Source organism: Oreochromis aureus, linkage group 22, assembly GCF_013358895.1.
Source record: "Oreochromis aureus strain Israel breed Guangdong linkage group 22, ZZ_aureus, whole genome shotgun sequence".
NCBI lineage: Eukaryota > Metazoa > Chordata > Actinopteri > Cichliformes > Cichlidae > Oreochromis > Oreochromis aureus.
This window is the reverse complement of record NC_052962.1, coordinates 37,317,283-37,461,461: the sequence shown is the minus strand read 5'-3', so window position 1 is coordinate 37,461,461 and position 144,179 is coordinate 37,317,283. Positions and strand designations below refer to the sequence as shown.

The 144,179-nt window shown below is 41.7% G+C and overlaps 3 long non-coding RNA genes, 2 pseudogenes and 8 gene segments (V, D, J or C); 7 read left to right on the top strand and 6 right to left on the bottom strand.

Annotated features, from left to right (window-relative positions):
• Positions 1-7,807: 7,807 nt before the first annotated feature.
• On the top strand, positions 7,808-8,494 carry LOC120435823. The segment is given in 2 exon segments: positions 7,808-7,859; positions 7,967-8,494. Coding segments are annotated over 2 exon segments (384 nt in total).
• Positions 8,495-9,165: 671 nt separating this feature from the next.
• Positions 9,166-10,656, bottom strand: LOC120435803 (annotated as a pseudogene).
• A 2,660-nt stretch (positions 10,657-13,316) lies between these two features.
• Positions 13,317-14,515, top strand: LOC120435796. The segment is given in 2 exon segments: positions 13,317-13,368; positions 13,476-14,515. Coding segments are annotated over 2 exon segments (384 nt in total).
• A 9,313-nt stretch (positions 14,516-23,828) lies between these two features.
• Positions 23,829-24,319, top strand: LOC120435589. The segment is given in 2 exon segments: positions 23,829-23,880; positions 23,988-24,319. Coding segments are annotated over 2 exon segments (384 nt in total).
• Positions 24,320-51,292: 26,973 nt separating this feature from the next.
• LOC120435588 lies at positions 51,293-51,783 on the top strand. The segment is given in 2 exon segments: positions 51,293-51,344; positions 51,452-51,783. Coding segments are annotated over 2 exon segments (384 nt in total).
• An 8,600-nt stretch (positions 51,784-60,383) lies between these two features.
• LOC120435587 lies at positions 60,384-60,874 on the top strand. The segment is given in 2 exon segments: positions 60,384-60,435; positions 60,543-60,874. Coding segments are annotated over 2 exon segments (384 nt in total).
• Positions 60,875-64,654: 3,780 nt separating this feature from the next.
• On the bottom strand, positions 64,655-66,222 carry LOC120435586 (annotated as a pseudogene).
• A 24,632-nt stretch (positions 66,223-90,854) lies between these two features.
• LOC116321457 lies at positions 90,855-91,707 on the bottom strand. The segment is given in 2 exon segments: positions 90,855-91,157; positions 91,692-91,707. Coding segments are annotated over 2 exon segments (291 nt in total).
• A 14,908-nt stretch (positions 91,708-106,615) lies between these two features.
• LOC116321460 lies at positions 106,616-107,118 on the top strand. The segment is given in 2 exon segments: positions 106,616-106,667; positions 106,775-107,118. Coding segments are annotated over 2 exon segments (384 nt in total).
• A 1,025-nt stretch (positions 107,119-108,143) lies between these two features.
• Positions 108,144-111,336, bottom strand: LOC116321461. The segment is given in 2 exon segments: positions 108,144-108,555; positions 111,240-111,336. Coding segments are annotated over 2 exon segments (423 nt in total).
• Positions 111,337-116,518: 5,182 nt separating this feature from the next.
• Positions 116,519-117,547, top strand: LOC120435808. The gene is made up of 3 exons (XR_005609928.1): positions 116,519-116,585; positions 116,722-116,789; positions 117,300-117,547. It is a non-coding gene; the product is annotated as an uncharacterized LOC120435808 (long non-coding RNA).
• Positions 117,548-120,569: 3,022 nt separating this feature from the next.
• Positions 120,570-125,382, bottom strand: LOC120435804. Of its 4 annotated transcripts, none has more exons than XR_005609920.1 (15): positions 125,328-125,382; positions 124,665-124,749; positions 124,148-124,522; positions 123,922-124,023; positions 123,368-123,600; positions 123,128-123,270; positions 122,931-123,024; positions 122,568-122,715; positions 122,360-122,472; positions 122,194-122,285; positions 121,971-122,085; positions 121,502-121,603; positions 121,140-121,307; positions 120,859-121,014; positions 120,570-120,624 (listed from the first exon to the last, which is right to left on the bottom strand). It is a non-coding gene; the product is annotated as an uncharacterized LOC120435804 (long non-coding RNA). The 4 variants fall into 4 exon arrangements; XR_005609922.1 differs by lacking the exon at positions 125,328-125,382 and adding an exon at positions 124,944-125,220; XR_005609921.1 differs by lacking the exon at positions 121,502-121,603.
• A 4,122-nt stretch (positions 125,383-129,504) lies between these two features.
• Positions 129,505-138,683, bottom strand: LOC120435813. The gene is made up of 3 exons (XR_005609934.1): positions 138,486-138,683; positions 132,879-132,953; positions 129,505-129,576 (listed from the first exon to the last, which is right to left on the bottom strand). It is a non-coding gene; the product is annotated as an uncharacterized LOC120435813 (long non-coding RNA).
• Positions 138,684-144,179: the final 5,496 nt, after the last annotated feature.

The following is a 144,179-nucleotide window of genomic DNA, read 5'->3' as shown; positions in this document are numbered from 1 at the left end:
ATGAACCTCAATAAAAATATTTAAATGCTTTCATTCAATGAAGGCAGATATTTTTTGTGTTATTTATTTTAAAGAACTCAACTATTCTTTATCCCAGATAATCTATAAATTCTTCCTCTTTTACCCTCTCTACGTCATTTTAAATTAAACAACATAATGCATGTTTTCAATCAAAATACTTGTCATGGCCCTGGGTCTGTGACCAAGTGTTTTGTGTTTAATTTATATTTCTTGATGATTGTGATTCATGGATTTAGTTCTCTTGATGTTATATTTTTTGTTCTAACTTTTAGTTTCAGTCACTGTGTCTTCCCTGTATTCCATGTTTCATATCCAGTCAGTCTTGTCTCCACCTGCTGTGTCCCCTGGCAGCTCTGGAGAGTCTATCCAGCCATCAGCTCCACCTACTACACAACCACCAGGACATCCGTCTGTGGCACCTACGCCGCAGGTGGCGTGGCTTCTTTATGTATTTATAGACCTCTCTGCATTGAATTATTACTTCTTATTAATCTCTGGCTTTCTTCCACAGCATGTCTTTTGTAAATGGTAAATGCACTGGTTCTTATATAGTGCTTTTCTACTCTGAGCTTTACACAAATTGCCTCATTCACTCAATCGTAGAAGTACCTTTTTTCTATGCTCTTTCTTTGCTTTGTATCTAATACTCACATACATTCATACTCCAATGGATGCATCAGATATAGACCTAGGATCTTGTCTAAGGATATTTGGTATACACACTGGAGCAGTAAGGGGTTGAACCACTAACTTTCCAATTAGTAGGAAGCCTGGTTCTGCTGGAGGTTTCTTCCTGTTAAAAGGGAGTTTTTCTTTCCCACTGTCGAAGTGGCCAAAGCGCTTTCTCATAGGGGGTCATATGATTGTTGGGGTTTTGTGTTACTGTAGTGTTTAAAATACAATAAAAATAACTCTAATTATGAAAGTTTGGGCTTCGATATATTATTTATAATAAAACATATATAATATGTAATATATGTAATGTAATATACAATAAACATATAATAAAACTGTTCATTAGTAGAGAGACTGCTGTCAGTGCCCCGATGGCAGCTCTATCCCAACCGCTTGTGTTTATTAAAAGGTGTTAGCCTTCTGCTCATCGTGTTTGTAGATTTTGTTAATTAAATTTCCATAACAATAACAAAGCAATACAACTATTTAAAGGGCATTTCTGCGTCCACCTTTTTGTTTTCAAATCTTGCTCTCTGTCCTGGCTGAACTTGTGTCTACATGGAAATTCTTCATCTTCAACTCTCTACTGATGAGGAACTTTCTAAATAAACAGGAACTAACAAAAAGATAAATTAAGAAAGTGAGAGGAATACACTAAACAAGATGACAGAGTGGATCAGAGAAATGGAAACACTGGGGAGCACCGGGACAGCAAAGACACCGAAGCACGAATAAAAGTACAACTCTGGAAGTATGAAAAACTGATCACTGATCTCTTGTCACAATACAAAATAATTAAAGACCACAAGATAAAACCAGTATATTAATTCATTTAAACCATCATCTGATGAAGAATTAAATGTGTTTTTACCCCTGGGGTAGACCATAAGCAATGTCCATACAAAAGGAGCAATACCATTTCATTTCACAAACTGCTTCCTGTCTCTTAAATAACCCCTAGGCCAATATAAAACTATTCCCCTAACACCATAATGTTCCAATTTTCTGTCCAAAGCCTTTCTTAAGTGTATGAATAACCGATTCACATATTGCTTTTTGTCTATGGAGTTTGGGGTGTATTCCATTCATTCTAATAGTGCCAATGATGGTGATCTGCCAGATCTGAACCCGTACTGACTCTTGGTGAGTATGTTAGTGATGACATCACCTGGTATCTTCAGAAACCTGCAGAAGCTCCTAAACTGCAGATTGATGATGCTACCACCTGTAAATCTACAGTTTGTGATTATTTAAGTGGGAGTCAGTCTGGAACTGACTTCACTTTGACCATCAGTGAAGTTCAACCTAAAAGTGCAGGAGTTTATTACTGTCAGCAGGAGAACAGCCGTCTGTTCACATGTGAGGAATACTGTGAGAAAACACTTTTGGTTATTTAAACTTTTGTCTTTTAGGAACGAGAAATGAAAAATGATCAAAAGTCTGAATTTTAATAATTTGTTTTTCTTTTCAGAAGATTGACCTTGTGTGACGCTATGGATAATATTCATTACAGCTGATCAATTACTATTGACAATAATAAATAAGTAAGCCTTTCTGTTACACACTGACAATTGATCATTCAGTTATTAGTCACCTACATAATTTCCTAAATTAGCCATTGGGCCAACAAATTTATATCTAAATAATTGGTATCAAATCAAAATAATTAAAAAATATTGATGATGTCACACTTTCTATTTCAATCTGTGATCTTATCTGACAGGATTCTGGAGAGGCTGGAGCTTTTCCCAGCTGTCCCAGGGTGAGGCGCAGGTTACACATTAACTTCATCATCCATATGGAAATTGCAAATTAAATTTTGGGTAATTTTAAATATTGATTATTAAGAAAATAAGCAAAAACAGAAAAGACATAATTAATTCAGACAAACATTTCAGATAGAAAAAGCACGAAGGATTTCATTGTGTCAGTCAGATGATTTCCATAGAGAGGCACTTTGCATCAGCAGCACCATGCTCCAGTGCTCTGGGAGAGTTTATAGTCCTGAGAGTTGAACACTGGATGACTGACAGCTGTCCTTCATCACAACAGAAGCCACAGAAATCCTCCTCATCAAAAACATGACTTTGATCTGCGTCCTCATCTGGACTCTCCTCTGCTGCTGCTTCACAGGTAAAGTCCAGAGAATCAAACTCCTCTCCTCTATCAACATCTGTCCCTCTGAAATGAAGCCCACAAAACCATGAAGCTGCTTTATGTTTTTGTCTCTGTATCCTCAGAGTCCAGAGGACAGATCACAGTGACTCAGCCTGGAGCAGTGAGCTCTGCTGTGGGAGGATCTGTGAGCATCAAGTGTAGGACCAGTCAGAATGTTTATATATATGGGGGACTGCACCGTTTAGCCTGGCACCAACAGAAAGATGGAGGAGTTCCTAAACTGCTCATTCACTCTGCTAGCACCCGAATATCAGGGATTCCAGTTCGTTTTACAGGCAGCGGATCAAACTCTGACTTCACTCTGACCATCAGTGGAGTCCAGGCTGAAGATGCAGCAGTTTATTACTGTCAGAGTCTCCACTATCCTAACAGTCAGTGGGTGTTCACACAGTGAAAAACAGTCGTACAAAAACCTCCCTCAGTCAGACTGAACAGAAACTGAACTGACTGCTGCAGCTGGAAGATACTGCAGAGACTGATACAGTTCACTGACGACACACACACACACACACACACACACACACACACACACATACACACACATAAATAAATTTTCTCTAAAAGACATTCAGCACAATTTTGTGCTTAATTAACTAAATAACAAAAGTGCTCCAGTAACAGATACCAAGATCAGCCTTGGTCTTGACCTTTGACCTTATGTAACAGAGTTAGAAAATAGCTTAATGAATTTCCTCAAAATTGATGTGCTTTGTGAATTGTTGGAGCCACCTGGTGGACAAATACCGCAACTGCAACTGTTAAGGTTCCAAATCGCTGCACAGCGCATGCCTCAGCAAAGGAAAATACTCCCAAGCTGGTGGTAGGTGCTTGTGAGCGATACTGTTGTCAATTGTGTATGTGTATTAATGAAAACATTCTTATAGTGGTAATTGTCAACATGTATTTTGATTGTAAGCAGTACTAGCATGTATCCTGAAAGTTACAGGCATTTTGATGCATGGGTAGTAACTTTATTCACGAGTAGCATTTTTAGTTAGCATGCTAAGCTAATACTCGTTAGCTAGTCGGGTGCTTTTTGACTTGCACTCAGCTCGAATGTTTCTCTGTGTGATTGTAATTGTTCTAATTCTTTTTAACAGAACTGAATGTTGCAGTTGCCTTGCACACTGTTAATGACGACTGTGTGCTGTTTTTTTTGTACCAGGTAGGCGCTGTTAAGTATAAGTTTTAATTGACGCTGTTGTATAGGAAAAAAAAAAGATGAACAATGATGATTGTTTTATAATAGAAAAGCTGTTTTATATGTTATTGTTGTTGTTGGTTAGGAAAAAGGAGAAAAATAAATAAATAATACTGCTACTATACGATCACAGGTTTGGTTTCAGTTAGAACTTTTAAAAGAAAGACTTTGTTGATGTTGTGTTGTATAAATATATCTTAGTTTTTTAAGTGTTATGTTTGGAAAAAAAAGCCAAAAGGAAAATACTCCCAAGCTGATGAACTGAATGTTGCAGTTGCTTTGCACACTGTTAATGACGACTGTGTGCTGTTTTCTTTGTACCAGTTGCCAGAATAAAGAGGGAGCCCAGAGTAAGGGCAAGTCCAGCGTCGCAGTGCCGTCCTTTCTACATGGGCATATCACACCACTTGCACGATAGACTCACAGAACAGCAACAGCTACACTTAGAAGTGGAACAAAGCCACTGTTGTTTGTAGTTGTTTGTAGTTGTGGTGGGCCATGATTTGCCGGCAGCCCCAAATGGTGGCCGAGTTGGTGGCCACACAGAGGGAGCATATGTGTACAGTGGCTTGCAAAAGTATTCGGCCCCGTTGAACTTTTCCACATTTTGTCACATTACAGCCACAAACATGAATCAATTTTATTGGAATTCGACGTGAAAGACCAATACAAAGTGGTGTACACGTGAGAAGTGGAACGAAAATCATACATGATTCCCAACCTTTTTTTACAAATAAATGACTGCAAAGTGGGGTGTGCGTAATTATTCAGCTCCCTGAGTCAATACTTTGTAGAACCACCTTTTGCTGCAGTTACAGCTGCCAGTCTTTTAGGGTATGTCTCTACCAGCTTTGCCCATTCTTCTTTGCAAAACAGCTCCAGCTCAGTCAGATTAGATGGACAGCGTTTGTGAACAGCAGTTTTCAGATCTTGCCACAGATTCTCGATTGGATTTAGATCTGGACTTTGACTGGGCCATTCTAACACATGGATATGTTTTGTTTTAAACCATTCCATTGTTGCCCTGGCTTTATGTTTAGGGTGGTTGTCCTGCTGGAAGGTGAACCTCCGCCCCAGTCTCAAGTCTTTTGCAGACTCCAAGAGGTTTTCTTCCAAGATTGCCCTGTATTTGGCTCCATCCATCTTCCCATCAACTCTGACCAGCTTCCCTGTCCTTCCATTTCTGAATGATCGCTTGAACAGTGCTCCGTGGGATGTTCAAGGCTTGGGAAATCTTTTTGTAGCCTAAGCCTGCTTTAAATTTCTCAATAACTTTGTCCCTGACCTGTCTGGTGTGTTCTTTGGACTTCATGGTGTTGTTGCTCCCAATATTCTCTTAGACAACCTCTGAGGCCGTCACAGAGCAGCTGTATTTGTACTGACATTAGATTACACACAGGTGCACTCTATTTAGTCATTAGCACTCATCAGGCAATGTCTATGGGCAACTGACTGCACTCAGACCAAAGGGGGCTGAATAATTACGCACACCCCACTTTGGCCCTGATGGTAAGCACGTCATGGACAAAAGTAAAACAATATGTTGGATGTGCCACGCAATGCTCAATTGGTGGGAACTACTGCGTTAGCGCAGTTAGCTTGTTAACGTGTTGACGCCGTCCAGCCCCAGACACGGGGCGATCCGCGGTAACTCGTTAACGGAGATTTGCCGCGTTATGTCGTTAATGTCATTTTAACGAGATTAACGCTGACAGCACTAGTGGGAACACAACGAATATGACTGCACATTTACGCCGACATCATCCTAGTGCAAAGACAAGTGGAAGCAGACAAAAACAACAAGCACGCATGCTACAAACTTTACCCGAGTCATTTAGACAGCCGTTAGCACATGATTCTCCTTATGGGGACCTGATATGTTTAATATGCTGCTGAGAATATAGCCCAGAAGAAGCGTATAGTATAGCTTTTATTTTGGAAAGAGCCATTTCTCTGTAATAAACTCTCTTTTCCAAAGATGAGTGATTTCTCGATCAGATAGATTTTTTTTTTTATTATTATTTTGTTGTTTCAGCAACATTAAATTTAAAAACTGTACTTTTGAGTTAAACTATATATTTATAATTTTAATAAACGACAAATTAAAAAAGCATGAACATTTTTTTGTATCGAAAAAATATCGAACCGTGACACCAAAGTATCGAACCAAACCGAACCGTGAATTTTGTGTATCGTTGCACCCCTGATATATACATATATATATATATGTATATATATATATATACATATATATATATATGTATATATATATATATATAGAGAGAGAGAGAGAGATGGGGTGAGAAGTTCGGCCATTCGGGAGGGGCTTAGAGTAGAGCCGTTGCTCCTCCACATCGAAAGGAGCCAGTTGAGGTGGTTCAGGCATCTGAGAAGGATGTCTCCTGGGCGCCTCCTGCGTGAGTTTTTCCGGGCATGTCCCACTGGGAGGAGGCCCCGGGGCAGACCCAGGACACGCTGGAAAGATTATGTCTCGGCTGGCCTGGGAACGCCTTGGTGTTCGCCTTGGTGGACAAGCTGGAGGAGGTGGCTGGGGAGAGGGAGGTCTGGGCTTCTCTGGTTGGGCTGCTGCCCCCGCGACCCGGCCCCAGATAAGTGGAAGAAAATGGATGGATGGATGCATAGTGATTTAATATAGCCAAGTGTTAACTTTTAGTTTTCAATGTTGGGTGCACCCTGGTAACCTGACTCCTAAACTGTTATAGAAAACAGAACCTTTTATGAAGGTGTCTCTTGAAAGTAGACTTTGACTATCATACAAATACATCTTAGACAGTGCTTTAGACTCATCCAAGTTTTCCAAGGGAATGTTTTTTTTTTCGTAACTAAGCATTTTGTCATTATCAGTTTTAGTTTTCTTCTGTGGTTTTTAAGGCATTTTTAGTATTGTGCTGGCCAATGCATTTATTCCTTTTAAAAATGAACCATATGATTGATTTGGATAGTCTTTTGGAAGTTTTTGCTATTGCTCTTCTGTTTATTTTGTTTTTTCCCCTGGTGATGATCTCTTTGGACCTCATATGGATAGTAATTAATTAACAATACATGCAATTATTTTACTTAAAATCAATCAATCATCTGTTTAATTTTTCTTGCAATACTGAAGGGACAGGCCTTATCTGTCCATGAAATGGCTTTAAAAAAAAGAAGTATCCTTGTGACAGTCTGCTAAAATACATTCTGGATTTTAGAAAATTGACTTTGAGACCTTTATTCAGTGGTATGTTAATTTGATTGATCCATTATTAAACAGCATCATGAGACTGGTCCAAGTCTGTGTTGGAGTCAGTCTAGGAAAAAAGTCAGGCCAAAAGGTTCATTGCCTCAGTGGTGTCATTGATCACTTTTATAGCAGTAGCTGAATGAGTGTTTAATTCTGCTTTTAATCCACATTACCAGATTGTGCATCAGGAGAAGACTGAGAGATCCTGACTGAATTAATAAAAAAAATAATAACAAACAAAAAAACTACCAACCCTATTACATCTCAAAACACGTTGGCTGATTAAAATTAAACCTGTGAGTTCACATTGCAATGACTAATTAAGTAGTCCTGCTGGAGAGTCAGATCATTTCCATAGAGAGCCACTTTGCATCAGCAGCACCATGCTCCAGTGCTCTGGGAGAGTTTATAGTCCTGAGAGTTGAACACTGGATGACTGACAGCTGTCCTTCATCACAACAGAAGCCACAGAAATCCTCCTCATCAAAAACATGACTTTGATCTGCGTCCTCATCTGGACTCTCCTCTGCTGCTGCTTCACAGGTAAAGTCCAGAGAATCAAACTCCTCTCCTCTATCAACATCTGTCCCTCTGAAATGAAGCCCACAAAACCATGAAGCTGCTTTATGTTTTTGTCTCTGTATCCTCAGAGTCCAGAGGACAGATCACAGTGACTCAGCCTGGAGCAGTGAGCTCTGCTGTGGGAGGATCTGTGAGCATTAAGTGTAGGACCAGTCAGGATGTTCATGTTTATAACAACCATCACCTTGCAGCCTGGTACCAACAGAAAGATGGAGAAACTCCCAAACTGCTCATTTACTATGCTAGCACTCGAGATTCGGGGATTCCAGCTCGTTTTACAGGCAGTGGATCAAACTCTGACTTCACTCTGACCATCAGTGGAGTCCAGGCTGAAGATGCAGCAGTTTATTACTGTCAGAGTTTTCACTATCCTAACAGTCAGCGTGTGTTCCCACAGTGAAAAACAGTCGTACAAAAACCTCCCTCAGTCAGACTGAACAGAAACTGAAGTGACTGCTGCAGCTGGAAGATACTGCAGAGACTGATACAGTTCACTGAGGACACACACACACACACACACACACACACACACACGCAAATAAATTTTCTCTCAGAGACATTCAGCACAACTATCTGCTTAATTAACTAAAGAACAAATGTGGGCGAGTCACCAAAACCAAGATCAGTCTTTGTAATGACCTTTAACCTTAGCTGTGGAAAAAAGCCACTAAATCCATAACAAGCCATAAAAATCTGAAGACAAAAATCTGGAAATGTTCCAGATCGTCGAGGGTCAAAATAAAAACAATACACCTGTGAATCAAATGTTTTACTGTAAACATATCATGAAATATTAACATGAGAGAAAATTCTGTTATTGAACTGAAGGTGTTTTCATTTTTTGAGTATTTTCTCATATCATCATTCATTTACATACATTGACACTAAAGACTCTTTCTTCTTTAGACTTGCTTTGTAGTCTGGTGAGACTGTTTCTGTCGCAACCAGGTCCCAGCATTGCTTCATGAACCAGTCTGTCTGGTACAGGTGAGCAACACCACCAACAACCTACCACACACATTCATGTAACTTTGAACAAACATAAAAATAACCTGTACAATTTTAAAACTCCTTTTTCAGCTTTTGCCAAAATGCAGATCTCCTTAATGGTTCTTTCAGCCTGTGTTTTATTTTACCAGTGTAAAATAAAGACATCATGTTGGAGTGCAGAGTTGGTCTAAATTCTTCTAAATGAAAATTAAAAATATATTCATCAAGTGCAGGTTTGTAGATTTTGAATAAAATAAAATGTCTGATTCAACCAAAATTCACTTTGCAAAACATCTTTATTACCTAAAACATGAATGTTGTCACTATGAGAAAGAAAATAACAGTTTTAGTATTTATTTGTTCTTAAAAAGAAAGATGGAGAGACAGTTACAGAGTTGAGAATGAGAGCATTAAACCAGTATCAGGTTGAGTCAGGTCAGGACTGGGAACACTGGACTCTCCTCAGTGGCTCTGAGACCAGAGTCTGGCAGCCCTGGGTGGCCTCACAGGTCACAGAGCCCACCTTCATCCAGCGGTCTGCAGGGAGCCTCAGGGTGCTGCTCCAGCTGTAGAGGCCGTCATTCTGCAGCACCACGGGGCTCCTGCTCTCCTCCCAGCTGATGCTGCCACTGCCATCCACCTTCCAGGACAGACTCCAGTCTGAGGGGAAGCCCTTGTTGGCCAGACATGTGATTGTTGCAGTCCCCTGCTGTAGCTCCTCACTGGAGGGGGGGCAACACTGTCAGGATGGGACGGGTATCACCTAGGAGACACCAATCAGCTTAGAGCACAGGAGCACACAGCTGTCAATCAAACCACAGCCAGTCGGACACCTTTACTGTAAGAGCTGATTTTCTCCGTTAAGAAGTTTCTGTCAGGTGTTTTTTCTGCTCCACCAGTCATTAACTCACACATTGTTTCACTTCCCTTTAAGAAAGCTCTCATGCATATCAGCACAGAGAGAATCATCACACAGTTTGACCTGAAATATGTTCAAACTACACTGGAAATAAAAGAAGCAGATGTGGCAACATTTACAAAACAAGTTTAAAGTCATCAATATTGTACATGACTTACATTAATATTAACTGGAAACAGTTAATATTTGACTAAATATTATAATATCTTAATTTGACTAAAATGAAAACATAAAATTTTGAGATCTCATCTGAATTACTCTATGCGTCATAAGTGGATGATTAAAACAAGTTTGATACTTTAATTTCTAAAGTGATTTTTCATACATAGAAAACTTTGAAAATACTTTTAAAATTTTATTTAATATAAAGATAGTATTTGATAATTAAACCAGAATAAACTTACTTCCAACATTCAGTCTGGTTCCTCCACCAAAAGTCCACCACAGTGATACAAACTCATTGAGCCGCCGTACAAAAACCTCTGACAGTCAGAGAGACACGGCTCTCTGACTGTCAGACTGAACTAAAGCTACAAACCCTCAACATTTAACCATTAAAACTGCAAATTAAAAAACAAATCATCTTATGGATTATTCCAATATTTTAAAATCAATAAAATGTATGTTTCATACACATTCATAAACCACACTGTATTCCACTGTGAACACAGGAAATCTTCATAATTACATTAATTTTGTGTTTTTTTTCCTGCCACACCCAGCAGACAAGTAGAATAAAATTAAAAGAAAAAAGCTGCTTAAATAAAACAGGTTTAAATGTGACTTACTTCCAACATTCAGTCTGGTTCCTCCACCGAACGTGTACCACAGTGATACAAACTCATTGAGGCGCCGTACAAAAACCTCTGACTGTAGAGAGACACGGCTCTCTGACTCTGAAACAAACAAACTCAACAACATAATTCACTGTTTGCACAGAAGCAATGACTCAGCTGATATGACTTCTTCAAATAACATCATACAAAGTGAGATGAATTACAGTTAGATCCATAAGTTTTTGGATGATGACATATTTTTGCAATTTTACTCTGTACACCAACACACTTGATTCTGACTCAAACAATTAGGATGTGATTGAAGTGCAGATCATCAAGCACACAAAATCTCTTATCCTATAAAAGCATGAGCAGTTTTGGAGTTTAGTTTTGTATCAGCTGTTTAGGAATCACAGCCATATTTAAACATGGTTCTCCATTTTCAGAGGCACACAATTAATTGGACATATAAAAGATAATTGCAAATACAATACTTGGAAATAAATCCTTTGTAGACAATGATTGCCTAAAGTCTAGAACCCATGGAGATCAGCAAATGCTGTTTCCTCCCTTGGGATGCTACGAGGCCTTTACTGAGTCCAAATTTAATTTCTGCTTGTTTGTGGGTCTCTCTGCATTCAGTTTAGTATTTCATTACAGGAAAGCATGCTCTGTTGAGGTGAAACAAGGTGACTTGACCATTGAAAAATATCCTATTTCCTTGCCTAAGAAAGTCTTTTTTTTCCAGTTTTCTTCTTCCATTTGCACTGTGAAAGGTTGTGCAGTGAGTGTTGCAGCACTTGGTTGAATGTGAGCAGAGAGTATAGCTGTGTACAGTTTACATTTCACCCTGCTACCTCTATCAGCAGTAACATTATCAATAAACACTAGTGGCCCAGCTACACTGGCAGCCAAAAACATCAGTGCCATAACTTTGGCTCCACCATCTTTGACAGATGATGTGATTTGCTTCAGATCAGTTTTTCTCCTTTGTAATTTTCTCTTCCAATCATGCTGAAAAAACTTCATCTTGGAAATGTTCCTGATCTTTTAAATGTTTTACTGGTAAAGTCTAATCCAGTCTTCCAGTTCTTGAGTGTAACAACAACCAGTAACTGTTTCCTTTCATGAAGGTTTCCTTTGATAGTAGACTTGAGACTATGACACAGCTACCTCCTACACAGTGTTTAAGACTCGTACATTTGTATTGTAAATGACTCAAAATGAAGGGTTGTTTTTTAAGTGAATTCTTAACTGTGAATTTTTAGTTTTCTTTTGCGGTTTTAGGGTCTCTTTAGTGTTGCTGAGCTTCCCAGCACATCCATTCATTTTAAGAATGAATCAGATTGTTGATTTGGTGTCATGATCCTGGGACATGTTGGCCCAGCATTCTTAGTAGTCGTGTATTTTTGTATTTTGTTCTTCATTTATGCATTGGTTCCTAGGTTGTTCAGTTAAGATGTTCCTTATTTGGTTACCATCTGTGAACCCTCGTCTCCCCTCCTTGTGTTTTATTCCATGTTTCCCCAGCCTGCTCTTCTCTCTCTCTCTCTCTCTCTCTCTCTCTCCTGTCTGCACCTCTGTACTTCCTGTTTTACTTTGACAGTCTCCCATCAGTGTCGTGTTTCTCCTGCCATGTCTCGTTACGTTTATCTGTGTCAGCTGTGTTCCCCGTGTGCTCCCACGTCCCTCGTTAACCCTCTGTGTATTTATGTGTCTCTCAGTTCAGTGTCGCGTCGTCAATGTCTCCTCCCCAAACCTGTGTGCCTTCCTGTGTTCCCTCGGTCTTCAGTTTAGTTTACCCAGTTTAGTTCTGTTACTTTGTAAGACCTGCAATAAAGCAGCGATTTTGAGTTCAGCTTCTGTCTCTGTGAGTTTTGCGTTTGGGTCCTCATCTGCCTTCACACAGCTAGTTCATGACATTTGGACAGTCCTGAATGTTTTTTGGATCTCTCTTTTATGATTGTTTTGGTTTTTCAGTCAATTCATAATCTCTTTGGACCTCATGCTGATAAATACAAGTATATGTATTTATCAGTATATCAGTTCACATCTTGAACTCATATACTTTTTATATACTTTTTAATTTATCTTAGAATAATGAGGAAACAAGTCCTGTCTATCCGTGAAATGGTTTTTGGCCAGCTGTTACTTTTGAGCATCTGGTAAAAAACAAGAAAAATGTAAATTATATGCATATAAATACAATCAGAACTTTAGAAAACTGACTCTGAGATCTTGATTATGTTAACTTGACTGATCCAAGTCACACCACAAGATTCATTACCTTAAAGATGTGATTTATCACTTTCATAGCAGTAGGTGAATGAATGTTTAAATCTGTTTTTAATGTGTGATACCAGATTGAACATAAGGAAAAGACTTAGAGATCCTGAATGAATCAATGAATTAAATACTAAAAACAAAACAGAAAGAAAACACGCTTGGACGTGGAAAGTGCATCCTAGACCAACTAAAATTAATTTTATCGTTTTACATTTTACTCAAAACATGCTGGCAGATTGAAATGACACCTTTGCATTCCCATTGTGATGACTGCTTATGTAGTCATGTTGGAGTCACTCAGATCATTTCCATAGAAAGGCACTTTGCATCAGCAGCACCATGCTCCAGTGCTCTGGGAGAGTTTATAGTCCTGAGAGTTAAACACTGGATGACTGACAGCTGTCCTTCATCACAACAGAAGCCACAGAAATCCTCCTCATCAAAAACATGACTTTGATCTGCGTCCTCATCTGGACTCTCCTCTGCTGCTGCTTCACAGGTAAAGTCCAGAGAATCAAACTCCTCTCCTCTATCAACATCTGTCCCTCTGAAATGAAGCCCACAAAACCATGAAGCTGCTTTATGTTTTTGTCTCTGTATCCTCAGAGTCCAGAGGACAGATCACAGTGACTCAGCCTGGAGCAGTGAGCTCTGCTGTGGGAGGATCTGTGAACATCAAGTGTAGGACCAGTCAGAATGTTTATGTTTCTAGCAACTATCACCGTTTAGCCTGGTACCAACAGAAAGATGGAGGAGTTCCTAAACTGCTCATTTACTCTGCTAGCACTCGAGTATCAGGGATTCCAGCTCGTTTTACAGGCAGTGGATCAAACTCTGACTTCACTCTGACCATCGATGGAGTCCAGGCTGAAGATGCAGCAGTTTATTACTGTCAGAGTCTCCATAACATCAACAGTCGGTGGGTGTTCACACAGTGAAAAACAGTCGTACAAAAACCTCCCTCAGTCAGACTGAACAGAAACTGAAGTGACTGCTGCAGCTGGAAGATACTGCAGAGACTGATACAGTTCACTGAGGACACACACACACACACACACACGTAAAATAAAGTGATTCATCACAAATTGGTGTCCTACTGCTATCGCATACATGTTGTGTTCAACTTTCAAATATATATTTAACTAACGAACAAACGTGGGCCATTAACAGATACCAGGATAAGTCTTCTTCATGACCTTTGACCTTAGAGCAAATCCACTGAATCTATATCAAGATAAAATAATCTGAATACCAAAACCTGAAAGTGTTCCTGATCAGTGAGGGTCAAAATAAAAACAACACACCTGTGAATTAAATATTTTACTGTAAACATATCATCAAACATGAACATGAGCGAAAAAGCTGTTATTGAACTGAAGGTGTTTTCATATTTTGAGTATTTGTTCATATCATCATTCATTTAATCTTCTCCTTGTTCGTCAATCAAATTAAAACTTTGTACTTCAGATTCTTTCTAATCACTCCTTGTATTCGTTGACTCTCCTGTCTGTGAGTTCTCCTCAGAACAAACAGCTCATAAGAGACACTAAAGACTCTTTCTTCTTTAGACTTGCTTTGTAGTCTGGTGAGACTGTTTCCATGGCAACATTCATGTAACTTTAAATAAACATAAAAATAACCTGTACAATTTTAAAACTCCTTTTTCAGCTTTTGCCAAAATGCAGATCTCCTTAATGGTTCTTTCAGCCTGTGTTTTATTTCACCAGTGTAAAATAAAGACATCATGTTGGAGTGCAGAGTTGGTCTAAATTCTTCTAAATGAATAATATATTCATCAAGTGCAGGTTTGTAGATTTTGAGTAAAATAAAATGTCTGATTCAACCAAAATTCACTTTGCAAAACATCTTTATTACCTAAAACATGAATGTTGTCATTATGAAAAAGAAAATAACAGTTTTAGTCTTTATTTGTTCTTAAAAAAGAAAGATGGAGAGACAGTTACAGAGTTGAGAATGAGAGCATTAAACCAGTATCAGGTTGAGTCAGGTCAGGACTGGGAACACTGGACTCTCCTCAGTGGCTCTGAGACCAGAGTCTGGCAGCCCTGGGTGGCCTCACAGGTCACAGAGCCCACCTTCATCCAGCGGTCTGCAGGGAGCCTCAGGGTGCTGCTCCAGCTGTAGAGGCCGTCATTCTGCAGCACCACGGGCTCCTGCTCTCCTCCCAGCTGATGCTGCCACTGCCATCCACCTTCCAGGACAGACTCCAGTCTGAGGGAAGCCCTTGTTGGCCAGACATGTGATTGTTGCAGTCCCCTGCTGTAGCTCCTCTCCACTCTGCAGGAGGGGGAGATATAGGAGAAGTGGAGGAAGATCTCAGCCTGGGCGTCCATTGTCTTGTGTAGTCTGGAAGATGAGTGGATGATGGGGTGGGTGCAGTTTTCTCTGTGGTGGGGTCGGGTGGGCTGTCCCGGGCTCTGTGGGGCCAGGCGGCGCTGTTGAACTGGGCCCCAGTCCGGATGGGCCCCTTTCCTGGCGGGTTGCAGAGTATGGGGTGCCTACTGGGGTCAGCAGGGAGCTGGCCCCAGGAGGGGTCACTGCCCCTCCATTCCTTCCCTCCCCATCTCCAGCTGCCTCCCTCTTCCCGCCCCACCACAATCACCCACACATGCAGGGCCTTGGGGTAGGGGTGTGTCACCAGGGTGCAGAGGAGGCATCCCCCCCCTCTGTCCCCTTCTGGCTGCCTCTGCCTCAATTTTATCCCACAACTTAGACATTCACATTACTCACACTCTCATTACACATACATATAGGATCTTGGGGGTGGGCACGCTACACGGAATCCAAATTACCATCAGGGTGTACACCTCACCCCTGGCGTCGTTGCCCACCTCTCAATTTTAAATACATGTAGACATTGAGGGCTAGCAGGAGGGGCTATGCGCTTACCTGCTGCTCTGGCAGGTAGCTCCATGCCCTCCTGGGTTTTAAATGCACCTTAGAACACGCACGCAGCAACACTACATATGAGCGGGTGGAGGGAGGTTTGGAGTCTTCACACACCCCCGTTCTCTGCGGCCTGCTGGAGCGGGGAGGCTAGGAGGAGGAGTTGGCCGTCCGATTGGGGTCTGGAATGTGGGGCCTCCCTGCTGCTGCCGAGTTGGGGCAGTCTGCTTCTCCCCACCGCAGAGAAAAGGGTAACACCACCTGGGTCTGGGTGCAGTTTCCCCCTCGATGGGCAAGGGTACCTAGACCTGGGGCTTAGAGTACGCTTGGGGAGTGTGATTATGTGTACAGTGTCTCTTTATGTCTGTCTCCGCGTTGGGTGAGTGTTGAGTAATTGCATATGAGAGCATGAGGGTGGGAATAGATGTTTGTATCTGTGTGTGCCTGTATGTCTGTGTCCATATGTCAGGTTGGGTATCAGACGCCACCTCTCTGGGGACATCTCAGGCCCTCCAAGCTATCTCCCCCCACCACTTCCCCTGCCGGTGGCAGACGCCCTCAGACATCGGTGCGTTGGTGGTTTTTTTGTGTCTGGGGTTGGGCGTCCGGGTACCCACCGGCTCACTCCTTGGTGGCTGCTTATCGGGGCATGGAGCCTGGGGCTCGCTCGGGCCACTTTGGGGGTGGGGTGCCCTCGGCCTCTGGGCCTGGGGCTCGGTCACTCAGGCACAGCTGGCTGCCGGCGGAGCTCACGGGCACGTCACTGCAACCCCCCCTGGCTTCTGCTCCGCGGCTGCTGAGTGACCCCTCATCTGGGGCTCTCCTCAGCTCTTTCTGGGATAGTGACGCAGCTGCCCCTCTGTTGGTCTTCCTTGGTCTCTTGTGTTCTGGGGGCCTCTGGATGTCTGGAGTTTGATCTCCTCCATACCTGCTTCATGCCCTGGAGGACGGGGCTGTGGCCCCCCACACCCTCTAGCAGATCATTACATGAAGGAACCTTTTAAAAACAAGCGCGTTCATGCTCACAGGTGTACACACGGGTGCTCACACACACAAACTACACCCTTTTTGGCTCCTACCTCAAAGCACACAGTGCGCTGTCGATCTCACGTGCTGCACAATAATATTTACTGTTATATTCCCATAGATCATCATGATGTTGTTTATTATGTTGCTCTCGTTTTCTTCTGCTTGTTTTCTCTTTTTTCTTTCTCAACAGGTGATCCAGGTGATTGATATATGTATTTTCTGTCTGCTTATTTTGTTGGTTTTTGTTTTTTGCCCTTAATCACCGTTCCTCTTCCCTGCTGTTTTTCTTTCCCTCTTTCTTTCTCCCCTTTCTTTTCCTCAGTCAAGTTTGTCCCGTATTTAGCAAGTGAAAATACAATAAAATAAACAATAAAAGGTGAATAAAATAGACCATTACGGCAAGGCTGGGATGGTCCATTTGGTAAAGTAAATCCGTTGGGCATCTTTCTTCGCCTTTAGACAATAATTCTGATGGCAAAAGAACCAAACAGGACAGGCAAAAAAAAAAGAGGATGGGACGGGTATCACCTAGGAGACACCAATCAGCTTAGAGCACAGGGAGCACACAGCTGTCAATCAAACCACAGACAGTCGGACACCTTTACTGTAAGAGCTGATTTTCTCCGTTAAGAAGTTTCTGTCAGGTGTTTTTTCTGCTCCACCAGTCATTAACTCACACATTGTTTCACTTCCCTTTAAGAAACCTCTCATGCATATCAGCACAGAGAGAATCATCACACAGTTTGACCTGAAATATGTTCAAACTACACTGGAAATAAAACAAGCAGATGTGGCAACATTTACAAAACAAGTTTGAAATCATCAATATTGTACATGACTTATATTATTATTAACTGGAAACAAATATATAGGGAATATATTCAGTGACACAAAATGCTCTTCATGTATATCTAAAACAATCTTTTATATTCACACAAACTCAAAGTAATTTCAAACAATACTTGACAGTTCTTCTTCTTTATATTATTGTATGATTTTTTTTTTTCAGTTTTAATTTGACTGAAATGTAGACATAACATTTTGACAAAGCAGATCTGAATCACCCTCCATGGCATAAGAGGATAATTAAAAATTCCATCATCAAACTTATTGTAAAGTTACGTGCTTTTTTCTCAAAATCAGAAAAGAAATTGTTAAATGAACTTTAATAAAAAATGAAAGTATTTGGTCGTGATCTAGAATAAACTTACTTCCCACATTCAGTCTGGTTCCTCCACCAAAAGTCCACCACAGTGATACAAACTCATTGAGGCGCCGTACAAAAACCTCTGACTGTAGAGAGACACGGCTCTCTGACTCTGAAACAAACAAACTCAACAAAATAATTCACTTTTTGCACAGCAGCCATGACTCATGACTTCTTCAAAAACCATCATACAATATTAGTTTAAATACAGCTCAATCCATGAGTTTTTGGACGATAACACATTTGTTTATTTATGTATTTATTTATTTTTTTGCCTGTCCCGTTCGGCACTGAAGCAATCAGAATTACTGTCTGCAGGCCAAGAAAAATTCTCAACAGATTTATTTTCCTAAGTGTATCATTATGTCTTTGCCATACTGGTCCACTTGATTGAGCTTTATTTTTTTTTTAAATTTACTTTTAAAATGATGACTATGATCACTAGCTGGGCCCACGTCCTCATTTTAGGTTTGACAGCATTTTAGTAGGTAAAACTTAAGTTAAGTTCAACGTATGTACAGTGGCTTGCAAAAGTATTCGGCCCCCTTGAACTTTCCCACATTTTGTCACATTACAGCCACAAACAAGAATCAATGTTATTGGAATTCCACGTGAAAGACCAATACAAAGTGGTGTACACGTGAGAAGTGGAACGAAAATCATACATGATTCCAAACATTTTTTACAAATAAATAACTGCAAAGTGGGGTGTGCGTAATTATTCAGCCCCCTTTGGTCTGAGTGCAGTCAGTTGCCCATAGACGTTGCCTGATGTGTGCTAATGACTAAATAGAGTGCACCTGTGTGTAATCTAATGTCAGTACAAATACAGCTGCTCTGTGACGGCCTCAGAGGTTGTCTAAGAGAATATTGGGAGCAACAACACCATGAAGTCCAAAGAACACACCAGACAGGTCAGGGATAAAGTTATTGAGAAATTTAAAGCAGGCTTAGGCTACAAAAGATTTCCCAAGCCTTGAACATCCCACGGAGCGCTGTTCAAGCCATCATTCAGAAATGGAAGGAGTATGGCACAACTGTAAACCTACCAAGACAAGGCCGTCCACCTAAACTCACAGGCCGAACAAGGAGAGCGCTGATCAGAAATGCAGCCAAGAGGCCCATGGTGACTCTGGACGAGCTGCAGAGATCTACAGCTCAGGTGGGGGAATCTGTCCATAGGACAACTATTAGTCGTGCACTGCACAAAGTTGGCCTTTATGGAAGAGTGGCGAGAAGAAAGCCATTGTTAACAGAAAACCATAAGAAGTCCCGTTTGCAGTTTGCCACAAGCCATGTGGGGACACAGCAAACATGTGGAAGAAGGTGCTCTGGTCAGATGAGACCAAAATGGAACTTTTGGCCAAAATGCAAAACGCTATGTGTGGCGGAAAACTAACACTGCACATCACTCTGAACACACCATCCCCACTGTCAGATATGGTGGTGGCAGCATCATGCTCTGGGGGTGCTTCTCTTCAGCAGGGACAGGGAAGCTGGTCAGAGTTGATGGGAAGATGGATGGAGTCAAATACAGGGCAATCTTGAAAGAAAACCTCTTGGAGTCTGCAAAAGACTTGAGACTGGGGCGGAGGTTCACCTTCCAGCAGGACAACCACCCTAAACATAAAGCCAGGGCAACAATGGAATGGTTTAAAACAAAACATATCCATGTGTTAGAATGGCCCAGTCAAAGTCCAGATCTAAATCCAATCGAGAATCTGTGGCAAGATCTGAAAACTGCTGTTCACAAACGCTGTCCATCTAATCTGACTGAGCTGGAGCTGTTTTGCAAAGAAGAATGGGCAAAGCTGGTAGAGACATACCCTAAAAGACTGGCAGCTGTAATTGCAGCAAAAGGTGGTTCTACAAAGTATTGATTCAGGGGGCTGAATAATTACGCACACCCCACTTTGCAGTTATTTATTTGTAAAAAATGTTTGGAATCATGTATGATTTTCGCTCCACTTCTCACGTGTACACCACTTTGTATTGGTCTTTCACCTGGAATTCCAATAAAATTGATTCATGTTTGTGGCTGTAATGTGACAAAATGTGGGAAAATTCAAGGGGGCCGAATACTTTTGCAAGCCACTGTCTCTGTGTCACTGCGCCCTTTTTACCTCCCTCATAAATTTCCACAACTTTTTATTACCATAGTTTACATTCATCTGAGGGCTCACCCCGCCTCCACCTGCAGCAGCATGTCAGAGGTAGTGCAGAAGCTGCAGGCGCTCTCTCCTGACGCCCCAAACTTTATAATGGGGGACTTTAACCATGTCTCTCTTAAATCAACTTTGGGTAATTTGTATCAATATGTATCCTGTCCTACCATAAGAAAATCTTGGACCTTTGTTACGCATCGGTGGAGAATGCTTATAAATCCCTCCCGCTTCCTCCTCTGGGATCTGCTCACCATAACTGTGTCCATCTTCTGCCCATCTATAAAAATGTCTTAAAACGAGAGAAGACAAAGACCAAGGATGTTGACATACGGTCAGAAGAATCTGTGCTTACCTTGCAGGAATGTTTTAAATGTACAGACTGGGAAGTTTTTATTCAGTCTTGTGGAGATAATCTTGACACTTTGTGGATGTTACTAGCTCTTATGCAGTTTTTTGTAAAGACATGATTATACCCCATAAAAGTGTACGCTAACAATAAGCAATGGGTCACCAAAAGTGTCAAATCCTGTTTAAGGAAGAAGAGACAGGCTTTTAAAGAGGGGGCTATTACTGATTTTCGGACAGCCACCAAAGACCTGAAAATCGAGATCTTGAAAGCAAAACAGAGGTACAAAAAAACCTTCTTGAAAGCAAATTTGCTGCAAAAAATTTTGGGTCTGCCTGGACTTGTATGAAAACCATAGAACGGTTTCAAAATCCCCAGAGCAGCAGTCAGATCATTTCAGATGGTTTTAATTCAGACAGAGATTTTGCAAACGCTTTGAATATGTTTTATGATCGTTTTAGATCTCCTGATTTTCACAAGAATATTTTGGAACTGAAACAGAAACTGAGAGATACTCAGCACTTTATCATTGAACTCAGTGATGTCAAAAAGGCCTTTCATACAGTTAATGTGAACAAGAGCCAGGGTCCTGATAACATTAGTGGCTGCCTAATTGAATCTTGTGCTGAAGAACTCAGTCCTAAATTTCAGGTTATTTTTAATCAATCCTTGCAAACACAACATGTGCCCTCTCTTTGGAAAGAAGCAGTCGTGGTTCCTGTCCCTAAATCTAGTCGTCCAAAAATTCTAAACGACTTCAGGCCCGTTGCCCTCACTTCAGTTGTGATGAAAGATGAAAAAAAAATAATCAGAAACATGATTCTGAAAGAGATCAGCTGGATCCAATGCAATTTGCATATAGGCCCAATAGAGGAGTGGAGAACATGCGTTTGACTTTACTAAATCTGATTCTTAAACATGCAGAGAGTAAAGGGACCTTTGCAAGACTTCCTTTCATTGACTTTTCTTTGGCTTTTAATACAATACAGCCCCATATTTTAATTAAAAGACTTCAAGAAAAACCTGCTGGGCTGGATTTTAGATTTTTTAACTGATAGGTCACAAAGAGTGAAAATAAATGGGGTTCTGGCTGACCCAGTGTTCTCCTCCACAGGTTCTCCTCAAGGGTGTTTCTTATCACCCTTATTATTCATTCTCTATACAAACGTGTCAGAGCAGATATGAAACAGGGCCATTATTAAATATGCAGATGACTCTGTTATTGTCAGCTTACTGAAAGAGGGTGAAACTAGCCACGGTCCAGTCATTGATGACTTTGTTCAGTGGTGTGAGGAGTCTTATCTCCAGTTGATCATATCTAAAACGGAAAATATAGTTATTGATTTTACGAAACAACAAAATGGGCACGGAGTCACTTTAATTGAAGGTCAGAAAATAGAGCAAGGGCAATCATATAAATATCTTGGCACCATAATCGATTAAAAACTGAACTTTGATCAGAATTGCAAATAAGTTTGTAAAAACGGTCACCAGCACCTTTATTGCCTTCGGAAACTTGCTCATTTCCACATTGACCAAAAAATTTTAACTTTGTTTTATCGTTCTTTTATTGAGTCTGTGTCGGTCAGACCTCTGTTACAGAGAAAAACTGAGATGGTCCAGTCATCTGATGGGTGAGCCACAGTCTTGTTAACCTCCCTGTACTCTAAACAGGTACAAAGGATGGCTTTATCAATCCTTAAAAATGGTTCCCATCCTCTACATGGCGAATTTCAGCTTCATTCCTCATGACGGAGGTTTCTATTTCCAAGATGCAGGACAAGCGTTACAAAAACAGCGTTGTCCCTGTTGCTGTCACTGAATTAAGTAAGAACTGTTTTGTTTTTGATTCGAAACATTAAATTACTATATGTGTACTATAATGAGGTTTATATTTATTAGGTATGTGTGTTTTTGAAGGGATGCCAAATGCTATAATTTTTCTGTTACCTTACCTTACCAGATTCCTGGTCACCACCACTGGAGCAGGGAGCTCTGCTCTGGGGGACACTGTCACCATCAAATGGACCAGTCATAAGGTCTATGTATCAGACTGTTTAGCCTAGCCTCAACAGAGGGATGGAAAATCCTCCTAAACTTTACATTTATTACACTAGCACTAGAACATCAGGGATTCCAGCTCGTTTTACAGGCAGTAGATCAAACTCTGACTTCACTATGATCATCGGTGGAGTCCAGGCTGAAGATGGTAAATGGACTGGTTCTTATATAACACTTTTTTACTCTGCTTGAGCAATCAAAGCTCTTCATAAAACATGCCTCATTCACAGACGTTCATATAAACACTAAATTCTATGCCTGAGTGCTTTCTATCTAGCATTGACACAAATGTTCAGCATTTTACTCTCACCAGTCAGAGAGTCTAAAATATTTGAAACTGTAGCCTTTTGTGTTTGTCACTGATCAATATCTGAGTAATATTATTCATAATTAGGCACTAACGCACATGGCGTCTTGATGCATGCTCAATCATCTAGATAAGTAAAATCCACAAGGTTGATTCAGTTCATCTGGATGTAATGTTATCAGTGGGAGAAACATTTCATCACTCATCCAGGTGACTTCTTTAGTCTCAGCTGACTGCAGGTTTCCCCAAACCTTATAAACAGTACATTTGCATAATAACTGAAATCAGCCCAGTGAAGGAACAATGGGCTGGGAGGTCAGTTCGTTGATCATTAATATGCAAATTATAATGACCATTAATCAACAGCCAATGATCAACGGCCATGAGTAAGACACACGGTCTGGTGCAAAGATTCAGTAAAGTTCTGACGATGTGCTGCTTATTATTTTATGCTGTAATCTTTATAGTGTAGTACAGAGCAAGATGAAGAAATGATGACTTTTCTTCATGCAAATATTTACCTACTGTATTGCCAGATTTGAAGTATGTCACAGAATAGCCTGCCCAATCCTCACAACCAAAGCTTGCACAGCATAAGATGCACAATGTAAAACTTCAAAAAATGCTTTTAAAAATAATCAACAAAATGCAAATTGCTGATTTTATGAATAACTCAATGGATTAATTAAAAAGAGAAAGAGAAAAAAAGATGTAATTACAGCAGACAGAAATACCAAATCACTGATTCTTGAACACAGAGTAAATCTTTTATAATGGACAAGGGCATTTCCATGATTTCCACAGAGAGGCACTTTGCATCAGCAGCACCATGCTCCAGTGCTCTGGGAGAGTTTATAGTCCTGAGAGTTGAACACTGGATGACTGACAGCTGTCCTTCATCACAACAGAAGCCACAGAAATCCTCCTCATCAAAAACATGACTTTGATCTGCGTCCTCATCTGGACTCTCCTCTGCTGCTGCTTCACAGGTAAAGTCCAGAGAATCAAACTCCTCTCCTCTATCAACATCTGTCCCTCTGAAATGAAGCCCACAAAACCATGAAGCTGCTTTATGTTTTTGTCTCTGTATCCTCAGAGTCCAGAGGACAGATCACAGTGACTCAGCCTGGAGCAGTGAGCTCTGCTGTGGGAGACACAGTCACCATCAAGTGTAGGACCAGTCAGAATGTTTATGTTTATAACAACAATCAGCGTTTATCCTGGTACCAACAGAAAGATGGAGGAGTTCCTAAACTGCTCATTTACTATGTTAGCACTCGACAGTCAGGGATTCCAGCTCGTTTTACAGGCAGTGGATCAAACTCTGACTTCACTCTGACCATCAGTGGAGTCCAGGCTGAAGATGCAGCAGTTTATTACTGTCAGAGTCAGCACTATATCAATAGTCAGCATTTGTTCACACAGTGAAAAACAGTCGAACAAAAACCTCCCTCAGTCAGACTGAACAGAAACTGAAGTGACTGCTGCAGCTGGAAGATACTGCAGAGACTGATACAGTTCACTGAGGACACACACACACACACACACACACACACACACACACACACACACGTAAAATAAAGTGATACATCACAAATTTTGTCCTACTGCTATCGCATACATGTTGTGTTCAACTTTCAAATATATATTTAACTAAAGAACAAATGTGGGCCATTAACAGATACCAGAATAAGTCCTGGTCATGAGCTTTGACCTTAGAGCAAACCATTTAATCTATATCAAGATAAAATAATCTGAATCCAAAAATCTGAAAATGTTGCTGATCAGTGAGGGTCAAAATAAAAACAACACACCTGTGAATTTAAGAATTTACTGTAAACATATCATCAAACATGAACATGAGTGAAAAAGCTGTTATTGAACTGAAGGTGTTTCGTTATTCGATTATTTGTTCATATCATCATTCATTTAATCTTCTCCTTGTTCGTCAATGAAATTAAAACTTTGTACTTCAGATTCTTTCTAATCACTCCTTGTATTCGTTGACTCTCCTGTCTGTGAGTTCTCCTCAGAACAAACAGCTCATAAGAGACACTAAAGACTCTTTTTCTTTAGACTTGCTTTGTAGTCTGGTGAGACTGTTTCCGTGGTAACCAGATCCCAGCATTGCTTCATGAACCAGTCTGTCTGGTACAGGTGAGCAACACCACCAACAACCTACCACACACATTCATGTAACTTTAAATAAACATAAAAATAACCTGTACAATTTTAAAACTCCTTTTTCAGCTTTTGCCAAAATGCAGATCTCCTTAATGGTTCTTTCAGCCTGTGTTTTATTTTACCAATGTAAAATAAAGACATCATGTTGGAGTGCAGAGTTGGTCTAAATTCTTGTGAAAGAAAAAATATATTCATCAAGTGCAGGTTTGTAGATTTTGAATAAAATAAAATGTCTGATTCAACCAAAATTCACTTTGCAAAACATCTTTATTACCTAAAACATGAATGTTGTCATTATGAGAAAGAAACAACATAGTGTTGGGTTTTGCCCTCAACTGGAAAAAGCTGGTTTTAATAACAGAATTTATTTGTTTCTCAAATGAGAAAGAGTTATCGAGAAACACACCTAAATTTTTAGCATTCTGAACTTTTCCAGTGGACCAAGATCAACATTAAGGGAAGAACAGGGGTCAGAGGTTCCGAATAATATAATCGCACTTTTTACATCATTTATATGCAATAAATTTAAAGCAAACCAAGATTTAATGTCATCAAGACAGTCAAGTAAAACTTTAAAAGGGTCATCAGAATTCTTTTTAAGGGGAAAATAGATTTGAGGATCATCAGCGTAGGAGTGAAACGAGATTCCACATTTTCTAAAAATAGAACCTAGAGGGAGCATATACAGGGAAAAAGGTATTGGGCCAAGGACAGTCCCTTGTGGGACCCCACACGTAAGGGGGGTGGATGTGCAAGAGGAGCCAACGAATCTCATAGAAAAACTCCTATCAGTTAAGTAGGACAATGGCCACACAATTTTCCAATCTTGATAGCAGAATCCCGTGATCCACTGTATCAAATGCCGCACTCAAATCTAAAAGCACTAAAGTGACGGGATTACCAGAATCGGTAGTCAATAAAAGATCATTAAGAACTTTTAAAAGCACGGTTTCAGTACTATGTAGCACTTTAAAGTCTAAAATTTGAGATAACAGTTGAGTCAAGGTTAGTTTTTTTAAGAAATGGGTGTACGATAGCACGTTTAAAATCAAGTGGAACAGTTCCAGTTAAAAGAGAGGTGTTGATAATAGTTAAAACATGAGGGGCAATAGTGTCAAAGACTTCTTTAAAAAGACGAGAGGGGATAGTGTCAAGATGACACATAGAGGGCTTAAGACGGGAGACTACTTCGGCCAGAGAATTCAGAGAAATCGACTCGAAGTGATCAAACACAACTGAGGAATACAGGGGAACAGAGGGATCATAGGGCAGAGGAGTGATATGGGGCCTAATCGTATCCACCTTGTCAACAAAAAACCGTAAGAAGTTTTCACAGGTACCAGGCCACCCTAGTAAGTGAGAGGTGGATGGAGGGTTGATAACAGAGTGGATAGTATTGAATAAGACACGAGGGCTGTATCTGTGTTTGGTGATAATATCTGTTAGGTAGTTAGTTTTTGCTTTACGTACAGCATCTTGATAAAGAGACAGAGCATCTCTTAAGCTAGCGAAGGAAATCTGAAGTTTGTCTTTTTTCCATTTTCTTTCAGCCTTTCTGCAGGTCCTTCTAATGGCTTGGGTGTCATTGTTTAGCCAGGGATCAGCTTTAGGTCTGGAACGTTTAGTTTTTCCCATAGGAGCAACCATATCTAAGACGTTTGTACAAGTGACATTAAACATGGTCAGCAAATGATCAACATTTGGTTTAAGGGAGTGATGACAGGGAGACCGGAGTTCTGGTAGGCAGCAGAGAACTGCTCCGCAGTAACCAGTGTAATGATGCGGTACTGGCGGGCAGGAAGAGGAGGCTTAACTAAGGAGCATGGAATAGAAATTTTGAATAAGACAGGCATATGATCCGAAAAATTAAGGTTACAAATTTGAATATCCTGTAGCTGCAGACCGCAGGATAAAACTAGGTCTAAGGTGTGGCCGCGCTCATGGGTGGGACTCTTAACTGATTGGGTAAAATTAAAAGAATCAATAAGATCTAAAAAGTCTTTCACAAGTGATTTTTGGTGACAGCAAACATGAATATTAAAATCATCAAGGATTAAAACGCTATCAAATTATGCTAAAATCCCTGATAGAAAGACAGAGAAGTCCTGAATAAAATCCTTATTAAACTTCAGAGGACAATAAATCAGTGCACACAGCACAGGCGCATGCAGGTCCAGGAGAAACAATTGTAGTTCAAAACTATCGTAAAAATAAGCAGTGAGCTCTCGACATTTAAAATAGTTCTTAAAAATTGTTGCAAGGCCTCCGCCATGACCAGTTTTCCGCGGAGAGTTGAAGAACAAACAGTTAGTAGGAATACGTTCGGAGAAAGGGCTTAACTCACCGGGATTACGCCAGGTTTCAGTCAAACATAAAACATCCAAGCCCCAGGAGGTGAAGAGATCATGAAGAATAAAGGTTCTTATTAGCCAGCGATCTGGTATTCCCCAGGGCCATGCTAATCGTGATCGAATCAGGGGCCGGCTGGGATGCACGACTCAGCGGGTGGAGATTCCCGGGAGTAATGCCACCTCGGAGAGGCGAGGGGAGCAAAGCTTTAGAAGATGGTCAGGGGGGGGCAGGTAAAATTGGTTTAATCCATTTGTGGCGAGGATCCAGGGAGCGCCAGGAAACAAACCAAGTATGATCCGAAGATAAGCCTTCTAGGAAGCAGCGAGGATCAACTGTCGGGGAGGCAACTACATAGCTTTTAAACCTGACCAATATGCCAGCCCGTTTACCCCGTCTCTTGTGGCGTTTCCTCCTCCGAGGAACTCACGTCAGTAGGCAACGATCCTCAGGAACGGCCGCTAGAGCAGTGTGAAAAACATCGTCTTGGAGCTGCTAGGAGAGACTATCCGTACAGGATCGGATATGGAGCAGGTTAGTGCAATCATAAGTCAACAAGGAAGACGCCAACTGAGATAAAATTAACGTGAAAAACAAGATGGGTAGGACAGGTAGACGGCAAGCCACAAACACCAGCGCCATCTTGATTCTTCAATATGATGCAACAAACACAGCAGTACCACTAATCCAAAATACTCAAAGCTTCATAGAACCAAACATTTATTTTTAGGTCCATTCTGCTGCTGATACATACTTTAGGTTTCTGAACATTAAACTTGTTGCTGCCTTTCATAGTGTGTAACTTGAAGCCCTGAGTACTTTCTCCCACACTGAAAACACTGGAATGATAACATTATTTGAACATTACCTAATAAGACTGATTCAGGACAGACAGTTAGTTATTTTACACTTTTCTAGCAGTCCTTCACAAACAGGGAACAGTCTGTCTATTCTCTCCATCTGTCAGCTGCTGCTGGCTCTTCCTCCTCCTCTTCCTCACACACTGCTGAGTTTGTCCTGGTGGATCATCAGGGGTGCAAAGCCTCACAGATGATGTGCAGCAGTGGGTCCCTCAGTCTGTCCTCACTCTGGACACTTGCAGTTGTCACACATGGAAATCAAATGTGTGATAAGCTGCAGGATTCAAACACAAGTGTAACTTATAAATACATGTTCATACTTTTATTCCACAATCAGAGAGAAAGAAACAGAGAGAGAGTGCAGGACAGACAGACAGGTGACAGTCTCAGGTGTACACACTGCTACAAAACAGCACAAGAGAAGGAGGATTTAGTGTTTGTGTTATTACGAGTGCTAAACAAGAAGAGTTCCCAGATGGTCCAGTGGACACATGTGTGACTCCTGTGATTAAAGCATCTTTCTTTCAGCTTAACGAGTGAACCGTCAGCTCGTTCAAACACACGTTAAAGTCCGTTTGGCTCGACACCACCGAACAGAGGCAGCAATATAACATAGCTAACATTAACAGTGCAGTGAATCCTGCTTGTGCCGTCATATTCAGGACTGCAAACCGAGCAGCATCACTGACTTTCAGCTTGTTGTGTTTGTGGATATATGACTGACTTTAATTATCCATAAAATCATCACATTCTCTGTAAGATTAAGGTCGACTATATATATATTTAGAAGTAGAGGCTTTAAAACAAAGTTAACGCTGAAAGTACAAACATCACTAATGTCACATAACTTTCCCGACATGTGGCCAACAGTAATGTTTTAATGTTCTTCATTATTAAACATTTGCACATAAATAAGTGACTTGATATTCACTGCTTACTTTTAAGAGTTTATTTTTCGGCCGCCCGCTTCAGGCTTCCGCCGTTTTTTTCGGCAAAATTATCCACAAGTCTGGGATATGTGGGGCCATGAAGGATACACTGATCCATCCTTAAAATTCAGGGAAATGAAGGACGTATTTGAGGGCCGTATTTCAAGCAGCCTTTGAATTGGGACAGCCTTCATCGTGTCGCTGTGACGTAATCGGCCTTAAAATGCGGCCTTTAAGGCCGCAGACCCTGAATTGGGATACAGCCAGTATGACGTCACATGGAAATGAAACTAAGCACATTGACAATAAACACACCAGACTCTTTCAGAATAAAACAGGAAACATGGAGAAAAACACAATAATCAACTAAATAAAACTAAAATGCACCAAATCTCTCTTAAATGTTTGTTTTGGTTTTTAAGCTGATTGATGATTTCTTTGGACCTCACACTAATACATGCAAATTCATCTCTTGAACTCAAAATACTGTGTCTGTCTGGTGAAAAAAAAAATCTTTTTGGGAAAAATGTACTCAGCTTATCTGCTTAAATACAATCAGAACTTTAGAAAACTGAGTCTTGGATCTTGATTATGTGAATTTGACTGATCCGTTACTAACCAGCATCATGAAACTGATCCAAGCCTGTGTTGGAACCAGTACAGTTCAAAAAAAAGTCACACAAAAAGTTTGCCTTGAAGATGCCATTCATCATCGCTTTTATAGCTGAAGCTGAAGGAATGTATAAATCTGTTTTCAAAATTTGGGCACTCAACTTGTATGTTTGTTGTATATGAATGTTGAAAAGAATTAAACAGAAATACAAGAAGTGCATTGTAGATCAAAAATAATAATAATAAATTATACCATTTTACAATTTCCCAAAAGATGCGGGCAGATTGAAATGACAACTTTGAATTTCCATTCTGATGATTTCTCATGTTGTCATGTTAGAGTCGGATCATTTCCATAGAGAGCCACTTTGCATCAGCAGCACCATGCTCCAGTGCTCTGCGAGAGTTTATAGTCCTGAGAGTTGAACACTGGATGACTGACAGCTGTCCTTCATCACAACAGAAGCCACAGAAATCCTCCTCATCAAAAACATGACTTTGATCTGCGTCCTCATCTGGACTCTGCTGCTGCTTCACAGGTAAAGTCCAGAGAATCAAACTCCTCTCCTCTATCAACATCTGTCCCTCTGAAATGAAGCCCACAAAACCATGAAGATGCTTTATGTTTTTGTCTCTGTATCCTCAGAGTCCAGAGGACAGATCACAGTGACTCAGCCTGGAGCAGTGAGCTCTGCTGTGAGAGGATCTGTGAACATCAAGTGTAGGACCAGTCAGAATGTTCATGTTTCTGGCAGCTCTCACTGTTTAGCCTGGTACCAACAGAAAGATGGAAACCCCCCCAAACGTCTCATTTACTATGCTAGCACTCGACAGTCAGGGATTCCAGCTCGTTTTACAGGCAGTGGATCAAACTCTGACTTCACTCTGACCATCAGTGGAGTCCAGGCTGAAGATGCAGCAGTTTATTACTGTCAGAGTTTTCACTATCCTAACAGTCAGCGCGTGTTCACACAGTGAAAAACAGTCGTACAAAAACCTCCCTCAGTCAGACTGAACAGAAACTGAACTGACTGCTGCAGCTGGAAGATACTGCAGAGACTGATACAGTTCACTGAGGACACACACACACACACACACACACACACACACACGCAAAATAAAGTGATTCATCACAAATTTGTGTCCTACTGCTATCGCATCCGTGTTGTGTTCAACTTTCAAATATATATCTAACTAAAGAACAAACGTGGGTCATTAACAGACACCAGGATAAGTCTTCTTCATGACCTTTGACCTTAGAAGTGGAGCAAACCACTGAATCTATATAAAGATAAAATAATCTGAAGACAAAAATCTGAAAATGTTCCTGATCAGTGAGGGTCAAAATAAAAACACACCTGTGAATTAAATATTTTACTGTAAACATATCATCAAACATGAACATGAGTGAAAAAGCTGTTATTGAACTGAAGGTGTTTTAATTTTTTTCATATTTTGTTCATATCATCATTCATTTAATCTTCTCCTTGTTCTCCAAAAGTTGAATCTGTTCATCTGGACGTAACGTTTTGTGGGAGAAACGTTTCGTCACTCATCCAAGTGACTTCTTCAGTCTCAGCTGACTGCAGGTTTCCCCAAACCTTAACTCGGTGGACCGACACATCAAATTCACCAGGGAGGATATGAAAAGTGGCAGGTTAGCCTTCTTAGACTGTGAGATTTCCATCAGTAATGGGGGACATCTAAAGGCTGACGTGTACCGTAAACCTACACATACGGATCAGTATCTAAGGTTTGACTCTCATCATCCACTGGAGCACAAACTGGGTGTCATCAGGACGCTACAACACAGAGCGAACACCATCCCCACTGACACAGCGGCCAGGCAAGCAGAAGAACATCACATCAAGAAGGCCCTGAGTAAATGTGGTTATCCCAGCTGGACTTTTGTCAAAGCGGGAAAGGCACCTAAAGAAAGCTCCAGTCGATCCAGGAGAGAAGGACAACCGCTGCCCAGGCGAAAACCTGTAGTGATCCCATATGTGTCAGGAGTATCGGAACAGTTGAGACGCATTTTTTCTAAACACCGGGTCTCTGTGGCTTTTAAACCCCAAAACACGCTGCGCCAAAAACTGGTCCACCCCAAGGATCGGGTCCCCCGACACAAACAGAGTAACATAGTGTACGCTGTTAAGTGCCAGGAGGATTGCCAGGATTTATACATCGGGGAAACCAAACAACCTCTAGCGAAGCGGATGGCACAACACAGAAGAGCCACCTCATCAGGCCAGGACTCTGCAGTTTATTTACACCTACAGGCCAGTGGACACTCTTTCAACGATGAGGATGTACACATCCTGGACAGGGAGGAACGCTGGTTTGAGCGCCGAGTCAAGGAGGCCATTTACGTGAAGAGGAAAGACCATCTCTGAATCGAGGAGGGGGCCTAAGGGTCCATCTTTCGCCATCTTACAACGCTGTGATTGCAGCCATTCCCCAACTCTCTGTGAATGGTACTCATGGCCATTGATCAGTGTTCTTTGATCAGTGGGTTTTGGTCAGTGATTGTTGATCAATGGTCATGGGAATTTGCATAATTATTATTAAGGAACTGACCTCCCAGCCCATTGTTCCTTCAGTGGGCTGGTTTCAGTCATTATGCAAATGTACTGTTTATAAGGTTTGGGGAAACCTGCAGTCAGCTGAGACTGAAGAAGTCACTTGGATGAGTGACGAAACGTTTCTCCCACAAAACGTTACGTCCAGATGAACAGATTCAACTTTTGGAGATTTACTTTCCTGGATGATTGAGAATGCATCAAGACCTTCTCCTTGTTCGTCAATGAAATTAAAACTTTGTACTTCAGAGTCTTTCTAATCACTCCTTGTATTCGTTGACTCTCCTGTCTGTGAGTTCTCCTCAGAACAAACAGCTCATAAGAGACACTAAAGACTCTTTCTTCTTTAGACTTGCTTTGTAGTCTGGTGAAATTGTTTCCATGGCAACAGTCATGTAACTTAAAATAAACATAAAAATAACCTGTACGATTTTAAAACTCCTTTTTCAGCTTTTGCCAAAATGCAGATCTCCTTAATGGTTCTTTCAGCCTGTGTTTTATTTCACCAGTGTAAAATAAAGACATCATGTTGGAGTGCAGAGTTGGTCTAAATTCTTCTAAATGAAAAATATATTCATCAAGTGCAGGTTTGTAGATTTGAATAAAATAAAATGTCTGATTCAACCAAAATTCACTTTGCAAAACATCTTTATTACCTAAAACATGAATGTTGTCATTATGAGAAAGAAAATAACAGTTTTAGTCTTTATTTGTTCTTAAAAAGAAAGATGGAGAGACAGTTACAGAGTTGAGAATGAGAGCATTAAACCAGTATCAGGTTGAGTCAGGTCAGGACTGGGAACACTGGACTCTCCTCAGTGGCTCTGAGACCAGAGTCTGGCAGCCCTGGGTGGCCTCACAGGTCACAGAGCCCACCTTCATCCAGCGGTCTGCAGGGAGCCTCAGGGTGCTGCTCCAGCTGTAGAGGCCGTCATTCTGCAGCACCACGGGCTCCTGCTCTCCTCCCAGCTGATGCTGCCACTGCCATCCACCTTCCAGGACAGACTCCAGTCTGAGGGGAAGCCCTTGTTGGCCAGACATGTGATTGTTGCAGTCCCCTGCTGTAGCTCCTCACTGGAGGGGGCAACACTGTCAGGATGGGACGGTATCACCTAGGAGACACCAATCAGCTTAGAGCACAGGGAGCACACAGCTGTCAATCAAACCACAGCCAGTCGGACACCTTTACTGTAAGAGCTGATTTTCTCCGTTAAGAAGTTTCTGTCAGGTGTTTTTTCTGCTCCACCAGTCATTAACTCACACATTGTTTCACTTCCCTTTAAGAAAGCTCTCATGCATATCAGCACAGAGAGAATCATCACACAGTTTGACCTGAAATATGTTCAAACTACACTGGAAATAAAAGAAGCAGATGTGGCAACATTTACAAAACAAGTTTAAAATCATCAATATTGTACATGACTTACATTAATATTAACTGTAAACAAAAAAATAGAATAAATTAATTAATTCAGTGACACAAAATCCTCTTCATGTATATCTAAAACAATTTTTAATGTTCACATAAACTCAAAGTAGTTTCAAACAATACTTGACAGACTAAAGACATCAGAGATCATATTTATATATATCTGTTTCCAGTTTTCATTTGACTGAAATGTATACATAACATTTTCATAGAGCAGATCTGAATTACCCTCCATGAAGTAAGACCATCAAACTTCTTGTAAATTTTCGAGCTTTTCTCTCAGTCAAAAATCAGAAAATAAGTTGTTAAATGATCTGCAGTAAAAAATAATATTTGATAGTAAACCAGAATAAACTTACTTCCAACATTCAGTCTGGTTCCTCCACCAAAAGTCCACCACAGTGATACAAAGTCATTGAGGCGCCGTACAAAAACCTCTGACTGTAGGGAGACACGGCTCTCTGACTCTGAAACAAACAAACTCAACAAAATAATTCACTTTTTGCACAGCAGCAATGACTCAGCTGATATGACTTCTTCAAATAACATCATACAAATATTAGTTTAAATACAGTTAGATCCATAGGTTTTTGGATGATGACAAATTTTTACAATTTTACTCTGTACACCAACACACTTGATTCTGACTCAAACAATTAGGATGTGACTGAAGTGCAGACCTTCAAGGCCCACAAAACTCCTTATCCTTTAAGGGCATGAGGAGTTTTTGGAGTTTAGTTTTGTATCAGGTGTTTAGGAATCACAGCCATATTTAAACATGGTTCTCCATTTTCAGAGGCACACAATTAATTGGACATATAAAAGATAATTGCAAATACAATACTTGGAAATAAATCCTTTGTAGACAATGATTGCCAAAAGTCTAGAACCCATGGAGATCAGCAAATGCTGTTTCCTCCTTTGGGATGCTACTAGGCCTTTACTGAGTCCAAATTTAATTTCTGCTTGTTTGTGGGTCTCTCTGTTTTCAGTTTAGTATTTAATTGCAGGAAAGCATCCTCTGTTGAGGTGAAACAAGGTGACTTGACCATTGAAAAATATCCTATTTCCTTGCCTAAGAAAGTCTAAACCCCAAAACACGCTGCGCCAAAAATTGGTCCACCCCAAGGATCGGGTCCCCCAACACAAACAGTAACATAGTGTACGCTGTTAAGTGCCAGGAGGATTGCCAGGATTTATACATCGGGGAAACCAAACAACCTCTGGCGAAGCGGATGGCACAACACAGAAGAGCAACCTCATCAGGCCAGGACTCTGCAGTTTATTTACACCTACAGGCCAGTGGACACTCTTTCAATGATGAGGATGTGCACATCCTGGACAGGGAGGAACGCTGGTTTGAGTCAAGGAGGCCATTTACGTGAAAAGGGAAAGACCATCTCTGAATCGAGGAGGGGGCCTAAGGGTACGTCTTTCGCCATCTTACAATGCTATGATTGCAGCCATTCCCCAACTCTCTGTGAATGGTACTCATGGCCATTGATCAGTGTTCTTTGATCAGTGGGTTTTGGTCAGTGGTTGTTGATCAATGGTCATGAGAATTTGCATAATTAAGATTAAGGAAATGACCTCCCAGCCCACTCATTATGCAAATGTACACTGTAAAAACTGTGATTTGGGTTAATTAGTATCTAATAGGAAAGTAATAGTAACTATTACTCAGTAAAATCATGTATGTGTTGTTTTAATTAAATCTAAGCAAAATTAAACATTTTTGAGATGTTCAGTTATTTAAATTTACACAATTTTGTTTGGGGTAAATTAAGCAATAGTTTGTTGAGCAGATTTAACAAAAATGTATGAGTACCATGAAAAATTAAGAAATCTAATAGATTTAACTAATGAAAGCGTTTTCATTTCAATCATTCTACACTTCCGCCCAGTCAGTTGTGCCATGTGCAGGACACACACGCTTCAGCAGTGGATGATCTCCATTTTGTCTGAGGTAAGATTATCTTAATTTGTACGAATATACGACATGTTTTAAACAATAAAGTATAGCAGTTTTGAGTAAAAGTTCTGAACAGTATGATACGTCAAAATTAGATTAAGAGTGACCACTGTAATGACAGTATTGTATTTTTACGCAAAATGGCATGAAGTGGACTGTTAGCATAAGGTCACTTTCCAAGCCTTCGCGGCTGTGTTACTTCAGAGCTTTGACTAACCACGTTTTACCATATTAAAAAAATATATCAATGATATATTTCGATGGGCTGTAATCTCCCTCATTTACTTTTAAAATTTTATGAAAAAGTTTTGCACTCAGTGGTGAGGGATGTAGTTAAAATCATTTGTGCGGGATTTTGTCAGTCACAGGTTTTTGAAGCTTTTGTCTCCATGCAGTGTTTTTCAGTTGTGGTAATTAAGCTAAAGTGGCTCAGTCCAGCAACATAACTGGTTTTCATTTTCATGCTGTCAGAGCCCTGTGACTTTAGTGCAGGCACAGCTCACATAGAGGGATGATGCGAGTTTCCAGTTAAACTTGGTCGGTGTATCAGTGAGACCCGTGCTCAGTCACGATGTTTATGTTTCTGTAGAACGATCTTCAAGACAAAGGTACATTCAGAAAATAATACAATAATACGTGTTTAATCTGACATAAGTCTTTCATAATTTCTATGTTTAACACCCAATGGTGTTTGGATACAGAGATGACATTGTGTAGATTAAAAGGACGTCTTTTCAAATATGGGAAGATATATACAGTATATAAATACATAAATAGTGTTATTTCATGTCATGATCTGTCACCAAATCGGTACAGAAAATAGGGTCTATCCCCTTTTTAATCTAATAAAGAGTTTCATTGTTTTATATGTGAACCTCACCTTTAAAAATTTAAGTATTAATTCAAATTTGTCTTTACCAATTTGTGTGTGTAAAATTTTTACTTCGGAGAGTGCGGTTGTTATTAATGTTGTGTTCTTTTCAGTTGTTGGAAGATCCCTCAACTTAAATTCAGCTGATCAGTATGTAGACTATGCATTTTAAATAGGTTGTGATGGATGATTGTATTAAATTAAACTAGTAGTTTTGAAAGCAGCAGAAAATGACCAAGTTGACCCTACTTAATCTAAGTTAATTCTGCCAATTTACATTTTATTCTAGGTTGAACGAGATAGAGCTCCATGTAATCACTGATGACCAAATCGAGAAGTTGGTTCTTCCATCAGGGATCCCACCAACAGTAGAGGAGCTGCAAGGTGTTGTGAAGGATACCTTTGGGATTTCAAACGACTTCAGTCTTCAGTATTTTAAACCAAAATTTCAGGACTACTTCACTATTCGCAGAAGTGACCAGGATCAGCTAAAGTTGTGCATCACCCTGGTCGTCCTGCCAGTTTTCGGCAGCCCCTCTGATCAACTGTCAACTGACTATGACTCATCATCCGATCCAGCTGTATTCAGTGCAGACTCTGCTGCAACCACATCTTCTCAGGACAAAATTATTCTCAAAAGGCAGAAGTTCACAGAACGTCGTGAGCCCTGGCCGAAGCTGTTCCCCATTCCACAGTCTTCATATGAAACCGAAATGTAACTGGAAAGAGCCACTGAGAGTATAAAAAGAATGGAAATCTTCTGCCCACCTCCAAAGTAAAGACTGACATTCTCGAGAAGTTGGCTGAAACTGTATTTTCAATGATGGCCTATTCTTCCTATTATTTTGGGGCAAGCACTAGTGAAGAATGTCAGTGCATACAATCTAAATCAATCAGAAAAATGTTATATTATACATTTTGTATACGTTTTATATTCCACAATAAAAAAAATTACTGTTTGAATGTTCTCTTTGTGAAATTGATTCATTTTACTCAGAAAAGAAGTTAAATTAATTTGATTTTCTCTTACTATTCAGTCATTATTTATAAAGTTTAATTGGAAAATTATTGAATCCAATTTGAGTTTTACTTAAAAACAAAAAGTTTTCATTTCTTTGTAATGGATATTTTAGTCAGTTTTTACTAAACCTTTGCCAGATTGTTAGTAAATTCAAAGTAATTTTTCTCGGAGATTCATTTCAAATTAATATATTTTTTGTTACAATTAGGCAATTTTAACCTTCAATTTGAGATTTTGTCCCTAAATCCAACACATATTTACAAGTGAATGTTATTAATATCTATTTTTGTTTTTTGTTGAAATTTAATTAACATTTTATATAAATTTTACATAAATTGCTTGAAATTAAAATCTACTTAAGTAAATTAAGTGTCACTTTGTTGCCATAGGTTTTTTAAGTAACCTCTACTCACAGTTTTTACAGTGTACTGTTTATAAGATTGGGGAAACCTGCAGTCAGCTGAGACTGAAGAAGTCACCTGGATGAGTGACGAAATGTTTCTCCCACAAAATGCTACGTCCAGATGAACAGAATCAACTTTTGGAGATTTACTTTTCTGGATGACTGAGAATTGATTGATTGATTGATTGATTGATTGATTGATTGATTGATCATACTTTATTCATCCCGAGGGAAACTGGGTTAAGGCTGCCAGCCGTGCCAGCGCCATCTTACCCTTCCGACCATACATACATTACACAAACATCACATGGGGAAGACAGGTCAGAGGGGTATAACATGGAAAATGCACAACATGAGGAAAGATAACGAGAAAAAAATAACTCCCCCCAGACTGAGCTCCAACAGGGAGATCAGTTTGAGAACAGAAAAAAACACCTCTGCATATGAAAAAAACTCTTAATACACCAAAGAAACACATGACAAGCAACAGGGGTGGGTAAAGGGTGAGAGACAGCCGATGTAGACAGTACATCCGGGCCTGCAGCATAAGTGCTGGTCTCCTTGATCCACGTCAGCATCGGAGGGGAATAAACGTTGAAGGCATTTGGAGGGGGGAGGGGGGATGAGTGTACATCTGCATGTGTATATATGTCTGTGTGTGTGTGTGTGTGTGTGTGTGTCCAGAGTTCAGCTGAGACAGTGTCCTTCGCCCTGCCAGGCTAAGTAAACAGTCTTCCAGCCAACCCAGGTGGCCTTGCATAGAATTGGAAGAACAGTCTAAACACAGTCGTTATCAGGGTGTTTTGTTCAGCTCCAGCCTTGAGACCGCAGCTGGCACCGAAGGGATAGCTGCATGAAGTGATGGTGGTTTTTACTTTAGTGCGAACAACTCATGTGAATTTCAAAGCTGTTCTAACGACACTGGTCTCTCAATATTCCGTTGGAGAGCCGTGAGCTTTCTATGATGTTATCAAACTTACGTTCCGTGATGTTGTCATTCTTGTGCTCAAAGAGCCGATTCTGAGAACTTACGACCGCAGTGAGCTTCTCCAAGATGTGATCCAGTTTACGCTTATTCTGAGTGTTCACGGCAGCCGTAAGCTTCTCCAAGATCTTATCCGTGCTGCACTCAATGAGCCCATTTTGAGAAATTCAGGCCTTATTCCATCGTTTCGATCCCAGCGGGCAGCCTTGTGGGGGTTTGAACAGCCGGTTCCACTTTCTTAATTCTTCGATAAGCCAGGGCCAAGCCAGCTCCGATCAGCAAGAAGCCTGTTATCATGGTTCAGAATAGGTAGATATCTTCAGCAGTCAGGCTCACCCGAGCCCAAACTTCTCGTTGAGAAAAGCGTGTCAATTGCATTCAGGGACCAGTTGATCAAATCAAATCCATAATTCCTCTTTTAGGTTTTAGAGAACAGACTGTGAGAGAGTGTTCCAGGGAAAAGTAATACAAAAAACAAGAGACTAGACAAGGACACAAGAGGATAAGCAGGGAAGCTAAGGGAGAGGAGGAGGAGGAGAGGAGAAAAGTGCGACCGCCTTCATCAAGAGCAAGAGACAATGAGTGCATCAAGACGAAAGTCTTAGGTGTTTTTTTTCCAGTTTTCTTTGGGTCATTATCCATTTGCACTGTGAAGGGTTGTGCAGTGGGTGTTGCAGCACTTGGCTGAATGTGAGCAGAGAGTATAGCTGTGTAAACTTCACATTTCACCCTGCTACCTCTATCAGCAGTAACATTATCAATAAACACTAGTGGCCCAGCTACACTGGCAGCCAAAACATCAGTGCAATAACGTTGGTTCCAACATCTTTGACAGATGATGTGATTTGCTTCAGATCACTTTTTCTTCTTTGTAATTTTCTTTTCCAATCATGTTGAAAAAAACTTCATCTTGGAACTGTTCCTGCTCTTTTAAATGTTTTACTGGCAAGAACTAGACTTCCAGTTCTTGAGTGTAACAACAACCAGTAACTGTTTCCTTTCATGAAGGTTACCTTTGATAGTAGACTTTGATATGACACAGCTACCTCCTACACAGTGTTTAAGACTCGTACATTTGTATTGTAAATGACTCAAAATGAAGGTTTTTTTTAAGTGAATTCCCAGCACATCCATTCATTTTAAGAATGAATCAGATTGTTGATTTGGACAGTCCTGATTTTTTTTTTTATCTCTCTTTTATGATTGTTTTGGTTTTTCAGTCAATTTATAATCTCTTTGGACCTCATGCTGATAAATACAAGTATATGTATTTATCAGTATATGAGTTCATCTCTTGAACTCATATACTTTTAAAATACTTTATCTTTTTAATTTATCTTGGAATAATGAGGAAACAAGCCGTGTCTGTCCATGAAATGGTTTTTGGTCAGCTGTTACTTTTGAGCATCTGGTAAAAAAAGAAAAATGTAAATTGCATGTATATAAATACAATCAGAACTTTAGAAAACTGACTCTGAGATCTTGATTATGTTAATTTGACTGATCCAAGTCACACCACAAGGTTCATTACCTTAAAGATGTGATTTATCACTTTCATAGCAGTAGGTGAATGAATGTTTAAATCTGTTTTTAATGTGTGATACCAGATTGACCATCAGGAAAAGACTTAGAGATCCTGAATTAATCAATCAATAACAGACTAAAAACAAAAGACGCTTGGACCTGGAAAGTGCATCCTAGACCAACTAAAATTAATTTTATCATTTTACATTTTACTTACAACATGGTGGCAGATTGAAATGACACCTTTGCATTCCCATTGTGATGACTGCTTATGTAGTCATGTTGGAGTCAGTCAGATGATTTCCATAGAGAGGCACTTTGCATCAGCAGCACCATGCTCCAGTGCTCTGGGAGAGTTTATAGTCCTGAGAGTTGAACACTGGATGACTGACAGCTGTCCTTCATCACAACAGAAGCCACAGAAATCCTCCTCCTCATCAAAAACATGACTTTGATCTGCGTCCTCATCTGGACTCTCCTCTGCTGCTGCTTCACAGGTAAAGTCCAGAGAATCAGGACCTCTATCAACATCTGTCCCTCTGAAATGAAGCCCACAAAACCATGAAGCTGCTTTATGTTTTTGTCTCTGTATCCTCAGAGTCCAGAGGACAGATCACAGTGACTCAGCCTGGAGCAGTGAGCTCTGCTGTGGGAGGAACTGTGAACATCAAGTGTAGGACCAGTCAGAATGTTTATTTTTATAGCAGTTCCCACTCCCACTCTTTAGCCTGGTACCAACAGAAAGATGGGGGAGTTCCTAGATTGCTCATTTACTTTGCTAGCAGTCGACAATCAGGGATTCCAGCTCGTTTTACAGGCAGTGGATCAAACTCTGACTTCACTCTGACCATCAGTGGAGTCCAGGCTGAAGATGCAGCAGTTTATTACTGTAAAGGTGAATTCCCTTCTAGCACTTGGGAGCTCTTCACACAGTGAAAAACAGTCGTACAAAAACCTCCCTCAGTCAGACTGAACAGAAACTGAACTGACTGCTGCAGCTGGAAGATACTGCAGAGACTGATACAGTTCACTGAGGACACACACACACACACACACACACACACACACACACGGAAATAAATTTTCTCTAAAAGACATTCAGCACAAACTTGTGCTTAATTAACTAAATCAAGGTTCAAGGTTCTTTATTTGTCACATGCATAGTTATACAAGTATAACACATGAAATGTATCCTGACACGCTCCTCGACATGTGCAAAAAGGGGGGGGGGTAGAGGAATAATAATTTTATGTATATATATATATATATATATAGTATATACATTGGGTGAATGTGCAGTAGTAGCAGCAAGCAGGTGAATTCTGTACATATTTAAACATATTTAAAATATTTAAAGTTAAAGGAATTTTAAATGTACATTGTGCCTGGGTTTAGAGTGTCTGGAAGAGAGTCCTGTCTCAGTCAGTTATAGATGATGTGAGAGGGCGGGTGTGTGTGTGTGTGTGTGTGGGGTTAGGGCCCGGATGGCTTGGGGATAGAAGCTCCTCTTGAGTCTCTCTGTCCTTGCCCGGATGATGCGGAACCTTCTACCAGATTGTAGAAGTTGGAACAGTTTGTTGCCAGGATGGGACGGGTCCTTCAGTATCTGCGCTGCTCTAGTCCGGCATCTCCTGGTGTAGGTGTCCTGAAGCGGGGGGAGAGCAATCCTGCAGCAGCGTTCTGCTGTACGGATCACTCTCTGGAGAGCTTTTTGGTCCTTCACACAGCTGTTCCCAAACCATGATGTCATGTTCTGTATGAGGATGCTCTCCACAGGGCCTGTATAGAAGATCCTGAGGATCTTTGGAGAGACCCTGAACTTCCTCAGTTGTCGTAGGTGATACAGGCGCTGCCTAGCCTTTTTGGTCTGGACCTGAATGTGGGCAGCCCATGTCAGGTCTGAGGATATGTGGACACCAAGATACTTAAAGGACTGCACCCTCTCCACTGGAGCTCCATTAATGATAATGGGCTTGTAGTCTCTGTGCTGACTCCTTCTGAAGTCCACCACCAGCTCCTTGGTCTTGCCGCCGTTCAGCTGGAGGTGGTTGTCCTGGCACCATGATGCCAGATCCTTCACTTCATCCATGTAGGCCGCCTCATTGTTGTTGGAGATGACACCCAACACCACTGTGTCATCAGCAAACTTCACAATGGTGTTGGAGCCGTGGGTGGCCACACAGTCTGAAGTGTAGAGGGAGTAGAGCAGTGGCGAGAGGACACATCCCTGTGGTGCTCCTGTGTTGATGGTGATGCTGTCGGAGAACACCTACCCACCCTCACCACCTGAGTTCTGCCAGTGAGGAAGTCCAACACCCATGCACACAGACGGCTGTTGAGTCCCAGATCCCAGAGCTTTGTGAACAGTTTGCAGGGCACTATTGTATTAAACGCTGAACTGTAATCAACAAACAGCATTCTCACATAGTTACCCTGTTTCTTGTCCACGTGGCTGAGGGTGGTGTGCAGGACGTGGGCGATTTTGTCCTCAGTGGATCTGTTGGGTTGGTAGGCGAACTGGAGCGGATCTGTGGTGTCTGGGATGGAGGAGGAGATGATGTTCTTCAGCAGCCTCTCAATCACCTTCATTACTACCGAGGTCAGTGCAACTGGCCGGTAATGGTTCAGGAATGAGGGTTTGCTGTTCTTGGGCACAGGGATGATAGTGGATCTTTTGAAGCATGTGGGGACCACAGACTTCGCCAGGGACTCGTTGAAGATAACAAATAACAAAACAACAAAAAATAACATAAGTGCTCCAGTAACAGACACAAAGATCAATCTTGGTCTTGACCTTTGATCTTAGAAGTGGAATAAAGGCACTGTTGTTTGAGTAGTTGTGGCGGGGCATGGTCTGCGGCACGGCTGCAGAAGAGTCGGACGCACTTCATCGGCATCCGTAATCACACTTTGCCGGCAGCCCCAAATGGTGGCCGAGTTGATGGCCACAGAGAGGGAGCAGGTGGTGGTGTTTTGCCATATACATGTATATATATATATATATATATATATATATATATATATATATATATATATATATATATATATATGTATATATAAATATATAGATATATTGTGATTGTTTGCAGTCCCCTGAAACAATCACAACTTATGTGAAACTGCAAAACGCTTAGCTATTTCTTTAATGAAACCTCTGTAACTTTGTAAAAAAAAGAGAAAAATTCATGTTTTTCACTTTCTAGTCAGCATTTTTTTATGACTACAGTTAAAAAAACAACAACAACCACAACAACAAAAAAATGGACACTCTGGACAATGAGTACTAGAAATTCTTCTGTAACTTTAGACATTTCTTATAATTTAAATCTAAAGACTTAGCTGACAGATTTCTTTCGTTGTCACAGCAGCTTTCTCTTTAACATGTACAAAAACAGTTACATATGTGACATATAGGGGAGTTTTAATGGTCCAGCCAGCTTATGATCAAAAGAGCGTACGTGGCCCACAATGTAAAATGAGTTTGACACGCCTGGTGTAGCTTATCTACATAGCCAATTTAATTAAAAACTTATAGGTAACTTCTTATTTCATAGTGTAATCGTTATGTGCTTCATCCTCTCTGTGTATTCACTTGCTAATTTATAGTGACAGCATTCACTCACTATCTCTTTAGGGATTTGCTAGCTTAGCCTAGCTCGTAGATGACTTGCTAGCAGCATGGCCTGTCCCTCCTGGACTTTTCTGATCATTGTGTCAGATGTTTAGTTACTACTCAGCCTCTTTTAGCAGTACTGATACTTGTAAAATAAAAAGGTTTAAATGTGATTTACCTTTAACATTTCGCCTGATTCCTCCACCAAAAATTCCACCATGGTGATACAAACTCATTGACCTACCGTACAAAAACCTCTGACTGTAGAGAGGCACAGCTCTCTGACGCTGAAACAAACAAACTCAACATAATAATTCACTCTTTTCACAGCAGCAATGACTCAGCTCATATGACTTCTTCACATAATATCATACAAAGTTTCCTCAAATACAGTTACAGCCATATGTTTTGGACAATGACACATTTTGCAGTTTTACTCTGTACATCATCAACACAGTGGAATCTGACTTAAATAATTATGTAAAACAGTAAGGGGAATTGCTGAAAAGATTATATTAATGGGCCCATCAGTTCGACTATAGAAGCAGAGGGGTGTGTTTTTAATGTGACACAGAGACAGTAATGTGAATCAAAAGAACCAGCCATCTTTAGTGAAACAAACCATAATTTTGACAACCACAGGTTTAAGGCCCTTCACATCATTGCGGAAAAGATAATTACAAGAAATGAAACAAAAGTAAAACCACATAAAACTACTAATTTGGCCATTCAAATTTAGATCTCACACACCTTTCACATGTGGAGAATGTTCTATACAACAACTTATTACTCACAGTTCAAAATAAAACCTGTCCAAAGGGTACAGTCCAAAAAATCCTAGGGTAGGGATGAGAAAATGTCAGTCAGTGGTCTTATGTATAACCAGCTGTGTGTGAAAGTGTGAGTGAGACAGGTCTACCACACCACAAGACAGAGTCAGAAGAGTAATTCAAATATTAATTATGCTGTTCTAGCTATAATCCACAACTTCGGCTTTTGTTGACATCATATTTGACATACATGACAATTTGTAATTAAAATACTCAGATTTGCAAAAATAAAACATTTCTCTTATACAAATTATGCTTTACTGTACTGTATTGCCAAAACACTTTTTTGTAAATTGCAGAATAAACACTTTACCAAATACAATATGAAAACATTAAAACTTACTAATCAATCTAAGTAAGTTGTTGCACATGTGACAGTTACTAATCAAAACAATTCAGATGAATTCAGTTATTCAACAATAAAGAAAAAACAGACTAAAACTAACTTAGACATACAATATGTGCTCACTGATCTCAGTGCATCATGGCCAAAGACAGTGGTATGGTGTCTCTTGGTTGGAACATGTGGGGCTCTAAATAATGTAACAAGTCATGTTTTTACTCTTTAATGACAGTAATATGACGTCTCAATGTGAATAAAATTAAAGATAAGTTGTACTTTAAGTGTTACCTCACTTCTGGAAGCAGAATGAGATGAACTTTCAGGCAGTTGATAACAAATTAGAGCTAACAAACGCTAACACTTTGGCTCCTTGCCATGCTCTTTAAAGTCACCAAAAAACTGCAGTATCCACCCGTTTACTCAGTGAAACTACTTTCAACATGAAAAGTTTCGGTTAACTTATGTGCAGTAGAGTTTGTTTCAAGCTAATATCTAATACTTTTTCACACTTAAAAACATCAGTCTCTCAGGAAGCAACAAGGGTGCTTTGGTCCCGAGCAGGTCACTGCTGTCGCTGACTTGTCTGCAAGCACCCGTTAATTCACCTTGCAGCACAAAATGTTGCAGCAGAGCACTCATTTTCTCCTGCCAGCACGCAACTACACACAAACGTAACAGTGAACACAGAGCAACACTGGGTGGACGAAACACACAGCAGCAGGCTGCTTTCCTATTGGTCGAAACACACTGTGCATTCTGATTGGTTGGGCAGGGTGTCAAACTTTCCTCATCTTTATCATTTCCTAAAGTGGTACCTTCATTTTATGTGGGTTACAATTAGGATGTGACTGAAGTGCAGACCTTCAAGGCCCACAAAACTCCTCATCCTTTTAGGGCTTAAGATGTTGTGACGGTTCAATTTTATTTCATCTGTTTAGGAATCTGAGACATATTTAGACATTGTCCCCCATTTTCTGAGGCACAAATTTAATTGACAAACCACGATAACTATAAACATAATAATTAATTTTTATACTTGGATGAATTTCCTTTGTAAACAATGACTACCTTAGGCCTAGAAGAAATGGAGATTTCTTCCCACAAGGGGAATTGTCCCACAAGGGGAAATCTGGTTGTATCAGCAGCAAAAAACACATATACAAACAGAACAGGACACAGAACAGAAACACAATTTTTACATATTTACATCATGGACAATAGCTACCTAAGCAGAGTACTGTACAGTTATTAAAATTAGAGTACAGATAAGTGGCAAACCCAGGTTGTAGTGTGCAAACAGAGCAGGATACTGGAAGATGTTTAAATAGTTAAGAATATTTAGAATAATTAGAAAAGTGCAGAATTTGTATTGTACCTGTGCATTAAAAAGTAGACATGTAACTTCCAGTAAGTTAGTGTACATATAAACTGAGAAAAGTAATGTGCAAGTTATAACAGTAGAAGTTCTTAAAGCACTGATGTAGACATCTATGTTTGTTGGGAGCAGTTCTGACTGTACAGTCTGACAGCTGCAGGGAGGAAGGACCTGCGGAAACGCTCCTTCATGCATCTAGGATGCAGCAGTCTGTCACTACAGGAGCTCTGCAGTTCAGCAGCATTTACATGCATGGGGTGGGAGACTCTGTCCATCAGAGATGTTATTTGGGCCAGAGTCCTTCTGTCTCCCACCACCTGCACTGGGTCCAGGGTGCATCCCAGAATCAGAGCTGGCCTTCCTAATGAGTTTATCCAACCTCTTCCTCTCAGCTGCCGATAAACTGCTGCTCCAAAATACAACACTGTAAAAAATGACAGATGCCACCACAGAGTCATAGAAGGTCTTTAAAAGCGCTCCCTGGACTCCAAGTCCACCACCAACTCCTTGGTTTTCCCGACATTGATCAGCAGGTGGTTCTGCTGGCACCAGTCCACAAATCCAGAGTCCACTGTCTGTACTCTGAGTCGTACTCACCTGTGATGAGGCCGACTATGGCAGAGTCGTCAGAGAACTTCTGTAGGTGGCAGCGTGGGGAGTTGATGGAGAAGTCTGCAGTGTAGAGGGTGAAGAGGAACGGTGCCAGCGCAGTTCCCTGTGGGGGCCCCGTACTGCAGACCAGCGTATCAGAGACACAGCCCTGTGACCTCACATACTGTGGACGTTCTGTGGGGTAGTCCAGTATCCACTGGGACATGTGGTGGTCCACTCCCGATAGCTCCAGCTTGTCCTTCAGAAGTCATGGCTGGATGGTGTTGAAAGCACTGGAGAAATCAAAGAACATGATCCTCACAGTGCTTCCAGGCTTTTCCAGGTCAGTCAGAGCTCAGTGCAGGAGGTAGATGATGGCGTCCTCCACCCCGATGCCAGGCTGGTAAGCAAACTGCAGCGGATCCAATGAAGACCTCACCAGGGGGCGCAGATGGTTTAGAACCAACCTCTCGAGGGTCTTCATCAGATGCAATGTCAGGGCTACCGGCCTGTAGCTGCTGAGGTCCTTGGGATGGGAGGTCTTTGGTACTGGTACCACACAGGAGGTCTCCACAATTGTAGTACTTCCCCCAGTGATAGGCTCAGGTTGAACAGATATCCTAGGATGCCACACAGTTCATCTGTGCAGCACCTCAGGAGCCTGGAGCTGATGCCATCTGGACATGCAGCCTTCCGCACCTTGATCTTGCGAAGCTCATCCCTCACTTGAAGTGGTAAGATACCAAGAGTGGATTTTGGGGGAGGGGGGTGTAAGTTGGAGTCCACAGATGCCAGGGGTGGGTGTGATGGGTGGGAGCTGAGAGGTCCTGAGATAAAAGACAGGCAGTTCCTAAAGATGAGGAAGATTGCAGCAGGGGGCTGATGCTGGGGGAGGGGTGGTTGTTTGATCAAACCTATTAAAATATTTATTTAGGTCCTTCACCCACCCCTGAGATTGTCTTCAGGCTGTTCCAAACCCCTCTGATGTTGTCCTCTTGCAGCTGCTCTTCGATCTTTCTCCTGTAGTTTTCCTTCCCTTGCCTTATCTTCCATTTCAGCTTCTTATGGACAGCTCTCAGCTCCTGTTTGTCTCCAGATCTAAAGACTCTCTTCTTCTCCTTGAGAAGAGCCTTAATTTCAGGATTTATCCATGGCTTGTTGTTAGAAAAACACCGTACCTTTATGATGGGTACGGCGTTGTCCACACAGAAGTTCATGTAATCTGTAATGCAGTTTGTGATGCTGCTGAGGTCATCCTCCAAAGGGCTGCAGAGGTTGTCCCACACAGTAGAACGGAAACAGTCCCTCAGGGCCTCTTTAGTCTCTGCCGATCATTTCCTTACTGTGTGTTTCACAACTGGTTCTCTGTGTACTAGAGGTTTATACACAGGCTGGAGATGAACCAGGTGACATACTGGGTGAAAGTGGGGAGAGTGGAGGACAGGGAGATGTGAATAAAGTCCCCAGAGATCAGTAAAAGGGTCTGAGGGTGCTGTGTTTGGAGTCTGCTGGTTACAGTGTGCAGGACCTCACAGGCTGCTGCAGCGTTAGCAGAGCGCTGACTTACACAGCTATTATAATCACGTGTGTAAACTCTCGCGGTAAATAGTACGGTCTCATGCTAACCGTTAGCAGCTCAATGTCCTTACAGCATAGCGTCTCTTTGATAGATAAATGACCAGAGTTACACCATCTATCGTTCACAAACACAGCCAAACCCCCACCTCTCTTCTTATCACTCTCCGTTGTTCTGTCGGCCCGGATCAGATGGAAACCATCTATGTTTATGTGTGAGTCTGGAGTTAGCGCGGTTAACCACGACTCTGTGAAGCACATCACGTTGCACTCCTTGTAGCTCCTCTGATGTCGGGTTAGAGTCGCCAATTCATCCACTTTATTGCGGAGCGATCTCATGTTCCCCATAATAACAGATGGAATCGCTGGTTGGTATCTCCTAACCTTGCTGCGACGTTCGATACCGGCCCGAGTACCACGTCTCTTCCTCTTCTCCTCGTGGGGGATGTTGGCTCGCTCGACGGTAGGCAGAACAGCGGAGGCCCCGAAGGCTAACAGCTGATCCCTGCTGTTAACAATGGGAGGTCAGATCTACCACACGCTCTCTGGAAACAGATACCGTAAAAAATGTGATAAAAACATGATTGTCCATAAAATTTTGGGCTCCATTGTGGGGGACAGCAGTCCACAATAGAAAAACAAAAACAAGAAACACAAGAACAAAGAAGGTGGGCAAAGAAACATATATTAAAGAGAAAAAAGGACTTGGTCAGGTCCGAGCTGCTTTTGGATGAAGACAGATTTTTGCAATTTTAACTGTACATCAACACACTGCCAACATAGACTTGGTCAGTTTTCTTTGGGTCATTATCCATTTGCATTGTGAAGCACTGTCCAGTAAGTTTAGCAGCACTTGGTTGAATGTGGGCAGGGAGTAAAGCTGTTTGCACTTCACACTTCATCCTGCTACCTCTATTAGCAGTCACATCATCAATTAACATTGGTGGCCCAGCTACACTGGCAGCCATTACATTGGCTCCACTGTGTTTGACAGATGATATGCTTTAGATGAGTTCTTCTCCTTTGTAATTTTCTCTTTCAATCATGCTGATAAAACAGTCTTCTAGTTCTTGAGTGTAATAGTGGTTTACAACTAGCAAGAGTTTCATTTTATGAAGGTGTCTCTTGATAGTAGACTTTGACTATCACACAAATACATCTAAAACAGTGTTAGAGTGACACACACACACACACACACACACACACACACACACACACACACACACACACACAGTGTCTTAGCTTTTATGACACACCATAGGGGTTTTACAATGGGGGGTTGTGTAACTGTTTGTCATTGAATAAAAGGCTGCAAGGGAACACTGTTTTTTGGAGTTGGCTGGGATCAGGTGAGGAGCTTTCAGCTCCAAGATCCTGATCAGACCGGCTTCCCTTGCAAGTTTGAAACCGATCGAGCTCTTATCGTCTTGCTTTGTTCATGAGGATAAGTCTCTGAACCAGCGAGCCCTGCAAGTTCATACCTAACAGACAGTGTTTTAGACTCATCCACGTTTTCCAAGTGAATGTTTTTTTTTAACTAAGCATTCTGTAATTATCAGTTTTTGTTTTCTTCTGTGGTTTTACAGGCCTTTTTAGTATTGTGCTGGCCAATGCATTTATTCCTTTTACGAATGAACCTGATGATCGATTCGGATAGTCCTAAGGTTTTTGCTATTGCTCTTACGTACGCAATTATTTTTCTTAAAATCAATCAATCATCTGTTTAATTTTTCTTGAAACAATGAAGGGACAGGTTTTATCTGTCCATGAGATGGCTTTAAAAAACAAAGACGTATCCTTGTGGCAGTCTGTTCAAATACATTCCGGATATAGTAAACTGACTTTGAGATCTTTATTTAGTGGTATGTTAATTTGATTGATCCATTATTAAACAGCATCATGAGACTGGTCCAAGTCTGTGTTGGAGTCAGTCTAGGAAAAAAGTGAGACCAAAAGGATCATTGCCTCAGTGGTGTCATTGATCACTTTTATAGCAGTAGCTGAATGAGTGTTTAATTCTGCTTTTAATCCTAATTACCAGATTGTGCATCATGAGCAGTCTTGGAGATAATAAATGAATTAATAAATAAAATAATAACAAACAAAAAAACTACCAACCCAAATACATCTCAAAACACGTTGGCTGATTAAAGTGAAACCTGTGATTTCACATTGCAATGACTGCTTATGTAGTCCTGTTGGAGAGTCAGATCATTTCCATAGAGAGGCACTTTGCATCAGCAGCACCATGCTCCAGTGCTCTGGTAGAGTTTATAGTCCTGAGAGTTGAACACTGGATGACTGACAGCTGTCCTTCATCACAACAGAAGCCACAGAAATCCTCCTCATCAAAAACATGACTTTGATCTGCGTCCTCATCTGGACTCTCCTCTGCTGCTGCTTCACAGGTAAAGTCCAGAGAATCAAACTCCTCTCCTCTATCAACATCTGTCCCTCTGAAATGAAGCCCACAAAACCATGAAGCTGCTTTATGTTTTTGTCTCTGTATCCTCAGAGTCCAGAGGACAGATCACAGTGACTCAGCCTGGAGCAGTGAGCTCTGCTGTGGGAGGATCTGTGAGCATCAAGTGTAGGACCAGTCAGAATGTTCATGTTTATAACAACTACCATCTTTTAGCCTGGTACCAACAGAAAGATGGAAAAACTCCTAAACTGCTCATTTATGCTGCTAGCACTCCATATTCAGGGATTCCAGCTCGTTTTACAGGCAGTGGATCAAACTCTGACTTCACTCTGACCATCAGTGGAGTCCAGGCTGAAGATGCAGCAGTTTATTACTGTCAGAGCAGACACGATGTTAACAGTCAGCGGGTGTTCACACAGTGAAAAACAGTCGAACAAAAACCTCCCTCAGTCAGACTGAACAGAAACTGAAGTGACTGCTGCAGCTGGAAGATACTGCAGAGACTGATACAGTTCACTGAGGACACACAGACACACATACACACACACACACACACAAACACACACACACACACACACACACACACACACACAAAATAAAGTGATTCATCACAAATTTGTGTCCTACTGCTATCACATACATGTTGTGTTAAACTTTCAAATATATATTTAACTAAAGAACAAACGTGGGCCATTAACAGATACCAGGATAAGTCTTCTTCATGACCTTTGACCTTAGAACTGTAACAAATCCACTGAATCTATATCAAGATAAAATAATCTGAATACAAAAGTCTGAAAATGTTCCTGATCAGTGAGGGTCAAAATAAAAACAACACACCTGTGAATTTAATATTTTACTGTAAACATATCATCAAACATGAACATGAGTGAAAAAGCTGTTATTGAACTGAAGGTGTTTCGTTATTCGATTATTTGTTCATATCATCATTCATTTAATCTTCTCCTTGTTCGTCAATGAAATTAAAACTTTGTACTTCAGATTCTTTCTAATCACTCCTTGTATTCGTTGACTCTCCTGTCTGTGAGTTCTCCTCAGAACAAACAGCTCATAAGAGACACTAAAGACTCTTTCTTCTTTAGACTTGCTTTGAAGTCTGGTGAGACTGTTTCCATGGCAACCAGGTCCCAGCATTGCTTCATGAACCAGTCTGTCTGGTACAGGTGAGCAACACGACCAACAACCTACCACACACATTCATGTAACTTTGAACAAACATAAAAATAACCTGTACAATTTTAAAACTCCTTTTTCAGCTTTTGCCAAAATGCAGATCTCCTTAATGGTTATTTCAGCCTGTGTTTTATTTTACCAGTGTAAAATAAAGACATCATGTTGGAGTGCAGAGTTGGTCTAAATTCTTGTAAATGAAAAATATTTTCATCAAGTGCAGGTTTGTAGATTTTGAATAAAATAAAATGTCTGATTCAACCAAAATTCACCTTGCAAAACATCTTTATTACCTAAAACATGAATGTTGTCATTATGAGAAAGAAACAACATAGTGTTGGGTTTTGCCCTCAACTGGAAAAAGCTGGTTTTAATAACAGAATTTATTTGTTTCTCAAATGAGAAAGAGTTATCGAGAAACACACCTAAATTTTTAGCATTCTGAACTTTTCCAGTGGACCAAGATCAACATTAAGGGAAGAACAGGGGTCAGAGGGTCCGAATAATATAATCTCACTTTTTACATCATTTATATGCAAAAAACTTTAAAGCAAACCAAGATTTAATGTCATCAAGACAGTCAAGTAAAACTTTAAAAGGGTCATCAGAATTCTTTTAAAGGGGAAAATAGATTTGAGAATCATCAGCGTAGGAGTGAAACGAGATTCCACATTTTCTAAAAATAGAACCTAGAGGGAGCATAAACAGGGGAAAAAGGTATTGGGCCAAGGACAGTCCCTTGTGGGACCCCACACATAAGGGGGGTGGATGCGCAAGAGGAGCCAACGAATCTCACAGAAAAACTCCTATCAGTTAAGTAGGATCTGAACCATTTAAGTGCAGTACCCATAATGCCCACACAATTTTCCAATCTTGATAGCAGAATCCCGTGATCCACTGTATCAAATGCCGCACTCAAATCTAAAAGCACTAAAGTGACGGGATTACCAGAATTGGTAGTGAATAAAAGATCATTAAGAACTTTTAAAAGCACGGTTTCAGTACTATGTAGCGCTTTAAAGCCAGACTGAAATGATTCTAAGATAGCATTAGTCTCCAGAAAGGCCTGGAGCTGAATAAAAGCTACTTTTTCTAAAATTTTTGAGAGAAAAGAAAGTTTAGAGATTGGTCTAAAATTTGAGATAACAGTTGAGTCAAGGTTAGTTTTTTTAAGAAATGGGTGTACGATAGCACGTTTAAAATCAAGTGGAACGGTTCCAGTTAAAAGAGAGGTGTTGATAATAGTTAAAACATGAGGGGCAATAGTGTCAAAGACTTCTTTAAAAAGACGAGAGGGGATAGTGTCAAGATGACACATAGAGGGCTTAAGACGGGAGACTACTTCGGCCAGAGAATTCAGAGAAATCGACTCGAAGTGATCAAACACAACTGAGGAATACAGGGGAACAGAGGGATCATAGGGCAGAGGAGTGATATGGGGCCTAATAGTATCCACCTTGTCAACAAAAAACCGTAAGAAGTTTTCACAGGTACCAGGCCACCCTAGTAAGTGAGAGGTGGATGGAGGGTTGATAACAGAGTGGATAGTATTGAATAAGACACGAGGGCTGTAGCTGTGTTTGGTGATAATATCCGTTAGGTAGTTAGTTTTTGCTTTACGTACAGCATCTTGATAAAGAGACAGAGCATCTCTTAAGCTAGCGAAGGAAATCTGAAGTTTGTCTTTTTTCCATTTTCTTTCAGCCTTTCTGCAGGTCCTTCTAATGGCTTGGGTGTCATTGTTTAGCCAGAGATCAGCTTTAGGTCTGGAACGTTTAGTTTTTCCCATAGGAGCAACCATATCTAAGACGTTTGTACAAGTGACATTAAACATGGTCAGCAAATGATCAACATTTGGTTTAAGGGAGTGATGACAGGGAGACCGGAGTTCTGGTAGGCAGCAGAGAACTGCTCCGCAGTAACCGGTGTAATGATGCGGTACTGGCGGGCAGGAAGAGGAGGCTTAACTAAGGAGCATGGAATAGAAATTTTGAATAAGACAGGCATATGATCCGAAAAATTAAGGTTACAAATTTGAATATCCTGTAGCTGCAGACCGCAGGATAAAACTAGGTCTAAGGTGTGTCCGCGCTCATGGGTGGGACTCTTAACTGATTGGGTAAAATTAAAAGAATCAATAAGATCTAAAAAGTCTTTCACAAGTGATTTTTGGTGACAGCAAACATGAATATTAAAATCATCAAGGATTAAAATGCTATCAAATTATGCTAAAATCCCTGATAGAAAGACAGAGAAGTCCTGAATAAAATTCTTATTAAACTTCAGAGGACAATAAATCAGTGCACACAGCACAGGCGCATGCAGGTCCAGGAGAAACAATTGTAGTTCAAAACTATCGTAAAAATAAGCAGTGAGCTCTCGACATTTAAAATAGTTCTTAAAAATTGTTGCAAGGCCTCCGCCATGACCAGTTTTCCGCGGAGAGTTGAAGAACAAACAGTTAGTAGGAATACGTTCGGAGAAAGGGCTTAACTCACCGGGATTACGCCAGGTTTCAGTCAAACATAAAACATCCAAGCCCCAGGAGGTGAAGAGATCACGAAGAATAAAGGTTCTTATTAGCCAGCGATCTGGTATTCCCCAGGGCCATGCTAATCGTGATTGAATCAGGGGCCGGCTGGGATGCACGACTCAGCGGGTGGAGATTCCCGGGAGTAATGCCACCTCTACGGAGGCGAGGGGAGCAAAGCTTTAGAAGATGGTCAGGGGGGGGCAGGTAAAATTGGTTTAATCCATTTGTGGCGAGGTTCCAGGGAGCGCCAGGAAACAAACCAAGTATGATCCGAAGATAAGCCTTCTAGGAAGCAGCGAGGATCAACTGTCGGGGAGGCAACTACATAGCTTTTAAACCTGACCAATATGCCAGCCCGTTTACCCCGTCTCTTGTGGCGTTTCCTCCTCCGAGGAACTCACGTCAGTAGGCGACGATCCTCAGGAACGGCCGCTAGAGCAGTGTGAAAAACATCGTCTTGGAGCTGCTAGGAGAGACTATCCGTACAGGATCGGATATGGAGGAGGTTAGTGCAATCATAAGTCAACAAGGAAGACGCCAACTGAGATAAAATTAACGTGAAAAACAAGATGGGTAGGACAGGTAGACGGCAAGCCACAAACACCAGCGCCATCTTGATTCTTCAATATGATGCAACAAACACAGCAGTACCACTAATCCAAAATACTCAAAGCTTCATAGAACCAAACATTTATTTTTAGGTCCATTCTGCTGCTGATACATACTTTAGGTTTCTGAACATTAAACTTGTTGCTGCCTTTCATAGTGTGTAACTTGAAGGCCCTGAGTACTTTCTCCCACACTGAAAACACTGGAATGATAACATTATTTGAACATTACCTAATAAGACTGATTCAGGACAGACAGTTAGTTATTTTACACTTTTCTAGCAGTCCTTCACAAACAGGGAACAGTCTGTCCATTCTCTCCATCTGTTAGGATGCCTGGGTCGTTGACCCAAAGGTTTTTGAGTTTATTATATGATTTATCATTTCTGGGTTTCTTTGAGTTCTGTCTTTTGGTTTATGTCTCGGTGTGATCCTTAGTTGCTGTCTCCCCTGTCTGCTGTATCCCCACGTCCAGTCAGTGTCTGTGTCTGCCCTGGTCCCACGTCTCTGTTTCCTCTGGTGTAGTGCCTGCATGTGAGTCTGTGTCTTTTGTTTGGTCTGTGTTATGTGCTTCCTGTTTTACTTTAAAGGTCTCTGTCTTATCTTAGTGTGTTCAGTTTACGCTTCCTTGTCTCGTCAGTTCTGATTTGCCCCAGCTGTGTTTCCCTCCTCTTACTCGTTCCCTGATTGCTCCCTCTGTGTATTTAAGCCCTGTGTTTCTCTGTGTCCGTGTCGCGATCTACCGTTTATTTTGCTGTGTGTTCTGTCTGCTTGCCTGAGTTTATGGTTGTGGTCTCAGTTTTGGTACCTTTTTTGAGTTTAGCATTAAAGCTGTTTTTTTTAGTTACTTTGTGCCTCCGAGCGTCTGCACTTTTGGGTCCACGATTCCTGTCTGCACACAGCCCTCACATAACACCATCTGTCAGCTGCTGCTGGCTCTTCCTCCTCCTCTTCCTCACACACTGCTGAGTTTGTCCTGGTGGATCATCAGGGGTGCAAAGCCTCACAGATGATGTGCAGCAGTGGGTCCCTCAGTCTGTCCTCACTCTGGACACTTGCAGTTGTCACACATGGAAATCAAATGTGTGATAAGCTGCAGGATTCAAACACAAGTGTAACTTATAAATACATGTTCATACTTTTATTCCACAATCAGAGAGAAAGAAACAGAGAGAGAGTGCAGGACAGACAGACAGGTGACAGTCTCAGGTGTACACACTGCTACAAAACAGCACAAGAGAAGGAGGATTTAGTGTTTGTGTTATTACGAAAAGCAAACAAGAAGAGTTCCAGATGGTACAGTGGACACATGTGTGACTCCTGTGATTAAAGCATCTTTCTTTCAGCTTAACGAGTGAACCGTCAGCTCGCTCAAACACACGTTAAAGTCCGCTTTGGCTCGACACCACCGAACAGAGGCAGCAATATAACATAGCTAACATTAACAGTGCAGTGAATCCTGCTTGTGCCTTCATATTCAGGACTGCAAACCGAGCAGCATCACTGACTTTCAGCTTGTTGTGTTTGTGGATATATGACTGACTTTAATTATCCATAAAATCATCACATTCTCTGTAAGATTAAGGTCGACTATTGAACGGCGTATATTTTAAAGTAAATGCTTTAAAACCAAGTTAACGCTGAAAGTACAAAGATCACTAATGTCACATGACTTTGCCAACATGTGGCCAACAGTAATGTTTTAATGTTCTTCATTATTAAACATTTGCACATAAATAAGTGACATAATATTCACTGCTTACTTTTAAGAGTTTATTTTTTGGCCGCCCGCTTCAGGCTTCCGCCGTTTTTTTCGGCAAAATTATCCACAAGTCTGGGATATGTGGGGCCATGAAGGATACACTGATCCATCCTTAAAATTCAGGGAAATGAAGGACGTATTTGAGGGCCGTATTTCGAGCAGCCTTTGAATTGGGACAGCCTTCATCGTGTTGCTGTGACGTAATTGGCCTTAAAATGGGGCCTTTAAGGCTGCAGACCCTGAATTGGGATACAGCCAGTATGACGTCACATGGAAATGAAACTAAGCACATTGACAAAAAACACACCAGACTCTTTCAGAATAAAACAGGAAACATGGAGAAAAATACAATAATCAACAACAACAACAAAAAAAAGCACCAAATCTCTCTTAAATGTTTGTTTTGGTTTTTAAGCTGATTGATGATTTCTTTGGACCTCACACTAATACATGCAAATTCATCTCTTGAACTCAAAATACTGTGTCTGTCTGGTGAAAAAAAAAATCTTTTTGGGAAAAATGTACTCAGCTTATCTGCTTAAATACAATCAGAACTTTAGAAAACTGAGTCTTGGATCTTGATTATGTGAATTTGACTGATCCGTTACTAACCAGCATCATGAAACTGATCCAAGCCTGTGTTGGAACCAGTCCAGTTAAAAAAAAAGTCACACAAAAAGTTTGCCTTGAAGATGCCATTCATCATCGCTTTTATAGCTGAAGCTGAATGAATGTTTAAATCTGTTTTCAAAATTTGGGCAATCAAATTGTATGTTTGTTGTATTGTATGTTGCATATGAATGTTGAAAAGAATTAAACAGAAATACAAGAAGTGCATTGTAGATCAAAAATAATAATAATTAAAGCTGCAAGCAGCGTTATGAGGGCCCTCGCACCCCATCGTGTCGAGCCATGCCCAACACCTACAACCAGCACGTCCGATCTGATGTCAAATTGATGGAATTCATGCATTTAACCACCAGCTAACATCTCACCTAATTCAATCATAATTATAGTCATACCACTAGGTGGTATGACTGGACGTTAAAATGCTTCGCAATTTAACATCACAAAGGTCTTTAGATTACACACACGGGAGATCCGGTCAATCTGATGAAATCCCTTGGAGGAGTTCGTCAAAGTACGGTGCCTGAAAAGACGGGAAAATGTTGCCAAAATTACACATTCATTTTAAAATGGCTGACTTCCTGTTGGATTTGAGATATTGCTCCAAGAGACTTTTTTGTACATTTTGATATCTTCCATAAGCTTACAAGTTTTCAGACTCATAGATAAAACACAGAGCAGGGGCTGATGTTTAGAAATTTTGTAGGGGGCGCTGTGGAGCCATTTTGCGCTATTCAATGAAAGTGATGATATAACCAGAAAACCCTCATCACATTGGAGGTGTGGGCCAAATTTCAAGACTTTTTAATCTTTCCAAGCCCCTCAAAAGCCACTTCATTGTTCATGGTGAACTGCGTTGCCACCAGGGTGCGCCGTTCAGTTTAAGGTCACAATTTTCTCACTGAAGCATCATGAGGGACTGATGGTGATATTCACCTCTTTTGAGGTGGCCACGATGAACCTGTGAAAATCAGTATAACAAAATGAAAGCAATGGCATTTCCTGTTGCCACTAGGTGGCGCTCTACCTATTCCTGACAATGGGCACATCAATCTGTTCAGGGCGGGTCTGACATCATGCCTGTAAAGTCTGGTACTGATCAGACTAGATTTCATTGAGTTATACTAATTTGTTGCCATGCTGCAGGGGTCACACCCTCTGACGAAAAGTCACAGTTTTCACTGTAACCCAAGACCAACTCCTTAAGGCTTTCCTGAAGAAATTTGAGGCTTCAGATGTAATCGATCACAATACTGTACACCAAAGTGTAAAACATGACATTTCCTGTTGCCACTAGGTGGCGCTTTCCCTGGTGTCAAATATGGCAGTTGAAATATGTTCAGGGGTGGAGCCTTATCATATGTGTGCTCTTTGGTCCAGGTCGGACCATGTATGACAGAATGAGAGACAATAAGATTTTCATGGCGAGTCATCGAAATTCGCTGTGGCGCCACGGTCTCACCGTATTGTGAAAACTCAAAAGCTCCGCAATTTAACATGGCCCAGGTGTGTAGTTGAACCTGACCAAAGATGAAGCTTATACGACCAAATCCCAAGGAGGAGTTCGAAAAAGTTCGAGGCATGGAAATGGCAAAATTCGAGCCAAAATGTCACTTTCAAGTCCAAATGGCGGACTTCCTGTTGGGTTTGCGTCAATGGGCGCACAGACTTTTTTGTTCGTCTTGGCATGATACACATGTGTGCCAAATTTCATACATGTAGCTCAAACGATGTGTTCGTAGGGCTGCATTTAACAAGGCCTAGGTGGCGCTCTAGAGCCATTTCCCAATACTCATATGTAAAACCATTAAAATACAAAATTTTTCATCAGACCTGACATGTGTGCAAATTTTCATGAGTTTTTGAGCATGTTAAAGCCCTCAAAAAGGCCCTTGTTTTGCCTGAATAATAATAAGAAGAAGAAGAAACGGAGCAGATACAATAGGGCCTTCGCACTCTCGGTGCTCGGGCCCTAATAATAATAATAATAATAATAATAAGAAACAGAGCAGATACAATAGGGCCTTCACACTCTCAGTGCTCGGGCCCTAATAAATTATACCATTTTACAATTTCCCAAAAGATGCGGGCAGATTGAAATGACAACTTTGAATTTCCATTCTGATGATTTCTCATGTTGTCATGTTAGAGTCGGATCATTTCCATAGAGAGCCACTTTGCATCAGCAGCACCATGCTCCAGTGCTCTGGGAGAGTTTATAGTCCTGAGAGTTGAACACTGGATGACAGACAGCTGTCCTTCATCACAACAGAAGCCACAGAAATCCTCCTCATCAAAAACATGACTTTGATCTGCGTCCTCATCTGGACTCTCCTCTGCTGCTGCTTCACAGGTAAAGTCCAGAGAATCAAACTCCTCTCCTCTATCAACATCTGTCCCTCTGAAATGAAGCCCACAAAACCATGAAGCTGCTTTATGTTTTTGTCTCTGTATCCTCAGAGTCCAGAGGACAGATCATAGTGACTCAGCCTGGAGCAGTGAGCTCTGCTGTGGGAGGAACTGTGAGCATCAAGTGTAGGACCAGTCAGAATGTTCATGTTTATAACAACTACCATCTTTTAGCCTGGTACCAACAGAAAGATGGAAAAACTCCTAAACTGCTCATTTATGCTGCTAGCACTCCATATTCAGGGATTCCAGCTCGTTTTACAGGCAGTGGATCAAACTCTGACTTCACTCTGACCATCAGTGGAGTCCAGGCTGAAGATGCAGCAGTTTATTACTGTCAGAGCAGACACGATGTTAACAGTCAGCGGGTGTTCACACAGTGAAAAACAGTCGTACAAAAACCTCCCTCAGTCAGACTGAACAGAAACTGAAGTGACTGCTGCAGCTGGAAGATACTGCAGAGACTGATACAGTTCACTGAGGGGACACACGCACGCACGCACACACACACACACACACACACACACACACACACTGTTAACTTTATTCAAACTTTGTTGAAAATTTTAAAACGGTTGCTTTTCTCATTGCAGCTTCACAGCATTTTAAGATTGTATTTTTATCTCTTTTAATGGGGTGGCTGTAGCTCAGGTGGCAGAGCAGGTCAGCCACTAATCAGAAGGTCGGTGGTTCGATCCCAGGCTGCATCCTGGCTGCATGCCAAATATCCTTGGGCAAGATACTAACCCCATGTTTGCCTACTGGTGGTGGTCAGAGGGCCCGGTGGCGCCTGTGTCCGGCAGCCTCGCCTCTGTCAGTGCGCCCCAGGGCAGCTGTGGCTACAATGTAGCTTGCTATCGCCAGTGTGTGAATGTGTGCGTGAATGGGTGAATGACTGACTGTAGTGTAAAGCGCTTTGGGGTCCTATGGACTAGAAAAGCGCTATACAAATGCAGGCCATTTACTAAAGAGAAAATGAGAGAACATGTGATATATAACATGTAATCTTCATGACTTTGACCTCCCTAAAATTTTTATAACATGTATTTATTAAAGTTACATACTTTCCTCAGGGATTAATAAAATTGTTGGCATGATCTGAGCTGACCAAAACAAATTCCACCTGTCAAAATTTTCTTAGAACCTTCTCCCGACTTTATATAAATTGGATTGTAAGAAAGGCAATCAAAATACACATATTTGTACTCTCTGTTATGGACACAGATCTATAGATCTCTATGGACAGAACAGTATGAAAGACTCAAATCCAAGCACTCAGTAAGGTGCAGTGAAATGCTGAACAATTGTACCTCCTCAATAATCATTTGTTGTTTGTTAGTGCTCACTAAATTATGCAAAAGTGTGTTACATCCTCGGTGTAACAAGAATGTGTCTCCCCACTCCAACTCCACCCAAGAAAGGGCAAAATCTCTGAGCAAGTGTAAATGCAATGCAGCCGTTTATTGACTTTGGCAGTGAGCTGTGCCAAAATAACAAACAAAAGATCTCTAAAGGTCCCTAATCTTCTCTGCTAAACTAAAAGTAAAAAAAAAGTCAATTTGTTTCCCTAAACTCCTACTGCAAAAACAAGGGAACACAGGTTTCAACAGTAAAGGATCACTCCTACAAGGCTGCTGCAGTGGTCAACATATACAGTTAAACATAGGGCTATCTAATTTACAAAACTATTTATAACTATGCCAAAATTTCCAAAATTATTCTGTTCTATTGGATGTGCCATTTTTAGTTGGAGAAAGGTTTCTTTACTCGTCCAAGTGATGAAACTTTCTCTCACTGAAAACACTACGACCAGAATTTTGGGCGATTTCCTCACCTGGATGGTTGAGCATGCATCAAGATATTTACAAATATCTATAAAGACCTCAGCCAGCACTCATAACACCAGACACACACATTTACTCACACTCACTAATGAAGGTTTTGACTCCGGATTTCACACAAAACACTCAAAGCTACCATCAGAAACACAGGCTGTTTGTTGGGGGTGGAAGCCAGAAGAGAGGGGTGAGGTGGCTGTCAGTCATCAGGTGGTCAAGAGCTCCCTGTCTCTGCTCAATACTATGATGAATGAATGATTCTGTCACAGTTAGCGAGGCAACCGTGTGGAGAGAAAAGAGAATGGACTCAAGTGCAGGCACTGACGTGAGTGAGTTTATTTAATGAAAAAAACAAAATGCAAACAAAAGGAGAACACGGTGGGACTTAGTCAAAACCTAAACTGGGATAAACCAACAAAAGAACATGAGGAAAGTATTAAACGTTACAAAAACCTGAACACTGGGAACGAGTTCAGAGACAAAAACATGAGATGAGACACAAGATGAGAAACAGCAGATTAAACGCAGACAAACCAGCAACAAACAGAAGGAGACACATGGCTTAAATACACAGAGGGATAAAGAGGGAATGAGACACAGAAGGAGAGACTGCTGGGAGAAATCTGAAATAACGAGACACGGGGAAGCAAAACTCACTACACTGAACCTAGGACACAGACTGTCAAAGTAAAACAGGAAACATAACACAGACGGGCACTTGACAAGGGGGATACAGGGGAGACAGAGCAAATATGGAACAGAGAGAGAGAAACCAGAAAGGCTAAGACCTCTAAATAACACTGAATCTGGACTCTCCTCTGCTGCTGCTTCACAGGTAAAGTCCAGAGAATCAAACTCCTCTCCTCTATCAACATCTGTCCCTCTGAAATGAAGCCCACAAAACCATGAAGCTGCTTTATGTTTTTGTCTCTGTATCCTCAGAGTCCAGAGGACAGATCACAGTGACTCAGCCTGGAGCAGTGAGCTCTGCTGTGGGAGGATCTGTCAGCATCAAGTGTAGGACCAGTCAGAATGTTCATGTTTATAACAACTACCATCTTTTAGCCTGGTACCAACAGAAAGATGGAAAAACTCCTAAACTGCTCATTTATGCTGCTAGCACTCCATATTCAGGGATTCCAGCTCGTTTTACAGGCAGTGGATCAAACTCTGACTTCACTCTGACCATCAGTGGAGTCCAGGCTGAAGATGCAGCAGTTTATTACTGTCAGAGCAGACACGATGTTAACAGTCAGCGGGTGTTCACACAGTGAAAAACAGTCGAACAAAAACCTCCCTCAGTCAGACTGAACAGAAACTGAAGTGACTGCTGCAGCTGGAAGATACTGCAGAGACTGATACAGTTCACTGAGGACACACAAACACACATACACACACACACACACAAACACACACACACACACACACACACACACACACACACACACACACAAAATAAAGTGATTCATCACAAATTTGTGTCCTACTGCTATCACATACATGTTGTGTTAAACTTTCAAATATATATTTAACTAAAGAACAAACGTGGGCCATTAACAGATACCAGGATAAGTCTTCTTCATGACCTTTGACCTTAGAACTGTAACAAATCCACTGAATCTATATCAAGATAAAATAATCTGAATACAAAAGTCTGAAAATGTTCCTGATCAGTGAGGGTCAAAATAAAAACAACACACCTGTGAATTTAATATTTTACTGTAAACATATCATCAAACATGAACATGAGTGAAAAAGCTGTTATTGAACTGAAGGTGTTTCGTTATTCGATTATTTGTTCATATCATCATTCATTTAATCTTCTCCTTGTTCGTCAATGAAATTAAAACTTTGTACTTCAGATTCTTTCTAATCACTCCTTGTATTCGTTGACTCTCCTGTCTGTGAGTTCTCCTCAGAACAAACAGCTCATAAGAGACACTAAAGACTCTTTCTTCTTTAGACTTGCTTTGAAGTCTGGTGAGACTGTTTCCATGGCAACCAGGTCCCAGCATTGCTTCATGAACCAGTCTGTCTGGTACAGGTGAGCAACTCCACCAACAACCTACCACACATTCATGTAACTTTGAACAAACATAAAAATAACCTGTACAATTTTAAAACTCCTTTTTCAGCTTTTGCCAAAATGCAGATCTCCTTAATGGTTCTTTCAGCCTGTGTTTTATTTTACCAGTGTAAAATAAAGACATCATGTTGGAGTGCAGAGTTGGTCTAAATTCTTCTAAATGAAAATTAAAAATATATTCATCAAGTGCAGGTTTGTAGATTTTGAAAATAATAAAATGTCTGATTCAACCAAAATTCACTTTGCAAAACATCTTTATTACCTAAAACATGAATGTTGTCATTATGAGAAAGAAAATAACAGTTTTAGTCTTTATTTGTTCTTTAAAAAGAAAGATGGAGAGACAGTTACAGAGTTGAGAATGAGAGCATTAAACCAGTATCAGGTTGAGTCAGGTCAGGACTGGGAACACTGGGCTCTCCTCAGTGGCTCTGAGACCATAGCCTGGCAGCCCTGGGTAGCCTCACAGGTCACAGAGCCCACCTTCATCCAGCGGTCTGCAGGGAGCCTCAGGGTGCTGCTCCAGCTGTAGAGGCCGTCATTCTGCAGCACCACGGGCTCCTGCTCTCCTCCCAGCTGATGCTGCCACTGCCATCCACCTTCCAGGACAGACTCCAGTCTGAGGGGAAGCCCTTGTTGGCCAGACATGTGATTGTTGCAGTCCCCTGCTGTAGCTCCTCACTGGAGGGGGCAACACTGTCAGGACGGGACGGGTATCACCTAGAGACACCAATCAGCTTAGAGCACAGGGAGCACACAGCTGTCAATCAAACCACAGACAGTTGGACACCTTTACTGTAAGAGCTGATTTTCTCCGTTAAGAAGTTTCTGTCAGGTGTTTTTTCTGCTCCACCAGTCATTAACTCACACATTGTTTCACTTCCCTTTAAGAAAGCTCTCATGCATATCAGCACAGAGAGAATCATCACACAGTTTGACCTGAAATATGTTCAAACTACACTGGAAATAAAAGAAGCAGATGTGGCAACATTTACAAAACAAGTTTAAATTCATCAATATTGTACATGACTTACATTAATATTGACTGGAAACAAAAAAAATAGAATAAATTAATTAATTCAGTGACACAAAATCCTCTTCATGTATATCTAAAACAATTTTTAAAGTTCACATAAACCCAAAGTAGTTTCAAACAACACTTGACAGACTAAAGACATCAGAGATCATATTTATATATATCTGTTTCCAGTTTTCATTTGACTGAAATGTATACATAACATTTTCATAGAGCAGATCTGAATTACCCTCCATGAAATAAGAGCATCAACCTTCTTGTAAATTTTCGAGCTTTTCTCTCAGTCAAAAATCAGAAAATAAGTTGTTAAATGATCTGCAGTAAAAAATAATATTTGATAGTAAACCAGAATAAACTTACTTCCAACATTCAGTCTGGTTCCTCCACCAAAAGTCCACCACAGTGATACAAAGTCATTGAGGCACCGTACAAAAACCTCTGACTGTAGGGAGACACGGCTCTCTGACTCTGAAACAAACAAACTCAACAAAATAATTCACTGTTTGCACAGCAGCAATGACTCAGCTGATATGACTTCTTCAAATAACATCATACAAATATTAGTTTAAATACAGTTAGATCCATAGGTTTTTGGATGATGACAAATTTTTACAATTTTACTCTGTACACCAACACACTTGATTCTGACTCAAACAATTAGGATGTGACTGAAGTGCAGACCTTTAAGGCCCACAAAACTCCTTATCCTTTAAGGGCATGAGGAGTTTTTGGAGTTTAGTTTTGTATCAGCTGTTTAGGAATCACAGCCATATTTAAACATGGTTCTCCATTTTCAGAGGCACACAATTAATTGGACATATAAAAGATAATTGCAAATACAATACTTGGAAATAAATCGTTTGTAGACTATGATTGCCAAAAGTCTAGAACCCATGGAGATCAGCAAATGCCTTTTCCTCCTTTGGGATGCTACTAGGCCTTTACTGAGTCCAAATTTAATTTCTGCTTGTTTGTGGGTCTCTCTGCATTCAGTTTAGTATTTAATTACAGGAAAGCATCCTCTGTTGAGGTGAAACAAGGTGACTTGACCATTGAAAAATATCCTATTTCCTTGCCTAAGAAAGTCTAAACCCCAAAACACGCTGCGCCAAAATTGGTCCACCCCAAGGATCGGGTCCCCCAACACAAACAGAGTAACATAGTGTACGCTGTTAAGTGCCAGGAGGATTGCCAGGATTTATACATCGGGGAAACCAAACAACCTCTAGCGAAGCGGATGGCACAACACAGAAGAGCCACCTCATCAGGCCAGGACTCTGCAGTCTATTTACACCTACAGGCCAGTGGACACTCTTTCAATGATGAGGATGTGCACATCCTGGACAGGGAGGAACGCTGGTTTGAGCGCGGAGTCAAGGAGGCCATTTACGTGAAGAGGGAAAGACCATCTCTGAATCGAGGAGGGGGCCTAAGGGTACATCTGTCACCATCTTACAACGCTGTGATTGCAGCCATTCCCCAACTCTCTGTGAATGGTACTCATGGCCATTGATCAGTGTTCTTTGATCAGTGGGTTTTGGTCAGTGGTTGTTGATCAATGGTCATGAGAATTTGCATAATTAAGATTAAGGAACTGACCTCCCAGCTCATTGTTCCTTCAGTGGGCTGGTTTCAGTCATTATGCAAATGTACTGTTTATAAGATTGGGGAAACCTTATGGGCAGAAATCTGTGCCATCAGAAACTGAACTTGAAAAAGTTAAATTTGAATTTGAATTGCTCGGATTGAATCTGAATTGTAACTTGAATAAAAGCTTTTGAAAACTGAATTTGAATTAGTCTAATTTGAAATTGAATTTATGTTTGAAAATGATCATCATTAAATTGAAATTGAATTTTATATTTTGAAAATGAATTGATTTGCTTTGAAACTGCATTTTATCCTTTAAAAATTCAGCTCTCGAATAATTTCAGTTTCACTCTCACCATTCAGTTTCAGTTCTACAATTCAGTTTTTTGGGACTTACATCCGGTTCCGGTTCAAGCGCAGATTAATAGAACGACGTTTTGCTAGCGGACTGAAAGTGTTACTGACGGGAATCTACAGCGTCTTGAGCTGAATTAAGACTTCAGAAGTCATTCGTCATGTCGAATGACCAGCGGATAAACTCTCAGGTTGGTAATAAATGTATTACATGTATGAGAACAAGCGTCATGTTAACAAATGATAGCCGTACGGTAACTTTTATGCTTATTGTAGCTGTTAGCTAAAAACGCTAATTTAGCATAGTTTGCCCTGGATTCAGCTTTGACAAACAAATATGATCGACTGTTTCTAGTAGAAATCCAAAGTTGTCATCTTGTACCCTCTCAGAGCACTGTATGCTTGCAGAGACCCCTACAGTAGGGAAACATGCAAAACGGTGTCCAAACCTTTGTATTTGAGCTTTATTTATGTTTTACACAGCATCCCAACTCTTTAGCTAACTTAATAACTTTAGCTAAAGTGAATAGTTAGTCTAATTCATTAGTGCAGCATTACTGGATCACCTGTTTAAAGTGATATAATATGATATACAACTATCACTGAAACAGCAAACTTTGTAAATAAACAAACAACACTTCTCGTTCTCTAAACGTCAGCATATGCAAAAATATATGATGAGTTTAAGCATGTGATGACAAAGGCCTTCCATTATTGTGTTTGTCATCACATGTCACAGACATCTGGATGATCATTTGGAATAAACAAAAAACTAAAAACTTGTTACTTCATCTTTTATCTTTATTATTAATATTGTTCTTATTATACATTTTTCATTGTTAGGCATTGGGTTTATTTGTAGTAGTCCTTTCCAACTTCTTTCCCTCTTCCGTGTTACTGTGTCAGCTTGTCAGCATCTATTTGAGATTGGGATTGGAACAGAAAGTGCCATTAAAACCAGGAGAGGTTCTTATATTTCAGAAGAAGGGATTAATTCAAAAGAAATGACCTCAATGCCATATTTTATTTAGGAACCCTAGAGAGCACTTTGCAAAATAACACATTCTTATAATTTCACCCTCAGATGAGCCAAGCTACGACTGTCAGGGAAGGTGATGTAGGTACAGAGCATGTGAGAGTGGTTAAGTTGATGTCTCTTGTCTAGATGAAGGCACAAGAGGGATCAATGGCACGGCGTAGAGATTCAGTATCTTCAGTCTTCAGTGGACACTCCATTTCTGGCACAAAACACCTGTAAAAGATGGTCGATTTAGGAGGTGACATGACAACTTCAGCCTGTCAAACATAGCAATGGAGCAGTATGTTTAAAAAAAAAATCTAATTAAGCATGCACTCAGTACCCTAAGAATTATCATGGTAGTTAAACACAGTGATAGTTGTATATCATATTATATTACTTCAAACAGGTGATCCAGTAATGCTGCACTAATGAATTAGACTAACTATTCACTTTAGCTAAAGTTATTAAGTTAGCTAAAGAGTTGGGATGCTGTGTAAGACATAAATAAAGCGAAAATACAAAGGTTTGAACACTGTTTTGCATGTTTCCCTACTGTAGGGGTCTCTGCAAGCATACAGGGCTCTGAGAGGGTACAAGATGACAACTTTGGATTTTTACTAGAAACAGTCGATCATATTTGTTTGTCAAAGCTGAATCCAGGGCAAACTATGCTAAATTAGCGTTTTTAGCTAACAGCTACAATAAGCATAAAAGTTACCGTACGGCTATCAATTGTTAACATGACGCTTGTTCTTATACATGTAATACATTTATTACCAACCTGAGAGTTTATCCGCTGGTCATTCGACATGACGAATGACTTCTGAAGTCTTAATTCAGCTCAAGACGCTGTAGATTCCCGTCAGTAACACTTTCAGTCCGCTAGCAAAACGTAGTTCTATTAATCTGCGCTTGAACCGGAAAAGTCCCAGAAAACTGAATTTTGGAACTGAAATTGAATTGTAGAACTGAAACTGAATGGTGAGAAGTGAAACTGAAATTATTTGAGAGCTGAATTTTTAAAGGATAAAATGCAGTTTCAAAGCAAATCAATTCATTTTCAAAATATAAAATTCAATTTCAATTTAATGATGATCATTTTCAAACATAAATTCAATTTCAAATTAGACTAATTCAAATTCAGTTTTCAAAAGCTTTTATTCAAGTTACAATTCAGATTCAATCCGAGCAATTCAAATTCAAATTTAACTTTTTCAAGTTCAGTTTCTGATGGCACAGATTTCTGCCCATAAAACCTGCAGTCAGCTGAGACTGAAGAAGTCACCTGGATGAGTGACGAAACGTTTCTCCCACAAAACGCTACGTCCAGATGAACAGAATCAACTTTTGGACATTTACTTTCCTGGATGATTGATTGATTGATTGATCGATCATACTTTATTCATCCCGAGGGAAATTGGGTTAAGGCTGCCAGCCGTGCCAGCGCCATCTTACCCTTCCGACCATACATACATTACACAAACATCACATGGGGAAGACAGGTCAGAGGGGTATAACATGGAAATGCACCACATGAGGAAAGATAAGGAGAAAAAATAACTCCCCCCAGACTGAGCTCCAACAGGGAGATCAGTTTGAGAACAGAAAAAAACACCTCTGCACATAGCATATGAAAAAAACACTCTAATACACCAAAGAAACACATGACAAGCAACAGGGGTGGGTAAAGGGTGAGAGACAGCCAATGTAGACAGTACATCCGGGCCTGCAGCCTATGTGCTGGTCTCCATGATCCACCGTCAGCATCGGAAGGGAATAAGCGTCAAAGGCGTTTGGAGGGGGGATGAGTGAACATCTGAATGTGTATATATATGTCTGTGAGAGTGTTCCAGGGAAAATTAATACAAAAATCACGAGACTAGACAAGGACACAAGAGGCTAAGCAGGGAAGCTAAGGGAGAGGAGGAGGAGGAGAGGAGAAAAGTGTGACCGCCCTCGTCAAGAGCAAGAGGCAATGAATGCATCAAGACGAAAGTCTTAGGTGTTTTTTTTCCAGTTTTCTTTGGGTCATTATCCATTTGCACTGTGAAGGGTTGTGCAGTGGGTGCTGCACTACACTGGCAGCCAAACCATCAGTGCAAAAACTTTGGCTGCACCAACTTTGACAGATAATGTGATTTGCTTCAGATCAGTTTTTCTTCTTTGTAATTTTCTCTTCCAATCATGTTGAAAAAACTTCATCTTGGAACTGTTCCTGCTCTTTTAAATGTTTTACTGGCAAAGTCTAATCCAGTCTTCCAGTTCTTGAGTGTAACAACAACCAGTAACTGTTTCCTTTCATGAAGGTTTCTTTTGATAGTAGACTTTGACTATGACACAGCTACCTCCTACACAGTGTTTTAGACTTATACATTTGTACTGCAAATGACTCAAAATGAAGTTTTTTTAAGTGAATTCTTAACTGTGAATTTTATCCATTTTAGTTTTCTTTTGTGGTTTTAGAGTCTCTCTAGTGTTGCTGAGCTTCCCAGCACGTCCATTCATTTTAAGAATGAATCAGATTGTTGATTTGGACAGTCCAAATTTTTTTTTTATTTCTCTTTTATGATTGTTTTGATTTTTCAGTCAATTCATAATCTCTTTGGACCTCATGCTGATAAATATAAGCATATGTATTTATCAGTATATGAGTTCATCTCTTGAAACAAGTCCTGTCTGTCCATGAAATGGCTTTTGGTCAGCTGTTACGTTTGAGCATCTGGTAAAAAAAAAAGAAAAATGTAAATTACATGTATATAAATACAATCAGAACTTTAGAAAACTGACTCTGAGATCTTGATTATGTTAATTTGACTGATCCAAGTCACACCACAAGGTTCATTACCTTAAAGATGTGATTTATCACTTTCATAGCAGTAGGTGAATGAATGTTTAAATCTGTTTTTAATGTGTGATACCAGATTGACCATCAGGAAAAGACTTAGAGATCCTGAATTAATCAATCAATAACAGACTAAAAACAAAAGACGCTTGGACGTGGAAAGTGCATCCTAGACCAACTAAAATTAATTTTATCATTTTACATTTTACTCAAAACATGCTGGCAGATTGAAATGACACCTTTGCATTCCCATTATGATGACTGCTTATATAATCATGCTGGAGTCAGCAGAGGTGGGACCAAGTCATTGTTTTGCAAGTCTCTAGTAAGTCCGAAGTCTTTATCCTCAAGTCACAAGTCAAGTCTCAAGTAAAGTCAAGCAAGTCAGAGTCAAGTCGTAAGTCAAGACAGACAACTTTCAAGTCAAGTCCCAAGTCCGAAACTTTGAATTTCAAGTCCTTTCAAGTCTTTTTTTTAACCCTCTCGGGTCCCGGGTATAATTGGCCGTTCTTGACTACTTTTGATTTTACTTCTATATTTCACTTTTAAAATATGTTTTTCTTGCCTTGTTTGGTATCATTATTTACAGCACAACCTCAAATATCTGAAATTTGAGTTATTTTTTCATTTTGGTATACTATATTAGCACAGTTGATCTAAATTCAGACAAAAATTCACAATCCGAGTAGAAAAAGTTATATTTTTTACATGTTTAATCGAATCATTTTCATAACTTGAAATGCAAATAGAAATTGTACATTTCTAAAAATTATGCACAAGTTTTGGAAACAACAAAGTTATATGGTACTATTTACCTAAAAATGCAGCCAAGGCCTCAGGTGTTTTTTATATAACCATTTAAATCTATTTACAGAACAATCAGGTGTGCAGCATCAAATAAGAAGGCACACAAATTATTTGTGCCAGTCCAAAAATGTAGTTTGTGTTCAGTATAAGACAGAGGAGAACAGCACAGGCCTAAACCCTGCAGGTCTGACAACTGGAGGTGCAACAGTCCAGTTTTCTATGTGGAGACAGCGTTTACACTGGAATCTGCCTTTGATGTCTTTTTTTAGAGCAAATATGAAATTCAGCAGTCTAACTGACACACAATACAAAACAATAACTACACAACAAACTAACTAAAGCCTCCAAACACGCTAAACGTCACTAATGTCTCACATATGAAAACTCTCTCTCTTTTTCTTTCGCTCGCCCGCTTTCCGTCACGGTGTCACTCCTAAAACTTCCCTTCTCCTAAACAACCAAATGCCACATGTTGCCTTATCATTTTTTTGATTGGCTGACATGGTAAACTCTAACACCAATAGGGAAGGGTGTTTTTCTTTTTCACTACAAGTGGAGAGCGTATGCTAGGCTGTCTGTAGAAAACGCCGCTTTTGTCTAGCATCCCTGTTGAGAATAACCTTTGCAAATAAACAACAGCTAATAACATAAGATCAAAATATTTTATTTGATGTATTGACATAAATGACAGAAGAAAAAGGCCATGTATAGCAGGACTACTCAATTACACACTAAGGTGGGCCAGATTTTCTAACCAAAAAAAAATTTCCCAGGCTCAGACATGCAAAAGTTAAACATGACCATACACTAATTGCAGATTAAACACAGTGATTTTGAATTGTGATATGATGGTAAAATAAATATTTGTCAGTCCAAACTGGGTTAAATCTACGGGGTTAATGATGGGGAGGAGACGGAGAGAAACTCTCTTCCCTGAGTACAGCTACTGAACCCACTTTCTGAAACGGACCCTGTGTCATGGACCGGCTGTGTGGCAGGCAGGAGAAGGACCCAAACGCAAAACTCACCGAGACGAAAGTGAACTCAAAACACTGCTTTATTGCAGGCTGGTACGAAAAATATAACAAACCTAAACTGGGACAAGGATAACCAGAGACACAGGGAAACACAGCCATAAGGGAGAACGCGACACAGAACTGAGGGACACGCAGACGTAAATACACGGAGGGTTAACGAGGGAAGTGGGAGCACACGAGGAACACAGGTGACACTGATAATCATAACAAGACAAGGCAGGAGAAAACGCAACACTGACGGGAGACTGTCAAAGTAAAACAGGAAGTACAGAGGTTCAGACAGGAGGAGAGAGAGTACAGGCATAACGGGCTGGGGAAAACATGGAATAAAACACAAGGAGGGGAGACGAGGGCTCACAGATACACAGAGGGGCACACAGGGGGTAAAAGTCACAAGGGGAAATCAAATAAGAAACAACTTAACAGAGCAACCCAGGAACCATGGCCTAAATAAAGAAATACAAAAATACACGAGAACCAAGAATGCTGGGCCAACATGGCCCAGGATCATGACACCCTGCTCACCATTCACCAACAATTCTGAGCTAACAAGTTGCATGTTATTCTTGGATGCGCTTGCAGGACCGGATTTAAAATAGCATGACAAACATATCATACCTGTTAAAGCCAAACAGTATCATCAACGTAGCCCGGAGAACATTTGCTAATAAGATGAAGTTAGCTAAGTCAGCTATTTCATCGTAGAAAAAAAAGCACCACCTACCGTTCTTTATGCAACTTCAAATGTCGGACAAAGTTGGAAGTTGTTCCATCTCCGTCTGTGATTCTCTTCTTGCATGTTTTGCATATTGCATTTCGTTTTTTGTTGAATAATTCGTAGTTTATGTACCCGAAAGAAATTACTCTTGGGAGCATTTTTGGCTTGAGCGTTTTTGTTCTTGTTTTTTTCAAATCTGGTTAATTTGATTGGCTGTGCTAAAGCCCACGCTCACATACATACGGAGTGTGGTAAGAATGAATGAATGAATAAAGTGAATTAATGTATAAAGTGAAGTGACGGAAGTGATGGACAAGGTAAGCGACTCATGTTGTAACTGACGTCAGACGCCGGAGATTTTGGCGGAAAATTAAAGCAAATGGTTGTTTAGAGTTGAACAAATTCCTTTAAGCTTCAGTATTACCAAATACACTTATCAATTGTCTTATAACTAACAATATTTGTCTAAATAATCTCCAACACCCTGGAGAACAACGGGGAGAGTTTAGAGGCTCTCCAAGATTACATTGATCAGTGCTTTCAGTGCTTTCAGGATCTCGTGATGAAGAAGGTCCAGTGTGCAGCTTCCCCGGCCAAATCTGAGACGCCATCGTCGAAAAGACTTCGCCAGGCAGATTCCCCCGGCACAACATCGCCAGCCGGCAAAGATATTGCCGACATACTGGAGTCAATCGACAAGCGATTGTCCAGTTTCGACGCAAGGCTGTCCTTGGTGGAGATTCTTCACCGGGAATTTAAATGCTTGCGAGAATCCCTGGAGTTCAGCCAGCAGCAGGTGGAAACGCCGCTGCTGAAAATGCCACGCTAAGGAGTCGGTGAAATGTCTCACAGAAAATGTTACCCAGCTCAATAGAGAAAATAAAAAAATAAAAGAAACAGTTATTGATCTACAAGCTCGTAGCATGCGTGATAATCTGGTATTTTCTGGTATTCCAGAAGCCGCTGGAGAGGACGCGGAGACCACGGTAAAAAGCTTCATCAAAACCCACCTGAAGCTGCCGGAGGACACGGTGAAGAACATCGTCTTCGATAGGGTGCATCGCCTCGGCCCTATTCGGGCTGCGGCCGGAGACCGTCGTCTCTATCGTGGCCAAATTTGGCCACTTCAAACAAAAGGAACAGGTGAAAAGCCGCGGCAGGGAATTAAAAGGAACGGACTTCAGCGTGAACGACCAGTTCCCCAAAGAGATCCTGGAATGACGCAGAGTCCTCTTCCCAATCCGACGCGGCTTCATCCAGAAGGGCTCCCGCGCTGTCATCGCTGTGGGCCGGCTGTACGTGGACGGACAGCTCCACCGCGACCCCGACGTCACTCCGTGGCTGTATTAACTTCACACCAGATAACCTTTCCCCATCCACTCACACTAACTTGCATTGACATCTGTTTAACTTACCAGTATCAAATTGCATCTTAGGTGTGATATCATAGCAGAATTAACACCGTCACTCTCCGTCAATGGTTTGATTGGAATGTTTCCCAGTTTTTTTTTCTTCTTCTCGTTTTTTCTTCTCTCTTTTTCCCCCTCTTGTTTTTATGCTGCTCACCCTTGTCCTTGGTTTCTTGCTTTCTTTTTTCTTTCTTTCACTGCTTCGATCACCTGCTTCCACACTCATCCACAAACAACATCCTTTATTTCGACACATACGCACAGCACGATCACGCACAGTCATGCGCTCAACGGCAGCACATTTACATCAGTCAGACAGCGCACACAGACCTACAGGATACACACACTTAAGCCAAGCGTACTCATATTAGTAAATATGCAAACACATAGTCAGACTCAAGGAGCATCTCCTCACACATTTTTTCTCTCTCTCCCTCTCTTTATTTATGAACAAGTGATGTACTCTCTCCACCTGTCTAAGCGACACACACAGCATACACCCCTAGTTATACACAGACATCTATGGGTGCACTAAGATTCGTTACATGGAATGTAAATGGAGCTGGCTCCAGAGAAAAGAGGTTAAAAATATTTAACCAACTCAAAAAACTGCAGGCAGATGTTGTCCTTTTACAAGAGACCCACAAACCTCTTAGAGGTTCGAATGAACTTAAAACACCTGAGTTTCCTAATGTGTTCTCAGCTTGTTATAATTCTAGACAAAGAGGAGTAGCAATTTTAATCCATAAAAAAATAAATTTCACAGTACTCAATACAGTTATAGATCCAGAGGGCAGATTCTTAATCATTAAACTATCTATACTTGATAAAAAGCTATGTATTGTAAGTGTATATGTTCCAAATTTTGATGATCCCTCATTCTTTCACAGTTTTTTCAGTGCACTCTCTGAACACTTAGATGGCACACTTGTTCTTGGAGGGGACCTCAACCTTGGACTAAATGAAGAAATGGATAGGCTCAATACAGCAGGAACTCAGCGTAATTGGCAGTCCACAAATATAATCAAACAGTATATGAGCGTCTTTGGTCTTTGCGATGCATGGCGCTCCCTTCACCCCAACAGTAAGGAATATACTTTTTTCTCACATGTTCATCACTCCGACTCTCGTCTGGATTATTTTTTGGTCAGCAGCTCACTGCTGAGTGACATTTCAGACACTGAGATTCACCCTATAGCTGTCAGCGATCATGCTCCTGTATCTTTAACACTAATGCACAAGAATAATACTACGCCAAGTAAAAACTGGAGATTTAATACATCACTGCTTAAAGATGAAGACTTTATTAAATATTTTAAAAAGAGTGGACTTCATATTTAGACTTTAATGACACTCCCTGAACCTCAGCTTCTATTCTATGGGAAGCAGGAAAGCTGTGATGAGAGGTAAAATAATTTCTTTCTCATCACATAAAAAGAAAAAGAAAACAAAAACATTCAGGAATTAGAAAAACCATCAAATCACTAGAAGAAGCCTACGCGTCCCACCAAGATCAGGAAACACTGAACAAAATACGCAAAACAAAACTAGAATTAAATGAGATAATTGATAAAAAAACAAATTCTTAGTACAAAGACTACGCTTACAAAATTATGAACATAGTAATAAATCCGGTCAATTTCTAGCAAACCAGCTAAAAATAAATAAAGAAAAAACAACTATATGTGCTGTTCAAGATTCATCTGGGAACACAATATATGAACCGAAACAAATAAACAAAATTTTCAGGGATTTCTATAAAACGTATTCACCACAAATAAACCCATCTAAAAAGGAAATTGATCAGTTTTTAGACAACATAACTCTCCCAAAATTATTAGACTCTCAAGCAATGGCACTGGATTCGCCACTGACATCAGGTGAACTCCAGGAAGCCCTGATAAGTATCCCCAATAATAAGGCTCCAGGTCCAGACGGCTTTCCCGCAGAATTCTACAAAGAATTCTGGATGATTCTAGCACCAGTTTTTTACAGAACGTTGTTGGAAATCAAAGAAAATGGCAGACTTCCATCAAATATGAATTCTGCAAACATTAATCTCCTGCTAAAACCATTCAAAGACCCTGTATATCCCTCAAGCTATCGTCCAATATCCCTTATAAATGTAGACCTCAAAATAATCTGCAAAGCTTTCTCGAAGAGACTAGAGAAAATAATCCCCCTCTTAATTCATCCTGACCAAACTGGTTTCATAAAAGGTAGGCACTCATCAACTAATACACGTAGATTACTTAATTTGATAGACTACTCATACAGTAAAAACCTTGAAACTACTATATTTTCTTTAGATGCAGAAAAAGCGTTTGACAGAGTTAACTGGAAATTTCTATTTGCAACTTTATACAAATTTGGTTTTGGATCTTCTTTCATCAACTGGTTAAAAATATTATATAATTCCCCAACAGCTTGTGTCAGAACAAATGACCAGACATCCTCCAGCTTCTGTCTCCTGAGGGGCACCAGGCAGGGATGCCCACTCTCCCCTTCACTGTTTGCAATTTTTATCGAACCACTAGCAGCAGCAATTAGACAGAATTCAGTAATTAAGGGCATAAAATGCAAGAACGTGGAACATAAAATCAGCCTTTATGCGGATGATGTGTTACTCTTTCTCCAAAATTCACAAACCAATATCTCTGGGGTGATTGAACTGATAAACTCTTTTGCAAGAATATCAGATTACTCGATTAACTGGTCAAAATCTACAGTCCTTCCGATTAATTGCTCCTTCCATAATTCCTCTTCTACTCCACTGCAATCGGGAAATATAAAATATTTAGGTATTAATGTTTCTCCCAAGCTTGCAGATCTAACTAAATTAAACCATATCCCACTTTTAAAGAAAGTAGAAGGTGATCTGGCTATGTGGAAATGTCTACCCATATCACTCATGGGAAGGGTTGCCGCTAGAAAAATGATGGTATTACCAAAAATAAATTATTTATTTTCAATGATCCCAACTAAACCGCCGCAAGATTGGTTCAGATCTCTAGATTCATATATGTCCAAATTCCTTTGGAAAAATAAGCCCCCACGTATAAGCTTAAAAACACTACAAAAGACCAAGGATAAAGGAGGATTAGAACTACCTAACTTTCACCACTACTTCTTAGCCAACAGGTTTCAGTTTATCTCAGGATGGCAAAAACATACCCTCTTAGATGAACCTTGGCTCTTTGCAATAATCTAGAGATTTCAGATCTACCATTTATCAGTTCAAACATCCAACGACATGAATGCTTCAAAAGCATCAACATCAGCTCTTCTCTGACAGCATGGTGGGAGTTTCTGAAGTTGACAGAGTCTTCATTAATCCCATGCAAACGTACACCTATCTGGAACAACCCTGACATATTACAAAACAATAATATGATAAACTTTTCAGATTGGAGTGGTAAAGGAATCAAATATTTAGAACATATACTAGAAGGAACAGAATTTATTTCATTTGACAGACTAGTTACACAATATGGGATCAACAAAAAAAGATTTTTAGAATATCAGCAAATTAAATCCATAATAAAAAAGAAATTTAAACCAGGTCAAGTTGAACTACAAACACCACCAAGTGTGGTTCAATTTCTTACTCTTAAAACCCCCAAATTACTATCCAAAATATACAGAATGATTTCTAAAACAGATGAATCAATATCACTTCCTATTGCAAAATGGGAAGCAGATTTATCAGTTAACTTAGACCAAAACTTCTGGTCTCAGATTTGCTTAAAAACCTTTCATCTAATTAGAAATCCCAGTCTTCAATTAATTCAATACAAAATACTACATAGAGTGCACTATACAGGTCATCGGATGTTCAAGATGGGCTTTACGTCTACCAACAACTGCTCACACTGCCAAACCAATTCACCGGACAATTATATCCACGCACTTTGGTTCTGGCCACCAGTTCAGAAGTTTTGGCGCGAGATATGTGAAGAATTATCAAAGTGTCTGAAATGTAACATTCCAACTTCCCCTTTAGTATGTTTGTTGGGCAGCTTAGATAATGTCACTACGGAAAAGAATATAGCCCACATGGTTTTCACTGCCCTATGCATAGCCAAGAAAACAGTCCTCATGAACTGGAAAAATAAAAATAATATTAATTCTAACCAATATAGAAATTATCTATTAGATTACATTAGTCTTGATACAGCCTCTGCCATCACATCAGATCAATTGCTCTGGGCTCCTTTGATCAGCTCCATCACCTAGTGGGGGTGGGGGGTCATAGTTTGGTCCCACCTTCACTGTTGTGATTGGTGTGGGGGTAGGGACAGGCTTAGGGCATCGGGGGGTTCCCCAGGAGCATCTTCCTTGGGGGGCTCAACCCGGGGTTGCAGTCATGGCCTGTTAAGGGCTCTGTTGGCTCTTAGGTGACGGTTTCCTCGTGGCTGCGTGCAGCGGGGCTAGGGGAGGGTCTGTGCTGGCGGACGTGGGTTACTGACCTGGTAGCCTGGCTTCCCCTGGGTGGGTCCAGGATGGGCGTGAGGTTCTGGGGGCGCTCCGTCTCTGGGCTGGGGCCCTGGCTGGGCCTCAGGGGCTTGGGTCCTGGTTGGTGTGTTGCCGGGGTTGTGGGCGGGTGGGTGTATGGGGGCCCAGTCCTGGCGCAGGGTGCCGCCGGTGCATCGAGCCACCTGGGGGGCTCTGTAACTGGTGGGGGAGGTTGTCACATCTTGCAGGAGCTTTCCTCTCTTCAGGAACTCTCTCTGCAGGAGGGGGAGATACAGGAGAGGTGGAGGAAGATCTCAGCCTGGGCGTCTATTGTCTTGTGTAGTTTGGAAGATGAGTGGATGATGGGGTGGGTGCAGTTTTCTCTGTGGTGGGGTCAGGTGGACTGTCCCGGGCTCTGTGGGGCCGGGTGGCGCTGCTGCACTGGGCCCCGGTCCGGATGGGCCTGGGCCCCCTTTCCTGGCGGGTTGCAGAGTATGGGGTGCCTACTGGGGTCAGCGGGGAGCTGGCCCCAGGAGGGGTCACTTGCCCCTCCCTTCCTTCCCTCTGCATCTCAAGCTGCCTCCCTCTTCCCGCTCCACCACAATCACCCACACATGCAGGGCCTTGGGGTAGGGGTGTGTCACCAGGGTGCAAAGGAGGCATCCCCCCCCTCTGTCCCCTTCTGGCTGCCTCTGCCTCAATTTTATCCCACAACTTAGACATTCACATTACTCACACTCTCATTACACATACATATAGGATCTTGGGGATGGGCACGCCACACATAATCCAAATTACCATCAGGGTGTACACCTCACCCCTGGTGTCATTGCCCACCTCTCAATTTTAAATACACGTAGACATTGAGGGCTAGCAGGAGGGGCTATGCGCTTACCTACTGCTCTGGCAGGTAGCTCGATGCCCTCCTGGGTTTTAAATGCACCTTAGAACACACATACATCAACACTACATATGAGCGGGTGGAGGGAGGTTTGAGTCTTCACACACCCCGTTCTCTGAGGCCTGCTGGAGCGGGGGCTGGGAGGAGGAGTTGGCCGTCCGACTGGGGTCTGGAATGTGGGGCCTCCTGCTGCTGCGGAGTCGGGCGGTCTGCTTCTCCCACCGCAGGGAAAAGGGGTAACACCACCTGGGTCTGGGTGCAGTTTCCCCCAGGGGCAAGGGTACCTAGACCCGGTTCTTAGAGTACGCTTGGGGAGAGTGATTGTGTGTACAGTGTCTCTTTATGTCTGTCTCCACGTTGGTTGAGTGTGGAGTAATTGCTTATGAGAGCATGAGGGTGGGAATGGATGCTTGTATCTGTGTGTGCCTGTATGTCTGTGTCCATATGTCAGGTTGGGTATCAGACGCCACCTCTCTGGGGACATCTCAGGCCCTCCAAGGTTTGGAGGCCTATCTCCCCCCACCACTTCCCCTGCCAGTGGCGGATGCCTTCAGACATCGGTGCGTTGGTGGTTCTTTGTGTCCGGGGATGGGCGCCCAGGTACACACCGGCTCACTCCTTGGCGGCTGCTTATCGCGGCCTGGAGCCTGGGGCTCGCTCGGGCCACTTCGGAGGTGGGGTGCCCTCGGCCTCTCGGCCCGGGGCTCGGTCACTCAGGCACAGCTGGCTGCTGAGTGACGCCTCATCTGGGACTCTCCTTAGCTCTTTCTGGGATAGTCACGCAGCTGCCCCTCTGTTGGTCTTCCTTGGTCTCTTGTGTTCTGGGGGCCTCTGGATGTCTGGAGTTTTGATCTCCTCGATACCTGCGTCATGCCCTGGAGGACGGGGCAGTGGCCCCCCACACCCTCTAGCAGATCATTACATGAAGGAACCTTTCAAAAAAAAAAACAAGCGCGTCCATGCTCACAGGTGTACACACAGGTGATCACACACACAAACTACACCCTTTTTGGCTCTTACCTCAAAGCACACTGTGCACTGTTGATCTTACATGCTGCACAATAATGTTTAATATTTAGTATTTACTGTCATATTCCCATATATCATTGTGATGTTGTTTATTACTCTTGTTTTCTTCTGCTTGCTTTCTTTTTTCTTTCTCAACAGGTGATCCAGGTGATCGATATATGTATTTTTTGTCTGCTTATTCTGTTGGTTTTTCTTTTTTGCCCTTTTTTCCCCGTCCCTCTTCTCAGCTGTCTTTCTTTCTCCCCTTTCTTTCCCCTAGTCAAGTCTGTCCCGTATTCAGCAAGTGAAAATAAAATAAACAATAAAAGGTGAATCAAATGGACCATTACGGCAAGGCTGGGATGGTTAATTTGGTAAAGTAAATCCGTTGGGCATCTTTCTTCGCCTTTAGACAATAATTCTGATGGCAAAAGAACCAAACGGGACAGGTTAAAAAAAAAGAAAAAAAAGAAAAAAAGAATTAATGGTCCGCACTTTTTATATAATATGTATATTAAATTTTAGATTTGGGTAAAATATCAAGTCTTTTCAAGTAAACAGGTTCAAGTCCAATTCAAGTCCCAAGTCTTACAACCTTTTTTCAAGTCAAGTCTAAAGTCATAAAATTAATGACTCGAGTCTGACTCGAGTCCAAGTCATGTGACTCGAGTCCACACCTCTGGGAGTCAGTCAGATCATTTCCGTAGAGAGGCACTTTGCATCAGCAGCACCATGCTCCAGTGCTCTGGGAGAGTTTATAGTCCTGAGAGTTGAACACTGGATGACTGACAGCTGTCCTTCATCACAACAGAAGCCACAGAAATCCTCCTCATCAAAAACATGACTTTGATCTGCGTCCTCATCTGGACTCTCCTCTGCTGCTGCTTCACAGGTAAAGTCCAGAGAATCAAACTCCTCTCCTCTATCAACATCTGTCCCTCTGAAATGAAGCCCACAAAACCATGAAGCTGCTTTATGTTTTTGTCTCTGTATCCTCAGAGTCCAGAGGACAGATCACAGTGACTCAGCCTGGAGCAGAGAGCTCTGCTGTGGGAGGATCTGTCAGCATCAAGTGTAGAACCAGTCAGAATGTTCATGTTCATAGCAACTCTCACTGTTTAGCCTGGTACCAACAGAAAGATGGAGGAGTTCCTAAACTGCTCATTTACTTTGCTAGCACTCGATATTCTGGGATCCCAGCTCGTTTTACAGGCCGTGGATCAAACTCTGACTTCACTCTGACCATCAGTGGAGTCCAGGCTGAAGATGCAGCAGTTTATTACTGTCAGAGTCTCCATAACATCAACAGTCAGCGTGTGTTCACACAGTGAAAAACAGTCGTACAAAAACCTCCCTCAGTCAGACTGAACAGAAACTGAACTGACTGCTGCAGCTGGAAGATACTGCAGAGACTGATACAGTTGAATGAGGACACACACACACACACACACACACACACACACACACAGACACACACATTTTTTTAAAGATTTCGGGGGAAACAAAGAGGGGGAAACGCGCCGGAGTTTTGTGCCGAACGCGACAGAGAAACAGCAAGCCACCTCTCCCCAGCATCCTGCTCGCGAATCTCCAGTCTCTGGACAACAAACTTGACGAGCTGCGTGCACGGATTAAACACCAACAAGACATCAGGAACTGCTGCGTTCTGGCCTTCACAGAGACATGGCTGGAGCCCAGCGTCCCCGACTGCACCATCACGCCGGATGGATTCACTGTTTACCGGGGAGACCGAACGAAGGACTCAGGCAAGAAAAGGGGAGGAGGGGTATGCTTTATGGTTAACTCCTTGTGGGCTAGAGATGTGTGTATCTTAAAAACTTACTGCTCTCAGAGCCTCGAGCTGCTGACCATTAAAGTCAGGCCTTTTTACCTCCCGAGGGAGTTCAGCTCAGTTCTCCTCTCAGCTGTTTACATTCCACCACACGCTGATAAAGCTACTGCTATGGACGAACTGTATGACATCATCACTGGACTTGAGAACAAAAATCCAGAAGCTGCCTTTATTGTGCTGGGAGACTTCAACAGAGCCAACATGAAGAAGGTTCTCCCCAAATACTATCAGCACATCTCCTTCCCCACAAGAGGTGATCAAACATTGGACCATTGTTACACTCCATTCAAAGAGTGCTACAAACCCCTCCCCCGCCCAGCTTTTGGTAAGGCAGACCATTGTTCCATACTGCTGCTGCCTGCATACAGACAAAGACTAAAACAGGAAAAACCAGCTTCCAGGGTTATTTACAAATGGGACAGTGAGGCTGAGGAGGTCCTGCAGGACTGCTTTGAGACAACTGACTGGCAGATATTTGTGGATGCAGCTGATGGCAACATCAATGAACTCACAGACTCTGTCATTGGATATATTGGAAAGTGCATGGATGATATCATCACAAAAACCACTGTCCGCATATACCCAAATCAGAAACCCTGGGTAAATAAAGACGTTCGCGCCAAGCTAAAAGTGCGGACCTCTGCCTTTAACTCCGGGATGCTGATGCATATAAAGCAGCCAGGTATTACCTCCGAAAGTCCATAAAAAGGCCAGAAAGGACTACAGGGACAAAATGGAGTCCAGCTACCACAGCTTTGACACCAGGCGACTGTGGAATGGACTGCGCTGCATCACTGACTACAAGAAGGTCAACACAGTCAGTGGTCAGCCCACTGCATCTCTCGCAGACGAGCTTAACAACTTCTATGCTCGCTTTTGATGCAGACAACAGAGAGCAGATCCTCTACCCTCAGGAGGACAGTGAGGCTGCAACTTTAACTCTGAAAACAGAAGCTGTGAGATGGACCTTTAAAAGGTCAATCCTCACAAAGCTCCAGGACCGACGGCATCCCAGGCCGGCTACTCAGAGTGTGTGCAGACGAGCTGGCAGAGGTGTTCACCAACATCTTCAACCTCTCCTGAAGCAGTCAGTGGTCCCCACGTCCCTCAAAGCATCCACCATCATTCCCGTTCCCAAAAAATCAGTGGTCTCCTGTCTGAATGACTACCGTCCTGTTGCACTGACATCCGTCATCATGAAGTGCCTGGAGCGGCTGGTCAAAGGTCACATCTGCTCCTCCTCCCTGACACACTGGACCCTCTTCAGTTTGCCTATCGGACAAACAGAGCCACAGAGGATGCCATCGCCTGGCAACACACACCACCCTCACTCACCTGGAGAAAGGGAATACATATGCAAGAATGCTCTTCATCGACTACAGCTCGGCATTTAACACCATCATCCCCTCAAAACTTGCCACGAAGCTCGTCGACCTTGGGCTGGGAACACCGATCTGCAGATGGATTCTAAACTTCCTCACAAACAGGCCCCAGGTGGTGAGAGTTGGTAAGCACACTTCCTCATCACTCATCCTTAACACAGGTACGCCCCAGGGTTGTGTGCTTAGCCCCTCCTATATTCCCTGTTCACACACGACTGTGTTGCTAAACATGAGTCCAACATCATCATCAAGTTTGCTGATGACACAACCATCATAGGCCTCATCACAGGTAATGATGAGACGGCCTATAGAGAGGAGGTGATGGCGCTGTACAGTGGTGCCTGGAAAATAACCTGACTCTCAACATCAGCAAAACTAGAGAAATGATAGTGGACTACCGGAACGCGACCAGTCAGAGAACACCAGCCCATCCACATCAACGGTGTCAAGGTCGAAAGGGTCAGCAGCTTCAAGTTCCTTGGAGTCAACATCACTGAGGACTTCTCCTGGACCCTTCACACAGACACTGCTATCAGGAAAGCTCGCCAGCGGCTTTACTTCCTGAGGAGGCTGAGGAAGTTTGGCATGAACGCCAGCATCATCTCAAATTTCTACAGGTGTGCAATTGAGAGCTTGCTGACGAGCTGCATCACAGTTTGGTACGGAAGCTGCTCTGCCAGCAGCCGTAAATCACTACAGAGGGTGGTGAAGGCAGCAGAGCACATCACTGGCACGAGGCTTCCTGCCATTCAGAACATTTATCTCCAGCGATGCCTCCGTAAAGCACACAGCATCATCAAGGACCACAGCCACCCAGCACATCAGCTGTTCTCCTTGTTACCATCTGGCAGACGTTACAGGAGTCTGTCTGCTCAGACTACAAGACTTAAAAACAGTTTTTACCATCAAGCCATACGACACCTCAACCACAACACTTAAACACACACAACACAGGGACTCAGAAGCTACCCTGCAGCTTCACAAGTACTCTGATTAATCTGCACTGGTCACTTCACTTTATTGTTATTGTAATTTATATTTAAAAAGTGCAATACTGTAAATTTCTGCTGCTCATTCCTGTGCAATATCCCATCTGCCCTCCCGTCATATTTCTTTTCAAGATTTTCTTATTTAATCACTAGTGTACATATATTTATATTTATAGATACATATATATTTAGTCATCTTTTCTTTTACCATGTCTCTCTAATATTTTATGCTTTTACTATTTTTCTATTTTTATTTTATTTTATTATATTATATTTTATTATATTTTTTTCCTACTGTATCATGCTGCTGAGAGACCGCTGCTCGTCAAACACATTTCATTGCAATGTTGACCCTGTGCTAACTTGCATATGACAAATAAAACTGAAACTGAAACTGTTTCTGATCATTTTACTGGTAGCTGGTCTGGGACTGACGTCACTCTGATCATCAGTTCAGAGTTCAAAATTAAGATGCAGTGGTTTGTTACTGTTAGCAGTGTTTAAGTTTGTTGTTCATATAAAACCCTCACACAGCTGGAGAGGAACTGATCTGAGAGCTGCAGTAAAACTGAAGACCAGCAAGATATAAGCAATAGTTTTATCTGAAATGTTGTGGAATTTTGTAAATAAATTCTGCAACACAGAAAGAGCTGTGGTCAAGCTATTTATTACTGTGAGCAGGAGAGCCAACACACACAGTCATGCCATCCTGCCCTTGGACGTCTCGGCTCCCCCTGGTTCTCTGAAGACTTCTGATCAGCACCCAGTCTCAGTCTGGAGATTCCACCCTTGGGATGATTTCTTCCAGCAATACGGTATCTGCACCTGTATCTCCTTACTAGAAGGAAAAACTTCTAACCATTTTGAAAGCATATCAACCATCATCAATCAGCATTTTACTTTCTGTTCAGTGAACTTTACTTCTGGGTTATCAAAAGCTTATCTGTACCAACTGTATGGGTTTCATACCTGTACATGAATTGTTAGTCACAAAACATAAAAAAATCATTGAAAATCGTAGAAAAATCACCAAATAGTTTTAAAGTAAACCTGGAACCCCTCCTTTTGAAACAAGGTATTTCCCGTGTGGCAATTTACCATAATTAGGAGAATGAGGAAAAGAAAAAGCTTAGGTACATTATTTCATAGACAATATCCGAGTTTCTCCTCTGGCGTAGCTTTGCTGTGGGCCTGTAAACCTGTCTTAGGAAATGAATTAGCGTGGTTTTCATTTTAAGTCTGCTTAACTCTGGTTTTGCCAGCGCATCTGCTTTATAAAAGCAGAGTCTTTGAATTAGTATAAACTTCACATTCACAACAACTGTAGGTCAGAGGAGAATAAGGCATCCAGCACTGCGGCCACAATTTTGTCATGTGCAATGGATTTTCCTGAATCAGGAAAAACACTATTGCTTCCATAATATGCCCAATTCATGGATCATCCCACATGTTTATTCAGAATTACTGTAAATAGTGACTGATCTTAAGCAATGTCACTTACATGTTTCAGTGTTATGAGCTCAGCAACTTGAGAGAAATACTGATATGATAATGAGCCCAACACCAAGATGTTCTGTTATCACTGCAAATCCTGCTTTATTTTCACTGGTGTCTGTCTGTGTGATACCAAATCCTCCACAAACACCTTCTGAAAAAAAAAAAAAAAACATTAGCCAGTTATGCGTCCCGTAGATCAGATCTCAAAAGAACAATTCTAGAAATGGCTCCAACAAAATCACGTGGTTAACCATCCGCTGCTGTCAAATAAGTTATGCTGGGTTTAACACAGTACATTCTTCAACTGTGACATTTGGTATTTCTCAACGATACATTGTGGCATCCAAAGCAACAAAAGCTAGCAAATACACATTTTTCTCTACAAGAATCAGTGACACAGAAAGTGTCAGTTAAAGGGTTAAGTCTCCATGGCCCACAAGCTCATGTGGACCTAGAAAGTCTTCTGTTCTCTGGTTGCTGTCATTCTCCGCTCCTGCAAAACAAAACAAAACAACACACATAATCCAGCCTTTTCTGTTTGGGTGAACTGTTTAGCAGCATTTACGAGGTCATACTGACACATCTTTCATCTAAGCATAAAGTTGGTGCAGTCTTTAATCTCAGTTTCAAGTCAGTCAAAGCTTTATTTACATCAACAGTCTGTCACAGTCCAGTCAGTCCCCTCACATCTGTCATTGCTGATAGTGGAGCCTCTCGTGCACATATTTGAGTATCCACTGACAGCAATATGACATCATATCGAAAAAGAAAAAGAAAATAATTCTGAATGATTTTTGAATGGATTGAATCACTACAAACCTTTTAGACTCGGGGCTTACCACCTGATGTGATCAGCGTCCCAGATAGATGAATTTCTCCAAAGCCCATTGTAATCTGGAGAATCACACTTTGAGATTGTTTCCAGTAAGAATATTTCGCAGCACTTTAGTATCAGTCTTGCAGGCCTGCTGAAAAGAGTGTTCATTATTAAATCATCAACACACAAAATATCACCCCCGGAGAGATGACACATGACATGTTTTATTTATGCTGTCACGAAAAAAACATTAGGCCTAGTTTTAGGATATGTCCAAGCATAAGGCTGCCATTTTCTTAGAAAGAGGAAACAGACCCAAACTCAACTGAGAGGATCAGCCTAATACAAAAACAAAAAATCCCCAAACCATCAGCCAGATAAATCACACACAAAAAATTTTTTTTTCTGGTGGAACAATATGGTGTGAGGATTAGAACTTCAGGTGCCATGACATGCAGTGTTGCATTCATTGTTTCTGGCTTTAATTCGTTACTGATGCTTACTTGGTCTGAACTCAGACTTAAGAGTCACTATCCCCATTCATTTTCCCCACATCATATTCACTGGTTTCCCACAAGTGCTCCGAAATATCACACAGTTCTGAAGAGTTGTTAGCAGCTGCACAGTTCACACAACACTAATGTTTACTGTCAGATGCTTACTAAACACGTCATTGCAATGTTTCATCCCTGGAATGTGACTTTCTTCCCCAGGTCTGTACTGTTGCACTAATCATAGACCCAATCATTTTATTTAGCATTTAAAATAAAATCGTGTGATATGCTGTCATGTATTTTATAAGGCAACTTTGACCCATGTAGTCAGGTGTTTGTGTGTCTAGGTCCAAGCTTCACCCATACTTCAGAAACAGGAAACTCAGTCTGTCAATACAGGACAGGGGAACTGTGAAATTCTCCATTTGAACATGCCCTGTTGTAGAGATAGAGTGGGTGTACCTTTTAATGTTGGCTGGAATTTCAGGGAGGGTGAGAGCGTAACACAGAGTGACTCCGGATTCTACAAGAAATTCCACCTTCTCACCACACAGACATCATATAATAGGCAAAGATTTATTGGCTTTGTTTGTTAAATGTACATCTGTGCCCAATGGATGGCATGAAATGTGTTCTAAGCGTTCAATGGCGTGTGTGTGTGTAGCATTTTGCGTATCAGCATGAGCACTAGTTTGCAAAGCATTTGTCATTGCATCAGCCTGTGTGTGTGTGCATCTGTGTTTGTGTTTGTATCACTCCTCACTGAGTCAGTGTGTGTGTGTGTGTGTGTGTTTGTGTTTTTGCATCACTTCCCTGTTCTGGTGTCTTGGGCAAATGACGGCCTGAAGCGTCCCCTGGGGTCCTGCCCTCCTTTCAGTCTGCTTGCGACCACCGCTGCTGGTCACTGCGCTGCTCACCCTGGTTCTGACCCCAATTAGGGGAGCTCCTTCTTCCAGTGTCGATTCTGGCCGCAGGTGAAATATACATCTTGGTCTGTGTTTTTTCCATTTTGAGGTGGCTTTTTTCCACTTTTTTTTCTTTCAAAGCTGTTTCTGCTCTCCACCCACACTTTCAAACACCTCACTTTCATCATTCATCCAATGCACATCAACCGTCTTAACCCCTTTCTTTGTCAGCATTTCTTTTTCTTTCTCACAACTTACTTCATGCCATCTATTCCACATTTTTAACAATTGAGTCAAAGACTGAGTTCTCTCCTTGGCCACCCAGTGGGGCATGCACCACGGTCCATGCCCCGGCCCTTAACTTGGCCATGCTGACCATACTGGAGGATCCGGATCCCATGTTAATCGCTTAAAGCGTCCTTAGCGAGACCTTTCTGCGTTAACGGACCAAAAGTGCTAAAATACCGCTCTGCAGACTCTAAGTAACTCAGCCAACCTCCCGTGAGCCACTGCTCCGGGGGGTATTAGATCCCGCGTCTAGTTAAGATGTCAGGAAACTGCTGCACACTTAAGCCCAGAAAAAAATTTGACTGAGGACTCAGGATTGACATTTTCCCTTGGGGTGATCAGCCGTCTTTGGGGTTGTTCCTCAGTGCCCACACACGGAGCATCCTGTTCGTGACACCAAGCTTGTTGTGGAATTTTGTAAATAAAGTCTGGAACACGGAAAGAGTTGTGGTCAAGCTATTTATTACTGCACGCAGGAGAGCGAACACACACATCAAACATCACCGTTCACAGACATACCAGCTCTGCCCTCCCACATACACAGCTCTCTGTATCTTTTAGTTATAACAGGTTTCTGTCCCATGGGCTGTGGCTGGGCATACGTGCGTGCACGTGGATGCACACACACAGTGCTTTAGCTTTTACGACACATCATAGGGGTTTTACAATGGGGTGTTTCTGTAACTGTTGTCACTAAATAAAAGGCTGCGAGGGGAGGCTGTTTTTTTTTTTAAGTTGCCTGGGACCAGGTACAGAGCTTGTAGATCTGGGATCCTGACCGGACCGGCTTCCCTTGCAAGGTAAAATGGATTGAGCTCTGAGTGTCTTGCTTCATTCATGGTAATGAGTCTCTGAGCTAGTGGGGCCTGCGAGTGCAGACCTAACACTAATGTTAATATTGTAAAGTGTAAATTCAAAGCCAAATGAGTCAAAAGACATGTTTATGAAATATATTTATTATTTTTAAATGTTGAAAAGATCAACTTTATAAAAAACAACAAAACAAAAAGGATTAAATTGAAAGAAGGATCATGAAACCAGTATCAGAGTCAGGTCAGGACTGGGAACACTGGTCTCTCCTCAGTGGCTCTGAGACCAGAGTCTGGCAGCCCTGGGTGGCCTCACAGGTCACAGAGCCCACCTTCATCCAGCGGTCTGCAGGGAGCCTCAGGGTGCTGCTCCAGCTGTAGAGGCCATCATTCTGCAGCACCACGGGGCTCCTGCTCTCCTCCCAGCTGATGCTGCCACTGCCATCCACCTTCCAGGACAGACTCCAGTCTGAGGGGAAGCCCTTGTTGGCCACACACATGATTGTGGCCATTCCCTGCATCAGCTCCTCACTGGAGGGGGGCAACACAATCAGGCTTAGAGGACAGGGAGCACACAGCTGTCAATCAAACCACAGACAGTCGGACACCTTTACTGTAAGAGCTGATTTTCTCCGTTAAGAAGTTTCTGTCAGGTGTTTTTTCTGCTCCACCAGTGATTAACTCACACATTGTTTCACTTCCCTTTAAGAAAGCTCTCATGCATATCAGCACAGAGAGAATCATCACACAGTTTGACCTGAAATATGTTCAAACTACACTGGAAATAAAAGAAGCAGATGTGGCAACATTTAAAAAATACAGTTTAGCTCAAAATCATCAGTTCTGTGTAACTCATCACTTGTTATAGATAAGAAACTCAATGCCCTACTTGAATGATGTGGATTTCAATCATTTCTTTTTCAATCACACTGTCAAATGCCCATCTTTAACTTCTGGAAATAAAATAAGAAGAAGTGACAACAATTATAAAAGATGCTAAGCTACAAAATCATTCCATATAATAAACTACTTACTCTGTTTACAAAACTAAAGACAAGTACTTACCTCATGTGAATTTCAATAGTTGTTTTCTTTACTTCTTACTTTTTGACAATTTTAAATGATATGTTATGTATGTAAAATATGTTAAAATGCTTTATGTATTTAAAATACAAAATATGAGTAACTGTATTCTGTTACAGTTACCGCTTAAAAAGGTGGTATTCAGAAGACAGTTACTTTGTTGAAATAAATGAATTACACAGCGGTCTTTTCCTGTTTCATATGTTGGGCTGTAACATCTTCAGGGCATGAAACAGAAGTCTTTCCAGTCTCACAGGTTGTCCTGTTATTCTACAAAACATATAAAAATGTCAAATAAAAACAGAGATGAATGATTCTGAGCTGCGGTCTTGTTTAACTCCGCCCCTGCATTGACTTCCGAGGTTTAAACAAAATAACCATTAAGAACAAATACCCGCTTCCTTTACTCACCTCTGCTTTTGAACTCCTTCAGGGAGCAACCATCTTCTCAAAACTAGACCTCCGCAGTACTTATCATCTTATCCGAATCTGCCAGGGGGATGAGTGGAAGACGGCGTTCAACACACACCTTGGGCACTTTAAGTATTTGGTGATGCCATTTGGGCTCACAAATGTGCCAGCAGTTTTCCAAGCCATGATAAATGATGTTTTACGGGACCTCATTAATCACTGCGTTTTCATTTATCTAGATGACATCCTCGTGTTTTCTCGGAGCCCAGCTGAACATGTCAAGCACGTGAGAATGGTGTTGCAACGCCTGTTAGAGAATCGGCTATTTCTAAAGGCAGAAAAGTGTGAGTTTGCAGACAATCTCATTTCTGGGGTTCATCATCGAGGAGGGATGGCTGCGGGCAGACCCAGTGAAAGTGAAGGCAGTGGTGGAATGGCCTGAAACCAAGAACCATAAGCAGCTGCAAAAGTTTCTGGGATTTGCCAATTTCTATCGACGGTTTATCCGCAATTTCAGTCAGGTCGCCCTGCCCCTCACCAAACTAACCTCTCCTAAGCAGCCGTTCCAGTGGTCTCCCAGCGCTGAACGAGCTTTTGAGAGACTCAAGCACCTTTTTTCCTCAGCTCCGGTGTTGGTGCAGGCACACCTCAGTCAACCTTTTTTTGTGGAGGTGGATGCTTCAGACGCAGGTGTGGGGGCAATCCTATCCCAACAGTTAAACGCAAAGTTACACCCATGTGCCTTTTTCTCTCGTCTTTTATCTCCTGCAGAGAGCAATTACGACATTGGAGACGGGAGCTCCTTGCCATAAAGTTGGCTCTTGAAGAGTGGCGGCATTGGCTCAAAGGCAGCGAGCATCCGGTGGTAATCTGGACAGATCACAAGAACTTAGCCTACCTCCAAGCAGCCAAAAGACTGAACACCCGGCAGGCCAGGTGGGCTCTATTTTTCACACGGTTTAACTTAACCATCTCTTACAGACCTGGCTTCCGCAATCTCAAAGCGGATGCATTATCACACCAATTCACCCCGGATCTCGACCCAGAAGAAAAGGAGAAACCCATTCTGCCCTCCTCGTGCTTTGTGGGGGCTCTGACCTGGGAGATAGAGAGGATCATCAAGGACGCTCAGCGGTCAGAACCTGATCCAGGCACAGGGCCCGAGGGGAGGATGCTGTTCCCACGGCGGTCCGAAGTAAGGTCCTTCACTAGGCCCATACGGCCAAGTTCGCCTGACACCCAGGTAAAAACCGCACTATTGCCTTTTTGCAACGTTTGTTTTGGTGGCCAACTCTAGGGAAGGATGCTCAGGAGTATGTGGCAGCTTGCCCTGTTTGTGCCCGAAACAAGGTCTCCAGTTCACCTCCTGCTGGTCTCCTTCGTCCATTGCCTCTACCCAGACACCCGTGGTCTCATATCGCACTGGACTTCGTTTCCGGTCTTCCCCCCTCCTCAGGTAACACAGTCATCCTGACCATAATCAATTGCTTCTCAAAGGCTGTTCATTTCTTTGCTCTGCCGAAACTGCCAAGATTCTGACACAGCAGGTGTTCCGTCTCCATGGGGTTCTCCAAGATATTGTGTCCGATCGGGGTCCCCAGTTCACGTCCTGAGTATGGAAGGAGTTTTGTAAGGAACTGGGGGCCCAGGCCAGCTTATCGTCCGGCTTCCACCCTCAAACTAACGGGCAAACGGAACGAGCTAATCAAGAACTCGAAGCGATGCTACGTTGTGTAGTCTCTTCCAACCAGTCATCATGGAGCGATCAACTGGCTTGGATCGAATATGCTCATAATGCTAGCACGTCCGCGGCTACTGGATTTTCCCCGTTTGAGGCCTCCCTGGGGTACCAGCCCCTGCTTCTCTCTGTGTCGGAAGGGGAATTGTTGGTTCCTTCAGTCCAGCACCACATGAGGCGCTGCCAACAGGCATGGCGCGCCACCCGAACCGCTCTGTTGAGGACCGCCAAGCAGAACAAGAGACTAGTGGATCGCCGCCGGGTTCTGGCCCCTGCATACCAGGTCGGGCAACAGGTATGGCTTTCTGCGAAACATGTTCCTCTAAGGGTCGAGTCTAAAAAGCTTGCCCCCGCGCTTTATTGGTCCCTTTTCCATCCAAGCCATATTGAACCCTGTGACTGTCCATTTGTCTCTTCCCCGTTCCATGAGAATTCACAATGTCTTTCATGTGTCCCAGGTGAGGCCCGTCCGGACAAGCCCTTTGTGCCCGCCCTCTGAGCCCCCGCCACCCGCCCGGATTATCGACTGCGCTCCGGCGCATTCCATATCATGAATATTGGATGCCAGGCACCGCAGTAGGGGCTTTCAGTTTTTGGTGGACTGGGAGGGGTACGGTCCGGAAGAGTGTTCTTGGGTGCCACGGGCCGCGATTCTCGATGATGCCATGGTGAGAGACTTCCACTGCGGGCACCCTAATAAGTTTGCTAGGTCGCTGGGAGGCTCCCATTAGAGGGGGGGGGGGGGGGGTACTGTCAGGTCTGACGGTGCCCCGACCGGCAACCTGAGTGTGTGTGTATGTGTGTTCTGTGTGTGTATGTGTGTGTGTATGTGTGGGACTTGCACTGTGGATAACTGTGGATTGGCTTCACTGTAAATGAAGACACTGTTCAACCTTAACGAGAGGTCCGCGTCTGGGTTGACTAACTCACCACCCTTAACAGTCAAATGTCTGTGCATTTATCTTCAGACTGAATTGTTTCCATGTTTCTGTTTTTTAGCATTTAGCAACACTTGGGGTTATATCACAAAGTACTGCCCTGGTTTGATCTTGAAACATTTTCTTGCCTTTCTCAGTCAATGGACATTTTTTTCAAAATGATTGCAGAAAACATCCAATTTAAAAATTCCACACATCCATCAATGTAGGGACGTATCCTAAAACACAAGAGAGAAAACATGTTCATACACTCAAAAATATTTCTATACAAAATATAAATAACATTTCACACCAATTATTTTTTTAATTCATTCACGACCTGATCAAGAAACACAATTTAACTATTCAAAGAATACAAAGGAAATATCATTTCCAAATCAGTCTTTTTGAAATAATTTACAGTCAATATTGTGAAAACTGACTGGTTAATTGATGAACGGCATCGACTATTTGATCCAACTACTTGTTGTTTTCAGTCAGATCATTTCCATAGAGAGGCACTTTGCATTAGCAGCACCATGCTCCAGTGCTCTGGGAGAGTTTATAGTCCTGAGAGTTGAACACTGGATGACTGACAGCTGTCCTTCATCACAACAGAAGCCACAGAAATCCTCCTCATCAAAAACATGACTTTGATCTGCGTCCTCATCTGGACTCTCCTCTGCTGCTGCTTCACAGGTAAAGTCCAGAGAATCAAACTCCTCTCCTCTATCAACATCTGTCCCTCTGAAATGAAGCCCACAAAACCATGAAGCTGCTTTATGTTTTTGTCTCTGTATTCTCAGAGTCCAGAGGACAGATCACAGTGACTCAGCCTGGAGCAGTGAGCTCTGCTGTGGGAGGAACTGTGAACATCAAGTGTAGGACCAGTCACAGGGTAGATGAAAGTGAGGACCTATCTTGGTACCAACAGAAAGATGGAAAAACTCCTAAAATGCTCATATATAATGGTGTCACGCAAGCATCAGGGATTCCAGCTCGTTTTACAGGCAGTGGATCAAATTCTGATTTCACTCTGACCATCAGTGGAGTCCAGGCTGAAGATGCAGCAGTTTATTACTGTCTGGGTGAATTCAATGTTAATAGTCAGCTTGTGTTCACACAGTGAAAAATGGTCATACAAAAACCTCCGTCAGTCAGACTGAACCTGCTGCAGCTGGAAGATACTGCAGAGACTGTTACAGTTCACTGAGGACACACACACACACACACACACACACACACACACACACACACACACACACACACACACACAGACCAATACCCACAGACCAATACCCACTATATATACACACACACAAGGAGACCAGGTAATGACATACAGGTGGGAAACACAGCAGATTCTAATACACAAGACGACTGGAGGATACAAGCTGAACACAGTGACAACAGACACAGACTTTCAAAAAAAAAAAATCCACAACACGAACTCAAGGACACGAACAGGGCACAAGGGGAGGACACAGGATACCAAAATCAGATTAAACTAGAACAGAAGACAATAATCATATTAAACACAAAACGCTGGGTCAATGACCCAGCACCATGACAGCAATAATATACAAATGGTTGGTTAAATTCTCCAAAGGCTTTGTTCTTTTCAACAGAATGTGTAATAACAATCTCACTGTAAGTAAGTAAGTTAGTAAAATGTATTTATATAGCACCTTTCACAGATAAAAAGAAATCACAAAGTGCTTCACAATATAATAAGAAATGAATATAGAACATATAACAATGTAAAACAGAAAAAAACAATGAATTAATTGAAAGCTTGTCTATTTAAAAAATGTGTCTATAATATATCCATACTTTATATTTTGTCTTAACAACAGTTATCTGGTTTGCAACTCTGAGCAAAGAACATCAACTCTGAAACATACAGCACTGACCTTCTTCCATCTGTTCTTCACTTTAAAGAAATGATCTTCTTCGGTTTTAATGTTGATCATTGTTTTCTTGAAACAATTTGAATTTCTGAAATGAAAACTAAAAAGTAAAATATAATTTAGTTATAAAACTGTAGTGCAGACTAGTAGAACAAAAACAGATTTAAATAAAAATTGGAAGATTATTTTGAACATTTTTGTCACAGATATAAAACAAGCCATTAAATCAGCTCATGCTATTGTTGCACTGAAATAAACTGTGCTAGATCCCAAAAAGTTGATTCTGTTCATGTGGATGTAGCGTTTTCAATGGGTTGAAATATTTCGTCACTCATCCAAGTGACTTCTTCAGTCTCAGCTGACTGCAGGTTTCCCCAATTTTATAAACAGTATATTTGCACAAGAACTGAGATGGTCTTTCCATTTAGCCCATCTTTGAATTGAAGAGAGGCCTAAGGGTACATCTTTCACCATCTTACAATTCTGTGATTGCAACCATTCACCAGCTCTCTGTGAATAGTACTCATGGCCATTGATCAGTGGTTGTTGATCAATGGTCATGACAATTTGCATATTAATGATGAATGAACTGACCTCACAGCCCATTGTTTATTCAGTGGGCTGGTTTCAGTCATTGTGCAAATGTACTGTTTATAAGGTTGGGGAAGCCTGCAGTCAGCTGAGACTGAAGAAGTCACTTGGATCAGTGATGAAACGTTTCTCCCACTGAAAATGCTACGTCCAGATGAACAGAATCAACCTTTTGGGATTTAGTTACCTGGATGATTAAGCATGCATCAAGACACAAACTGTCAGGGGTGTGGGAGGAGCAGAATCAAAAGCACACACAGCACTCACTACATTAAAAGAACTGTTTACTACGGCACCCGTTCTACTCCACCCCAACACCACTAAACAATTCATCGTTGAGGTGGATGCGTCCGACACCGGAGTCGGGGCTGTTCTCTCTCAGCGGTCCGGGCCTCAAGGTAAGCTCCAGCCGTGCCCCTACTTCTCTCGCCGGCTCACTCCTACTGAAAGAATTATGATGTAGGAGATAGGGAGCTCTTGGCCATAAAACTAGCTGTGGAGGAGTGGCGCCACTGGCTGGAGGGAGCTGAGCAGCCTTTTCTCATATGGACTGACCATAAGAATCTGATTTATCTTAGGACTGCTAAAAGGTTAAACTCCCGACAAGCCCGCTGGTCTCTGTTTTTTAGCTGCTTTAACTTCACTCTCCCATATCCCCCAGGCTCACGGAATGTCAACCCAGATGCGCTCTCCCGTCAGTACTCCCCAGACACGGAAACATCGTCACCAACCACCATTCTCCCCCCCCCCACCAGTGTGGTGGGCGCCCTCTCCTGGGATGTTGAGGAGGTTACCCGCCAGGCCCTCCCGGGAGACCCTGACCGAGGTACCCCACCGCCCGGACGGCGTTTTGTCCCCACTGCCACCCATGGAACAGTAATTCACTGGATCCACACCACACGTTTTTCATGTCACCCTGGCGTGAGTAGAACCATTGATCTTCTCAAACTACATTTCTGGTGGAAGGCTTTAAGAAAAGATGTGAAGGATTACGTGTCTGTTTGTGCCCACAATAAATTATCCACTAAGCACCCAGCAGGCCTGCTCCACCCGCTCAGCAGGCCTCACCCGCCTTGGTCTCATATTTCATTAGATTTCGTTGCTGGTCTTCCTCGTTCCTCGGGAAAGAGCGTCATCCTCACCATCATTGACCGATTCTTTAAAGCCGCTCACTTCGTTCCGCTAGCAAAATTACCCTCCGCTTCTGACACAGCCCAAGCCCTGATTGAGAACGTTTTCCGACTCCATGGTATTCCCCTCGACATTGTCTCAGACCGAGGCCCGCAGTTTACTTCGCAAGTATGGAGGACCTTTTGTTCCATTCTGGGCGCGAGAGTTAGTTTAAGCTCGGGTTTCCATTCGCAATCTAATGGCCAGACTGAGCAGCTTAATAGTGATGGGATTTCCGGATCTTTTTAGAGAACCAGCTCTTTCGGCTCAGCTCACTAAAAAGAGCCGGCTCTTTCGGCTCCCAACCAGCTCCCAACCGGCTCTTCAGGTTGTTTTGTTGCTTTAATTAATTAATTATCAACAACAATATAAAATTATGCACAAAAGGAATTAGTAATGTAAAAAAACGTGGTTTTCTTTATGTATGTTTATATATATAAATATATATATATAAATATTTATATATAAATATTTATATTTCTAGGGGCCCCTAGAGACGAAATACGTGCAAACTCCAAAGCACTTAGAAATTCCAAAGCACGTACAAACTCCAAAACACATTTCTAGCATTAACTGAACTTCCAAAACAGAGCTACCTAGATCACTTAAATTACACAATCGAATTCATATGTCTATTGTTTTTGTATTAATACACAAACACTCATATATATGTATTCAAATACTTTAAAAAAAACCCCTTAATTTTACCTGTTACTACCACACACCCAATCCGATTGTTGGTACTTCCTGGCTTGTGTAGCCACTAGGTAACAAAAGCTCAACACGGCCCCTAGCATCCTGGAGCACTTCCGTTGTGTTTTGGAGTTTGTACGTGCTCTGGAGTTTGTACATGTTTTGGAGTGTGTACGTGCTCTGGAGTTTGTACATGTTTTGGAGTGTGTATGTGCTTTGTCTCTAGGGGCCACTGTAAATATACTTTTATTTATTCACTCCACATAAAATGTAATAAATGAATTATAAAATACAGAAACCAACTATTTACATTTGTCACGGTTCGGCATGGCAGACCATGGGGGGTGTGAGGAATGAGGACCCAGTCGCGGTGCTCTGTGTATAAACAGTGTGTTTATTTACAGTGGTAAGGAAAATAACAGTAAATCCTCTGTGCACTCCCAACTCCCGTGACGTGTCCTTCTCCCAGTGTCAGTGTCCCTTCTCCCCGCTCCTTGGTGTCTGAGCACCCCGTGCTCGCTGTCCTCTTGTCTCCCTGCTTCTCGTCAAGTCACGCAATGATCCCGCGTCGGAGAGAGCTCCACCACACTCTCAAGTAGCTCCTCCGACGAGGCCTGATCAGCTGCAGGTGTGACATGGTCTTCAGGTGTGGCCAATCACCTGCCAGGGCCACACCCACATACACACACACACACACAGACACATATGCAGGGAGAACGAGGGACAGCAATACAAAATACATATATTATAATATAAGTCCAAAACTGCTCAGGGTCCCTGGGTCGCTCAGACCCAGGACCCTGACAACATTTCATACATTTCAACTTTTAACTACTTAAATTTTCAGCTTTTTCCTTTTAAACAAATGTAAAGTGAAACAACACAAAACACTGCAAACCACAACACAATAAAATGCGCTACGATGCGTAGCATCCCAAAACCCCACCTCCTGGGTCACCTATTTACCCTGGGTGGAATACGCACAGAACTCACTTACCTCGTCTGCCACTGGTTTGTCCCTGTTCGAAGCTTCCCTCAGTTATCAGCCTCCACTTTTCCCTGAAAATGAACTCGATCTCGCAGTCCCCTCCGCACAGCATCATCTCCGGCACTGCCAGCGGGTCTGGCTCAGGGTCCGCCAAGCTCTCAAGCGGACGAAGGAACAGCACACACGCCATGCCAACGGCCATCGCACCCCGCCCCCGAATACCAGCCGGGGCAGAAGGTCTGGCTAGCTTCCAAAAATGTTCCGCTGCATGTGTCATCCCAGAAACTAGCCCCCCGCTTCATCGGCCCGTATGAAGTTGATGCAGTTATTAACCCAGCGGCAGTTCGGCTCAAGCTCCCTGTTTCCTGGCGCATACATCCCACGTTCCACGTTTCCCTGATCAAACCTGTCCGCCACAGCCTATGTGCCCTACGTCCGGGCTCCAGCCTCCCGACCGGCTTATCGACCGTCACCCGGCCTATACAGTCCGGCAGGTCATGGATGTGCACCGGCGCGGGCGTGGGTGGCAGTACCTGGTGGACTGGGAGGGGTACGGTCCTGAGGACCACCTCTGGGTTCCACGGTCCTTCATTCTGGATCTGTCCCTCATCGCTGACTTCCACGCTTCTATCCGCAGGCCGCGGTCCGGTCGGTCGCCAGGGGGCGACCCTTGCGTCTGGATCCTTTGGTGCACGCATGCCAGAGACTTTGCTTTTTATGACTTTTTAATGATCTTCTTTTAACTGTCAACTCAGGTTGTTCTGTTGTTTTAGTACTTTTAGATTTGACTGCCGCCTGTGACACAGTTGATCATTATTCGTTTATCCACACTTGAACATATTGTTGGTCTTAAAGGCTCAGTTTTATCAATGTTTAAACATATCTAACAGAGGTCTTTTTCTCTTATTATTGGGCAATACTACTCTTCCTCTGTCCCTATTTGTTGCGGTGTGCCTCAGGGGTCTGTTTTGAGTCTAACTCTGCTCTCCTTATACATGCTGCCTTTGGGATCTATTTTTAGGAAATACAACACCCCCTTTTACTGTTATGCTGATCACATCCAAATTTACTTCCCCTTGAAACTTGAAAGTTGGCAACACTGCACCCACCCCACCTCCTTTCTTCCTGCTGCTGGCGGCGGTGCCTCTGTGCACCCGAACCCTGAAGAAGCCAGCAATCGAAACATTAGATTCCAGAATCTGATTGTTCAGCCACGTTTCAGGGAAGCACATAATAATAATAAGAATAATAAGAATAAGAACAACTTTATTTATCCCGAGGGAAATTCTTTTGTCATGTACATGCTCAAAGCAGCAGGAGAGACCGAGGAACAGATGAAATAGATATAAGATATACAATATGTACAATGAGAATAGTGTACCGAGGAACAGATGAAATAGATATAAGATATACAATATATACAATAAGAATAGTGTACAGTAATATACAGTAGGATAGTGCAAGACAAATAATCGGATAACTCTGACAAAGTAATATACATAACTATATCCTGGTGAATAAATAACTAAACTATCAGTGCAGGCGGTTCTAGAAAGTGACAAAGTATTGTGCAATAGAATGAAGGGAGTAGCAGCATATGATGGGGGGATGAAAACAAATATTCAATAAGTACTCTTGGGTAATATTGCACGGTCTGGAGGGAACAGAATAACATAGGTAATAGTCTTAGGAGAATCACCTACAGAGTGGGGAAGAGTTAAACAGTCTTATTGCCAATGGTACAAAGGATTTCCTGTGGCGGTCAGTTCTGCATTTCGGGGCAATGAGTCTTTTGCTGCGTTTGCTCTGATGGTCCATCATGGGGGCGTGCATGGGGTGGGAGGGGTTGTCCATGATAGAAAGAAGCTTTTTTAGCATTCTCCTCTCAGACACCTCCTCCAGGTTCTCAAGTCTGACACCCAGGACAGAACCAGCCTTTCTAATCAGTTTGTTCAGCCTGTTGGCATCAGCTGTCTTCACCCCACTTCCCCAGCACACAGCTGCAAAGAACACGACGCTCTCCAACACTGAGTGATAGAACATGGTCAGCATTTTCCTACCAACATTGAAGGACCTGAGCCGCCTCAGTAGGAAAAGCCGACTCTGCCCTTTTTTGTAGATAGCATTGGTGTTCTTGGTCCAGTCCAGTTTACAGTCCAAGTGTACCCCCAGGTACTGGTAGTCCTCAACGATCTCCACGTCAGCCCCTCTGATGGTGACAGGGGTAGGAGGAGGAGCCTGCTTCCTAAAGTCCATAATCAGTTCCTTTGTCTTTGTGATGTTAAGTTGTAGGTGGTTTAGCTCACACCACTCGACAAAGCTGTCCACCACACTCCTGTACTCCTCCTCCTGTCCATCCCTGATACAGCCCACGATGGCAGAGTCATCTGAGAATTTCTGCAGATGGCATGACTGAGACTTGTACCTGAAGTCAGATGTGTAGAGGGTGAAGAGGAAGGGTGATAGGACCATCCCCTGCGGCACCCCTGTGCTGCTCAGAATGTTATCTGAGCGGCAGCTCTTCAGTCGGACATGCTGTGGTCAGCTTGTTAAATAGTCCGTAATCCACCCTACCAGTGGGGCGTCCACCTGCATTTCCGTGAGCTTATTCCCCAGCAGTGATGGTCTGATGGTGTTAAAAGCACTAGAGAAGTCAAAGAACATGACCCTCACAGTGCTCCCAACAATGTCCAGATGAGAATAAGCCTGGTCCAGCAGGTAGATGAGGGCATCCTCCACACCGATACGAGGTTGATAAGCAAACTGCAGGGGGTCCAGCCAAGGCTCCACCAGCAGCGGCAGATGTTTTAGGACGAGTCTCTCCAGCTTCTTCATGACATGTGAGGTCAGAGCCACTGGCCTGTAGTCACTGGGGGTCGATGGGTTGATCTTTTTAGGGACAGGAACCAGGCAGGATTGCTTCCAGAGTGATGGGACTCTCTGCATCTCCAGGCTCATGTTGAAGATCCGTTGTAGAACTCCAGACAGCTGGGAAGCACAGCACCTGAGGGCCCTGCGACTGACACCATCAGGACCAGCAGCTTTGCTGGAGTGGAGTCTGCCCAATTTTTTTTTGATGCCATCTGCTGAGAGGGACAGGGTGAGACAGTCTGAGGGGGCAGGAGAGGGGGGAGGCGAAAGGAGAAGATGGGAAGAGCTGGGTGTGGAGACAGGAGACGCAGGGCAGTCAAACCTATTGAAGTGTAGATTTAGGTTGTTAGCACTTTCGACATCCCCATCCATCCCAACACCTCCCTTTTGTCTCAGGCCAGTGATAGCCCGCATTCCATTCCACACGTCCCTGGTGTTGTTTTCCTGCAGTTTGTTTTCCAGCCTCCGTCTGTAGGACTCTTTACCCTCTGCAATCTGGGCTTTCAGCTCCTTCTGCACCAGTTTCAGCTGATCTCTGTCACCATTTCTGAAAGCTCTTTTTTTCTTGTTCAGGGTTGCTTTGATGTCTTTGGAAACCCAGGGCTTATTGTTGGGGAAGCACAGAATGGTTTTTTTGGGGACTACTGTGTCAACACAGAAGTTGATATAGTCTGTAACACAGCCTGTCAGATTGTCAATATTGTCCTGATTGGAATCAAAAAGAACATCCCAGTCCGTTGACTCAAAGCATCACTGCAGAGTCTCTTCCGACTCCCTTGTCCATGTTGTGACCGTTTTTATGGCTGCAGGTTGTCTCTGAACGGCAGGTCTGTAAAGGGGCTGGAGGTAGACCAGGTTGTGATCAGCCCTGCCCAGAGGAGGGAGAGGGCTGGAGGTGTATGCCTCAGTAGCATTGGCATAAAACAGGTCCAGTGTTTTATTGTCTCTTGTTTTGCAGTCCACATACTGCTTGAATGTAGGTAGAACAGTGGAGAGGTTCGTGTGGTTAAAATCGCCCGTTATAGCCACAAACGCAGAGGGACTACGATTTAGTAGGTCCGCTGTCGCAGAGCTGATGACGTCATACGCCTGCGCCGCGTTGGCATCAGGAGCGATGTAAACAATGACGATAATGGCGAGGGAAAACTCACGCGGTAAATAATATGGTCGAAGACCGACTGCTAACAGTTCGATGTGTTTGTTACACACAGCCATCCTCACCTTAACGTGACTGGGGGAACACCAGCGGTTGTTAAAATAGAGAGCGAGTCCTCCTCCCCTCTTCTTCTCGCTACTGCCTGGGTCCCTGTCCGCTCTCACACACGTAAATCCGTTTATATCCACCACCTGGTCCGGGATGTTTTTGTGCAGCCATGTCTCCGTGAAACACATAACACTGCATTCTCGGAAAACTTTCTCTGTCCTTGTTAGCGTCGCGATCTCCTCCATCTTATTAACCAGCGATCTGACATTGCCAGTCACCACAGACGGGAGAGCAGGACGGAATCTTTTCCTCCTCAGTCTTCGCGTTTTCCCCGCTCTGCAGCCGCGGTAGTTCCTCTTGATCACCGCGGGGATCTCATGCTGAACACCGGCATGGCTGTGCTGTCTTAGCCCCAGCAGCTGGTCCCAGCTATAGACAAAGGGGCAGCGTGGCGTCGCGGGACTAATAATACGGGACTCTCTATACTCTCTCTGTCATGAACTAGCTGTGTGCAGGCAGATGAGGACCCAAATGCAAAATTCACAGAGACAAAAGCTGAACTCAAAATCTCTGCTTTATTGCAGGCTTCACAAAGAAAGAGAACTAAAGAGAGAACTGGGAATGCTAAACTGAGGACCGAGGGAACACAGAGAAGGGCACACAGGTTCAGGGAAGAGACATTGACGACGTGACACTGAACTGAGGGAGACGTGGACATAAATACACAGAGGGTTAACGAGGGAAGTGGGAGCACACGGGGAACACAGCTGACACTGATAACCATAACGAGACATGGCAGGAGCAAACACAACACTGACGCACACTGATGGGAGACTATCAAAGTAAAACAGGAAGCACACAGAGGCAGAGGGGGAGAGAGAGCACTGGGAGAGCACAGACATAACGGGCTGGGGAAAACATGGTATAAAACACAAGGAGGTGAAACGAGGACTCACAGATACACAGAGGGGGCACACAGGGGGTAAAGTCATGAGGGGAAATAAAATAAGCAACATCTTAACAGAACAACCTAGGAACCATGGCATAAATAAAGAACAAAATACAAAAACACACGAAAACTAAGAATGCTCGGTCAACATGACCCATGATCATGACACTCTCTGAGTCCAGGTGAGCATTCATTCATTTCAGCTCATCCATTTTATTCCCTAGGGGCCTTACGTTCCCCATATGACTGCCGGTGTTGTGCCAAAAAATTATTGTCTCCTAAAAACTGATTGCTCGAATTTAAACTGCTATAAATAACTTGTTGGTCTATAACATATGACACATATATCAAATGCATTCCTCATGAATAATATCAAGTCATAGCCACAAATAACATTCCTGTAGAAGCCACAATCAGTTTTGGGAAGTGACTTTTATATATCTTTATGTATCCAGTTAAAAAAAAGAAATCTAGTTAACATTAAAAATGTCTTTTTTTGGAGTAATCTGGCCAAGAGGACAACAGAAATTGCAACAAATATAACAATAGTTCTGTAAACATATTTTAAGTGGACAAAAAGGACCGGATTACTTACAATGTAAGTGCGATAACACAGAGTTATAAAGATATTTCAAAAACAGGTAATTTAAATTTTTTATATATATATCCCCTTTGTAATCTCTGTTCACTGAAATCTATTTACCAACATACATAAAGATATTACATATAAAAGTAACACGGAAACACTGGAAATCACCTTTTGGCAGGCGATCACACAGGGTTTAAAACTCATTCTCTTCAATCTCTGTTTAACCCCAGCTTGACAGCCCCAAGTTCTCCTAATTAGTTCCTTGGGTATTGAAGGCTTTTCAGCGGAAGATATAATAGGTGTTCTCAGTGCAAGGAGCTGATCACACGTGTAAACAATGCCAGCCATGCAGCCGACTCGGCTTGTGGTCATCATGAAAAGTTTGAGTGTGAAAAGAGTGTCAAAAAAAGAATAGAAAACAAAAACATTGAAACAAAAAAGAAACATTTAAAGATTAAAAAGAAAAGGAAAAAAGCAACAGAAACGCAAAAGACACTCAGGAATGTTATGAAGACGGGGAGCTGCTACAACAGGCTGCCACTAGGACAGTGCCATCTTGAATATGTTCATATCATCATTCATTTAATCTTCTTATTTGTCAATCAAATTATTTCTTCTGTACTGAGAAAAAAATGTAAAGCTTTGGGAATAACATTTTTAATTTCATATGCTAACAATTAAAAAAGCAAAACTCGACAAAGAACAAATAATCACATGTACTTAATTGAGATCATTTCCATAGAGAGGCACTTTGCATCAGCAGCACCATGCTCCAGTGCTCTGGGAGAGTTTATAGTCCTGAGAGTTGAACACTGGATGACTGACAGCTGTCCTTCATCACAACAGAAGCCACAGAAATCCTCCTCATCAAAAACATGACTTTGATCTGCGTCCTCATCTGGACTCTCCTCTGCTGCTGCTTCACAGGTAAAGTCCAGAGAATCAAACTCCTCTCCTCTATCAACATCTGTCCCTCTGAAATGAAGCCCACAAAACCATGAAGCTGCTTTATGTTTTTGTCTCTGTATCCTCAGAGTCCAGAGGACAGATCACAGTGACTCAGCCTGGAGCAGAGAGCTCTGCTGTGGGAGGATCTGTGAGCATCAAGTGTAGGACCAGTCAGAATGTTTTTGTTCAAAGCAACTCTCACTGTTTAGCCTGGTTCCAACAGAAAGATGAAAAACCTCCCAAACGGTTCATTTACTACACTAGCACCAGAGATTCAGGGATTCCAGCTCGTTTTACAGGCAGTGGATCAAACTCTGACTTCACTCTGACCATCAGTGGAGTCCAGGCTGAAGATGCAGCAATTTATTATTGTCAGAGTTATCACTACATCATCAATCAAGGTGTGTTCACACAGTGAAAAACAGTCGTACAAAAACCTCCTTCGCTCAGACTGAACAGAAACTGAAGTGATTGCTGCAGCTGGAAGATACTGCAGAGACTGATACAGTTCACTGAGGACACACACATACAAACACACACACACACGCAAATAAATTTTCTCTCAAAGACATTAAGGACAAATTTGTGCTTCATTAACTAAAGAAAAAAAGTGGGCCAGTAAAAGAAACCAAGATCAGTCTTACTAATGACCTTTTACCTTCAAAGTGGAAAAAAGACACTAAATCTATATCAAGCCATAAAAATCTGAAGACAAACATCTGGAAATGTTCCTGATCAGCGAGGATCACAATAAAAACCATTCACCTGTGAATCACAGATTTTACTGTAAACATATCATCAAACATGGATATGACAAGGTGTTTTCATTTTTTGAATATTTGTTCATGTCATCATTCATTTAATCTTCTCCTTGTTCGTCAATGAAATTAAAACTTTGTACTTCAGATTCTTTCTAATCACTCCTTGTATTCATTGACTCTCCTGTCTGTGAGTTCTCCTCAGAACAAACAGCTCATAAGAGACACTAAAGACTCTTTCTTCTTTAGACTTGCTTTGTAGTCTGGTGAGACTGTTTCCGTGGTAACCAGGCCCCAGCATTGCTTCATTTACCAGTCTGTCTGGTACAGGTGAGCAACACCAACAACAACCTAACACACAGATTCATGTAACTTTGAACAAACATAAAAATTACCTGTACAATTTTAAAACTCCTTTTTCAGCTTTTGCAAAATGCAGATCTCCTTAATGGTTCTTTCAGCCTGTGTTTTATTTTACCAGTGTAAAATAAAGACATCATGTTGGAGTGCAGAGTTGGTCTAACTTCACATAAATGAGAAACAAAAATATATTCCTAATTCATGAAGGTTTCTATAGACATTTTATTGTATTGAATAAAATAAAATGTCTGATTCAACCAAAATTCACTTTGCAAAACATCTTTATTACCTAAAACATGAATGTTGTCATTATGAGAAAGAAAATAGCAGTTTTAGTCTTTATTTGTTCTTAAAAAAGAAAGATGGAGAGACAGTTACAGAGTTGAGAATGAGAGCATTAAACCAGTATCAGGTTGAGTCAGGTCAGGACTGGGAACACTGGACTCTCCTCAGTGGCTCTGAGACCATAGTCTGGCAGCCCTGGGTGGCCTCACAGGTCACAGAGCCCACCTTCATCCAGCGGTCTGCAGGGAGCCTCAGGGTGCTGCTCCAGCTGTAGAGGCCGTCATTCTGCAGCACCACGGGGCTCCTGCTCTCCTCCCAGCTGATGCTGCCACTGCCATCCACCTTCCAGGACAGACTCCAGTCTGAGGGGAAGCCCTTGTTGGCCAGACATGTGATTGTTGCAGTCCCCTGCTGTAGCTCCTCACTGGAGGGGGGCGACACTGTCAGGACGGGACGGGTATCACCTAGGAGACACCAATCAGCTTAGAGCACAGGGAGCACACAGCTGTCAATCAAACCACAGACAGTCGGACACCTTTACTGTAAGAGCTGATTTTCTCCGTTAAGAAGTTTCTGTCAGGTGTTTTTTCTGCTCCACCAGTCATTAACTCACACATTGTTTCACTTCCCTTTAAGAAAGCTCTCATGCATATCAGCACAGAGAAAATCATCACACAGTTTGACCTGAAATATGTTCAAACTACACTGGAAATAAAAGAAGCAGATGTGGCAACATTTACAAAACAAGTTTAAAATCACAAATAGTTTGTGACTTGCATTAATATTAACTGGAAACAAAGAAATAGTACATATATTAAGTGACACATAATGCTCTTCATGTATATATAAATTAATTTTTAAAGTTCACATAAACTCATCGCAATTTCAATCAATACTTGACCGTTCTTCTTCTTTACATTATTGTTTGATTTTTTTCCAGTTTTTATTTCACTTAAATGTAGACATAACATTTTGATAGTGACCCAGAAAGAATAATAAGAGTAATATTAAAACTAACTAGCTGCCGCCATTGTTGGAAACTGAGCTGGACTGTGCTATGAATTCTGGGACAGAGCTACTTCTTCTTCTTCGGGGTTTAACGGCAGCTGGCATCCTTGTACATGCAGTGCTGCCATCTTCTGTTTCAGTCCGTTATAACACTTTTAAATCCTACTACTTATTCCTGCGTCGTTTGTGATCTTACAAAACTTCAAACGACGCGTCCACTATTAAATCAGTCGTCGACGATCGTCGACGTAATTGTGACTAGTCGACTAATCGTGGCAGCCCTAATTTGCTTCTTTAATGACTTCGTACATAGCTATCACGTTGAACTGACATCAATGAACTGGAGTGTAACCAGAAGAAACACATTAAAAAAACTCTTAATGGATTGTCATATAATCAGCAGGTAAGTATAGTTAGGCAGTAACACAAAAAAGTATCAAAAATAAGTAACAAAATAAGTATCCTGTAAATATACAATCTGATATTAATACAACGAAAAATAAGCAAGTAGTGGGTGAGCGACACTTGTATCATTAGCTTCGACTTATAACTACTGCACTTCAAAGAAGGTACAAAATAATGTCACAAAACACCCTAATATTAATTGCCTAATATACAAAGAGCGGACAGAACAGACCTGCACAGCTTCTGTTTTAAACACTTGATGTACTCAGCTGCATGAAGAGCACATTTGATTTTCTCTGACACAATTAAATAAAACCCGATGAAGGTCAAAGGTTGTCACTTGTATGTCAAACTACAAACTTGTGATCTGGAATTCTTTCACTTTTTTGCAGATAGTGTTATTTATCATAAAGTGATTCAGAGTTATTCATACCAGAGTAAACAGAGAGGGTAATATATTTTTAAATATATAACTTTCTACAGGACTAAATATAATTTCTTTATGTAAATGTCTGGAGCCTCTGGGGAGTATCCGAGTATTTATAACATTACACAAAGCAAAGGTCTTCATCACAGTCTTCATTAAATGCTTTGTTTATTCACATTCTGAGGTGGGCCTATGGTGGAGCTCTGAAAATTTCCCTGTGAGGGAGCCGCTGATGAAGGTTATGAGTCCTGCTTGATCAATGCCATGAGCTTCCTTCAGTCTTCCTGGTGTTTCTTAAATCATGCCTCTCTCATTGGGTCAACAGAACGTCTGGCACAGGACAGCTGTGATGAAAGAAAGGGAAGAGGTTTCTCCAAACCTCTGGATCCAGGAAACCCAGCATGGTCCTTATGGTCTCCCTCACTAGTTTCTCCCCAGGGTGAATGTAGCTGTTGATATAATATGGACTCTAATTTTAAATTAAAAGAACAAACTAGTCTACACTACTGAAACTTTCTGCTGCTGTTTTTAAAGTTTCTATGTTATCAGGCTGTAGAGTGTTCTGAAGATTTAAACAGTTTTAGATCCATTACATTCACAGTCTTATGTTAACCAACCATCACCAACAACGATGAGTCTAAATACAGAGAGGAGGTAGAACACCTGGTGGACTGGTGTCAGAATAACAACCTGTCTCTAAATGTTCAGAAGACTAAAGAGATGGTTGTTAACTTCAGGAAGACCTCAATGGCCCACACCCCACTGCACATCAACGGATCTGCTGTTGAGATGGTCAACAGTGTGAAGTTCCTGGGTGTGCACATATCAGCTGACCTCTCCTGGAACCTGAATACCACCACCATCATGAAGAAAGCCCAACAACGTCCACTTTCTTAGGAAACTGAAGAAGGCCAGTGTTCCTCCTCCTATCCTCACATAATTTTACCGGGGAACCATTGAGAGCGTCCTCTGCTGCTACATCAGTATCTGGTACGGGAACTGCACCCTAGCTGAAAAGACGTCTTTGCAGCGGATAGTGAGGACAGCAGGGAGGATCATTGAAGGCCCTCTCACATCCATATCCCAACTCTATGACAGACACGTCATCTGACGTGCGAACAGCATAGTGAAGGACACTTTCCACCCCTCACATGCACTGTTCTCACTCCTTCCATCTTGCAGACAGTTTTGCAGCATTAAAACTGTAACGACCAGACACTTCAAGTGCTTCTTCCCCCAAGCAGTCCGAGCCATCAACTCACTACCACCAAAGGACTGATATACACATACACCTCTACAAACACCTACAATACTCGTCAAAGGACTCAAAAATAACAAAAAACCTCCACAAATCCACTACAAACTGGTCCTGGGAACGATACACAGACACGGTGAGCTCATACATCACCAAATGCATTGATGATGTTACACAAATGAAAAGTATGACAACTCGAGCCAACCGGAAGCCATGGCTAACAGGAGATGTCCACAGGTTGCTGAAGGCCAGAGACAAGGCCGTCAGAGCTGGGAATGAAATAGGCCTGAGAACAGCGAGAGCCAACCTGTCCCGTGGCATCAGGACAGCGAAACAGGACTACACACACAAGATAACCTCACACTTCAATGATAGCAAGGACGCACGAAGCCTATGGCAAGGCATCCAGGCTATCACAGACTACAAGCCTGCAGCGCGTAGCTGTGAGAGCGACACCACTCTGCTCAACAACCTGAACAGCTTCTTTGCACGATTTGAAGCACAGAACAACACACGCCCACAGAAAACACCACCACCTCCACACGACCAGCCTCTGTGCCTGTCTGCTGCCAGCGTGAAGAGGACACTCATCACCATCAACGCCCGGAAAGCAGCGGGTCCAGATAACATCCCTGGTAGTGTGCTGAAAGACTCATGCAGAGGAGCTGAAGGATGTCTTCACAGACATCTTTAACATCTCCCTGAGGCAAGCCACTGTCCCATCATGCTTCAAGACTGCCACCATCATACCTGTGCCAAAGAAACCATCCCCAGCCTGTTTCAATGACTACCGCCCCGTGGCACTGACACCCATTATTATGAAGTGCTTTGAACGACTAGTCATGTCACACATCAAATCCACCCTACCTCCCACCCTGGACCCATACCAGTTTGCATACAGAGCGAAACGATCCACAGAGGATGCAATCTGCTCTGCCCTCCACCCAGCCCTAACTCATCTGGACAAGAAAGACTCATATGTGAGAATGCTGTTCATAGACTTCAGCTCAGCATTCAACACCATAATACCACAACAACTCATCTGTAAACTGGACGGACTGGGCCTCAGCACCTCCCTCTGCAACTGGCTGCTGGATTTCCTCAGCCAGAGGCCTCAAGTGGTGCGTGTGGGCAACAAGGTCTCAAACAGCATCACCCTGAGCACGGGGGCTCCAAAAGGCTGTGTGCTCAGTCCTCTGCTCTTCACCCTGCTGACACATGACTGCACACCAACCTACAGCTCCAACCACCTTGTGAAGTTTGCGGACGACACAACGCTGGTGGGGCTCATCACCAAGGGCGATGAGACCCACTACAGGAAAGAGGTTGAGCTCCTGACCACGTGGTGCAGAGACAACAACCTCCTGCTAAATGTTAGCAAGACCAAGGAGGTTATTGTCAACTTCAGAGAGGCCACACCTGTCACCCCCATTGACCATCGACGGCGCTGTGGTGGAGAGGGTGAGCAGCACCAAGTTCCTGGGGGTGCACATCAGTGAGGACCTCTCCTGGCCACCAACACAGCATCACTGGCCAAGAAAGCACAACAGCGCCTCTCAAGCGGGCAAGTGCTCCACCACCCATCCTGACCACATTCTACAGAGGAACCATTGAAAGCATCCTTTCCAGCTGCATCACTGTGTGGGGCGGTAGCTGCACTGACTATAACAGGAAAGCTCTACAACGCATTGTGAGAACAGCTGAGAGGATAGTTGGTGTACCACTCCCCTCCCTGCAAGACATCTACACCACCCGCCTCACCCGCAAAGCCATCACAATTGTCAACGGTGCAACCCACCCCGCGCACTGTCTGTTCAGCCTCCTGAGCTGAACATTCCTGACTGGAAACAACTACCTCTGCATTGCAATTGCACACACCTGCTGCTATATATTTTTAGCATTTTTCTTAGCAATATTTATATTATTTATATTACTATTACTGCTGCTACAGTCTTATGCTGCATTAAAACAAAAACCCTTACCAACCACAACCTGGGACTACCTCAAGTAGACTAGTACACTACTTTCCAGGGCACACTGTTGGAACACTTTATTATATGTTAGGTCCTGTCTTGTTCAACCCGTTCTCACTCCCGACGCGTAAAATACTGACGATTTGTCACGTCCCTTAACTTCTCATGCTGACGCTGAAGGTACCCTTCCACATTTTTATGCGACGCTGTGGGTTGTCAATTCATTCCAATATGAACCCGCTCTCGGCGATCAGAGACGCTTCGAGCAGAGGCTCCAGCCATCCATTTACTCCAATAATAACCCCGTCACGGCGAAACGTGATGCCTTGAAGTACAATCTAACTGGAAAACCGGGGACCCTCTCCACTAACGGGTTTTTCTCCCTAATTTAATGCTTTCTTTTAATGACATCGTTAACATTTCTCAACAAAAATACATGAAAGTAACACTGATAATTCAACAATAAAATCGCTTCATTTTCCAAAGTGATTCACGATCTGAAAGTGCGCAGATTTAACGTACATAATCCTTGGTTGGGTTTATTATTTTTATTTCACACGTAAAACACATTTATAGTTTTATTCACCACTCCTGTTAGTTTTGGATGCGCTCGGCTCCAACCAATCAGACCAATTTACGCTAACGGCGCACTAATCCAGTAACTGCACACTACCCATAAGCCTCAAGCACCGTTGCTATGGAAATGAAGATAATCAACAGCTTGGTGCTACCCGTTATTCCATTATTTACTCTAAAATAATAACCAGCGATAATACGAAAATAAACTGGCCCAGTGTTTAATTATGTAATTACAAATTGCAAATGTTATTTTTTTTATTTTATTTTATTTTTTGCAATATTTATCTACAGCGTGCCTTTAGCGACACGTCAACAGATCTTAAGCAAGGCGATTGGATGGTTTTTACTGCAATGCATCTTGGGAGTCGTAGTAAATGGATCTTTCAACTCACGGTCCTGCAGCGAATTTTTCGACTTAGCTAGGTAAGTTGTGATAAACTGTGGGTAATTTGCATGTTACTGAAATATTAATCAGCTGATATTAAACTTGAAATGTTTTCACAGAGCAGTCTGTGTACCAAGAGAACTACTTCTGCAAAAGTTTATTTAATTTTTTTTGCGACGTATTCTCATGTGTAAGACACTTGCTTGGCCACCCAGCTAATGTTAGTACTGCTCTATTTTAGCAATGTATCTTTTCTCTAATTAATTAATTTTTTTAACCCTATTCTCGTAATTAACTCAATATTAACGACTTTAATCTCGTAATTGATTTTTTTTTCTAAATATGGTGTAATACTGCCTCGTAATACAAGTTATTTCTTTGGTCACAAATTATTTTTGTAACCATTTCACCAAAACAGACCTGAAATAATCCCTACATGTTCCATTTTCATTTGCAGAAATTACAAAGCCAAAAAACCAAACCATGCCCTTCCTGTCAGGCTCCAAACACCTGCAACAGGAAGACATGCAGTGGATGCCTGGGCAGCCTGAACGTAAAGGAGGGATTGAAAGAAAAACAAGAGCAGCAACTGGGCTGCCTCTGTTAAAATAAAAAAAAAACAGAAATGCGAGCAGGGTGGTTAATTCAGCCCAGTTATCAGTAAGGTCAGATCTAATAAGTGGTTCTTTATTAGTCACAGTTGTCAATGTTTTCTTGTATATCATGAAGTAAGAAACTAACAAGACATGTATATACACATAAAATATTTATTTATAAAAGAGCATAAATAAAAAAGTTTTTCACATCAGAATAACATCATCACACTAAAGACATCAAACTAGAAAAAACTATTTTTATTTAAGCTACTTCTGATTTCTAATTTAATCGGCTATTAACAGAGAGACAAAACATTTCAAGATGGATTTTATCATTAATTTACAGGTTTGGTTACCATAATTACTTTTTAACTATTTACAACAATAAAACACCAAAGATGTGAAACTTAAAGGTTTGTTATAAATCAGTTTGCTTACATGAAAGACTGGCTGCATATGTTTTTCTTTGTTGTTCTTGCAGGTTTCAAAACTACATGCCCTGGGCTTCCAGCCAATTCTGTTTCTTGGACAGTTTGACCGAAAGGGCCGTATAGTAGGGGACGTGATGACATAGAGCCAGCGGATGGTGCTGCACGTGACATCCTCATGAAGATGAGGAAACTTTATGAACACCTTCTGAGAAGTAAGATATGCTTTGTCCATTATCTGTGTCCTTATCAGGTAGCCTATCCTAGCTGTCTTTGGGTGATACTCATTGTACACCTTACATAAGTAGGCAGTTCACCACGAGATATAGAGACAAACAAGATGGTGAAGATGAGGATAGTTAACAGTCACCAGCTATTCTATTCTATTCTACTCTACTCTACTCTATTTTGTTCTATTCTATTCTATTATTCAGCCAAGGTTCAGACCAGTAACCTTCTTGCTGTGAGGTGACAGCTGCCCTACATGTCCTGTTGCTAACATGAAAATAGTGTTATATATGCCGTATTACCTCCCCATGTGGCGTTCACATCACCAAAGCTAGCCATACTGAACCTCTGGTGTTACCCACCTAAACAATTTTGTATGTGTGTGTGTGTGTGTATATAGTATGGTCTTTCACACTCATATATATAAAAATGTAATTTTAAAAATCTTCTCGAAAACCAGACCTGATAATTCTCTTCGAGACTTTCTAGTATAACAAAAGTCATTAGCTATCTGGATTTATAGTCACACTCATTAATTTATTAATGTACAATGTAGAAAAGCACTACAGATGTCACACTACCCCCGAGGGCACTTGTGCTGAATGATTTGGGTCAGTGAGAGTGAGTGAGATGACTTATTTGATGCCAATATTTACAAGTTGTAACTTTAGTAAAAACCTAACTGAAAACATGCAAATCACTACTTATTATGTGTTTATGTGTACTGTACATTTTTTCAACCCATTTTAATGAATATTTAATATTTAAAATTTTGCAGAATTACAAGCTTCACCTCCTGCTAAAAGTTCTACACCAGCAGCTGGACCATCCTCTGCTGACAGTGTCGATGCTGGACCAGTCCCAGACCAAGAGGCTCTAAACGAGGAATTTATTCTTCATTTAGAGCCTGAACCAACATCTTCCCTCTGTCAGCCTCCTGCATCCTCCTCTTCATCTCTGCTTCCTCCTGCATCCTCCTCTTCATCTCTGCTTCCTCCTGCATCCTCCTCTCCATCTCTGCTTTTTCCTGCATCCTCTTCTTCATCTCTGCTTCCTCCTGCATCCTCCTCTCCATCTCTGCTTCCTCCTGCATCCTCCTCTTCGTCTCTGCTTCCTCCTGCATCCTCCTCTCCATCTCCGCTTCCTACATTTCCCTCAATTTCTACGGCGTACACCTCGGATGTCCCAAACAAAAAAAGGACAAGGAAAGGTTAGATGTTACGGTATTGTAAATGTACGAAATACATGACAGGTTCGTTAAGTTTGTTAAGATTTCTTTTTCTTAATTTTTGCGTTTTCTCCAGTCTTACAGACCTCATGTAAATATTTCATTTGTTATTTTTCAGAATGCCGAAAACACCGTACACAGAAGATTTTCAAATATGAAGAGATAGTAGACAGGAGAGTTGTAAATGTAAGTAATTTAGCCTGCTGTTGTGCAGATTTGTTTGCGTCTTTGGACTTCCCGGACTTGAACTGTGCCTGACTGACTATCCATGAGCTTTTGTATTTGATGAATCTACGCTAATTCAGCCATTGAGTCTGGATTTCGCTCCAAGTAGGGCATTAAATAGAAACATACCACCTGATACAACCTGGTCATGCTGCCTTCCTGGTGTTTACGTTCTTTAAAGTCCTCCTGACATCATGCTCAGAAGGAGTGATTGATGTGGAGGTGCTCCTTCCCATTCAGTAACATCTGCTTCAGTTAGTTTTGCTTGTGAGCCACAATGTAAGCAGTGTTGCTTTGCTGACATGCACTCGATGCTGGCAGTACAAGCATTGTAGTGGTTCTTATGTTTTTGTAAACTAATTGTATAATATATTGAGCCATTCAATAGTACACAAATGTTTATAAGCTCCTTTTTGTATGCAACTTGCATGTCTTTCTAAATTAACTCTTTGTTTATATCATGTTTTTCAGGAAAAAGAAGTTAAAGTCAAGTGGAAGCCCTGCTCGATATGGTATGTAGTAACAACTTTGTTGGACCAGAACAGACATTTATATTGTTGATAAATAGTTATCACCTCAGTTTGAATTCATGTATTTGGACTAAAGTAAATTGGGAGCTTTTAGCTGAGGAGCTTGATAGCAGTCCACCTCCAAAGTTCATTATGAGATTTGGAGGTGGACATGGTCAACACTTTTAAGAGTAGGCATAAGACTTTACTTCTTTATAGGGCTTATAGTTAGGGCTGGTTCAGGTCAGCCTTTAGTTATGCTGTCATAGGACCAGACTGCTGTGGGTTAGTGTCCCCCCCTCTCTCTCTCTCTCTCTCTCTCTCTCTCTCTCTCTCTCTGTCTGTCTGTCTCTCTTTCAGGGTTGTGCAGGCTCAGTATTGGTTGAAGATGCAGTCACATCTCCTTTTACTAAAAACTCTCCCCTCTCCTCACCATCTGTAAACATACATGTCTCAGTAATGCAGTTCATGCATGTTACTAACTAAACTTCTTCCCTGGAGTTTCTGTGCTCTCTCATCCAGCAGGTTCCGATGGCTCGTGGCTGCTGCTGTGGTCCTGTTTGACATCTACTCCATATATTATTACTCTCTGACTTGATTTGATTAATTTATATTACAATGAAGGTGTATAAAGCATGACATGAATATAGAAGGTATTTCATCCTAAAAAATTATCATATGTCACAACCTAAATTATCCTATTTTGTGTGTGGTTGTCGTTGTTGTTTGTTATGTTTTTCTCCTGACAGTGGCAAAGTGTGGGATGACACATGAGAACCTGCGCAGTTTTACACACAGTAAACCAGATCCCTGTGTGCGATCGCACAGTTCAGTTTGTAGTTCAGCATAAAAGTTCAAAATAAAATATTTACTATACATTTCAGCCAGTGTCAGTTTCTGTTTCACTCTCTAATTTGTTTCAAGTAAAGTAAGTAACATCTTGTATGAGGTGATTAGGGTAAGCAGTACTGTGTATGGGAGCCTAAAGCAAAGTTAACTGCACCAGTACCAGCTTCAGAACATATTGTATATTATATGTTTCTACCTTTTGCAATATGTCATGTTTAGATGCAGTGACAATTGCACATTTGGAGTTGTGGTCATATGTGGTTTTTATACACAGGGTATTCGAAAATAATTGAAATTCTTTCTTGTTTGTTTACACATTATTATTGTGTACATATTGCATATGTAACATTATTGTTAATATTATTATTAGATACCAAAGACACAATTTGATTAAGGGTTTTCATGTCATTATTTCAATAAAAATGCAATTACACACGTAAACAATAGGATCAAAATAAACTTTTAAAAAGTCTATTATCAAATGCTGATTTTCAAAACATTCTAGAGGAAAATAGAGATAAAATAATCTGAATAATAACAGTGATCTTGGATGATGATGGAGGCTTGAATGGATTATTCTGTTTTAATCAATATTTTCATATCTATGACAATAATTTGATAAGATCAAAGAAGGCAATGACTCCAAAATGGGAGTTATGTCATTATATGTATCCAGGAATATTTGCCTGAGGATAGTTGTCATGAAATCAATATTAAATCAAAGCATTACTTAATTACCACAGCTGATACGAGTTCTCCATAGCTGCCTGCTGTCTCAGGATCTGTCTCCAAAAAGGACCAGGGAGCGCTAACATGTTATGTTCTAAACTGATGCAGAAAATGCACATTAAACATAATATAAACTTACTGAGTGAAGTAATGTCAAGAGGATTCCTTTAGCTCCTATTGGGTTGGTTCCTTGATCAATGCAATACAGAATCATTAATCTGGTTTTATGTAATGTCCTTAAAACACATCAAAATGAGGCTCACTAGTCTGTGTGGCCTCCACATGCCTGTATGACCTCCCTACAACACCTGGGCATGCTCCTGATGAAGTGGCAGATGCTCTCCTGAGGGATCTCCTCCCAGACTCCTGGACATTTTGTGCTGCAGTTGGTGGATGGAGCGAGACATGATGTCCCAGATGTCCTCAATTGCATTCAGGTCTGGGGAACGGGTGGGCCAGTCCACAGCATCAATGCCTTCGTCTTGCAGGAACTGCTGACACACTCCAGCCACATGAGGTCTAGCATTGTCTTGCATTAGGAGGAACCCGGGGCCAACCGCACCAGCATATGGTTACACACGGGGCCTGAAGATCTCATCTCAGTACCTAATGGCAGTCAGGCTACCTCTGCCGAACACATGGAGGGCTGTGCGGTCCCCAAAGAGATGCCACCCCACACTGACCCACTGCCAAACAGGCATGCTGTAGGATGTTGCAGGCAGCAGAAGGTTCTCCACGGCGTCTCCAGACTCTGTCACAAGTGCTCAGTGTGAACCTGCTTTCATCTGTGAGGAGCACAGGGCACCAGAGGCAAAGTTGCCAATCTTTGTGTTCTCTGGCAAATGCCAAACATCCTGCACGGTGTTGGGCTGCAAGCACAACCCTCACCTGTGGGCGTCGGGCCCTCATGGAGTCCGTTTCTGACCGTTTGAGCAGACGTGCACATTTGTGGCCTGCTGGAGGTCATTTTGCACGGCTCTGGCCTTTCTTTCCTACTGCACAGTACCTTCCCTTACCGTTAGTTTCCTATTCTTTTACTTATTCTTTGATGACGGTTGTCTTTCTAGATAAGCAATTTCATTTGCTCTTGTGCGAGTCAGTGGCTCGGATGCATTCTGGGACTGTCAGTTCACCAGTGTGCTGGCATGCTTCTTAACAAACACACCACTACAGCAAACATCTCAATTGTACTTGTTGATTTCTTCGACAAAACACTGAACAAAAATTTCCTTGTGAGTTTGCTGCCTGGTGCTTTTAAATTCTGTGGTAATTTGAGCAGCACAGAAAGCATTCCATGAATTAAATTATGTTAGTCTATCTGAACATGTACACTAGTCATTAAATTACATGGGAAAGCATGATTATGGGTAAACAACTGCACCAAGGAAATTCCATTTTTCTTCTCAAAATGTAAAATGTCTGTTGAAAAATCACATTAAACAGAGATGTGATTAACTTTTTATTTTACCAAACATAACATCAATGATGAGACAATCAGTCTTCATCAGAAGTGCTCAAATCACTCTCAGTGGCATCGTCTGGAATGTCTTCCTCCTCCTCCGAGTCCATTTCCAGGAGTGGTTGGTGGCTGAGGATTCTCTTGTACGTGTCCTTTATTTTGAGCATTTCAGCTTTCAGTTCACTTTGTTTTTTTAAAACCAGGCTATGGAGTCCCTTCTGTGCATCCTCCGACATGCCAACAAGGGAGGCTGTAAAAAGAACAAAACAAATAAATATGAGTAAAGTAAAAAAACAAACAAACAAAAAAACCCTCACCTCATAAACACAAGGAATTAGGATCCTGTAATTAAACTTTTTTTTAAAGGGAGAAGGCAGTGTTAGCTAGCAATCTAGATATAGGTAAAAGATCCAGTAAGACTTTAGCATCTGCTCTTATTTTCAATCGATTCATCAAATAATTAATAAATAAAAGATGTGCTTACAGTCTGAGGAGATTGTCCCCAACACCACAGATCGCATTCGCAACACTGTCCAGTGATGCCGCATCTCCCTGCAAAGGATCATCTCCTCCTCTCTCAGGCGCCTCACAGCCATCACCTTCTCAAAGACCTTTCTCTTTGTCTGGAGGTCTGCAGCAGCTACAGTTTAACAACATCAGATGGAAAAACATAGTAGCATATTATGATTCAAGAACCAAACATTCAACTACTGCTCAGATACTGGAAGTTTGTTTAAAAAGGATATTTATAAATCAAGAGCTTACGTTCACTTGTGCTCTGCCAGGGCCAAATGTCGGTCTGGATGAGGGCATCACTGGATACGATTTACTTTGTTGGTTCAGCAAGCTTGTTGTAGTCGTCAACAGCAGCCGCCAAGCGTTTCTTCTCATCTAAGATGACCTTGCGAATTCTGTGTCGCCTCTTGTTGCTATCTGTAAATAATCATAAAAAATTCACTCCTTCACATAATGTATATATTTACATTTTAATCTACACTCATCAATTTGTTTGCTAGAACACGCATCACATCCAGATTAAACAAACCTGGATCTGATTTTATTCTGTTTACAAAGTAGCTGTACAAACTAAGTATCAAACGGTCCATTTCAAAGAAACTGGGACGTACCATTTTGTCTGTAAAGACTTTGTGTTCGCACTCTGATGATGACGACAAGCTCCTCTAGTCGTGCTTGCAACGCTCCAAAGCTGCCATCAGTTTGATCAGTTTCTAAGTGAGAGAAATATTAATCAGAATACAGGATGAGTAACAGTCACCAAACTACAGTGGACTCTGTAATCACCGACTTGATGATATTCATTATAAGACATCTGTAGCCTTCATGTGCTGCATTATCATTAGATAACAAGTATGTTGGTGTTCAGGTTTATAAAACCAACTAGTACGACATCATTTCAACCCAGGTTCAATCCAATTTGATGAAACGCAAAAACTCTGCCATAAATTCCACTTTTACAAGGCTTATTTTTCTTTGTTTGTTGACACTGTCAGAAAGATATTAACTCTACCTGAAGTTCTTTAATGAGGCCATGGTGGGTCCTATTGTTATACATGAGTGCGTTATATTGAGACTCACCTTCAGCCCATTTCTGCACATCGGCCACCCATTGCTGCAGTGTGTCGTCATCCACACCCAGCTCATTTTAGGTCGCATTCAGGCTCTCCACTTGTTCTCTAAGGATCCTTATGATCTAAGAATACATTAATAAATGTCATTCACATTGATGTTTTTAGAGTACAGGTGTTTTTCCCCCATTACCACACACATTAAAATGGGTGTTGAAAAAAAAAAAAATCACCTTGAGATATCTCTGGCTCAAACTGCGGCCCAGTTGTTCCACTTTCCTTTTGGTCCACCCCAAAGCCAGGAGGGTCAGCATGTCTGTTCGCCCTGCATTTCAGTTCGTATAAAAATAAGAATTAATGAGCAGGAGACTGAGCGGAATCTCACACACAGACACATACCTGCTTTAGACATGTACTTCGATGGCCGCCCTAGACAGGAAACTGTTTACTTGTCCCACCTCTTTTCCAACTGTAGAACTGGCCCCATCCTGAAACGCACCTCCCCATTTGATCTATAGAAAGGAGGTCACAATACATGACTGCTGAATTCATTCAACCTTATAACAAAATGTCTCAAACTAATCCAAAACTACAAGCTGCAGTATACCTCGCATTTCCAAATGAGAGCCTTTGCATGCATGACGGAGAGAAAAGGATGCATTGACAAGAGGTTCCTCAGCTGAGCCACCTTGGTTAAATATGGGAAATATTTACAGGCCACATCGGAGCAAAGGAACGTAATATGTCCTGGGATGCTAAAATTAAGTATACATTAAGAAAAAGTAAAGTAAATAGTATTATAACAACACCAAGAGAAAAATAAAATAAATATCCACCCATCCATATGCATTTATAACACACACACACACACACAAACACACACACACACGTATGTGTATATGGTTATGGCATTAACGTCATTTTAACAAGATTAACGCTGACAGCACTAATATATATATGAGTCTCTTACATCATTTGTGTGTCTCTGGATGTATTTCATAAACTCAGCAACTTCCTCATCTTTTTCAATGAAGACACCTTCAAAGTTCGCCTGCTCTGAAGTGCTGAACGGACACAGTGACAGTTGTTTGAAAAGAAACATTAAAATACTTTTTTTCTACAAAGCCATATTTGATTTATGTACACATTGAAAGCGATTAAGCTTACAGTTTCCATCAACTGAGATGGCAAGCACGTCTGGAGTGCAGGCAGGGCAGCTAACGCATGGCTCCTTGCACATCCTGTCCACCTCAAACAGCACTCCACTCCACAAAGCTTTTACTGAAGGCATCAGCTGATATTCGGCCAGTCTTTTGAGTAGAGGACAAACAACAGAATATTCACGGACAGTCATCATAAACATTGATTTGCACAATTTCCTTAAACGTGACAAATTTAGAAACTCACCCTTCCAAAATGGGCTGTTCTTTCATCCAGCATTTTGACAAATGCCTTAAGTGACATCCCTGGTGCAGCCTTCTTAATGTCATAGAAAGACTGAAAGAAATCCATTGAAAACAGGGTGCAGAAATTTAAGGTGCCAGGCCAATATCCACTACCCAGGATGTCCTTAACTGAGGGGGACCACATTAGGCCACAGCTGGTGCAGCTCACCACTGGCAGTGCAAGGTTATAACAGCCTTTAGGAAGGATAAAGATAAATTCAGTCATGGGTCAAAGCATTCATTTTTTTCATGTTGTGAAGATTTCATGTTGTTTTCAAAGCGGTCTGGTAAATCCAAATGACCTTTGACAGGTCCCCACATATACTGCGGGCCGAGGGTAATTCAAAACATCTTACAGATGTATCTATTATGTTTCTATTGTTCAGCACTTTGGTCAGCCTTGTGTGTTTTTGATGTGCTATATAAATAAACAATGATGATAGCAATGTACAATTTGCACTAAAACCTGCAAACACATCTATTGTGTATGTACTGTGTGACAAAAGGGCAACTTACCATTTATGGTTACAAGAGCCACAACTGCGCCGGGTGAAACCTCAACGTTACCTGCTGGGCAGTCACACACATGGTCTGGCCTTTGCACAGGCAACAGCCGAACTAACATTAAAAACACACAATATATATAAAAAGAATTTGAAATTAAATGATACACAATACATGATACAATAACAGCACCCACTCATAGTACATAGCAAGAAATGCATAGGATTAAAAACCGTACCTATTGGCTTGTGAAACTCTGATGAAGGCTGCAAAAACCCTCCTGTTACTGCCTCTCAGTTGTGCAGGACAAAGCGTGTGTGAACTGCAATATCACACTCAGCACAAAGGAATGGAAGAGGATGGCAGTCCAGACACCTCACAACTACTTGTTTGCCACACTGACACACACGGTGTGACAGTGGATCCAGAGTAGCTAACATATTGTCTATAAGACAAGGCCTGGCCTCTTTCCACTTTTGCAAGGACACCATGTTTCTGATCTCCTAGTGAGTAGTAGCTGACTCAGACGCCGTCTCACAAGTCATGGCTGCGTCCTCTTCTCCATCCTCCAACAACTGAAGCAGCTCCTGACGAAGCACCTCAGTTCCATACACTAACAGAAAAAAAAATAAATAAAGAAACCCTTCCACAAAGTGAAAAACACTCTAGGCAGTATGTTTCTTAGGACTGCACAAAAGCCCTGCCTAACTCAACTACAACAACAAATATAAAAGTAAACTTTAAAAAAGGAATACCTTCTTTTATATATTGTGAAAGTGCCTTTTGTTGGGTTGACACTGGCAACATAACTAGGTTCTTCACGTGGACATTGATGCTGATCTGCGGAAAATGGGGGAAAAAAGAGATTGAAGAATATTTACTTACTGAAACATATATACAGATATATAAAATTTATAATAAATATATCAAATAATATAACGTTTACTACGTACAATAAATTAGACAAGTGTGTACCCTCTTTAACGTTTGTTTCCACTACATCACATTTACAAAAAAAAAAAAAAGAGGGTTACCTGCATGTCTTGAGGGAGTTCGTCAGCAGCTTGAAGCTTGGCGCTCCGGTTAACGTTAGCATCATAGGTTTGTAAAGAGCTAGCAGAACTATTAGCGCAAAAACTGCTTTACACACCATGTGAGGCTCTTTTACAACACACAAGTCCTTAAATGTTTATAATAGATTTAATGATCATCGTTGGATTAAATGGCTAATGCTGCACTAGCCACGTGTAGTCGTTACCGTACTCTACCTAGCAAGCATGCTGACGGTAGCTGTAGCCATTTTTAAATGCATTAAATCATTTCCGAGATCAGTCACCCTGTTTGTTTGAAGCTTTTGTGAAAAAAACCCTTGAAACACACATCAAGCTATTACTCTAAATATATGTATTTTTACATACCTGCATTTGAATCAATCAATTCCGCCTCCTTTTCTTATTCTTATAAACGGGTCTCTACGTTCTCCCATCATCCTTTGCTTACACCCGGTTGCGTCTGATTGGTTGGAGCCGAGCGCATCCAAAACTAACAGGAGTGGTGAATAAAACTATAAATGTGTTTTACGTGTGAAATAAAAAATAAAAACCCAACCAAGGATTATGTACGTTAAATCTGCGCACTTTCTGATCGTGAATCACTTTGGAAAATGAAGCGATTTTATTGTTGAATTATCAGTGTTACTTTCATGTGTTTTTGTTGAGAAATGTTAACGATGTCATTAAAAGAAAGCATTAAATTAGGGAGAAAAACCCGTTCGCGGAGAGGGTCCCCGGTTTTCCAGTTAGATTGTACTTCAAGGCGTCACGTTTCGCCGTGACGGGGTTATTATTGGAGTAAATGGATGGCTGGAGCCTCTGCTCGAAGCGTCTCTGATCGCCGAGAGCGGGTTCATATTGGAATGAATTGACAACCCACAGCGTCGCATAAAAACGTGGAAGGGTACCTTCAGCGTCAGCATGAGAAGTTAAGGGACGTGACAAATCGTCAGTATTTTACGCGTCGGGAGTGAGAACGGGTTGCAATATCCCATCTGCCCTCCCGTCATATTTCTTTTCAAGATTTTCTTATTTAATCACTAGTGTACATATATTTATATTTATAGATACATATATTTTTAGTCATCTTCTCTCTTTTACCATGTCTCTCTAATATTTTGCTCTTTACTATTTTTCTATTTATTTTGTTATTATTTTTATTTTATTTTATTTTATTATATTTTCTTCTACTGGACCATGCGGCTGAGTGACTGCTGCTCGTCAAACACATTTCATTGCAATGTTGACCCTGTGCTAACTTGCATATGACAAATAAAACTGAAACTGAAAGAATACCCTGTGTGTCCGTGCGTGCTTGCGTGCGTGTGTGTGGTCAAGATGTGACCCCGTGAAGACTCCCCAAAGCTGGTGCCAGGAGTTTAGTGGTCCATCTGAACAAAAGGCTCTTATACTTAACCAGATACAGAGTAGGTGTCCTCCTATACCATAAATCAGTAAGAGCAGATATAACCTTTCTCCTGAACTTAAGTTGTGTGTGCATGCCAGAGTAGGGGAGACCGGGGATAGTTGTAACGTGGGTCAGTTGTAACACTTCCAATTTCTCCAATCAGGGCTAAGTTTCAAATGATGTGATTCATCCTGTGCATGCCCAATTCAGTTCTGCTATCACATGTGAAAAATCAGCACATTTTGTCAAACACAGACAATTTAACACGAAAAAAAGTGATTTGTATGCCAAAAAGTAAGTTTTTCTACTTTATTTCAATTTCTAATAGCATTATCTGCTTTGCAGTTAAACTCATCAAACTTAAATTATGTTATTTGTTTGTCTATGGGGATATATTCTGTGTAGGTCTTTAGTGCTAATGTTTTAGCCGTTGGCTGTAATCTTAGCTAGTTCATGGCTATAGGAGTCTGGGTCAGTTGTAACAGCAACAGTCTGGGTTAGTTGTAACAATAATGCAGATGTTACAACTTACCACACTATTACTTTAACTTATATTAAACAAGTTGGGACAATGACATCAGCAGAGAGAGGTTCACTGGTCGCTTTTGTATATAATCGGTTAATGCCATTGGCAACACAATTCCTCCGCTGTTTGTGTTCCCACACATACATTATGCAGACCACTGTGTCAGAGATGGACCAGTAGGAAGTATTGGTAGTGGAAATAAATCAGGATGGGTGCAAGAAACAGATTTCCTCATCTTTCTGAAGCACTTTGCAAACCACACCAAGGTAAGCCATGATAAAAAGTAATGGAATTGAGATGCTGGTGCACAACTACCTTTTTTTCAGCTTCATTGTTATGTTCAAAATTGGTGCAAGAGTTGTAGGCTATAATGCCCACTGAGCCAATGAGGCCAAACTCAAGGAAGACCAACCAAAATTAATGAAATATTCAGTTGCAGAAAATTCCATCATTTGTCTTTTTTGGGCGGTTGAAATATGTTCAAAAGCTAGATTTCTGCATTCTGTCACACACACACATAGCTACATAAATGGCTCTATGTGCATTCATGTGTTGAATAAACAAAAATTACATGTTAATGTTTTGTCAGTACCCTTATTTCATTGTGTTACATTTCACCCCAGGATGTGTTACAACTAACCCAGACTATGGGGTTAATTGTAACATTTCACTCTTTGTGTTTGAGACCATACCATGCAATGGGTAATTGTGCTGCAGAGCAAATAGCTGCACTATTTAATAGCAGACACATGTAAATACTTTGCATTAAATTTTCAATCCACTACCTTAAAAGAGCTCCAAGCTACAGACAGAAATGTCAAAAATGTTACAACTATCCCCGGTCTCCCCTACTCTGGGAGGCACACAGAGTCTCCACAAACTGCTAAGGATCAAACCTTTATCAATCTACAACCAATTATAAAACTCTAAGCATATATGAGTAAATATTTCTAAGGATAAATGACAATCCACTATATAAACCTGACAAGTAGGTTTATATTTTTATGTGGAACACACAAAGAGATTGACACTGTTATTTCAGTTTGTTCAGTTGTTATTTCTGTTTATTGTTTAATCAAAAGTCAGAATGAAAATGACATTGAATTTGGAAGAAAAAAGAATAAAATACTGTCACTGTTGAGTATCTGGATCAGGATGAAAAAAGAAACCTTTTAATATACATACATTCTTTCACTGTAGTGTCACAGATTTTAATGTAAAATAAAACAAAAGGCTTATTTTATGATGCTATCATGAATCAAATTTAACATTTGTTAAGATGGTTCAAGACAACAAAAATCAACCACGTTACTGATAGATAAAGAAAAATTGGAACTGTTGTTTTTCTAAACAGGAAAGACTCCAGTTAAAACCCAATATTTGGCCAACGGTCACAGGTTGACAGACAGAACACAGTGGGAAAAAATAAATTTTATATATATATATATATATCTAAACACATACACACACAGATAGATATTGATGCTCTCATGATAATATCATCATTTCTGGTGCTTCTTAAATGATACAAATAGGGGAGCCTACAAGCTTCCTGAAAGTATGCAATAATTACACCAAGTTTTATTTAATTATTTGCTATTATTAATCTCTAGCTCCATTCCACAGCGCCCCATCTTCCTTCCATCACCGCCAACTGGTAGCACCAGATGGTGGTGATGGAAGGTCCCTCTCTGACACTGGTTCTGCTGGTGGTTTTTTATTGTTAAAAGCCATAAAGGTTTTCCTTGCCACTGTTGCCACAGTGCATCCTCATAGTGGTCTGTCCGATCGTTGGGGCTTTCTTTCTCTTATTGTAGGGTCTTTACCTTATATTGTACAACACTTTGAGGTGGCTGTGATTTGGACGTATGTAAATAAAATGTAATTGAATTAACTGAATGTATGAACATTTCCCAAAAGTAAGAATTAAAAAAAAAAAGACAAACAAAGGAGAGAATGACCTCACCATTTAACCTAAACATTTCTTAGCTTAAATATAATATAAGAAGATAGGAAGGTCAGGAAATGAAAAAAAGAATTGCAATTACTCTTACTAATCACAAATAGTGAGAGTAAGAAAGTGATTGATTTCAGGTGATGGACTTGCAGCTCAATAAAAAAGATGCTAAGCCTATCCAGGACAAACCAAAGAGTATGTTTTGGAGCTTTCTCAGCTCTCACATGGTGAAAACCAGATGACCACTGAAGGTGGTATGGTGACCTTGATCATCAAATATCCTTGCAAGAGTCCAGACACGAACAAACACCTGGTCTCCAGCCTCTAACAGAAGAGAGACTCCATTAGAGGAACTCAAAGCACCTGACGACTGGTATTCATATGCACTAAAAATGCGCTCCCCGTTCCTGTATATCCAAGCAGCTGTAGCAGGGCCTCCATGTCCATGTATGGTAAAATGAAAGTGGTAGGCTGCTCTCGCTGGTGCAGTGAAAATACCTGTGGGACATTTGTTTTTGTTAAATAGAAAATCAGCTGTTAGAACATCTGGAACATCAGCCTGACATCAGCATAGCTGTGGCAGTGTTATTACCTGTGTTTGTGTTGTAGGCATTTCCAATGTTTGTGACAACATGTTTGAAGATCAGAGTAATCTCTGTGTTTAATGGTCCAGTATATCCACTTCCTTGATCCAGCAGAGAGGCTGAGAAAGCCACCTGTTTGACTGAGAGAGAGAGAAATGTCATTATTTGAAACTTTTTGTTTGGTTTGTTTTATGTGTTGTGCTGTTTTCTGAACACTGATCCAGTAGTTCATTACTTCTACCAAGGAGATAATTTTTTGGTAGCATTTGCGTAAATGTAATTCTTTGTGTTGGTAAATAGCGCAGCTGTTTAGGTTTTGATTCTGATAAAATTTGCACTGGTGTAGAGTGGAGTCATTCAATTCAATATTATTTATACAGTGCCAAATCACAACAACAGTCACTTCAAGGCATTTTATATCATAAGGTAAAGACCCTACAATAAATGTTACAATACATTAACATTTAGCTTACACCCACCAACGTCTTTAAGGTCAACTTAATGATTTATTGATTAAAAAGCTTTAAAAACCTGAAAATATGAGTCAAGTTGACCCCAAAATGTAATAAGTATTTAAAGAAAGTAAAGAGAAAGAAAATGAATCTACAAAAATAAAAATAAAAAATAATTATACTGAAAACTATGTCAACTATATTAAAATGGGTTTCAACACTTAAAAGTCTGGACACTGCACTTTTTTAATACACTACAAACATCTTAAAATTAGGGTTGGGAATTTAATGTGTTAATTATGATTAATTACTTTGAAAAAACAAAATAATGCATTTAATCATGCTGTGTATATGGTGTAGCAATTATACTGATGCACACATTAGAGCTATAAAGAATCAGAAAAAAAGCACATTGCTACAACTGATCGGAGGCAAATTTCATTTCAAAAGACTACCCCAACAGAAGCCTTAATAAAAGCGTGGTTGGTGCAAACTGTGCAAAAAGGAGTTTGCATACCACCAAAGCACTTCAACCTTCTAAATGCAAACCATGTAGCAGCAAGCACAGGAACTGTGGGAGCTGTTAGCGCCCACAGTTTGGAATCCATGGTGGAATTCAACACTGGATATGGTTTCTTGTGTACTCAAGAACCAAACAAACAAAAGCACAATCTAGTCATTTTAACTCCATCAGAGCTGGTAAAACTCCAAAAGCTGGCGACTGTCCTTGAGCCGAATAAAACTATGTTTTAACTTATTGTTACTGTTTCGTTAAAAAGCTCTATAGTTGACAGTTATTGTGTAGATTAATAATGACTGTCTACTACAGGTTTGTGACAGAGCTTCTTGGAGGTGAGAGGTATGTCTCATGTTCAGTGGTTTTACCTGCTTTCTGCCATCTGCATCACACCATGGAGGTTTCCGATGATGACTCAAACTACATGGTAAAATTTAAGACTGCCTTCACAAAGAACTTATCCCAACATATAGCTCAACCATCAGTGGCTCAAGATAGCTACGGTCCTTGACCCACGCTTTAAGGATTTAAAGTGTCTTGCAAGGGGAGAGCGAGAAGAGGTTTGGACCAGCCTTGAAGCTCTGCTACAAAATCAGTGTAAACATGCCATCACAAGGGAGCCAGCAGAGACAAAGAGCCTCCTCCTCTCTCCATTGTCTTAAGACTCTGATTCAGATGAGGAAGCCCTGTGTAACAGGGCCCTGAGTTTGTACAGAGCAGAATTCACCATCAGCGAGCTGACTGCCCGCTGCAGTGGTGGTCCAGTCAAGCAGGGTCCCACAGTTGTCTGTCCTGGCCCGCAAGTATTTGATTAGTCCTGCCACTTTTGTCCCATGTGAGACTGTTCTCACTTGCAGGTCACATAGTAACAAAAAAGAGAGCTGCCCTGAGCTCTGAAAATGTGAACAGGCTAGTTAGTTAGTCTAAGTAACTGGCTGAGTGGTATTGTGAGTTGAATTGATTTGTTATTTTTTGCACTAAAATGTTTGATGATCACACTGTTTTAGCCTAATTTACAAAATTATGTTGGCTAAAGTTACTCAGAGTTTAAAGGTAAAGCTGTTCAAATAACCTTTTATGTTTCTGCCTTATTTTTTTAAGAAGAAAAACTATGTATTTATGTTGAAATTTTTAATATTATTATTTAACCTCCTAAGACCTGAACTCTTCCATGGCGTGCATTTTTAGTTTCTCTTTGATATTTGGGTATACTGGGGCCCGATGAATGTAAAAACAAAGAATTGCCAAAAAATGTTTTTACCTTATTTTTGTTTTTAAGAAAAATAAGAGCCACATAAGAGGATATTCGTTTAGAATTTTGATAGAACAGTAGCAGTATTATGTCCTTGTAAGTGGATATCAGGCCGTTGTAGAGCAAAATTGAGTATTTTGGTCTAAATAACCCAAAATGTGATGTCCACATATGTGGATGCTAGGTCCTAGGAGATTAAAGACAATACCATTTTGAAAATGTACTTAAAGTACTTAAAATAGCACTTTATTTCATGCCCAATTTTGGGCAGGGATATCATTTTTGTTTCTCTGTTTTGAATTGAAATGCAGTTTAAACGCTTTTCCCCCATAAATTAAAAGAGTGAGTTAACAATATTCATGTCCACACCTATCATTCAATTTCTGTCACCCACTAAAACCCTTTTAAATTAAAACAACATTTGTGCTTTAGGCTAAATTTTCTTGTACAATTAAATGCGATTAATCAAGATTAATTAATTACAAATTAGATTTGTAATTAGTTACTTAATTAGATTAATTGTTTTTATCGAGTCCCACCCCTCAAAATATGTTTAAAAAGAGCAAGGAAAATAAAATTTAAACACACAAATAAAACTATTCCCTTAAAAGTAAATACTGTCTTGATAGAGATTTGTTTCTTGTTTCAATAAGACATGTTCAATCTGCCAAGAGTTGCACAATTTAGCACAAATAGATGATGTTGAGCTGCAGGTGATTTACTAACAGAACAGGTGCAGCTTGTTAACTGTAATCAGAAAACCCTGTAAATAAAGGTCATACACTCAACCACAAAGATTACAAATAAGAAGAATCAGAGAAAAGAAAGATTTTCTGCACTTGGTTGACCGATGAAAATGTTTAATGATGTTCTCCAAAATCAGAACATTCAGTCTGGCTGTCAGAGAGCTGTTTAGAAGTCTGTTTTAGAAAGGCTGAATGCAGCGGGTGTGAAAGAGTGCTCCACTGAAGAAATTTAAGAAAAGTGATATGATCTGAGACACACACAATCAAATATTTTATGCAGTACTGCAAGGTTAAGAAGACTGTTGAAGGTCCTGTGGATGAAATACCCGTGACTGCTTTGGAGAAAAATGTTTGTTTGTACCTGAACAGGTAACCTTGGTCGAGGTTACTTATTCCCTGGACTAAATAAATCAGAACATGTGTCAAAAAACCCATTTTTAACATTTCCATAGAAATCAACAGATTTCAAATTTACCTTTTGACTGCAGCTTCAGCTGGTCGATCTCAGTCTTCTGTAGCTTCACTTCAGTCTCCAGCTTTGCTACTTTTTCTGTAAAAATGCAAAAGAAAAACAACTTACTGACAGCACACAGTCATGCGCATGTTTTTATCTCTAGTGCTGCTTTATTTGTTGATCAGCGTCCTTCAACAAATAAATATGTTCCTCCCCAGAGAGCACAGCGATGTATTGCTGACATATGTCTGCTGTGAGGAAAAGGAGCCAGTTGACAAGGATGCCTCCTGGGCGCCTCCTGGGTGAGGTGTCCCACTGGGAGGAGGCCCCGGGGAAGACCAGGACATGCTGGAGAGATTATATCTCTCAGCTGGCCTGGGAACACTTTGGTGTTAAGCTGGAGGAGATGGCTGGGGAGAGGAAGGTCTGGGCTTCTCTACTTAGGCTGCTGCCCCCACGACCCGGTGCAGGCGGGCGGGCGGGCGGATGGACAGACGGACGGACGGACGGACGGATGTCTGCTGTGGGAGTACAGATTACAGCTGAATCTATGGTCAAACAGAGAGTGAGAGTGCGCTCACTGTCCACTCCAAGGACTGCCAGTTTGCCTGCAGTGAGCTCTGCTGTCAGATGGAGGCAGTGTGCACAGTATGTGCTACAACCTGACAGTGGGCTCTCCTGCTCATGCTGCTGGTCCACAACCACAATGGAGAACAACTGTCAGGGGGACTGGATCCCTGACCCAGCATTTTTGAGTTTGTTTTGTATTTTTGATGGTTATATTGTGAAGTTCTTGTGTTATTATTTTAGTTAGGGTTTGGTTGAGTTTTGGTCTGGTAATGTTTCTTCTATGTCATCTTGTTTATGTTGCCAAAAGTTGATTCTGTTCATCTGGACATTTTCAGTGGGAGAAACGTTACGTCACTCATCCAAGTGACTTCTTCAGTCTCAGCTGACTGCAGGTTTCAATCTTATAAACAGTACATTTGCATAATGACTGAAACCAGCCCACTGAAGGAACAATGGGCTGGGAGGTCAGTACCTTGATCATTACTATGCAAATTCTCATGACCATTGATGAACAACCACTTTGATCACTGATCAAAGAACACTGATCAATGGCCATGAGTACCATTCACAGAGAGTTGGGGAATGGCTGCAATCACAGCATTGTAAGATGGTGACAGATGGACCCTTAGGCCCCCTCCTCGATTCAGAGATGGTCTTTCCCTCTTCAAGTAAATGGCCTCCTTGACTCCGCGCTCAAACCAGCGTTCCTCCCTGTCCAGGATGTGTACATCCTCATCATTGAAAGAGTGTCCACTGGCCTGTAGGTGTAAATAGACTGCAGAGCCCTGGCCTGACGAGGTAGCTCTTCTGTGTTGTGCCGTCCTCTCATCCAGAGGTTGTTTGGTTTCCCCGATGTATAAATCCTGGCAATCCTCCTGGCACTTAACAGCGTACACTATGTTACTCTGTTTGTGTCGGGGGACCCAATCCTTGGGATCCAATACTCCTGACACATATGGGACCACTACAGGTTTTCGCTTAGGCAGCAGTTGCCCTTCTCTCCTGGATCAGCTGGAGCTTTCTTTAGGTGTCTTTCCAGCTTTGACAAAACTCCAGCTGGGATAACCACATTTACTCAGGGCCTTCTTGATGTGATGTTCTTCTGCTTCCCTGGCTGCTGTGTCAGTGGGGATGGTGTTTGCCATTATGTTGACCATAATATCCTATTAGAGCAATTAGAACATGCTGTAGGTATTACAGGTACTGTACTGCAGTGGTTTGTATCATATCTATCTTATAGACTCCAATTTGTACATGTAAATGGAGAGTCCTCTTCACACACTGAGGTCAGTTATGGTGTTCCACAGGGTTCGGTGCTAGGACCAATTCTGTTTACATTATACATGCTTCCCCAAGGCAGCATCATTAGAAGACATAGCATAAATTTTCACTGCTATGCAGATGACACGCAGCTCTATCTATCCATGAAGCCAGATAACACACACCAATTAGTTAAACTGCAGGAATGTCTTAAAGACATAAAGACCTGGATGGCCGCTAACTTTCTGCTTCTTAATTCAGATAAAACTGAGGTTATTGTACTCGGCCCTGAAAATCATAGAAATATGGTATCTAACCAGATTCTTACTCTGGATGCCATTACCTTGGCCTCCAGTAACACTGTGAGGAACCTTGGAGTCATTTTTGACCAGGACATGTCCTTCAATGCACATATTAAACAAATATGTAAGACCGCTTTCTTCCATTTGCGCAACATCTCTAAAGTTAGAAATATCCTGTCTCAGAGTGACGCTGAAAAACTAGTTCATGCATTTATTACTTCCAGGCTGGACAACTGTAATTCATTATTATCAGGATGTCCTAAAAACTCCCTGAAAAGTCTTCAGCTAATCCAAAATGCTGCAGCAAGAGTCCTGACAGGGACTAGAAAGAGAGAGCAGATTTCTCCTGTTTTGGCTTCCCTTCATTGGCTTCCTGTTAAATCCAGAATTGAATTCAAAATCCTGCTCCTCACATACAAGGTCTTAAATAATCAGGCCCCATCTTATCTTAATGACCTTGTAGTACCATATCACCCTATTAGAGCACTTCGCTCTCGCTCTGCAGGCCTACTTGTTGTTCCTAGAGTATTTAAAAGTAGAATGGGAGGGAGAGCCTTCAGTTTTCAGGCCCCTCTTCTGTGGAACCAGCTTCCAGTTTGGATTCGGGAGACAGACACTATCTCTACTTTCAAGATTAGGCTTCAAACTTTCCTTTTTGCTAAAGCATATAGTTAGGGCTGGACCAGGTGACCCTGAATCCTCCCTTAGTTATGCTGCAATAGACGTAGGCTGCCGGGGATTCCCATGATGCATTGAGTTTTTCCTTTCCAGTCACCTTTCTCACTCAGTATGTGTCAATAGACCTCTCTGCATTGAATCATATCTGTTATTAATCTCTGTCTCTCTTCCACAGCATGTCTTTCATCCTGTTTTCCTTCTCTCACCCCAACCGATCACAGCAGATGGCCCCACCCCTCCCTGAGCCTGGTTCTGCCGAAGGTTTCTTCCTGTTAAAAGGGAGTTTTTCCTTCCCACTGTTGCCAAAGTGCTTGCTCACAGGGGGTCATATGATTGTTGGGTTTTTCTCTCTACCTATGAAGGTACATGTGATTTGGCGCTATATAAATAAAACTGAATTGAATTGAAATTGAATTAATGAACATAAATATAAAAAAATTACCTGAATGTAAACATATCAGATTATAGCCAAGGGCTAATTTCCATCTGTTGTCCATAAACATAAAAAAAATAGACAGAATCATTCATAGAAAAATTCATAATTCATTCATAATAAAAACTCCATCACCAAACTCACACATACACACCACTCTATTCCATATTCTATTTTTTAAGCTGTGCCTTATACAAGTTGAATGTAGAGCATTCTCTAATGGATTGAGGAAGACTGTTCCACAGATGCCCACCCTGGACAGAAAGGACGTTCTGCCCAAATGCTGTCCATCTGTGGGGTGTAAACAAGTCTCCGCGGGTTGTAGCTCGAGTGGTCCTGTCTGAGCTTTCTTCATGCCTAATGAACTGCTTTAGTGATGGTGGAGCAAGGGAGTGTAAGACTTTATATATTAAACACACTCTTAAGTTTCACTAAGTTATTGAAGTTCAGCAATTTATGTTTTTTTAACACATGATCAAGTAGTTCTAAACTTCTTTTAATTTTATTTATTTTTTTTTTTTGGGGGGCTGTCAAAATTGAGAGCAATCAAAACAACTGCTGTATGATGCCCTCCACTATCCTTGTTTAATAGGTCACATGACTACATCACATGACTAAAGTGCATCATTGTTTTAGAACGTCTGCATTTTTGAGCGTCTACACTGCGACGGGGCAGCTTCGTTTTGAAATGTATGCGTTTTCAAAATGCTGCCTTTTTCCTTGAGGAAAACGCCGTCGCAGTGTGGACGGGAGGCCAAAACAGAGAAAACGATGCGTTTTCAAACAAAAATGCATTAGTGTGGATGTAGCCTCAGTTAAATACCTTCTCCAGGAACAAAAGGCAGTACACAGCTGTTTCACACCTTAAGGTTCACACTCCCTTTGCTACCTCCCAGAGTCATCGAAGAGGCAAAAGATTCTTCCTGTGGAGTTGTCTGCTTCCCCCCCCAACTTCCTTACCAGACCCCCACCATCTGTCTACCTGCATGAGTGTGAGACATGCTAAAATACAGTGGCACCAAGGCATTATACAATGAAATAATGTGATTAATACATAAATAAAAGAAATTCCTATACAGTACACCTGCTTTTGGCCATCGGCCCAGCCGACTGTTACAACAACATTAAAACATACATGTAAATGTCTGTAATGGACAGACACATTTGCGGGATTATAGAGGTTTTGTAGAAACGTGACCGTGTACCACGTGACATTAACTTGTCAGCCATTTTGGACGTGTAATAATCCAAAATATAGTGAAAAACCTACTAAACATTATGTAGATGAGATAAAATAAGGCAACTATAAGTAAATAAACAAGCATATATTCTCTCTCAGAGGAAATAAAACACTTTCATGACTACCATCTTGCTCGTTATGTGGGAGGGCTGAAGATGGATGTTAATTTATGCCCTCTTGAGTGTGTTTCCTGATGCTGTGAAGTGTAACCCTGGCATTTTCCACAACATTACAGCACACAATTTATATCATTATGTTATCGACAACATCTAAAGATGTACTGGATGAGCAATGAAGGTCTACAACAGTTTGAATACTTATCAGTATTTTGTGTCAAGATAGGTAACAAACCGGGTTTGTTGTTCAGCGATCTCTTGTCAGCAGTCTGGAGACTCATGGAGGGTCTCATGTCTGATCTGCTGACAATAACTAATTGTGACAATATAAAGATTAAATTAAATATGTTCATTTAGGATTTCTTATGTTAGAACCCTAACTACATTTCAGGAGTGAGGCTTAAGGTGAAGATGAGAAAGAAAGAAAAAAAAGAAGAAAAAAACACAAAGAGAAAATGAAAATATACATGAAAAAGTTTAAATGGTCAAATATTGTTTGAAACATAGACTGGCAAATTTAAAAAAAATTCAAGTAAATTTTAATTGTTATACTGTTATACAATTTAAATGATGCCTGTATCCGTTATTTTCATATTTTTCTAATCGGAAACTGATTTAAAAAAAGATTATATTATGTCCTTGATGATTGCTGCACCCAACCTCTCTCTCCAGCTTTGCTTCCTGGTCTGAAGTAAGCACAAAATAAGCTTTTTATTTCCCCGAACTATCAACTTCTCTAAAGCATAGTTTGTTTGTTTTTTTAACTTTGTAATAACTACGTAATAACCAGTAACCATAATGATGATGATGATAATAATAATAATAATAATAATAATAATGATAAAAACTCAGCTTTATAAAGCTTTATAAAGTCCTTTCTATAAACTTGAAGACACTTTACACAAGAGTATAAATGAATGTTTGTCATTCTGAATATTTGAAGGTACACTGACATCTCTGTAACACAACAGTGCATCATATGAAGGTTTCCTCATGCTGTTACTCCCACTATCTGGCATAATATTGTACCTTGATTCTCCTGTTTTAAGGTCCTGATCTCCACTTTCTGTTCAGCCAGTGAGGCGGTCAGCTCTCTCAGCACAGCATGGATATCCTGTGAGAGTTGGAGTTCATGAAGTTCAATCTTCCGGGCAAGAATTTCATTATCTGCCTCTGTCTGATTTGTAGAAACAGAGCAGACCAAAAGCAACAGCGAGAAAAACACGATGATCTCCATTCTGTCAGTGGAAACTCAACAGTATCTGTGTCATCTCCAAACCTGACTGAGGTTTTTATAACATGGCCAAAATATGTAGAATATGAGGAGGCAGTCCACAGCCAAACAAAAAACCCCACACACACGCACGCGCACACACATACATACACACACACAAAGTAAGGTGCAGATTCTTTGCCTCCATTGCTGAACAATCTGGATAATGGGTCAGAGCAGGAACAAGGAGATATTTTTTTTTATTTGAAATCTGTGCACTGTGTCTTCATTATGCATTTTTATAATTTTATTAGTGAGGCCTTTCTCCTTCCATGTCTGTTATGTTACGCCCCCAGTCTAGGCGGGTGGAGGCGCACATAAAGGTTGGAAGAGAGAGAGACAAATACCCGCCCTGGTTCCCAAGCCAAACATCCAAAAACCAGTTGTGAGTAAAAAGTGATTTTATTAAAGGTGATGAAGCATAGCTCCAGGGTGAACCCAGGCCAAAACAATAAACAAAACCAACTAAATCCCACCGAGAAAACTAACTAAACCCTATGAAAGAAATAAAACAAACAAATGACAATACTAACCTCGCTCCCTAACCCGGAAAACAGGAGAAAACTGTTCCAAAGAAAAAGGCGGCTCACCCTTCTGCTTCAGCCTACAAGTGCCTAAGCACTAAGTTAACCCACTAGGAGCTGCTCTCACTGAACACGCTCACACAAATACTCAACAAAAGGTAAAAGCTGGAAACCAGGGCCAGGACCGCGTCGGCTGTCAAACCGCTTGCTCGCTTCTCTCTCTCTCTCTCTCTCTCTCTCTCTCCGGAACTGTCAGAGCGGCTTTTGAACGTGGGCACGTGCTCCACGGGCCAATCAGCCGCCGCTACTCTTCATTAGAGGATGGACCTGCAAAGAGTCTAAAACACAGTAGAGAGACAGAACAAGACAGCACACAGTGGTCATATGGCGCAGCCGTAACACCCCCTTCCCAAAATCAAAGACATCGCCCTTGTAGATGTTTTGACATTCACGTTTAAAGGAAGGTACGGGACAGTGCATCCGCCAACACATTCTCTGTCCCCTTTTATGGCGGCGGATGTCCAAATTGAAATCCTGCACCAGAAGAGACCATCTCATAAGCCTTTGGTTCGAGTTCTGCATACGCATTAGGAACACCAGGGGTTGTGGTCGGTATAGACGATCACAGGCGAGGGGCTGGAACCGACATACACCTCAAAATGCTGCAATGCGAACAGCAGAGAAAGGGCCTCTTTTTTCAATCGTGCTATACCTTCGCTGATGGACATTGAATTTTTTTTGAGAAATAGCCGATTGGGTGATCCACACCATGTTGGTCTTCCTGTAGCAGTACAGCACCTGCTCCGTTTGCACTGGCATCCACCTCCAATTTAAAAGGGCGCAAAATCAGGGGCAGCCAGCACTGGCGCACTGCACAGGAGCGCTTTAACAGCCAGGAACGCACTCTGACACACAGAAGACCACACAAAGGTTTCAATACACTAGTGAGGCCAGTGAGGGGTGCGACCACTTCCGAAATTTCGGCAGAAACCCCGGTAGTAGCCCACCATGCCGAGAAAACGGCGGAGCTCACGCCTAGTACGAGGGGCAGGGAAGTCCAGTATGGCTTGGATTTTGGCCAGAAGAGGGCGCACTTGGCCTGACCCACCTGCTTCCCCAGATATGTCACCATGGCTTTACCGAAATCACACTTGGCGAGATTGAGGGTAAGGATGCCCTTCCCAAGCGATGGAACACGTCAGTGAGTGTTTCTATATGCTCTGACCAGGTGTCTGAGTAGACGACAATATCATCTAGGTACACTTCACACTTGCGAACGCTTCCCAACACAATGTTCATGAGTCGTTGGAATGTGGCGGGGGCGTTGCGCAACCCGAAAAGGCATGACAGTGTACTGCAGAAAATGGTCAGGAGTGACAAAAGCAGAGATTTCGGCTGCACGTGAGGTTAGAGGAACTTGCCAATAGCCCTTTAACAAGTCCAGCTTAGTGACAAACTTCGCAGAACCGACCCTATCAACACAATCTTCCATTCTGGGAAGAGGATATGAGTCAGGCTTGGTCACGCTGTTCACCTTCCGAAAATCTGTACAAAACCGTGGGGTCTTGTCCGCTTTAGGCACTAGGAGACACGGGGAACTCCACGCGCTAGAGCTAGGAACAGCAAGACCATTCTCCAACAGATAAGAGACCTCTGTCTGGAAAAGAGCACGTTTAGTGGGATTCACCCGGTAGGCATGCTGCTTGATTGGAGGATGGCCCCCCACATCGATGTCATGCTCCAGCACGGTAGTACAGGATGGAGTGTCCGGTAGAAGTGTTAACACTTCTACCGGTCCCTGGTTCTTCTCTCCAGGCAAAGTTCAGTGGTCCGTATACGGTGCAGGCAAAGTTGAGTGACACGGATTATGTCATCGACACCCCAGAGCGAAGGACAAAATGTCGTGTGTGTCATATTAATATGATGAAGCCCTACTTTGCTGGTGGTGTGTCAACAGTTGCGACTGTGGGGGTGCCAGGTTTAGAAGCCCGGTATGACCCCGTAAATGATAATTTAGTTTTCGGTTGTGCGGAGGGCTGCGCACGTCTTAGAAACTCTGAAATCCTAAGTGACCTCAGGTCCCATCTAAAAGATCTAGATGATGATGTTCAAGATGATGTGTGTCAGTTGATTGAGAATCATCTTGATCTTTTCTCGGACACTCCATCCTGTACTACCGTGCTGGAGCATGACATCGATGTGGGGGGCCATCCTCCAATCAAGCAGCATGCCTACCGGGTGAATCCCACTAAACGTGCTCTTTTCCAGACAGAGGTCTCTTATCTGTTGGAGAATGGTCTTGCTGTTCCTAGCTCTAGCGCGTGGAGTTCCCCGTGTCTCCTAGTGCCTAAAGCGGACAAGACCCCACGGTTTTGTACAGATTTTCGGAAGGTGAACAGCGTGACCAAGCCTGACTCATATCCTCTTCCCAGAATGGAAGATTGTGTTGATAGGGTCGGTTCTGCGAAGTTTGTCACTAAGCTGGACTTGTTAAAGGGCTATTGGCAAGTTCCTCTAACCTCACGTGCAGCCGAAATCTCTGCTTTTGTCACTCCTGACCATTTTCTGCAGTACACTGTCATGCCTTTCGGGTTGCGCAACGCCCCGCCACATTCCAACGACTCATGAACATTGTGTTGGGAAGCGTCGCAAGTGTGAAGTGTACCTAGATGATATTGTCGCTCTACTCAGACACCTGGTCAGAGCATATAGAAACACTCACTGACGTGTTCCATCGCTTGGAAGGGCATCCTTACCCTCAATCTCGCCAAGTGTGATTTCGGTAAAGCCATGGTGACATATCTGGGGAAGCAGGTGGGTCAGGGCCAAGTGCGCCTCTTCTGGCCAAAATCCAAGCCATACTGGACTTCCCTGCCCCTCGTACTAGGCGTGAGCTCCGCCGCTTTCTCGGCATGGTGGGCTACTACCGGGGTTTCTGCCGAGATTTCATGGAAGTGGTCGCACCCCTCACTGGCCTCACTAGTGTATTGAAACCTTTGTGTGGTCTTCTGTGTGTCAGAGTGCGTTCCTGGCTGTTAAAGCGCCCTGTGCAGTGCGCCAGTGCTGGCTGCCCCTGATTTTGCGCGCCTTTTTAAATTGGAGGTGGATGCCAGTGCAAACGGAGCAGGTGCTGTACTGCTACAGGAAGACCAACATGGTGTGGATCACCCAATCGGCTATTTCTCAAAAAATTCAATGTCCATCAGCGAAGGTATAGCACGATTGAAAAGAGGCCCTTTCTCTGCTGTTCGCATTGCAGCATTTTGAGGTGTATGTCGGTTCCAGCCCCTCGCCTGTGATCGTCTATACCGACCACAACCCCTGGTGTTCCTAATGCGTATGCAGAACTCGAACCAAAGGCTTATGAGATGGTCTCTTCTGGTGCAGGATTTCAATTTGGACATCCGCCATAAAAAGGGGACAGAGAATGTGTTGGCGGATGCACTGTCCCGTACCTTCCTTTAAACGTGAATGTCAAAACATCTACAAGGGCGATGTCTTTGATTTTGGGAAGGGGGGTGTTACGGCTGCGGCCATATGACCACTGTGTGCTGTCTTGTTCTGTCTCTCTACTGTGTTTTAGACTCTTTGCAGGTCCATCCTCTAATGAAGAGTAGCGAGCGGCTGATTGGCCCGTGGAGCACGTGCCCACGTTCAAAAGCCGCTCTGACAGTTCCGGAGAGAGAGAGAGAGAGAGAGAGAGAGAGAAGCGAGCAAGCGGTTTGACAGCCGACGCGGTCCTGGCCCTGGTTTCCAGCTTTTACCTTTTGTTGAGTATTTGTGTGAGCGTGTTCAGTGAGAGCAGCTCCTAGTGGGTTAACTTAGTGCTTAGGCACTTGTAGGCTGAAGCAGAAGGGGTGAGCCGCCTTTTTCTTTGGAACAGTTTTCTCCTGTTTTCCGGGTTAGGGAGCGAGGGTTAGTATTGTCATTTGTTTGTTTTATTTCTTTCATAGGGTTTAGTTAGTTTTCTCCGGTGGGATTTAGTTGGTTTTGTTTATTGTTTTGGCCTGGGTTCACCCTGGAGCTATGCTTCATCACCTTTAATAAAATCACTTTTTTACTCACAACTGGTTTTTGGATGTTTGGCTTGGGAACCAGGGCGGGTATTTGTCTCTCTCTCTTCCAACCTTTATGTGCGCCTCCACCCGCCTAGACTGGGGGCGTAACAGTCCCTCTCTCTTTTTATGAGCCCACTCTCCCAAAAGGAGGGTTTACCTGTGTAGAAGATATGTGCATTTACTTTGTTCATTATGTCACGCAAAGTTACAGTCAAGCCCATAATTATTCATACCCCTGGCTATTTTGGCTATTGACTTTTTGCTAAAATATAAATAAAACCTGAGGAATATTTTTTTCCACAATGATGCCTCTTGTACATCGTCTTATTATCTTTTGGGAGACACCTGTGTCATTTCTGGTCAAAAAAGAACTTGCTTGTTGAACAAAAGAAACTTTAAGTCAAAATTTGGCAGGGGTATGAATAATTGTGGGCTTGACTGTATATAAGGGCTAGTTTTATTGCAATGGGTGAGTTTACTGACTTGACGCGCAGAAGAAATAGTTCTTTGTGGAGCCTAGATGGTGTGAATGACGAGACCAGAGATGGCAAATTCTTGTTTAGGAAAACCCAAAAATATATTGAACAAATGGGGGAAAGGGTAAATGAAACAAAATAATAAATACAAAAACATAAATAAATGTACCACAATTAATTAATAAATTAATGCTGCGATTTTCTGTGCAAGAGTCCTTTTGTTAAGAGTCCTTTTGGTCCTTTTTTTAAAGTTTCTTTTTTAAAGTTCAGTTTTAAGGAATTCCTCCTTAGGGTCCAGCTTCATGTAATGGGGAAAATGTCCGTATTCCAAAGATGGCAAAATGGGTGTAAAGAGGGCAAAAGAATGGTCCTACCAGCTCGCCACTTCATTA